This window comes from Sabethes cyaneus, chromosome 2 (assembly GCF_943734655.1).
Source record: "Sabethes cyaneus chromosome 2, idSabCyanKW18_F2, whole genome shotgun sequence".
NCBI lineage: Eukaryota > Metazoa > Arthropoda > Insecta > Diptera > Culicidae > Sabethes > Sabethes cyaneus.
Window position 1 is genome coordinate 154,457,153 of NC_071354.1, and position 121,896 is coordinate 154,579,048.

Genomic DNA, 121,896 nt, shown 5'->3' on the forward strand with positions numbered 1-121,896 from the left:
TCCAGATTCACTCTACCGAATCTCTGACTGTGTACTGAAGGGTGAGCTGAAACAATGGGAGAGCCGAATAGTCATGGCCAATTGGATGGCCGTACAATCGCTCAAACAATAAAAAAAATATTACGCAGAGCATTAAGGTTACTCAAAAGTTGCTGAGTCTCAAAAAGAGAGATCTCTGCACGTTTACCGATCTTGCGGCAGGACATTGTCCGAGTAAATATCATCTTGGGAATCTCGGTTTCGTATAAGATGATATTTGGCGCCTGTGTAATGCCGAGAGTGAAACCTCAGAACACTTGCTTTGCAATTGTGGAGCACTAATAGGACCTAGACTGCAGTATCTCAAAAAGGACCTTCTAGAGCCTAGGAAGATCTAGTCTGCGTCGCTGATTAGGGTAACAATAACAAGGTTCATGAACCAAGTCATCCCCGATCGGCATCTGTCTCGCTCCAGCTACCGGGCTATCACACCCTCAAAAGTGATAGGTAAGCTTGAAGCGTACAGTAAAAGAAATAAATGGGGCATACCACATTGGTTCAATATACTGGACGCAGTGACAAGAGGACCAAACAGAAGAGGAGATGATCAGTATTATGCCGCGATAGTTACGTCAATTGTATCCATCACCCTTTTTGTTGATGAAACAACCAATTTCTTTTGTTCATTCTTCCGCCAGTTTCTCCAACTACCCCATTTCTTGGAAATAATCCAGTGTAGAACCGTTTCAAAAATTTTTCAACCATGCTTGTAAAGCACTGCTACTAGTTGGTCCTCTCCAATGACTTTGGTGGTCTTTAGCAACCCGATTTCTCGTTCGTGTAGCTTCTTAGAAATCAAGTGCTGAGACACAACTACCTTCCATGAGTATTCCTAGATGCCTATTTCTGCAACTTCGCCATTCAGGTGTTCTTCGAAGAATTGCTTCTGCCTGTCGACCACCTAGCGGTCTTTGTGATCAAATTATCTTTCTCAGCTCTGCACATGTCAGGTTTCGGCGTGCAGCTCTTTCGAGATTGGTTCACCTTCTCGTATAAATTGCGCGTATCATAACCCCAGAGCACTCCTTCTAATTCTTCACAAACTTTGTCCTTCTTCTGAAGTTTGTTACTCTAAACTCACTGGTTATGTAGCTTGTGCGAATTGGATAAATTGTTTTGTTGGTATTGTTTGCTATTCAAGGGCAGCACTGGTAGAGGTATCTGGTCAAAGTCCGGTTTTGCAGGACTACTTTTGTTGATTTAATTCTTTACTACCGCTATTTCTGTCTTTGAAAGAAGCTGCAGACTTGTTTAAAGGGTGTCCCACAGTAAATTGCACACCGAAGAAACGCTGTAGAAAGTTACCTAATTGGCCGATCCTTTTCAAATCTTAGTCAATAAAATATAACCCATTAGTAAGCTTTTAGCATATTTACTTCATTCAACTTTAATGCCATAACCGTATGCTCGCACTTTACGCTTAACTCCACTCAAAAAGTTTTGTACAACATCTGGCTGCAGCTTCTCCTGTACGGAAATCCACTTTTTCTTCGCGTATTCCTTAGATTTGACCTCCTTGGAATGCTTCCGTAGTACTTGCTTCATAATAGCCCAGTATTTTTCGATGGGCCTTAGTTCCGGTGCGTTGGGGGTCGGGGGGTTCATGTCTTTGGGTACGAAAGTAACTCCGTTGGATTCGTACCACTCCTTGGCATCCTTTAAATAGTGGCACGAAGCTAGATCCAGCCAGAAGATCATAGGACCTTCGTGTTGCTTCAACAGATGAAGCAGACGCTTCTGTAGACATTTCTTGAGATAGATCTGTCCGTTTACAGTCCCAGTAGTCACGAGCGGCGCGCTCTGAGCAACTCAACTGAGCAGATCGCTTGCCAAATCATATATTTCTAGGCAAAAATTGAAAGTTTCTGCATTTTTACTTCCTCCAGAACATCAAATTTGTGCTGGGCGGTGAAGTACAGTAGCCCCGGAAGGTGCTGAAAGTCCGCCTTGACGTAAGTCTCATCATCCATGATGAATTTTTCAGGTGCTTGCGCAAATAAATTTGCGACGTTACTTTTCGGGTGACGCCATTTTGTTCAATTTGCGAAAAACTGACCGCGATAAAAATACAATATAAACAATACACTCTAAACTACTTCTACCCACATTTTCAAGAGAAAATATCCAATGGGTAATTTTCTACAGCGTTTCTTCCGTGATACAATTTGATGTGGGACACCCTTTATGCTAACGATTTTAAAATATAATTGACGATTCGTTGCATCATACCTGTGTATCGCGATCGCTGTCGTTTCCTTGGTCCAAATACATTAGAACGACTTTGAACTTCGTAAACCTTTGCATAAATTTAAGCGAATCATTACAAGCTCTAGTTTATTATAGCCCGATATTCTTTTGTCGAAACTATTTTCAGCAGAGAATCATGAAGAGGTCATGGATTCCAAGGTAAACCCCGCACCAGCTGAATATGCGCAGTCGAGGATAATGCACACTCATCTGGTGTCCGAGAGCATTGGAGCCCAGGCAGCCCAGAACTGTATGTGAGGACCATAATTCATTCGGAGCAGAATCAATGATCAATTGATCGTCAAAACTGAAGTAAAGTAAATATGCTTAAAAATTATGCGTGCGTATAATTGGCTTTACCCCTTTTTTCAAAGCTTACTCCTTTAGACGATAACCCACTCAGCTAACATTTTCTTCATACATATATAAAAGATAAACATCAGCGTTACATTCAAATATGCATGCTACCAAATTGAATTTCACGCACAAAACTGGCATATCCGTATTCCGTATTTTAGAGGCGATATACGTGATTAGGAATAATTATAAGCGTTCCGACTATATATGTATTTATATACGATAATATCCGATTAAGCGCCAGTCGCTCTGTAATGTTATACCTTTTTGTGCTGAAAATCGTATGTAAGTCAGTTATTATCATTATATACCTACGTTCCAATTTATCAAGCTTCAGTTACGATTCCAAATTTGTTAAGAGAAATTTACGATAATTTTCGTACATTGATATACTGCCGCTACTCGCGTAACAGTCCCATTTATATAACTTCAAAGAAACTTCATAGAAAATGGGACTGTTATGCGAGTTGCGGCAGTATAGGAACTGGTAATAGCTGGACACTTCGTTCCTTTCACCGGTACATTTAATTATACTTTCTGCATTTGACTTTCTGCATTGTCAAAGATGTTTTATCGAGGTAATACAGAATTCAGCATGATGGAAAAGTAATTGGGGGCTTGAGAATAAACTCATGCTAAAATCACTTTGACATCGAATGTTCCGATTCTACTTAGATTCTAACCCATCACGATTACTTGTTAGTCAAAGCAAACTCGGTAACCCTGCGGCTACGACTTTGGTTGGTTGGATGGTTGGTTATCTGATTGGCGCTAAGGTGGTTCGTATTCCGGTTACTTTCACGAGGAGGAGGTGAAGATAGGGATTGCTGGATAAGAGGTTGAGATCCGTATCAACCGTATGTGTTGGCAATAGTTCAAGTGGCTGCCCGATCAAATGAAAATAACAAATTTATAACAATATGAGTTCTGAATAACAAGCTTTTTATAACCAAATCTCCTTTGCGTTTTATTATAAGCTTGGTCTCGTTAGTAGTTCAAAAATCGTAATTAAATCCGCTCTAGGCATATTATAATTATATTAAATAATGATATAATTTAATCAAGTTTATTTCAAGGTGAGTTACAAAAACGAGCATTCTGCCCTGCTTTATAACCAAAATGTAACAAATAGTGTTATAAGTACCAGACTGAGATAGATTCTTGGTAAAACATTTCCTGTATCGTAAGTTTCGCTATCACATTTATTATACAGTAATGACCCGATTTTGTCACCCCCATGATGAATTTAGGGGTGACAAAAACGGGACAGTGACAAAATCGGGTATTTTTTCAATTTTATATTTTTTTGCAGATAACTTAGAACGAACTACAAATATTTCATTCTGATCACTTTTAGGACCTTTCGCACTTCCTTCTACCTATCTGTGGACATTTGTCACCTGTGCTGTGAGGTCCCACAGGTATGAAAACACGCGTTTATTAATTGCGCCGAAATGGTAGATTATACTGGTTGACTATGTTCAGAGAAATGTCACAGCGTAAAAAGCTCTTTCTTATGGTATGAACGATTCTTTGATTAACCCCCCTAAAAGTAAGATTTATTTTTCAAGCAGTAAGAGGTAGAGCAAAACAATGTTCTACAAAATTTTTGAGAAGATTATTATAAAGAACTTTGCCAAAGAAAGTGACCTTCTAGCTATTATAGTTGTGGAGATAAGAAACAACTTTTGTGGAAACTCCACGAAAATCAACACAGTTCTTTTCACAGTGTTTTAACACATTTGACATGTTTGAAAATGATTTTCAAACTAAGCTTTTGATAAATCAAAAGCGTGACAAAATCGGGTAAAAAACGTGACAAAATCGGGGGTGACAAAATCGGGTCAAAAACGTGACAAAATCGGGGGTGACAAAATCGGGGAGTGACAAAATCGGGGAGTGACAAAATCGGGTTACCACTGTATAGGGTACGGGAGGGTATTCCCATTACGCTACTAATTTCGGCATACATTACCTTTTTTGGCTACACTTTCCCAAATAAAAACTTTGCCGCTATATAACAATACTGAAACGAATGTATCACTCATAGGCTTTAATGTGTTATAACTATTTTCATAAAAATGTAAGTAATTTGCTAAATTTTATTCAATAAACATCAAAACCGCTGTTTTTACACCGGCACGTAACCAGGCTGAAAAAATCAGCAGCAATCGCTTACGCGTATTCGCTCTTGATGATGGTTTGAAAAACACACAATTATGACCACGTTTACTTATTCTAGAAACTAAACAGCTGTGAATATGCTCTCACAGAACAATTCTACTTCTTTTTATCACGGAAGAACACAAAAATTCCCCTCTGACATGAAAATACAAATCAGTTTTCATTCACTAGCCATTAGTAGCATTTTATTTTTAATTCCAGCATATGGTGCGTTATTTACACTACTACCAACATGTGAGGCCTGAAACGCCTGAAACGCTTCTATCATGTTGAAATTACTAGTATTTGAGTGACAACCGGCGCTAATGATCTGTTTTTGAAAAGCATCTAATTCCTGTGCAGGCTATTTCGACCGGTCGGATTAAAAAAACACAGACACCACTATAGAAAATGGGCCCAATTTCGCCGCAGCGAGTTCATCATTTCTCGCGACTATAACTCAAATTCAGTAGCGTTTTATAAAGACAAAAATACACGCCGATATTCAGTAAATATTATTCTATCAACTGGTATAAAAATCTTGTCTCGAATAAATATAGTTTCAACGTAATTCCTGAATATTGTTCAGGCTACCGCTTAATGGGCGGGAAATACCCTCCCGTACCCTACTTTGATAGGAATACCAACGGGAGCTACAATTCTGTAATATTTTAGAATTATCTGATCGGGAGCTGACTTCACACGTACTTCACTCAGTACCCTTCTTCCGGATAATGTTAATGAATCTATACATAATTTCTTGTTGACCAAATTTACTCCAAATTTCTCTTTGAATCAAATGGTATTATATACGGTTGCCATTTGTATTTTAATTTTGGTCGCTTCCTCCGACAACTTTGACATTATCTACATGACGTCTACCTTTATATCCGACAGGGTACAAAAAGCGCAAAGTGACATAATCTATACTGATCTGAAAGCAGCGTTCGATCGTATTGAACGTAAAATAATACTACAGAAATTCCGCGACTCGATTCATCTCGGAGTTTCACGGAATGACTCAGTTCCTATCTATGCTGCAGAGTTCTGCATGTGCAGTTTGATTCCTGTTTCTCTTCCCGGTTTACTAACTTGTCGGGTGTACCTCATGGCAGCAAAATGGGAACCCTCCTGTTTGTGTTATTTTTCAACGATATTACCTCGCTGCTTGGAGCTGGATGCAAGCTAATGTATGCTGATGACTTGAAATTATCATCCCGAACCCGAAGTGCCAAATAACAACTTGCTACCGCAAAGCTAGTCTGATCTTCTTCAAATATCGAATAAATGAACTTGTTATTTAGAGAGTTCTGCAAATTAGTGATCTCGGAGTACTGCTTGATACCAAACTAACCTTCTATTTAAATCGCACCACGGTAATATTGAAAGCTTGTCGAAAGCTAGGCGTCATCGCTAAGATTGCTCTTGTTTTCAGTGACTGTCTCTCTGTTTGAAGGCGCTATATTGGTCCCTAGTACGTACACTGATCGAAAATGCCTGCACAGTTTGGTGTTCTTAACAGCTGGCATGGAATCTGCGTGTGGAACTGGTGCAAAAATGTTTTGTCCGTCTTACGCGCGTTATCGTTATCTATTACCGTATCCCGATCGTTGTCGACTTCTGGGTCTACAAATACTCGAGCGGCGTAGAAAAGTTCAGCGAGCTGTAGAGTAAGGAGGGGTAAAAGTGCGATTCAATGATTTATCGGTGCAGATTCCGAGTTAATTTTCTATATTGGCATGCATGGGTGACTACTTTGACAGCTTGAATCTAACGTTAACTTTGGTTGCTTACGAAGCATAGTTGCTGAGTTATGTGCAAATGTTATTTTAGGGTGGTTTTGATGTAATTTTTCGTTATACGGCAAATACGATATCAACAGGAGGATATTACTTGTTGAACATTTGTAGCAGCGTTTTACATCACTCACATATCTGTATTAAAAATACGGCGAAAATAATTTACAAAATATATTTCGCTTTTCCGTAATATAATCTATTCCCGTCAAGCGCCTAGCGGGGTAAAAGTTCGATTCACGGACGGGGCAAAAGTGCGATTCTTGGACAAGACAAAAATGTATAGCTAATTATATACAGCTTTAGGCACTATATTACAGATACTAGAAATGAAAGATCTGCAGAAAACTATGTGCTCTACAGATGTTGGCCTAAGAAAAACAATGTGTTTCCGCTGATGAAACAAAAAACAAACGTTTGAAAAAGTTTCGATCTAACAGAGGCTGCAATACAACAGCGCAAAATAGAAAAGGTGCAAATTGAGAATATTCCTTGCCGAAACATAACGCAGATTAAAGATAATATGGTTTTTTAGCTTCTGCTGGGCTAATTTCATGGATTCTAGCTTCGAACTTTTGCCCCGCGGTATTCGCACATTTGCCCCGCTAGTGGGGTAAAAGTGCGAATCTGCACTTGATCAGAAGAAAGAAGAATTTATTTTGCAAAACACTATTACCGCAGATGATTTGTAGTTGAATGTGAAGACATTGAGTTACTGCATCACTATAAAATATATTATGTTGTCATTCTTCTTTATATCTCACGAAAATTGATGACAACTTCAAACATCGCACTTATGCCCCGCCCTACTCTATGTGTAGCAAAGATCCTAAATGGCGAGATCTACTCACCGACAATTCTATCTGTTTTATTAAATTTTCATGTGTCGCAACGCATCCTCCGATCAACCAGTCTATTGCAGCCGATTTTCCGTCGAACAACCTTTGAATCCAACGAACCATAACTACCTGCATTAGAACTTTCTGCGCAGTTGAAAGCCTCTATGAGTTTGGCGAACGGTCACATAAGTTTGCTTATAAATTGGTTAGTACTAGATTTTTATAAGCATGACAAATATACAATAAGACAATTATGTTAGTTGAATCATACAATCAAATAAACAAATAAATATTTTTTAGATTTCTACCAAAGGCGCGTGAGGATGCTTTTCGAAATGTCGAATAATTCTTTGACCAGCACAGTGTTTATCGGGAAGTCAAATGAGATGGGCACATTACAGCGGTGAAATGTTATACCCCACATATTAAGCAATAATTATTATTGTGAGCTTGTTTCTGTTGTACCAGTAAGTAAAGGTGTCCAACAGTGCTTGCAATCGGTTGCAATCACTGTTTAAATTTTACAAAGCGATGGATCTTTAGATCGTCGATATATAACAGTGCGCATCCGGGACCAAGTAGTCAAGGAATCTCATTGAAGTACAATGCGATAAGCAAAGGCCTCAGGTTACTGTCTTGTGGGACACCAAAAGTATTACTGAATGCACGAGAAACTGTGGAATCCAGCTTGACATGTAAAGTGCGGTCTGGAAGATATGAGCTGTATAAAGTCAGTGGAAGCGGCCTTAATATCTTTGTACACATCGTCAATTGAAGTTCCAGCTTTCATCTTTGCGAAGCAGGTACTAGTGAAACCCATCAAGTTAGTCACCACCGATCGACCCAGTATAAAACCATGCTGGTTTACTGATAAATAGGTGTTTGTTGCTGCTTAGAATAACACTACTATCGATGATTTCAAAAAGCTTTAAAATCTTGTAGAAAAGCTGGTAATGCCTCAGTAGTTCGTTACATCTCGCTTTTCTCCGTTTTAAGAGACAGGATCCATGGGAAGTTGTTTCCACAGCGTTGGAAACGTCCGTTGCACCATTGGTTGCTTATTGATTTGGTAAAAATCCTGCGTATAGTAAACAATCGCCGGAAAACTATCTGGACCAGGTGAATAAGAGCTCTTCAATTTCTTGACTCCAGCGATGACCATATCGAGAGTTATATCCATATCAATAGAACCATCGGGTACACCCGATGCAGCTATTTATGGTACAGCCACTGGAAAACGCAGAAAAAAAATGATCAGCAAACAATTCACAAGATTCGGCCACAATTGATGATTGCTTTGCGCCCAAGATCACACTAGAAGAAATGTAAGAGCCTTTGCCTTTTCTCTTAGAGTTTATAAATGTCTAAAAGCTTTTTAGATTAGTTTGCTAACCAAATTGCGCCCGCAGTACGTAAGATTGGTAGAGATGCAAACGACTGCTCAAACCAGCTTACCTATTTAGGGCAACAACTGCAACTGTTGTTATTGAAGCATTGCTAAAATCTGCCGTCAGTGTTTGTCAAGAGTCAAGAAACCAAAATCCCCAAACGAATTTCGGTTGACAAATTTTTTCCATCGGCTGCCCTATGTAGCCTATATTTGAGAAAAAAGTCACTTTACATCGCATCGCCTCGATGTGACGTCAACTTTATCCTCCGATGGCTTCAATGAAGCGAAAGAAGGGCAAACGGGAAGACAACAAAACACTCCGTTAGGTGCAGCAATTTGCATATGCTATTTTCCGGGCCAGAAATATATCCGAAAAGACGCAAGTAAGAAAATTGGAGCCAAAATTTATCTGTAAAATAGTTCAGGATTGTTTTCTATGCAGTAATACAATGTTCGATACTTTGAAATAGGTCCGGTATTTCTCAATTAGTTGATTTATTTTTAAGCTCGGCTTTGATGTTCTGTTTATGCAGTTTTTAACGCCACATCCACAGGCAATTACATACTGCTATGTACCACTAGACTACTCAAGCCAAAAGCCATAAAATTAAAACTCGTTCTATTTGATTTTACACTCCAAGTTAAATCTTGTACTAAAACAATAATGTTAACCTGAAGCGCAAAAATCCAATATCAATCAGATCGAAAATAACATTCTAGCAGTAAAAGTACTTCTCTCGAATCGGGTTTCGTCGAGGCAACAGCGCGGTAAAACTGAAGCTATTTGCAAAACAATTTTATTGATATTTAATGCATTGAAAATGCTTCGCGCTCTGGTCTCGGGCTCGGTCGTCCTTTGAATGGAGGCATAAGCTGTCATGGGTGTGAACGCGTGCGAAAAAAATGTATAAAACTGCCAGGTTACAAACGAATTCAACGTGGCATGAAAAAAGGGTCTTGTGTAGTGAATGATTACTGACTGCCGCCCGGGATGGGAAAACCGATGGAAATGAATTTTTCTTGCCATAAAAGTCCTCCCACTCTCGATTGTGGACTGACGGGTGGGAACCTACGTGTCGCCTGAACTGAAACGATTGATTTGTTTTCATCAGTAGAGCTTACAAAATGGCAATATAGATTTATACTAAATTTGCTTACTTTGACATATTTGTTTAGTTAGAAAGTTCTTACTGATGATACTTACGTAAAACGATTTTCTGTATTCGAGCATGATTTCCTTCTTTTCCGGGAGATGTACTATTTACGTAGTTCTTTACTGCAAATCTTCACAATTATAAAAGTAAATTATGAATGAATATAAATGAGGTTAGAAAAATCTATGTCAGTTTGTGCACAATTATAGTCTATCTATCACTTCACAGTTACTGTAATAAATTAAGAACGAAAAAAACACCGCCACCGTCGATCATCACATTTTCCCGTTGACAGCCACCGAATGTTTCCAGCAGTAACAGAACCTTCATCAAATATGCATTATTTTGACGACTTGCTGGAGCTTCTCTTACTGACACGGTTTCACTCGAACGTGTCAACTTTATTTCACGAAGAGTAGGACTGTCAGTAATTTCGCCAACTAAACCTGACACGGTCGGACGGACGTTGGTTGGTATTCCAGCAAGAAAATTAAGTTGAATTGCATGTTTCTACGTGACAGCCTTCTCACAGTTCCGGTGACGGGTGTCATTCAGGTAGTTTAGACCACGGACGGCCGGTGCTGAGTCAATGTTTGGGTTGCTATACCTAGTTGCACTTAAAGCTCGCTCCAAGCCGGCGAGCAGACAAATGCATTAGTGACATTGATCGCTAGGAGGAGGATTGCCTTGCCGCCCATATTATGTATTTGATACAGATTGTTGCTTCCAGTTTGTGAGGTTTTCAACATTTGCCCGCTACCTACTATCGTTTGGTTTGGAAAAGTTTAAAGGCAAAATTAAATCAAAATTTCAAAACAATAGTGCAATTTTATTATAAAAAATATGGCTTATTCAAGGATTAATCAACTATGCAATTTACCTCTTCTGTTTTTGCTGTTTGTGAACAATATTACATAGCTTGCTTAGTTGAAAGCAAGCTGATGTATGGCTTAAAGTTATATTCAGTAGTTCGTACCGTAGACGATTGTATCCAGCTTCAAAGGCTCTTGGATGCATTTGTTGGTTGGTGTACGAAAAACTGGCTTGTTATCAGCATCGCAAAATGTCAAATGACGACTTTCAACAGGATCGCCAGTCCGGTTGCTTCCCACTACCAATTAAATGAGCATTTGCAAGAGCCGATCAATCTCAATGACCTAGGGGTCATTTTTTGCTTGACACCAAATTCACGTACAACCTATATCATACCAAGGCAATGTCGAAAGTCTTCAGGTAGATTTCGTCGCCAAAATTGCACGTGATTTCAGTGATCTTCACTGCTTGGAGGCGCTGTACTGTTCGTTAGTACACCCGTTAATTCAAAATGCTTGCTAGGTTCGGAATCTGCGTATCGAACGGATGAAAATGGCGCGATCCAATGATCCACCACGATGCACCGCTTGCCGATCCCGTTTATTGGATATTCAGACATTTAAAAAGCATAGAAAGGTTCAGCAAGCAGTGTGTGTGGCAAAGGTCTTAAATGACGAAATCAATTCACCGTCCGATCATCCCATAATATACAGAGAAATACCTACAGAGAGTAGAAGTTGCAGCCAACCTAAATCTTCCGGGAGAAAAGGCGCTGCCTGGAATAGCAGAAGTATAGCAGCTGTGTTGTTCTCATAAAACGCGAAACTTGTGTCAAAAACTAAACGCATCCCGGAAAAGCATTGCCACGCGAACCAAAAAGCTGCAAAATCTTGACGGAAGGTCGTGAGTTGACCGAAATATGGAAGCAGAACTTCGATAAACGGCCAAACAGAGTGTCAAGGCGACTTGAAAAGGAATGTCGCCAGTCTAGTATCAAGGAGATGCCGACGCTAACGATAGGCGAAGTTAAAAGAGGCCATCAAGAAGATTACTTACTTTACGCGATCCAGCGCCGAACAAATTATGGTCCTGTCGGTCCTAGGCTACCGTTTTCTAATCCCCTCGAACACCAGTTGACCGAGCATCATCCTCGACAGCGCACATCGATCGGGTGCAGAGTCTACCCCGAAGTCTGCGGCGTCTTTCTAGTTCTCTGCTGAAAATAGTGTTGGTTATTCTTTCGTCGGGCATTCTGGCCACGTGTCCAGCCCACCGCAGCCCACCACATGCTATTACCTTCATTATATCAGCATATTTGTATACTTGATACAGCCCGTAATTCATGCGTTTGCCCTACACTACGTTTTCCATTTTGTCAGCAATTAACCCAAAGCACTCGTCCATCCGCTTCCTTTAGTGTCCATGTTTCAGAAAGCCCGATTCGCGGGTGCAATTCGTTGATTCACTTCACGGCTTATATCATTGTACCAGTCGGAATACGAACAACTTTTGTGAAGGCCGTATACCGACTCATGCTGCTGCTGAGTGTTGGAAGAGTTCTTTCGTCCCGTTATTGGTAGAGAAAGCCTCCATCCTACCACAAGATCCGTGCCCGGTTGTCCAACGTATTCAAATCGAAACCAACGAGGAAGGTACGACTGAACATTCGGCGGTTATCAGCAGACGGAGTTGCTGCAGAGTACTCTTGGAAGACTGATGAGCGCATCGGTGAACAACTCGAAGAGAACCTGAACGAACAGTGCAGGTACATCTGCGACGCGATCTGTACTACAGTGCGAGAAGTGTTGGGTACTACTGCTGCAGCCACTTCCAGTGAGTGGATTGGTGCCAGCGCGTGACTGATGAGAAGAATCGAGCCAGAAGTTACATATTGGCTGCAACTGTGACACGCCAGAGCAGAGAGAGGTTCCGAGATTCTAGGGCTGCCGAAAACAGACTTCACCGTCGTAAGAAACGCCAGCACTGGGATCGCGTTCTTGCGGAGGCGGAGAATTGCTTCGTGAGGCACGATACCAGAAGCTTCTTTAATACGATCAACGGAATCAGGAACCGGACCGTGCCAACTACTGTTATGTGCAACCTGAAGGAGGGGAATCCGAAAGATCGGAAGTGGCTAGGCGTTGGAAACAACATTTCGATGCATTGTTGAATGGTGAACAAGATGGAGCGATTAACAGAAATAGGATAACGATTGAGGATGATGGACAAGCTGTGGATCCACCAACTTTGGACGAGGTTAGAAAAACAGCGAAAGAGCTGAAAAACGGCAAAGCAGCTGAAAAGGACGGCATACCCGCCGAACTTTTGAAAGTCGGGAGTGGATACCTGTATTGTGCAATCCATCAGGTTATGCTAAAGGTATGGACTGAAGAGGAATTACCTACAGATTGGTTGGAAGGTCTCATATGTCCTGTTTACCAAAAGGGCCGTAGACTCGAATGCACAGTGGTCCAAACAGCGAAATACGTGATCGTGTGATATTGCGCCGTAACGTGAAAATTTTCGCATGTTCGCTTAGGAACATTTCTTGGTATAACAAGCCCCTTCTTGTGAGAAAAATCTTTGGGTGATTAATTCTCTTAAAAGTGAGATACGAAATTTATTTTCACGTATATTCGAGATACAGGTTTGGTACTTTCGACAAAGTTGTAGTAAATATAAAAAAACAACTTTGTCAAAGACACCATACTTGTATCTCTTCTTGGAAATTATCTATGAAGCGTTATTCGTGGACAAACCCTTTAAAACAGTTTTTAAACCCTGACTTATTCTGGTCAACTTTTACGTATACATAGTGTTGAAGAAAGTTGTTTATCTTACTAAAATCAACGTTTTTGTAGAACATATTTGAAGCTATTAAGCAGAATAAGTCAGGGTTTAAAAACTATTTTAAAGGATTTGTCCACGAATAACGCTTCATAGATCATTTCCATGTAGAGATACAAGTATGGTGTCTTTGACAAAGCTATTTGTATTGATATTTACTACAACTTTGTCGAAAGTACCAACCCTGTATCTCGACTATACGTGAAAATAAATTTCGTATCTCACTTTTAAGGGAATTAATCACCTAAAGATTTCTCTCATAAGAACGGGCTTGTTATACCAAAAAATGTTCCTAAAGACACTACATGCGAAAAACTTCACGTTTCGGCTCAATATCATACGATCATGTTTTTCGCTGTTTGGACCACTGTGGAATGCAGCAAGTAACGTGGCATTACTCTCCTCAACTTCGCATACAAAATTCTCACCCGCATCCTGTTTCTCAGACTGAGGTCGTTTCAGGAAACCTTTGTTGGCGAGTACTAGTGCGGTTTTCGAGAGAGGCGCTTCACGACGAACCAAATGTTCACCTTGCGACAGATCCTCGAGAAATTCTGGGGATTCAACTTGCAGACTCACCATTTGTTTACAAACTTCAAGGCGACGTACGATTCAGTTGAACGAAATGAACTGTGCCAGATTATGCTTGAACATGGTTATTCAACAAAACTGATTATGCTGATTCGTGCCACCCTTGATGGTCCAAAATCAAGCGTCAGGATAGCGAGTGAGACATCGGATTCGTTTGTGACGTTAGATGGTTTGAAGCAAGGGGACGGACTATCAAATTTGCTGTACCATCATCACGAAATCTCATATGCTCGTAGGGTTCACAGACGACATCGACATCATTGGTGTTAACTGTAGAGCTGTGCCAGAAGCGTGCACGCATTTTAAGGAGAAAACTGCGAGGATAGGCTTATTATAAATTCTACCAACACAAAGTATACGGTGGCAGGTAGAGAGCGTGGTGGCTCGTCGGGCTTTGGAACTACGGTGGTGATAGATGGAGATACTTTTGAAGTGATCGACGAATTTGTTTATCTTGGTACTTTAGTAACAAGTGACAACGATGTGAGCCGTGAAATAAAAAGGCGGATAGCGGCTGCCAACAGGGCCTTCTACGGATTACGTAGGGGTACTGGGGTACTTTACGGCCACGAAGCGTGGTTCGAAGTATGATCTAATAAGCCAGTCGTCGTATGTTCGAATCTCGACTGGAAGAGACTGTTAGAGTCAATAGGATCGTAGCAACTGGCCCTGCAATTGTTCTGCACTCTAACAGCTGCCTGTGAAGTCTGTCGTATAAAAACAGAAGGTCAAGTTTCGCTAACGGAATGTAGCACCTAGGCTTTGCTTTGCTTTGCTATACAAAGTAGCGGATATTGTGGTGCGATTAAAATACGGCAGGCTACAATGGGCTGGCCACGCAGTAAGGATGCCGGATGAGAGACCAGCGAAAACAATATTTAGCAGAGAATCCGACAGAAGCCGACGACTTTGAGGCAGACCCCGTACTCGTTGAACGAGTGCTGTTGACGAGGCTGCTAGAGCCGCAGGTGTTAGGAGCGACTGGAGACGACTGAATTCGGGATGGATTCGATAAGCGGATTGTCGCCGAAAAAGTAAAGTAAGTACTTGATTAGTTCTCCGGTTATGAGAAAATTTGTATTTCATTTATATGGGAGCTCTTCTTTCGGAAGGGGGAGGGGTCTAAACCCACAATAGAAAAAAAATCTGCTTTCAGAAACTCCGATATGCCAACTTTGGTTCCATTTGCTTGTTTAGTTCTCGAGTTATGCAAAAATTTGTGTTTCATTTCCCCCCCTGTTAGAGGGGAAGGGTCTTTAACCATCATAAGAACCTGTCCCGGCCGTGAAAAACCCTGCATATAAATTTTCACATCGATCGGTTTAGTAGTTTCCGAGTCTCTAAGGAACATACAGACAGAAAGAAAATCATTTTTATATATAGGAGGTACTAGCTTAGGCTGGACATATTACTAAAATTGGAACGATACGCAGAAGACTAGCATATATAGGGTCAAGGACCCCAACGCCGGACTTCTGACTTTCACAGTTCAAATGGTACGCCTTAGTAGCTAATATGATAAAATCAATAAAAACCCAAATTAATCCACCTAGCGGTGTGACTTAGCCTTTCTACTGCAACAATAATTATTTTTTATATTCTCAGGAACATGTATTATTAAGTGGACTCTATTTTTAAGTATCATTTCCTTAGCCCTCAAAATCCTTATTTAACAGTAAAGTTCACATTGCCGCCATTAAGCACACGAAAAGGTGGATAAAACTACCGGTCATAATGGTGTTCATAATGTAAATTAAATGACGCTTACAAGTATTTGCGCACCCTAGAAAAGGACATATTACTTACTTACTTAGGTGGCTTGCCGTCCTAAGACAAAGCCTGTTGAACAAAATTTCTCCATGTAACTCGGTTGAGGGCTACCGCTCTCCAATTCCTCGGACACCGAGTACTCTCCGCCAGATCTCGCTCCACCTGGTCTAACCTCGCTGCGTCTTGCTCGCTGCGCTCCTGGTCGTCTTGTTCCTACCGGATTTGAGGCGAACACCATCTTTGCAGGGTAGTTGTCCGGCATTCTTGCAACGTGCCCTGCCCATCGTATCCGTCCAGCTTTAGCCACCTTCTGGATACTGGGTTCGCCATAGAGCTGTGCGAGTTCATGGTTCATCCTCCGCCTCCATACTCCGTTCTCCTGTACGCCGCCGAAGATCGTTCTTAGCACTCGTCGTTCGAAAACTCCGAGCACTCGCAGGTCCTCCTCGAGCATTGTCCATGTTTCATGCCCGTAGAGAACAACCGGTCTAATAAGCGTCTTGTACAGGGTGCACTTTGTACGGGGACTTAGTCTGCTCGACCGCAATTGCTTGTGGAGCCCATAGTAAGCACGACTTCCGCTGATAATACGCCTCCGAATCTCACGGCTGGTATCATTGTCCGCCGTTACCAGTGAGCCAAGGTAGACAAATTCATCGACTACCTCAAACTCATCGCCGTCGATCAATATACTACTGCCCAAGCGGTGTCGTTCGGCCTCGGTTCCGCTGGCCAGCATGTACTTTGTTTTAGACGTATTTACCTTTAACCCAATCTTTTCTGCTTCGCGCTTTAGTCTGGTGTACTGTTCAGCCACCGCCACAGATGTTCTGCCGATAATATCCATGTCATCGGCAAAGCAGACGAATTGACTAGATTTGTTGAATATCGTGCCCCGCGTGTTGATATCCGCTCGGTTCATTACACCTTGTAGCGCTATGTTGAACAGCAGGCATGAAAGACCATCACCTTGACGAAGCCCTCTGTGTGATTCGAATGAACTTGACAATCCACCCGAAATCCGAACACAGCACTGCGTACCATCCATCGTAGATTTAATCAGTTTGATGAGCTTCCTGGGGAAGCTGTTCTCGTCCATGATTTTCCATAGCTCTTTCCGGTCGATGGTATCATATGCGGCTTTGAAATCAACGAATAAATGATGAGAAAAGGACATATAATGTTGGTAATTTTATTGGTAAATAAGAATTTGATGGAATAAGAAACTGATAGTTAAAAATATCATTATAGATGTACCTGAGAAATTAAAAAATAATTATTGTGGCAGTAGAAAGACTAGGTCACATCGCTAGGTAGATTAATTTGGGTTTCTTAAGTATAAAATATCTTTCATTAAATATTTTCTAAGCTCCATAGTTTATTTATCCACGAACATATTAAATTCGTTAAATAATTTAAATTGTACTTTATTGGAAAATAGTCTTCTAAATTACTGTTTCAATGAACGTACGATTCGATCATCTTTTTTTGTATGCACCATATCCTAATAGAGATAGATAACCAAAATGTAGCTGTTTATGTTCAGTAACATCTTTATTTCAAAATGACAGCCTCTTGGCAGCCCACTCAAGAGATAACTGCCTGATAATTCGTTTTGTGCAAACCGTAACACTCATAGACACGCCAGGACGAGATTTCGTTTCCGAAAATTTCTGGGAACTTGACACTGATATCAGTAAGATGGATAATTTTCAGACACAGCACGTGACGTGCCTTCACATCATTACTATCGGCTGCCGGTTCTCCTCGAGATATACTCTCGTAGATACATCTGTTTCCCTACTCGTTTCTGGTAGGTAGCAAGCACATTGTTCATTTTGTTTCGTCGGTTCCGCTTAGGCTCCCACGTGGATAATGTAGGTGTTTCCTTTGGTCTCGTGCGGTTCGATTTTCACTCTACCGTGTATTGCCATGTGGGCCATTATCAAATTAATTTCGGCATGCGACGTTTATCAAAAGAACGAAGCGAAAAGTTAGATTAATCGGTAGCAACGAGGCGAGATGAGGTTTTTGGACGGATAACGAAGGACAGCCAGAGATGAGCGCTATCCCCACAAACTACCTACAAGCGAGTGGCGGCTGGAGGGCTATCGCCGTGGTTTGACATTTATTGAAGCGGAAATTATTTTCAATCCGTGAAATGGGTAAAACGTCAGGGATGAACGGTTCTATCCCAAACGAAGCAGACACGATGCTTAACCAAACGCACTTTTGGCGGTACGCACTTGTCTAGCATCGTCTAATATATTTAGATGATACAGAATGTATCCTGATCAATTGCTACAACGGACGAATCTAAATTCTAAACAGTCTATCCGGATAAATAATATGGGTAAAATTCAAATAACTGCCCTAAGTTTCATTTGCCTCTATTTCCATCATAAGCAAAGCCGACTAATATTGACCGAGTTGCATACTGCATCCGAAAGCTGCTATTGCACTCATTTTTGTTTTCATATTCTAATAGAATATCTTCAGAATCTGGCCCTTATCATTGTCGGTGTAGGGCCATTCATTAACATTCTTTATTCCCTGTTTGCCAACCTGCCGGCCGGCCGTCTCTTCTTGGTCAAACCAACCATGAACTTTGGTGGTTGTGTTTGAAATTTCCGTCCGTTTGGCATACGGTCCCGGCACGGTAGCCTCAGTGTCAGCAGAGAAAGTCAGAGAATAAGTTATTGCTTTCACTAATTTCAGCTCCTTTGTTATTGTAATTCACTTCCGGAACCCGTTCTTCGATGCACTGCAAACCCAGAAGGTCTGGCTTCCTTTCGAACAGCAACCATGGCTGGCTTGCGTTATGCATGTAGTTCACGGAGTAATAAGTTTTTCTAGTTTTAATTGGTTCCGCTTGTTGGTAGGCTCGTTTATCTCGAAACGATAGGTGAAATTACATAACAAGAGAACCCGGAAACTTTTTGCGGTGATGGAGTTTCGAATGCGAGAGCAAAACTTTTCGAATATTCTGAACACCAGATACCAGCTATCTAACCGAGCAGTTTTTATTCCTCCGACAACAGATTCGACTTATCCAAAGAGATTGCCGTAGGTCAGGCATGCAAATAAATTTCATTAAAATGATGTCTGCGGTCCTTATTCCTAGGTCCTGATTACCAACCATTTGGTAACCCAGTAAGAATCAATCAATCAATAATTAGAATAGAGCTTACCGAAATTTCATTGTTGTAAATCCAGAAAATCTGATTCGCAAAATGCTCCTAAAATCCTTGTGGGTTTAGTGAGTTCCATCCAGGCGTACCAGTTCAGAAAGAAGCGCAACTCAAGGTTTACGCTGCAGGTAGAATAATTGCAGTTAGTTACCAAACACTTGCCAATTTGCGCTATATAGCTAGAAAAATGTTCAACATATCGGTCGTAGTTTTTCAGAGTAGTTCTACTTGGTGTTTTTGTGTTTTAAAGAATAAGTTATAAAAGGATACAGCAAGGAAATCCAGTAAAATAAACAACAATAAATCTCCCACACTTCTTTGAAATGATATGATAATCATACAAATTTCGCATTTAGAAAATATAACTGTTCACCCAGTCCGGCATAAACAAACGAGTATGGGGTTACCATCAGAACAGCATATTGTTTGCCCGTTGTTGCCGACAGAGGACAGCACACGATTGTTGTAGTACCTACAACTTTCATGAGTCAACACCTTTGCATTTCCATATTCATTAACTCGCCTTTGGAGTCAGGTACGAGTGAACCGGTGACAAAAGCTGTCAACCGGAGGCTGTAGGTACTGCGAAACACACTTGTGAGAGAATTTTCTTCGCAAGCAAGAACTACGCCATGCAGGTGAAAAAGCGTTCTGCATAATATTTGCATTGCATAACCAACTTCAATCTGTTATCAACATTTGTCATCGTTTCAAACTACTGGATCGTTGTTGCAAAACTTTCTCTATAATTGCGGCCTTTTGCCATACTCTGGGTGTGCCATAACATGCAATCAAATGTTAAGCACTGGTAGAATAAAATATACAGGATAATATAGAGCGGCGATTACCCTGCCTAATTCAAATACTGGCGAATTTAGCTTGGACAACTGCACAAATCATAGCTGCTCATTTGCGATTAGTCTGAGCTAGTAAATTTGCACAGCGAACCATTTAGAACGAATGTTTTAATAGTATTTACTAACCAAAACATGCAATTCAACAACATTTTGAATACTTTAATAACGACACAAATATACGTGTCTGCAAGTAGTTAGTAATTTAATGCCATAACATGCAAAACCGTACTGTTGCAGGGACAAGAGTCTTGTGGTTCTGGATTTTGAGTATTCTATTCACAGTAATACCATTCTCAGCTAGCATTTTCATATGTATAAAAAAGATAAAAATCAGCATTATGTACAAATATAAATGCTAATATATCGTATTTGATGCGCAAAATCGGCATATCCGTACTATTTTGGAGGCGATATACGTGATTACGAATAATTTTTAGCGTTACGACTGTATAAGTATTTATATACGATAATATCCGATTAAGCGCGAGTCGCTCCGTACTACTCTACGATTTTGTGCTGAAAATCGTATGTATGTCAGTTATTATCATTATATACGATAGAAAATCAACTTGGTCCCACTTTATCCAGTTTTAGTTACGATTTCGAATTTGTTAGGAGATATTTACGATAATTTTCGTACATTATATACGAGTTGGCGCTAGCTGGGTTCAGTTCATTATATACTTTATTCTAAAGGGTGTTTACGGTAAAATTGCAACGCACAAAATTAATTCGCAAAATTCGAGTTTTTATTCGATTGCTATCAAACTTTCAGGGCATCAAATAACACAATTATTTTTAGCATCTTTATTTTATTAAATTTGGCCTCCGTATCCAAATGCCCGTACTTTGGCCTTAGCCGCACCCATAAAACTGCTTTCTTCATTTCATCAACTGTTTTGAACTTTTTCGGATGTTTCAGAAGATTCTGCTTTATAAGAGCCCAGTATTTCTGGAGTAGCCGCAGCATTAGTGTATTTGAGGGGTTATGATCTTTTGGTACAAAATCGACATTACTTGCCTTATGCCACTCCATCACGGCCTTTACGTAATGGCATGATGCCAAATTCTACTAGGAGATCGTTGGACGCTTCTGAGTCGCTTTTGGAGACACTTTTTCAAATACACCGTTCCATTAATGAATAATCGTTTCTAATGTGGTCACAAAAGGTATAGTCCGTTGTCCACACGAACAAATTACTTGCCAAATCAAGAAATTCTTGGCAAAGCGCGACATCTTCCGTTTTCGGAGGTTCTTTGGATTATCAAACTTATCACTTGCAGTGAAATACTGGTTCCTCGGATTCAGGTTGGAGTCCGCTTTCCCGTAGGTGTCGTCATCCATAACGCCGCAAAGAGATTCCGTCAGCTTTTGATGGTATAATTTCTGTGCACGGCTTTTCGCGACCGTATGCTTTGGGGCCTTCCAAAACTTTAACGTACGTAATTCAGCTCAAGCTTTGGCTCTCTGCATGAAACATTTGTTCAGATTCAATTGTTTTGCTACCTCTAGAACGGAGGAGTTAAGTTTCTCGTCGAAGTCCTCACCTGCGCGGCCGCGATCCTTAACAGCGTACGGACGCCTTTTTTCTACGCATGTTGACTTACGATCGGCAGTCAGATATTTTTCGAACAGTTTTACGACACGAGAATTCGGGATTCCCAACTTTTTACCGATGGCACAATGTCATAGATTAATATTTTCGATGTACTTGTGCAGATTTTTTTTGCAAACGAGCTTTCGGCGCCATTTTTGAAATCTTTGTGCACCTGATACAAAGATTCATACAGTATAAACAATCCAGCTCTTTACGAGCCTAATGGCGGACGTGTTCGAGATATTTTAACAGAATTTTTGTCATTTCCCTAATACATCGCACGTTTTCTTTCTGTACATTCCTTTAGTTTTACCGTGAACGCGCGGAAAGAAAACGTGCGATGTGTTAGAGTAATGTCAAAAATGATGTTCAAATATTACGAACACGTCCGCCATTATGGCTCATAAACTGGATACACTTTGAGTTTTTTCCATGAAAAGTTTCAGTTAATTTTACCCAACGATTCAAAAGTTAGAATTATGTGAGTGTGTTACAATTTTACAATTGGACACCCTTTACTATGATGATACTTTATTTTCGTGAAATCTATTATTGATTTTTTTTGTCTCTTAGGTAATAGTAATATACAAACTTTACTTGCCGAAATTTCTTCAACAATCTAATTTTGGTATCAATTGGATAATCCATAACCATCCAACTAGGATAAATATGTAGTCAAACCAGAATGTGTGTAAAGTGATTAAATGTTCTATTAAAGAAAACAAATTGTTTGTTTAAGACCAATTAGAATAAAATACAGAAATAATATTCAACCAAGCTTCCGGTTGATAAAATCTGAAATGCCGGGTTGGAACAACTCGTCCACTTTGTTCGCCAAAAAGCTCCAGTTTGCCCTACACTGTATTCCGCTTTCAGCAGTTTTTTGGGCATTCTTAAGGTTTCGCTTAACGATCGCCCCATTCTTTTCGATTGGGTGAAGCTATGGAATTTTAGAAAGTTTCTTGTCTTCTGCACGTTTATGTTGGTAGCACCTCACTCCATCCATGGTTGATAAACGGCTGGATAATGCAGAATATAGACCCCATAGTGGTCGTTTGCCTCTTATCCAGCAACTCCGGTCCCGACCTCCTCGTGGTACCAGCCGGGATACGAGCAACCTTAGCGGTGATCGGGTAACCAACCCCGGTGGAAACTAAGGTCGTATACTAACCGGGAAGGAGGTATAGTGAGTCTCGGCACTATAAGATGGCAGCCCCATCGCGAGACTCGGTAGTGTTGCCCCAGTACGGCAACACACCTAAATTAAATTACAACTAACAACATTCAAGCATATTCGGAGCGGAATATTCGGCATCGACCTAGGCGACGGAACAAGGACGACGAATGGAGACTCGGTACTTGGAACTATCGCTGGATCGTTAAATTTCGCAGGTTGCGAGCGGGTGCTGATTGAACAGCTTGAACCCCGCAAACTCGGCATCGTAGCTCTGCAGGAAATCTCTCGCAAAGGAGAGAAGGTATGGAAGATCCGTGGCGGAAAGGCCTAGTTTTACCAGAGCGGTGGCGCTACCAACGAACTGGGAACAGGCTTTGTAGTGCTGGGCGGAATGCAGGATCGCTTGATAGATTGGAAGGCGATCATCGAGAGAATGTGTGTATTGAGGATAAAGGGCCGTTTCTTCAATTATAGCATCATTAACGTGCACTGCCCGCACGAAGGTAGACCCGACGATGAGAAAGAAGCGTTCTACGCGAGGCTGGAGGCAGCGTACGACAGCTGCTCGTCACGGGACATCAAGAGCGTCATCGGGGATATGAACGCTCAGGTCGGTGGGGAAGAAATGTATAGACCGGTAGTAGGACCCCATAACCTGCACATCGACACAAACGATAACGGCCAACAATGTATAAACTTCGCAGCTTCCCGAAGCCTAGTGATCCGAAGCACCTTTTTCCCGCGCAAGGATATCCACAAAGCCACCTGAAGATCACCTGACTAACGTACAACGAACCAAATTGACCACGTTCTCATAGAGGGCCGGTTTTTCTCTAACATCACGAACGTACGCTCCTGTCGGGATGTGGATAATGATTCTGACCATTACCTAGTAGCAGTACATGTGCGCTCAAAGTTGTCCACCGTACAAGTCAAAGCCGGCCTCCTCGGCTGAACATCAGGCAGCTAGATAACCTGCAAGCTGCCGAGAACTACGCGCGAGTACTGAATGAGGCACTGCCTTCTTCCGAGGAGTTAGGTGCTTCAAACGCGAAGACGGTTGGGGCAGAATACGCTCGGTCATCGGTGAGCACTAGGTATTGAGCCTCAGAGTACACAAAATGATTGGTTTGATGGGGAATGCCAACAAGCGGTGGAGGAGAAAAAAAATGCTTGGAAAAATAAGTATTGCCACTAGAGAGAACCTGGCCAAATACCGACGAGCTAGGAACCAGTTGACCACGATCCTGAGTAGAAAAAAGCGCCAAAAAGGAGGACACAGATCGTGAAGAACTAGAGCAACTATTCCGAGCTAATGACACGCGCAAGTTTTATGAGAAGGTGAACCAAATTCGGAAGGGCTACACACCGAAACCTGACATGTGTAGGGACGAGGGAGGGAATCTGATCACAAACGAGCGCGAGGTGGTCGACAGATGGAAGCAGTTCTTCGATGAACACCTCAATGGCGAAGTCGCAGAAGGAGGCGGAACGGAAATTAACCTGGGAGCGCCCATGGAAGATAGTTTTGTCCTAGCACCTGATCTCCAAGAAGTCAAACGAGAAATCGGGCTGCTGAAGACCAATAAAGCCGCTGGGAAGGACCGCCTACCAGCAGAGCTGGGTTATTTCGAGGATTTGGGAAGAGGAAAAGCCATCGGAGGAATGGATGCAAGGAGTGGCTTGTCCTATCTACAATCGGCTAGACTGCTGCAACTATCGCGGTATTACGCTGGTAAACGCCGCCTACTCTCCCAGATCCTGTCACGCCGGCTGTCACCGATAGCACTAGGTTTCGTAGGGAATTATCAGACGAGTTTCATGGGGGCTCGCGCAACTACGGACCAAATTTTTACTATCCGACAGATCTTGGAGAAATGTCGGGAGTACAACGTGCCCACGCATCACATCTTTATTGATTTCAAAGCAGCATACGATACAGTCGATCGAGACAAGCTATGGCAGATAATGCACGAATACGGTTTTCCGGACAAACTGACGCGACTGATCAGAGCTACATTGGATCGAGTGATGTGTTTCGTACGCATCTCTGGGACACTCTCGAGTCCCTGCGAGACGCGACGTGGGTTGAAACAAGGTGACGGTTTATCCTGCATGCTGTTCAACATCGCTCTTGAGGGGGTGATCCGACGAGCGGGCATCGAAACGAGAGGCACGATTTTTACCAAGAGTAGCCAACTTCTAGGCTTTGCAGATGAACTCGATAGCATTGCCAGGAACTTTCCGACGGCGGAGGCAATTTACGCCAGACTGAAAGCGGAGTCTAGGAGAATTGGGCTAAAAATAAGTGCGTCGAAGACCAAATACATGAAAGAAAGTGGCTCAAAGGAAACAAACGCGTACCTCCCACGGACGGTAACCGTTGACGGCGACGAACTAGAAGTGGTAGAGGAGTTCGTGTATTTGGGATCGCTGGTGACCGGACAACAACACTAGTAAGGAGATCCAGCGGCACATCCAAGCGGGAAATCGGGCCTACTTTGCCCTTCGTAAAACGCTACGATCAGGAAGCATACGCCGTCGCACGAAGCTGACAATGTACAAAACCCTTATTAGAGCGGTAGTTCTTTATGGAATTGAAGCCGTGATGCTGCTCACGGAGGACATACATGCCCTTGCCGTGTTCGAGCGGAAAGTGTTGCGGACGATATTTGGCGGAGTACAAACTGAAAGCGGAGAGTGGCGGAGGCGTATGAATCACGAGCTACAGGCACTGCTTGAAGAGACTCCTATCGTGCATCTAGCGAAAGTTAACAGGCTACGGTGGGCCGGACACGTCGTAAGGATGCCGGACGACAGTGCGACAAAAATAGTCCTCTTCAACAACCCCACCGGCACCAGGAACAGGGGGCCCAACGTGCACGATGGCTCGACCAGGTCGAAAGCGACTTCTGAGGCATGTTGTGAGAATGCCGGACATCAATCCCGTAAAAATGATGATCACCTGGTGAACCAGACGCAGAGGTGCGGTGCGGTGTGGGACATTCGAAAATTTGGAGAGGGACAGCGAAGGACCGAGTTTGTTGGCGGAACATTGTTATGTAAGTGAAATTCTGAAGGCCATCGCACTAGGATAACTAAGCAAGTAACAAATTTGTGTGAAAAGGTCAAAACGCTACACTACGTAATGTTGACCACATTTTTCGCAAAAGATCTTGAAGTTGTCTAGGTCTGTGTGTAATCTGCAGCAATTAATACTGATCTTCACTGGATAAAAATGTGCTCATCATTACCGTACACCAGTACGAACGGTTTATTGATGTAAACAATAAAAAACAGCATCCCAAGTAGCTACCTTGTGAAATACTAAAGTTTATGGTTCCTACAAGTTTGGAATTGGATCACAGTTACGCTTTTCTACTGATCTAGCACAGTATATTGTCAAACTGTTTCGTAGTTAGTTCTTGTTCTTCTGAAGTGCCATAATCTTGAATGCAATTTTTTCATCGCTTGCATGATAGGGTTAGCTACAGACAGACACAAACTACTCTTGTTGATTTTTTCGGTGAGAAATAAGAACATAAAATGATTGCATGTACGTTCGTAATGAAAAAAAAGTGTTTTTGAGTTGTTATTTCCAAATTACTTTTATGTGATGATTCTAAGACTACTAGACGCAACGAACGACATGGAAAGATAAATGCTACAGCTATAAAATCGTTCTGCTAGTGTTTTGTTTATCTATAGCTTGGAATTTAAGCTTCTGGTTCCCGAATAATCTGGTTACAGCGAAGCCTTTGATTCAATAGCGATAAAAGCAAATTTTAAGCAATAAACGTAATGGAAAATCCAACCATTGTTCACGACACTTGCTTTGAATTTGGCTTTCAGTAAATAGCACACATGGACAACCACCTACCCACACTTTATCTGGTTACATTCCATTTCCCTATACATAGCTAGGTATGTGGGGAGTTGCAATATTACCGGTGAATAACTCACATTAATCTCAACTTGGGGTAAAATGTTAAGGGCTAAACGTTTTACTCTAACAATATTGTTTGGACTCTATTGTTCAAATGACATCTTCGTCCTCCAATCTAACTAATGCATTAGCACTGAAGCTTATAACCAACGAGTGCAGTCGCGTTCGGATTAACCTGTACTTACAGGTTCTGAACTGTACTTACAGGTCCCAGCTATAGCTTCATACTCGATTAGATTCAATTTATTTCAACGATAGTGACACCGTAGACAGCTTAAAAGCGTTACCTGCTTTTATAATGTAAAGCAGTCTCTGCCCACTATTAGTTTACAATACGATGATTACTTCTCGTAAGCAGTAAGCATCAAAATTCAAGCAACACAGCAAACTATGCAATCACAGTTAAGTTATTTACGTTCTTTTGAAAGTATAGCAAAACCACCAAAAATCTTTATTGACGTGATCGAAATGACATGTCGTAAAAATTGCATTTCTAAATGGTTATTTTACGAACCTTGTTTTACCTGAGCGACACTGTATGTGTTAATAGTGGAAAATCAATATGCCAAAATCTCAACTTGCGATCCATGTTTCGTATTGCACCGAGTGTGGCATTCCTATATGGTAATAGAGGATATTGCTGTAAACCTGTGGCTTGTGGTTTTCGAAACCAGTGCCACATAGCAGCATTCATTTTGTAAGACACATGAACATAGAGAAAAGCATTGCAACAATTCAGAAGTTGGAGAAGAGAGGTACAGGGTAGAATATGATTTGGGTTTGATTGGAATGGCAGGAAAAATGATAAAATAAAAAATGATGCAATTAAATCTGTCAGTTGAATATAAAATTCGTGATGGTTGTCCGTTTACTGCTACGCTATCAGTCCTTCAATCAGCTAGTCGTTTGTGGTTGATATTTCAATTTGAGATTTACGTTAGTTTTAAAATAAATAATTAGTTTTAGTTGAAGAAATATCTTATGGGAAGGAGGCGTTTTGCCTTTATATCCTGCTTGAAAAGGTAAAATTGTTGAAGAGCACAGCCTCTATCATCCTGCTTCCATGATTATCTGCAAGTTGTCTATTTTTCGTTACTATTCTCAACCACGTAGCACAACTTGGGTTTTTAGTGATGTTGAATATTGCTTCTATAAAATGCTTTCGATTTCACTCAAATCTCAAAACCTCCTTCTGATCGATACGTCAAATCTGGCCTGTCAATGTTTTTTTCTATAAATCATTCGTCATACTCATCAACGCAATTAATAGCTAGTTCGTATTGTTTAATTTATGTACATATGAGCTTTCGATTGAAATAATATTGAAATGCGGTTGTTCGGACGTAGCTAGGTAGGGTAGATGCTCCAGTAGTTGTGGTAGTACCAGTAGTGGTGGAAACTCGAAATATATCATAATTTTGGCGGATTTCGAGATAATTTCAGTTTTCTGTTGTTAAATATTTATTTGTTAACAGTTTTATCTAAGATACACAGTTAAAATGCAAGAGCCTGGTGCAAAAATTACAAATTTCTTTTCTGCAGTCCAATAGAGTGCAATTTCTTAAGAAATTCGTAACAATCCATAGCATTTTAACAAGCCTACGTTGTTATCCACATGCTGCCATGCTCATTGCAAGCGTTGCTAAGGCGGTAAACAACATTCCACTATTATAGGCAAATTTTCCACTATTATAGGAACATTACCACTACTTTAGGAGCACATACTAATGTCAGGAAAATCAATATTTTAGATATATTAACCAGCAGAATGGTATAATTTTGGTATGTATTTAAAGCCAACACTATGGTGCATCATATTATCATGTAGTTCAATTGAAAACTGATAAATTGAGCGTTTAAATTGTCTTTACACACTACCCCCCGACATAATCCCTCCATTACTGGAGCATCTACCCTATATAATGTGTTTATATAGCCATCTACGATGTGTGCAACCTCATGTGCTAATGTGCTAATGTGAGCTTTCGATTGAAATATGCTTTTGTACAAACGGTGAATTGGAATATTATTATTCTACAGTAGACGGAGGAAGAGGCACAATTTGTGTCTAATAACCCAACCCATGTCGCTGGCTTAATAAGGGGGGTTGCGCAGTCTCCTTTTGTCCAGTGCCTCTATGGTTCAAAGCAAGGTTCAAAGGTACAAGTACCAGCGAGCCACATGCCCTGGCGGATGTTGTGGGTTCGAATCCGGTTATAATCTCTTGGTCCGACCCATGCACCTTCCAGCATTGGACAAAAGGTAGGAGTCACAAAGACAACTTATTAGGCGTAGATACCAATAATCCCCCCTCACTTTTCCACTTTTTCCACTCCATTCAAAAAATTCTTCATTACTTTCCCCTACCGTCCCTTCATCAATTGCAGAACCACCGTTTCAAAAAAAATTATATTAAGCGATAAAATTTTCAGTTCGCAATGTTGCCAACTTTAACAACTTTTCATTTGACATTGTATAAATTTACGCCCATTGGGCTAGGGCTAGCAGTAGAAAACCTACCCACGGCGTTTTTGACATTAATCGTGACTGTGGCACAACATCTGTATCCCCACCTCTTTTGCCTGATTGGTTTCGCGGCCCTCTCTATGCCGGACTTGATGGCGTCGACGGTGGACTGCCCTTTGCGGAATCCAAACTGCGTCTTTGTCAGCCTGGTTTCGTTAAAATCGTCAGAATAGACCAGTTTGCAGCCTCTTTCAAGGGCAGAGGTAGTGACGTTGAAGAATAAGATGAACAAAAGTGGTCCCAAGTTACTGCCTTGCGGCACCCCAGATTAATTCATGAACGGGGACGATACCTTCGAGGCTATTTTCACTTGTAACACCATGTCGCAGAAATAGGAGCGTGTGCAAACCATGTGACAAACTGTTGCGAAATATTCAGTCGTAATATTTTATCAATTCGATCGATTGCAGCTTTCGAATCAGTTTATATCACGTCTGATTGCAGGTTGTGCTCCATTTCAGTAATGCAATTAGAAGTGAAGTCAAGTAGGTTCGTCGTCACGTAACGGCCAGCCGCGAATCCATGTTGGTTAGAAGAAATGCAATATTTAGTGCTACAAATTAAAGCATCGCTCACAATTATTTCAAGTAACTTGGGGGCACGGACAGACTGATAATACCACGTTACCGTAACAGGTAAACACTAGCTTCCCTATTTCGTAGCCGAACTGAATAAGTATCGCCTGAATCATATAACTGATAAATAATAAATGGACTAGAAGCATCAGAGGCGAGTATGGAAAAGCTTAACTGTGAGGGGCAAGAATAATTTTACTGCTTTCTTCGTATCTATTAGGTAAATATACCGAAAAAGATCCGTGGCACGAAGCAATTCATGAAAATTTAAAATGTTTTGCTATATTTCTGAAAAACAACTGACTGCCAACCTTTAGGGCAAAAGTTTTCCAGCTTTTGTTGCACTCTCATGATTGGATCATCATTCACGAACTCACGAACTAGAATGTCTGCAAAATCCATCAAGTTGTATTAAATTCAATAGCCCAAATAATCCACCCGGCTGCAGATTTTTCTTCGGCTTGTCCTTATTCCTTACATGCTCGACTGACAATCTGCTCACTTGCCCATAATTAGATTGCGAACGACAACAAAGAAATTCACAGCCAGAACAAGTTGATTTCATGCGGTTTGCAACTTCGTGCAGGTTCGTGATAGCACGTCAAATCCAATTTGAACTGTTTTCCACTTGCGAATCATGTAATTGCACGTTTGGGAGGAGCAAAGTTGCGACCGGTTTGTTACTTTGAATGTTTCCCTAACCAATTTGAGCGATGGTTTTTTTTCTCATTACGAAAATGGATTTAAGGATTATTTGTTGCTCTTCTGCTGTAAACCGGTTGATGGAATCGCCGATTCGCTCAGGTGCCGAAAATATTAGCAAAGTGTCAAACACAGATAAAGCCAGCCGAGAAACGTAAAATTGCTATCCGGCACTCTCATCGATATCGCGAGGGTGCCAGGCACTCTGTTATGCGATTAATTATTCTAACGTCGATTAAACTTTCACTTCGGCAAACTTCCGCTGTGACGAAATTGGATTAACTATTTAATTGATTTTGTGAAAGTACGAGATACCGGATGTGGTGTACTTTTTCTGCCACTATGCTAGCAAAGTGAATAATTTTGGCCTCACAATCTTCGCTTCCTTTAAAGGATGAAAGAAGTGCATGCTTGATGCATTCCAGTTAGTAGCAATTATTTCTAAATACTATCACATCAATTATATGCTGATAGCAATTAGACTACCTCATAATGCATACCGTTAGATACTTTTCTTTGAAACTCTATCCTCGGCGCTTATATACATCATGTATCATCATCCCGCTGATGGAATTAGAACGGTACTGCTTTTTCAGCTCGGTATCCCTATGGCAGTGTAGTGACCAGCAGCTGGAGAATATCAGTCAGTCAGCACAAACGGGAAGTCGAAAAATATGGATATTTAATGTACGTGCGCTTAGCAAATTCCGGTTCAACTTTTAGTTAAAAATAATAATGCTTTTAAGTTTCGTGTTCGGAAAACTTCGAAAACAATCGATAACAAACGGCACAATTATTTGGTGTTTTCATTAATTAGCTTTATTTTCTAGTTCAACATAGGATCAGTCACCTTAAATCAGTCTCCATCACACGGTCGTGTAAAAGGACTATAATGCAATTATTTTGCTTATTAAATTATGAGCGAGAGAGTAAATTGAATTTCCTGTCACATCCATTTAAAGTTCGCAAAAGAACACTGAGGGAGCAGGACGTGATGTTTTCAAAGAGGCTTTGAGTCTTGGCTCAAAGTGGCTGTGATTCTCGGCCGCAATTTCCTGTCTGCATGTGGGTCCGTAGCAGCATTCATAGATAGTAGCTCACTAACCGTACCTGGTACTCGGTTTCAAATCGCGTATGCAAACGGGATGCAGCTGAAAGTGATACACGGCATATCGTGCATCGTCTGTTGCTATGTACCACGGCATTTAAATGATGGTAGATCTGTAGTATTGCGGTTAATTTAGTGCATTCCAAGTGGCTAATAATAGTTGTCATCGAGCGGCAATTTGTAATTTGCTTATTAATCCGGAAAAAATTGAGTGGATACTTACTCCATGGAGAAGCTATCCATCCTGTTAATAATCGCATCATTGAGTGATCATTGTGCCTTATTATCAATTACTAATGCACGTAGCGATACGTCGTAGGAATTTTTTGTTTTTTTCCTGTTCTTTATTTTAACTCCACTTTATATTGCCTAAGATAGTTTTCAAGCCGGTAAACATTTTTAAGACATAAGTTTTTAAAATTACATTTTAAACATTTTACGATTTACAATTTTTTCTTAAATTAGACGCTATTAAAAATTTACTACCAATATTGTTAAAAAACATATTTGATTATAGAAAATAACCTTTAATTGCGTATGGATAATATCACTGCCATCAGAATTCTGTTATGATATTGTCCAGGTGTTTTTCTGTATTCCGCACTTGGTTCTTCGCCCTATAACGGTAATCGTGATAGTCATTTGCCGAAACTAAAAAGGGCGATTTAGACTAACGAATACACGTAGAACATCTGTAAAAAGTAATATACAGATTTCTATTTCCCGTTGAATGGCCAAGTAATTAATTCATTGTTAAGCATTGGACGTAACCGACGATTCAAACCCCCTTAAGGCACATTTGTAAACGGCGTCGCCACAGTCAAACTTGTTTCGCTTGTCTTTTTCAAATATTAGCAATCCATATCATAAATGTAACAACATTAAGCCCTAGCCCTAGCCCTAGCCCTAGCCCTAGCCCTAGCCCTAGCCCTAGCCCTAGCCCTAACCCTAGCCCTAGCCCTAGCCCTAGCCGTAGCCCTAGCCCTAGCCCTAGCCCTAGCCCTAGCCCTAGCCCTAGCCCTAGCCCTAGCCCTAGCCCTAGCCCTAGCCCTAGCCCTAGCCCTAGCCCTAGCCCTAGCCCTAGCCCTAGCCCTAGCCCTAGCCCTAGCCCTAGCCCTAGCCCTAGCCCTAGCCCTAGCCCTAGCCCTAGCCCTAGCCCTAGCCCTAGCCCTAGCCCTAGCCCTAGCCCTAGCCCTAGCCCTAGCCCTAGCCCTAGCCCTAGCCCTAGCCCTAGCCCTAGCCCTAGCCCTAGCCCTAGCCCTAGCCCTAGCCCTAGCCCTAGCCCTAGCCCTAGCCCTAGCCCTAGCCCTAGCCCTAGCCCTAGCCCTAGCCCTAGCCCTAGCCCTAGCCCTAGCCCTAGCCCTAGCCCTAGCCCTAGCCCTAGCCCTAGCCCTAGCCCTAGCCCTAGCCCTAGCCCTAGCCCTAGCCCTAGCCCTAGCCCTAGCCCTAGCCCTAGCCCTAGCCCTAGCCCTAGCCCTAGCCCTAGCCCTAGCCCTAGCCCTAGCCCTAGCCCTAGCCCTAGCCCTAGCCCTAGCCCTAGCCCTAGCCCTAGCCCTAGCCCTAGCCCTAGCCCTAGCCCTAGCCCTAGCCCTAGCCCTAGCCCTAGCCCTAGCCCTAGCCCTAGCCCTAGCCCTAGCCCTAGCCCTAGCCCTAGCCCTAGCCCTAGCCCTAGCCCTAGCCCTAGCCCTAGCCCTAGCCCTAGCCCTAGCCCTAGCCCTAGCCCTAGCCCTAGCCCTAGCCCTAGCCCTAGCCCTAGCCCTAGCCCTAGCCCTAGCCCTAGCCCTAGCCCTAGCCCTAGCCCTAGCCCTAGCCCTAGCCCTAGCCCTAGCCCTAGCCCTAGCCCTAGCCCTAGCCCTAGCCCTAGCCCTAGCCCTAGCCCTAGCCCTAGCCCTAGCCCTAGCCCTAGCCCTAGCCCTAGCCCTAGCCCTAGCCCTAGCCCTAGCCCTAGCCCTAGCCCTAGCCCTAGCCCTAGCCCTAGCCCTAGCCCTAGCCCTAGCCCTAGCCCTAGCCCTAGCCCTAGCCCTAGCCCCACTGAGACACACCACGTTTCGTAGGCGTGTAGCAATACGAATTCCAGATTTTAGTTGAAATTTCGTATGTAGAGTAATCTGGTTTCAGAGTCAGATGTTTCGTAGACCTGCAAAGGCACCCATGGCCTATCCGATCCGTGTGGCTATATTAGCCTTGATACCACCATCGGGTGTTGTCTGGCTACCAAGATATTGAAAGGTTTTCACCTGCTCAACATGTTGTCCCGTCATCTAACTTGTTCTTCATTGTACGAGTAAGGCAATGTAGTCAGCTAGATCAAGACAATTTAGCTGTTTCATCGTTAAAAGATTCCAAGGTATTCCTCGATTTGGTCTAGTGTCAATAGCCACAACTATTATCCGATCCGTAACGATAAGAAACAGCAATTGTGATAATAACTAGAGCCCTGACTCACACCAGCAGACCCCTATAGGGTCGAACATGACGCCGTTGTACAACACGTTGCACGAGAACATTTTATACTGGACCTCAATGAGATGTACCAGCTTATCTGGAGCTTTTCGCCTCTACGCCTAAACGCGCTTTAAATGTTTTCGTGATTGAGTCGGTCAAACACTTGCTCTAAGTCAACGAACATCTTCAGAAGAGAGTCCTTGAATTCGTTGATCTGTTCAAATATAACACGGAGCATTGTAATATATTCTACACATTATCGGCCAGCGAGGAATCCATCTTGCTACCACCGGTATCAGGTATCAGCATCTTTGGCTCGAGCAGCACGTTCCTCACAATCATGTTTAAGATTTGTGCCTTGCCCATCTTGCCCGTGACATCATTTACCTGATGAGGACGGGAAGGAAAACAGAAGGAATAGGAAGGGGTGGATGAGGAATTTATACAAATACAAACATATATATATCGAGAGATTTTTGTACCCCCGAGGGGATACTGCAATCCTTGGTAGTTAACTTATCAAAAGTACACCCCCTGGGGGGTATACTCACGATAAATAAGAGCTTATAGCTCAATACCGCTTTCGGTAAGAAACATCAAAATGGCTCGTAATTTTAGTTTCCTAAAATCCGATTCATTTAAGACGTAGGATCCAAAGATCCTATGACGCAATTGTGCTACTGCAGGACAGTTGCAAATTACGTGATATGGTGTACCGTAGTCGGATTCACATAAATTACAATGAAACGATTCAGCTCTCTGAATCGTAGCCATGTGATAATTTAGTCTGCAGTGACCAGTCAGTGATTTGACAAGAATACTGCAATTTACCTTTGAGTGTTGCAAAACAAATTTCGCAACCTTCTCACAAGGCTTAACAATGAAACTTTTCGTTTGACGTTTTGACAACAAGTTTCAAGATTTTCCCAATAACGTACATGTTCAGATGAAAACCAACACACTTAAAAAACTCAGCAAAATTTGCCGAGATTTGGACAGCCGAGCGTTCGGTAAAAATTTCAGTTTTGCAATTCGACGTTTACGGATCTTTACTAACGTTTGGCATCATAAAAAATTTTACCGAACGCTCAATTGTCCAAATCTCGGCAAAATTTTGCTGACTTCGGCACTTTTTTTTAAGTGTGAAGATCGAATCTTTTGTTTAATCCAACATGCCGCAATTGGTAAAGCAGGTTCCGGTCCGAAAACCGACTTTTCTGCTCCAGATCTTGCTAGTTCATCAGCCCATTCATTTCCGGTTATACCAGAATGGCCAGGAACCCAAACCAGACGAACGGCATTTAGAATGCTTAGTCTAATTGGGTGTGGCAGGCGATGACTGTTTTAGATTTAGAATTAGCCGCACAAAGGGCTTTTATAGCAGCTTGACTGTCAGAACAGAAGTAGATAATCTTGCCTATCAGTTCTTTCTGAAGTGCAAACTGAGCTCCGCACATAATTGCAAAGATTTCAGCTTCAAAAACGGTGCAGTAACTACCCAACGAATAGGATTCCTCCAATTCCAGCTCACGGCAGTAAACACCAGCACCCGCGCGACCTTCGTACAAGGAACCATCGGTATAACAGACCACATAGTCGGAAATTTTCCTTTCTATGTAGCCTGACATCCAATCCTCTCTAGGAGGAAAGTCACTTGAGAAAGTCCAAAGGCCAATCGCGTGTAGTCGATAAGCACATATTAGTGCCTCTTGCTTCAGGTGGAAGTGTAGAGGTTTAATATTGAAAATAGCTTCTAGGGCGGCAGTAGGAGTTGTAGTAAATGCACCATTGCCATTAAACACATCCTTTGAAGATGGTTTAGCTTTGTCTGGACAGTCACAACTTCCCCTCTCTGCCACCATACAAGACAACCATACGCCAGTATTGGTCTGACAACGACCGTGTATAACCAGTGTATGTATTTGGGTTTAAGCCCCCAAGAGTTGCCAATTGCTCGTCTACATTGCCCGTCTACCACCGGAGAGTGTCGATCTTCTCCTGGATCCGGTTGAGGATTACCTTACATAATACTTTAAGAGTAATACAGCGCAACGTGATGCCATACCAGCTACCGCATTGTGTTAGGTCTTCTTTCATTAGGGACTTTGACCAATATGCCCAGGACCCAGTCCACCGGATATGTTGCGGTTTCTTATGTATTGCTGAATAGTTGATGCATCATCCGGGCTAACAAAGATGCGTCAGTTTGAAGCACATCCACTGAAATCCTAGATATCATACTGTTCCGTGATCGTCGTAAGGGGGGCCGATTACCAACGGGACTGTGATATTATTATGCAATAGATGACGAACAAGTGTTGCTATATGCACACCACCGCCAGCGGCGGTGGCTGCGAACTGACTGAACTACTAGACTCACGTTTATTACCCTATTTATAGGTACATCGTTTGATAATAGCTTATTGTTCCTACATCTAGCCAGAACAACAATAGCGCTTTGTCTCATATTCGACCGAGTACACTGATTGTTGTTCTACTAGATGTGAAGGTCAACGCGGTCATATTGCGGCTTTGTGCTAGCTACTTGAATTTCATCCAGCGATGGCGCCTCAGAGTTGATGCGATTTATACGACGATCTAATGGCATCATGCGCTACTGGTTAAGTTGGTCTCAGATATTTGAAACTCGGAAGAGTTGCTCAATTTGCCCAGTTCATCGCTTAAGCAGTTCTGTACGGTCAGTCAGTAATTGTCCTTTAGCGACATCTTTAGTGTTCATCCTGGCACCACTATAGCGATGAGAAATATCAAACAACAAACGGATATAACCATTGGCGCTGACGTTTTTCTGCTTTTTTGGCTAGGAAGTTACCTTGTCCCGCCAACAAGCTTGTCTAACAAGAACAACCCTTTTCCAGTTCGGTTCCTCCAAGTTTTATCCGAAATTCTCCGCCCGCTGCGTACTTTGCTAAGGACTTCGTCACTGATCATGTCCATTACTCTCCGACAGTTCCACGATGTAGCTACCCTGAAGCTCGGAACTCAAATTGGTCGACATTGGCCCTTTTCTCCTTAGGGGTCTCTAAGCGTCGCGTAAGCGATAACAAGATGGTGACCGAATGCCATATCGGCGCTGCGGTTGTTGCATATATCAAGAAGGCTTCTTCTACACTTTTTACTAATGCAGATGTGGTCAATTTGGATTTCTCTTCGGCCGTCGCAGGAAACCCACGTAACCTTAAGTGCTGGTCTATGGGGAAAGAGCGATCCACCAATGACCATGTTGTTATTACCACAATACTCTGTAAACAGATGCCCGTTTTCACGCACCTCTTCATGGCGTCTAGTGACGCGTTCAACCTCCGCTCTGTTTGAGTCAATCTTCGCGTTGAAGTCGCTCAAGTAGATTTGAATGTCCACCTTCGGAATTTTCAACTGCACTGTTTAGAAACTCCACTGTAAAAACTCTCTTTCTCCTGCAGGTCGTCCAGTATCTGTTGACGCATAGGCCTGGATTGCAACAATGTTTCTAATGCATGTTCTTAATCTGGCTACGGTTATGCTTTCGACATACATTTACTTGTCGTATTTGAATTAAAGAAGAAGTACCGATCAGAATATGGTGGGAGGCTTTCGGGATTACGCCATGGTGGATGTCGCAGAGCAAACCGGATGAATTTTGTTTGTACTCCTTCGATGCGCAGGTTGCACGTTAACTACTGAGGACACCATACAATGCTACAATTTCAATCCGGGGACGATCCACAGCATAATACAGGGGTTCAAGGCAATGGGAATCACTAAACATACGTGATATATGTCAATTGTTAGTTTGGTACCGAGTAAAATACCAAGGTCACTGACGTGATCTACCCTACACAGCTCGGTTCCGTCGATCAGGTAGTTGAAAAGAATCAGGCTCTTCATATGGTAAAAATGCACAACCTTACATTTTGCCACACTCAACGTTCACCAATCGACAAATGCATCGAGTAAAGCTTGCCGGTGGCGACAGTCGTCCAGTTTCTCAACAGCCCGAAACAGTTTCAGATTATCAGCGTACACAAGTCAACACAAGAAGAGTGAAAACAGCAATGGTCCCATAATGCTTCCTTGTGGGACACCAGAAATAGAAGAACCAAGTACCAGTTCAGCCATTGCACTAATTGTTGAGATTCACCGAGATGGAAAAGCTTACGCAGTAGAATTATATGATTAAAAGCGGCTCCAAATTGTATTCCTTTGTCACCAGATTACGGTTAGCAACTGAATGACTGTATTTCTTTAGTCTACGGTGAAAAGGTGCAGTGATGGAAATCTAAGAACAAGGGTTTATTTCTAATTCCCGTCGTAGTAAGTAAAGCCATTCTAATTTTCATCATTTGTTGGATGGATTTAATGAATACTCCTAAAGTCCTTGTGCTGATTTGACTAAAACACACTTACCTTCCGTTCCGTGAACTTTGAAATCACTGAAAAGTGATTATTAAAGCATATTATTGAAATTACGCAACTGACTTTATTTCTTAAATTCGTCGTACCGTTTTAAAATTCGTCCATCAAAATTTTTCATCGTCCGAACTATAAATCACAACAATGTTTACGAAGCTAACGCGCATGTATTTGTGTAGGACGGCATGACAAATGTTATTCTGCAAAATTTCTGAAGGTCGGGCAAGTTTTCCTGGCTGTAGAATAACGACAATGCCTTGCCTGAGTTATTTTCATTTATGAATGACGGAAATTGAAACGATTAGTCGACATTTTCTTCTTCGTCGCACAAGAAAACGTAGGAAATTTGGCTGGTAGGACTTCTTTAATGATAAAAAGCATTTAAATAGATTTCAGCTCACTCTGATTGATCGCGTATGATAGACAACAAACTAAAATATTAGGGAATAACTAGTTTTGCATTGTGTGTCATAAAAATGCTGATATTTTTAATAATTTGTGTTGGATAGAACGGGAATACGCAATTACGACGGAACAGCAACATACCCTGCAAGTGAAGGAATATACAAAAGCTTATTCATCGCGACAAGAACTTTTTTTTGAGACCATCAGCAATTGGATGGTAGAGCAAGGTTGCGTCTCGGCGATTAATTCGTAAGCAGCGCTGTCTTGCTCTTTGTGCTCAAATTGTACTTATTTTTATTTATTTGGTCGTACCACCTTAGCCAAGCTAAATTTGAAAAAGTTTTGCAAAGGGCATTTATAGAACTTATTACTATCTACAAAATTGTTTAATTAAATATGGCTCTATCTTTTATATTTATGGTGCACCTGGTAGGTTTACACTGAGTGCTACACAAGGAGCGTTCTGGATACCGGTAGTTAAATTTACCATCTTCAACGCTTCTCGTAGTTTCATTTATGGTTGATAAAATAAAAAAGAGTGATGCACTTACTGTTGGTTAAGAAACACGAAACATAAATCTGGATTTTACTCACCAATTCATTAAGTCCGCCATAATTCCATTGACTTCCGCTTAGCAGATGCCACTCTAATGGATAATCTTTACTTGAGTATCGTACTCTTGGTTACTGAGACACTCGCTGTCTCGCGCTTTGTCATTGTGTCGAGAAAATCGAAGAAGAAACTCCGAATAAAGAAGATTGAAGATGTGACCATAAAAGCATCTTGTCACTTTTCTATACAGGAGGCAAATGTACAATGTTCGTCGCTTTTAGTCACTACCGGAGACTACTGCTGTGTACCCATCACACAAAGACTCCGGTTTCCTTCTGCTAGGAAACGGAAACGGAAGCGCGACGGCCACATTTGGGAAAGTATCGCTCGCTCCGGAGTAGGAGCATTACAGCCATAACAAAATATGACAACTTGTCCAAACTGTCAACCGGCGGCAAATTCAAACTGACGCTGAGATGAATTTTCCACGAAACGGAAAATTTACTTGTTAAGTTCTTTTTGGCGTCTTGCCGGTAATTTGTAAAAAGAAGTCGGGAGAAGGTTTTTGTAGGCAATTGAACAGGCGGCAGATAGAGCACCGAACGGACAGAAAAACATTAGGATAACAACATAGTACAGCACCGCACAAATATGGAGCAATGGACTTTCTCATACAAAGGTAATTGTAATCGATACCTGTTTGAGCACAAACAGAATCAAGCGCATAATAGTTTCAGTCTGCATTCTACTACCTGTTATTTTTCGATAAAATCAGTTTCAATTAGTTGAACGCTAAAAAATAATTGCACGATAACAAACTTTTAAATGATGAAATTTTACAACACCGGCTGACAACTGCGTAGCAGGAAATAATTAGAGTAGGGTGTGCAAAGGACTAGTAGATGGAATAAACAAAGAGCAAAATAAAGTTATTTTCAAGGTTTTCGGTACCTTTGCAAACAGTACTATTGCGTTTTGGAGCCATGTTACAATTTAGTTATAAAAACTTCTGAAAAACTACTGGGTATTCGCTTTCGAGTTAAGCCTGGAAACGACCGAGTTATCCCGCAACATTATTTATCCTCCTATTGATAGAAGTTCCCGTTCGCAATAATAGCGAAAACTCATCGTCACACCTTTAGCCGTTCAAAATCACCGGTTAGCTTTCTCCCGCGCCGGAATGGAACGTGAATTAATATAAACTTTTAATGATCATGCATGGCTGCGCGTTGGTAAAATTTAATTTGACACTTTACCGCTCGCACCTCGCATCCCCGGTTTCCTCGAAACGAAGAATGACAGCTCGATATAATTGTAATTAGAATAAGTCAGCTTGCGGTGAGAATAAGTTTGTAACGTGAAAAAGCTGCTCAGAAAACCTAAGTATCGACGATTTATTCGTAGCAAAGTTTTTAGTAATACATCAGTACAAACGAAACCCAGGTAGTAAAATGTGTTTTACTAGGGGTTTCCCAGCCCTACAGTAATATAAAAATCACTAAAGAAAATATTGAAGTTGAGCCGAAAAACCCCGTAATAAAATTATTATTTGACGCATTCTAATAACGATAAAAGTGTCCCTATACAAACAAATTTAGCGATGATACGGATTTGGAAACAGCAGATAACTATCTTGCATTGTTACAACTGCGTATTGGCCGGTGGAACGAGCGCAACGTGAGAGGAAAGCAAACTTGGCAGGACTAACTATGTACTGCTGGTATCTGCAGCAACTCTAATTAATTTAAGCTAGCAGTAGTAATAAGCAAACAGTTCAGTACCTACTTTTTGTCCAAATTTGAACATAACTTTTTTCGATATTGCTTCTAATTATCTAAAGTGTGAAACCGACAGTTAAAACTATGAGTTAAACAGAGTCATGGAAAATTGGATTCGATAGCCTTGCAAAGAAGGAAAAGCTAGCATGAACTACGGCAATACCTTTTGCTAAGAGTAATGATGAGATACTTTTACTGTAGTATGCAAATTTTTTGGCGCAGTATGATTATTCGGTGGTACTAACAATGCATCGAACGCTTTGGTAAACCTTTTCTGAATTAACCGTATATGCAATTCAAAACTGTCTACTTATCCTGAATAATGACCAAGCAGAGAGATTTCGTAACAAACCTCACAGTTTTCTAACTAAAATTCACGTTAAATTGTTTAAAAAAATAAATTTCGAAATGAAGCTAAGCAACACACTCGTCGTTTTATACGTGCTTAGTGCTTAGACTGAAAAAACATACGATCACAGTTTCAGGAGTCGTTTACTATGGTAAGAACTCATTTAACCGATGTTTTGATAGAAAATAACGACATTCTGCCTGCGACATCATCGGTTCGAACGATTATTTTTTGCCTTTCTAAATATATAGGAGTATAAAGGTATAGGAATCACTCGAAAAACCGGAAATGGAAAGAAGGTCCTGCGGGCCGAGATACCATTCGACTCAGTTTTGAAAACTGAGCATTCTCTCTCTCTGTGTGTGTGTGTGTGCGCGCGTGTGTGTGTGCGTGTTTGTGCGTGTGTGTGTGCGTGTGTGTGCGCGCGCGTGTGTGTGGGCGTGTGTGTGCATGTGTGTGCGTGCGTGTGCATGTGTGTGCGTGTGTGTGCGTGTGTGTGCGTGTGTGTGCGTGTGTGTGCGTGTGTGTGCGTGTGTGTGTGCGAGCGTGTGTGAGCGTGTGCGAGCGTGTACGCGTATGTCACGCTTTTCAATCTCCCTAACTTTTCTCGGAGATGGCTGAACTGATTTTGATGATCTTAGTATCAAATGCAAGGTGTAGTTGCCTCATAGGTCGCTATTAAATTTCATATTGATCGGACTCTTAGTTCAATAATTATGTATAAAAATACGAAAAAAATGACACTTTATTTTCTTAGCGGTCCCTCAACCGATTTGTACAAAATGGTTTGCAAATGAAAGGAGACCTTTTAAAAGATATAACCTCCAATTTTCATAATGATTGGGCTGGTGATTTAAAAGTTACACAAAGAAATGTGAAAAAAACTCGAATTAATCCACCTAACGGTGTGACCTAGCCTTTCTACTGCATTTAAAACATATTTTTGTAACATATCTGCATTAATTAAATGACAAACATCCCAGAAATTATTATTATTTGTAAACTAGCATTCACATCTTTCAAACGAAACCAAGTTATGGAAAATCGGACGATACATTCAAAAGATATTCAAACTATTAACATTTAAACACCGTATGTTAAACCACTCAAAACGTGTAAAACCAAAATATATCAATCAAAGTACGATTGTGTTCAACGTATGTGTGATGTATGTGCGTATGTATACGTGTGTGTATGTGTGTGTATACAATTTTGCAATTTGCATGGAAATACAAGATAAGTGAGAAACATTTCATTTGTAATTTTCATTACTAGCTGTAATTTACGATCGGACTAGAAAGCAGAAAAGCGAAGAAAACCGTTTGTTTTTGACATATACATAGGTACAGTAGGATTTCGAATTTGGCAACAAATGCGTGTTGCCTATGTTGCCAAAATCGAAACCGTTCCAAAATCGAGACCCTTTTTCGATATGAAAAATTTAATGCAAATGCTTTAGAAATTGACTAAATTTCATTAATCAATGATTGCAACCATTTTAGGTTTAAAAAGGCCGCCAAGAGCTATCCGTCCGGTGCAAATAAGTTATTGACATTCTGCGGTAAAACGTAGTCCTACGGCAATAAACATATTATTGTTCGAAACCACATAACTTTTTTTCATGAACATACTGAGGACATCATTTTTTCGTCATTTAAAGTATGTATGCAGAAACTGATTGATATTTAAGTAAATTTTTGGAAGTGAAATAGCTTGCTTGCCAAAAACGAATGCTTTTGTTGCCAACATCGAGCCATGTTAAATTCGAACCATGCCAAAATCTAACCAAACCAAATTCGAAATCCAACTGTATATTGGTGTATAGAACTGAAAATGCTAAAAAATGGATTTTCCCATATAAATTTATACAAATTTCAAACAAATTTTGCGCATATCGGATCGCTAGTGCCATCAAAACAGACTAGCGCTGGAAAAACCATTATTTTTGCCATTCTCAAGCATATTTATGGCGCTACTTTTGAACTGTTTCTTTGATCTCATCTAGTTTGCTTAACTCTCTAACGGACAACATCGTACAAACGATGCGATCAAAGCAGTGACTTTTTTCATGAAAGTATTCAAAAGAAGCTCCAGTCTTGATTTTCATGCAAAAACAATTAACAAAAGGAGCGCAAACTAAGAAAAAGTCCAATTCCTCTTTCTAATATTCCATATCTAATATGCTCTACCCAGTTATTCTTGCAATTCAGATATATTACAAAATTGAAATCAAGCATGTAAATTAATCATAGAAAAATTTTAAGGTCAATCGTTTTGTTCTAGATGCCCATTTTCATTGAAAGTAAAAATGGAAATATTCACGCTATTTTTTTTTCAAAATTTTCCTCAATTCCTTTTCAAAGATGATAACTCTGACGCATAGTCATAATGTTGTGACATTAATATCAAAATATCAAGGAATCGGTTCTGAACACATTTCTCTACAGCAAGCATTCACTAATTGGTGGTTCGTTAATTTGGCGGTTCGTTAATTGGACGTTCGTTAGTTGGGCGGAAATGTCAAAATTCACTGTCAAAATGAATCATGTGAGGGGTCTAGACATGCGATTCAAGATCATATTCATTGTTGTTCATGGGATAATCTGCTAGATTCAACATCACGGATAACGTCTAACTTTTTAGCTAGAGGTAATTTGGTATGTTTGCGTTTTGTCGCTGTTCTTTCCGATGATACGGCCATTGTCTGTTTAAAAACAAACTAGTTATACCAACAGTCGATTATTAAGCATTATACTTGAATGAAAGACAGCAGACCGAAATGTTTACTTACTCCAATTTTAAACGTAACCAGGTGTTCAATATGTATTCCGAGTCTCGAAAGTTTGCAAAATCAGAGACAAAAATAATTTGCGTACCCCTCATGAAACTGTCAGTCAGCCCAATTAACGAACATGACTCGATAGTCGTGGCCCAATTACCGAATTCTGGCTATATTCGTTCAAGTCTGCAAAAATTATCGTTTGTCTTTACATATATTTCTAGGAATCACTTAACTATAATAAAACTGAATAAGGTGTTAATGTGAACTAAATGACCCTTACCAATATTTACGCATGCTAGGAGAGAAAATATTGTACGCAGTACGTTTTTATGAATTTTACTGTTAAATAAGGATTTTGAAGAATAAGGAACAGTTATTTAAAAATATAGTCAACTTAATTATATATGTGTAAATGTTGTACAGAAATAAAAAATAATTATTGTTGCAGTAGAAAGGCCAAGTCACACCGCTAGGTGGATTAATTCGGGTTTTTTTTTTAGAAACCCAGTCCTGTCGTTCGAGAACTTCACTTCACCGCTCGTATAGGTGTAGCTTGCGGAACGTTTTTCAGAATTTGAAGTTTGCATGAAAATGTGGGTCAAGGGAGAAGCATGGTACACGTAAATAGTACCGGAAAACTTCAAAATACACATCGTTGTGAAAAATTGTGTTAACGAAGTCTACAAGTCGTAGGCGAAATAGGTATCTGTCGCGAATAAAACTAACAGTGAAAGTGAATCGTGGAAAACAGTTTTTTTTCTATTAAAAGTCGTCTAACTGACGGTCCATGTTTGGCAGTCCACTAACTGAATTGCATGTTGGTTGAAAACTTTATTTAACAAATGTTCAATATTTAGGAATGTCATCTTTTACGCAGGTGACAACATTCGCAACGAAAACCCCGTAAAGGAAAAAATTACCGTATCGTCAAAGATAGCCCATTCAAATTTCTTCGAGCACACAATAGCCCCTAATCCCCCGTCTAATACGAACAAATTCATCAAGAGCCATTCCAAAATTACCCTTGATGCTATTATGTTCCCCGCCTCCTTCATCGCGTCGTCACCCCAATCGTCGGCCAACCGAGCCATTCTCAGAATGTTTCCAGGCATGTAGTTTTAATTTCAAAGTGCGCCATTTTTCTGCTCCAGATAATGATATCAAAGTATATTTCCTGGGCTGTAGGTATCCGAACCGGAGAGCAAGATTGGAGAGCTTCACCGCATCATCAGCACTATGACGAGCGTCCGTTAATCCGGTTCATCTGTGCATGGAAAAAGGGAAAAGCGGCACATAATCGTACCACACCAGCATTGACAACACGTCGTTGTCGTCGTCGTCGTCGTACCTGTGAACCCAAACGTTCCAGTTTCCAGGGAACGTGGCCGCTCGCTCGGCTTATGTTTGCTGTGTATTTGAAACGAATGAATGGGCACCAGTTACTTACGGTTGGATAAATTTTATTTATAAATAAACCATCTACAGATGTATACATAACTCGAGTCGATGTGTTACTATCTCAGTTGTGAAAACATTTCAGTGCTTAAGCGCTAATAGCCATTTAATGTGCTGTACTAAGCATATGTTGCTGTAATCGACGATTGCTTTTATCTGACAAACTGCAGCATGAAAATCATTCATGTTGCACAAAACACACAAAACAAGTTAATTATGAGAATCTACATTGTTTGTGAAACTGATATCGATGTGCATTTCAGACCAAGAAAAATTATTCGATTTTCTTTATAGTGTATTTCAAATAACAAACATGTTGACCAAGAATGAAACAAAAAGCATGTGATAACATTTATTTGATCAGTAGTGTAAGTGAGAGTACTCTATGGTACGATAGAGCGTAATGATGTGATTAATAATTCATACTCTAATTAAAATATTCTGACTGCCTCAGAACAAAAAACTCTCTGTATCACTATGTTGTAACCACAAACATCCGAAAATCGCTCTATACAACGATGCCGGTTCAAAGGCTGTATATGTCATGAAAAACAGCTGATGAGCCTAATTGGCTAGCTATAACATTGCATGTAAACATACTTCGTCTGTTTGTTTGATCTCATTATGAATCCCAGGTTCTTGTTTGCCTTGGCAATGATGCTGCTGTAGTGGTTCTGGAATGTAAGTTCGGTATCCAATAGAACACCAAGATCCCTGATGGCCATTACGCGTTCAGTATCCTGGCTGTTTATGAAAAAACTGTATTGGATTGGAGCCTTCTTTCGACTGTAACTGATTACGGAGCACTTGACAACGCTGACACTGAGCCGATTGCATACACTCCAAACATAAAACATGTCGATCAGCTTTTGTAATTCAATACAATCAGCAACGCCTCTCAGAGTGACTCGAGGTACGATGCTGATCTAGTAAGCCAGTCGTCGTATGTTCGAATCTCTGCTGGAATAATCAGGATCGTTGCACTGTAGTGCAATTGTCCTGTACTTTAACAGCTGGCTGCGAAGTGTTACTTTTACAAGCAGCGACTGAGCGAACTGCAGTAGATTTTGAGGTCATCAGCGTACACGATTCGGCATCCTGAAGGAAGTAACATTCACACATCATTGTAATACATCGTTGTAAAAAATAGCTATAATACGACATTGCTGCCCTGAGGAACGCCTGAGGTACGCTAGGCGCAAGACTCTCTCAGTGCTTCTCAGTTTCATAGAAAGACAGTGGTTTTCAAGCAAGGACCACAGGGTAAAAGCAGCAGAAGGACCGAGATGCTTTATCTTGGCTAGCAGTATAGAGTGGTCAATACAATCGAACGCAGCTTTGATGTCGGTATACACCATGTCGACTTGTGCTCCACCTTCCATAGTTTGTAGACAAAATGAACTGAATTCCATCAGATTTATGCTAATCGACCGACAAGGAAAAAGCCATGCTGATTAGTTGAGATGTACTGCGCAACATTTTTGTGCAACAAGCCATGGATATGGATTTCAAATAATTTCGAGCCAGCGCAAAGCGACGTAATCCCGCGATTATGCACCGGTGCGTTCGTTAAGAACACGTAACATCTTTATGTTAAACCACAATAGAACAGATTATGCTAGAAACGGTCCTATTAATAGAATAATGAGCATTTACAATAATTACTATGAAACCATTGACGTAACTATGTCACGAATCATGCTTAAAAAGACGTGCACTAGAATTGTATGATTTAAAGGTCAGCAACAGATTGCCAACTATGGATTAAATTGAATTGAAATAAACCCCGGGAATAGTCGAAGATTTCAAGGCCAGGGATGGTTCGATCACTTTGACTCAATTTTGATTCATTTGACATTACCGTCTCCAGCCGAGCAAAATTTGACATAGTTATTAATGAGACATTTGTAGAACTTGTTATTATCTACAATGAACAAAGTGTTGCTGTAACTTTTGTAGTTACGGCGCTACAATGCTAGTACCTCTTTAGTAACTAAATGAACGTCCATTTTGTTACTGATGAGGTACTAGCATTGTAGCGCCGTAACTACGAAAGATACAGTAACACTTTTTCAGCAAAATTGTAGATAATAACGAGCTCTACAAGATCAGAAGATTCAGCCCGAGCCGGTAAACGTTATGTATTCCGTTCTATATGTACAACTGTGGTGAATGGATTCAATCATTGAGCCAGGTCTCGGTGACAATGACCAGGTCAATTTCAGCGTTGCTTACTGAGATGAAGAAGTCGTCAACTTTAGTGCGGAGTCCTCTAATATATTGATAATACATACGGATACAGTCAGATTTTGAAATGGTGTCCTTAGCAGCAGTAGGAGGGTGGCAGTATTCCTCCTCCAAATAAGCATAAGGGACGATTCAAATATGACGTCCACCAAATTTCTGCTTTTTTAGACCCCGTCTCCCCCCTCTGTCCGATTGTGTCACAAAACTCAACCTCCCCCCCCCCCCTTTGGACGTCACACAAACCTAAAATAGAAATAAAAAGCTTTTAACACGCTGTGTAAAAAGTGTTTTATAAAAATAGCTTAATCTTTTGAGAAGTAGTGTAAGATTTAAAAATCATAGAAAATAACAGTCGCGTACTTTCTCGAAAAAAAGAAATTTAAATTTCCAGATTTTTCCGGATAAACTGATCTTAAAGTCCTTTTAACGAAATTATAAAAAGATTCCACGCTTTGCTGACTTTCTCCACCCAGCGAGTAGAGTTTTACTGTTTTTTTACAGATTTTTTTTTACCGAATTGCTGTATGTAATTATATTAGTAAAAAATATATTTATGGGCACGATTTATGAACTGCGAACGAAGGCTCTAACAACCTTCAATTGTAAATCGTCACAAATCATTGAAGAAATGAAGTTTTGGTTTCAATTGAAGAGCACCGTTCCGCTTTAAAACAACTTCAATCTGCATCGGCGAGGCAGATTTCACTATGTCGTGACGATAGCTTTTAAAGTTTATTTTGTACTTGTCAATCAAATATCTAGTAAAAGGTTAGAAACTTTGATTGCAAATGAACTGAAATTGATTTACGTATATCCTTTAATGTAACGCATGGTATAATTAATCTAGTGTAACATAGGCAAATCGTGCCCGACTTTCGGCGCCGTCAGCTGAAACAATTACCAGCATCAATTGAAGCTTGCTTGAAAGATTCTGTTCAACAAATGAATCAAGTCGCTTTTTGAGTAAAGAGAAGATAGGAGAGAATCAGCTTCATTTATTTGTTTCGACGATGTCGGGTCCTCTTCTGAAGTATCTTCTGAAGTAAGATAAGTTCGAAAATCGATATAAATCGATGAGTTTTTGTAGCCTTTTTCTGAGAATAAGTTTTCTTCGGCGGATGTCACATTTGCCTAGACCCCCTCCCCCCCACTGTCATAACCTGTCACAAAATTGACACCCCCCTCCCCCCCATAAGCAGTGGACGTCATTATTGAATGATCCCTAAGCATAAGCATAGGATACCGCCTGTGTGCTGCTACTCCGTTATTGACCAAGACTGATGAAAATTGCAAAATGATGGCTGGAAAAAGCATACTTGGGACAGCACGCTATTCCTCATTGTGCAACCTTATCAGGTCGCTGCATGCTGATCAATATCGACGCCGGCCGGAGGGTCCTGGTGGGATGGGAAGGAATGTTAGTCCAATACTTGTTGCTACTAAAGACCAGGGAATCCTCTGCATCTTCACAAGTATTTCGGGAAAGGTATTGTTGTTAGTAGATGGGGGGAGCTAGATGGATAAGGTAAGTATGTAAGCACCAGTTATATGAGACTAACCTGGATATTCGAAAATTTTCTTGTAAAGCCAGTAATTACGAAAATTAAGATATAAACAATACCTTTTTAACAAATTTAATATAATATATTTCGGTGGCCAAGTTCCGGAGAAAGGGAGTTCCGTGCAGTAGACCCTATTGCAGGCACTTCTTTCAAGTACCACATCTACTACAGTGGCGGTAAAAAAGCAGAACATGGAGTCGGTTTCGTAGTGTTGGGAAAACAAAAGCAACTAGTTATCCGGTGGAGGCCCGTAGATGACCGTATATGCGTGTTGAGGATTAAGGGCAAATTCTTCAACTATAGCCTAACCAACTTATACGCACCGACAAATGATAAATCCGATGACGCTAAAGACGAGTTTTACAACAAGCTTGAGAGGACCTATGGAGAGTGCCCAAAACATGACGTGAAAATCATCATCGGAGATGCAAACGCGCAGCCCGGAGAGCCCGCGGCCAGAGGAATGGCCATCTGTAGCACCTACTTTCCACGTTTGAATATTCGAAAACACACCTGGAGGCATCCAAATGGAGACTCCAGCTCTCAGATCGATCATGTCTTGATTGACGGTCGACACTTTTCGGACGTTATCGATGTACGGTCTTTTCGTGGACCAAATATCGACTCTGACCACTATCTCGTAGTGAGTAGGAGTCGCGCAAGGCTGTCGAACACGGCAAAAGCTCGCACTGAGAGGACGCTGCGTTTCAACATCCAACGGTTAACGGCAGACGGCGTAACAGTGGAGTACGCCAGGAAACTTGACCAGCGAATCGCAGAACAGCAGGTAGAAGAAGAACATATAAATGGGCTGTGGAGGAACATCCATGGTGCCATCCAAACAGCAGCGAAAGAGGTGGTAGGCACGACGCGTAGAAAACAGCGTAACAGCTGGTTTGATGCCGAATGCCAGCGAGTGACAGACGAAAAGAACCAGGCCAGGAGTCGCATGCTCACTGCGGCAACGCGTCAAAACAGAGAGAGATACAGAGAGACTAGTGCTGCGGAAAAAAGAATCCATCGTCTAAAGAAAAGCGAGTATGAGGAGCACGTGCTCGCCGGCGCAGAGGAGCGATACGCCAGCAACGACACACGGAGTTTCTATTAAACGGTGAGATGCAGGAATTTTGCCATGCCTGTGATGTGCAATGATAGTGCTGGCAACCTGCTTACCGACAAAACGGCGAACTTTCGGACACTATTGAATCGAGAGGTAAATGCGGAGATCAGCAGGGACAGGATAGAAATTGTAAGCGATGGTCAAGCTGTGGAGCCACCAACACAGGAGAAGGTTAAAAGGGCAATCAGTGAGCTGAAAAACGGTAAGGCTGCTGGGAAGGACGGTATTCCGGCTGAACTTCTAAAAGCGGGGAGCGAGCGGCTGTACGAAGCAATCCACCGGATCATTGTCAGGATCTGGGAGGAAGAACAAATGCCGGAGGAGTGGTTGGATGGCCTCATTTGCCCAATTTTCAAAAAGGGACATCGAATGGAGTGTAAAAACTATCGAGGAATTACATTGCTCAATTCTGCCTACAAAGTGCTTTTCCGTATCCTGTTCTGCAGACTGAGACCGTTAGCGGAGTCCTTCTTCGGCGAGTACCAAGCTGGTTTTCGTGAGGGTCGCTCTACGACGGATCAGATGTTTACCCTGCGCCAGTTGCTAGACAAGTTCCGGGAGTACTTCTTGCAGACACATCATCTGTTTGTGGACTTTAAAGCGGCGTACGATTCAGTTAAACGAAATGAGCTGTGGCAGATAATGCTAGAACATGGTTTTCCGACGAAACTAGTTACGCTGATTCGTGCGACGCTGGACGGATCCAAATCATGCGTTAGAATAGCGGGTGAGACCTCAGCTGCTTTCGTGACGTTTACATTTGTGAAACTGAATGTAATCAACAATCTTCCTGAATAGGGTAATGCCTTATTTTCAACATTTATGCTAGTTAATGCCTTTAAACATTGTTATATAAATAGAACTTTCGTTTGTGCTAATGATAAAGTTACAAAATTATTACAGTGTAAATACAAAAAATAACTGAATAGTCAATTCAGAAAGATGGTAGATTGCATTTAGCTCAAGAAATGTTTCAAACATGACTTTTACAAAATTCGATTTTATAGGGTAATACATATAGTCGAATGACCGTAAGTGAGCGTATTTGAACGCACCAACTCTGTTTTAAAATAATATTCTCCATATTTTCTCCATCACATATGGTTTTCTTGGCATAGCCATGTGTTTTCATGTGTTTTATGTTTCAAAGATTGTATCTCGAAAACTATCGATTTTACAAAAATTAGAAACCATGCTGGCATTCGTCGGGTCTGTGGTGACGCGTTTCCTACCACTGTGATCATTCTGTTTGGTAATCTGATGCTTCTTAAACGTCTGATTACTTGTGAAACGGTTGAGTGTTCGATTCTGAGCTGTTTACAGCTCCGTCGATGAAAAGAATTTGGATTTTTGAAGAAAGCACCCAAAGTTTTTTGGCTATACTAGCTTGATATCTGTACTTGGGAAGCACGCCAGAAAGAGTGATACAATCCTCTACCTAACAAAATTTCTTAGGACCGCTATAAAGCTAACCCAATTTGATGTCCTGAAAGTTTCAAAACTGATGTCTTATACGAAAAAGGGGATAACGGAATATTGATGCGTGTGACGTGATGCAACTATTTTTAAAGTGAGGAAGAATTTGCGACTGTCTAATCCGAAAATAGGTTTTGAACGTTTAATATGTTGCTGTACAATTGTTTACATACTTTAGATACATTGTTTACATACTATTGCTGTCAAGTGTGAAATAACTGATAAACAGCGTTTCACTATTTTCAAGCAATTATTTTTTATTTATTTTATCCAGTCAACCATAAGTTATGCGTCCAATGATAAATATTTTTGGTTTTGAGCAAGATTCTAGCTTGTTGACTAGTACTACAAGTCAGACAAAAACTTTCAAAATGCGAAATCGTCGCCAATCACCGATAGTTTAATTGGCAAAACACTCGGGTACCAACCGAGAGTGTGTGAGTTGGAGTCCCACTTGCCATTGAAAGACCCAATATATTTTTGGTTCATATCGAAATTTCTCAGTTTCATGCAGTCTACCATTCTTGTCCCCAAACACACCTCTTTACTTAACTTAACTACAAAAAGGTTTACCTTGGGTCGCGATAGAAACAGAGACAAGTAAAACAGAAAAAAATCTTTTTTTTTTGATATGAAACGTGATGAAACGTGAAAATATTTCGTCGAAACAAAAAATTTGACAGCAAACTTCCCGTGGGTAAACCCATATACAAGGATAAGCCAATTAATTATTAGTGACGAAGATCCTGTAAGCATCACATGGAAAAATTAGTACACTTGTCGAAGAAAAGATGAACGAAACAGGTTTAAATTCGAATTTTTATAATATTGTTTATTTTTATTTTTATTTTTTTGTAAGTAATCCACCACACACCCCCGTTACCAAAAAGCTCACACAGAGAGAGGACACTTACTGACTGACACTCTGCTGGTAGGAAAAACTGGACAGCGAACAAACTATGCACAAATTTACAGCTGAGGTATTAACGAAGATGGTATAAATACAAATTTTAGTACTCAATGAGCACCCGATGGGGTCAGTCCCGGTGTATTGGTTAGCAGTCACGCCTCTCACACCGAGGACCCGAGTTCAAATCCTTAGCCCCGCAGAAGTCACGAATGACCTAAAAGTGTTAAAGTGACTATAATCCAACAAAAAAATGGGCACCCAATGGAATTTATGATTCCTTTCAAAAGGCTCATCATTATTAAAAATATATTTTTATAACCAAAAATTCAGATAAATTCGAAGTCAAATGTCCTTTTTTCTTCAATGATATCATAAGCGAAACATTACGATTTGAACTTTTATCCTCACCAAGCTTTCTGGTTGTCTTTTATCCAAAATAATGCTTTTGTTGTAAGCTTATCATTAGTTTGAAGGTGCCGCTGAGACTAAGAACTCTGCCAATCCTTGAAATTTTATACAGCGGTACTAAAATACGCACATGCGCAGTGCACCGTTTATAAACTTTTGGGAAGGATAAAAAGTATATCTTTGTTATAGCTTAAAGCTGTTGTTCCTTAACTTATTACCAAAACATGCTATAAAGTTTATGCAAGATATCGTCTAGCACGTTTGGCTTGGTTTAATGAATTGAATAAACCCGATTTTAATTGAATACAGACAATTAGTGAAATAGCAGATATTTAAAAATTCGTAGTAAAGTAATAGTTAGTAAGATAACTTTTAAATTTTAGATTTTAGAAATGTTTTAAAACTGTTTTAGAAAATATCCGTTATTTATGTGCGTATATTTTTTTACTAGCTAAGTGCCCTATTTTGCCCGAGATTTAAAATTAACCTGAGTTTATGAGCTAAATTATGCTAGAAGCAAAAATGACCGTGTAGGACGCTACTTCTCTTCATATTTGAATTCATACTGAAGAGGTGTTTCATTAGTGAACCAAACCTTTGGGTTCATTAAGATAAATTAGTAAGTGTGATAAATTCCAAGAATTCAACTTGCAGACTCACTATTTGTTCAAAGACTTCAAGGCGGCGCACGATTCAGTTAAACGAAATAAGCTGTGGCGGATTATGCTTAAACATGCTTTTCCAACAAAACTGATCAGGCTGATACGTACTACCCTTGATGGTTCCAAATCAAGCGTCAGGATAGCGGGTGAGACATCGAACTCGTTTATGACGTTAGAAGATTTGAAGCAAGGTGACGGATCATCGAAGTTGCTATTCAACATTGCATTGGAAGGTGCTATTCTTAGACGTGCAGAGAAGCGGTACCATCATCACGAAATTTCATATGCTCCTAGGGTTTGCGGACGACATCGATATCATTGTTGTTAACCGTGGAAGAAGCGTACACGCATATTAAGGAGGAAGCTCTAAGCTTACCATAAATTCTATTAAAACAAAGTATTTGGTGGCTTGTAGAGAGCGTGGTAGCCCTTTGAGTGTTAGGACTATGGTGTTGATAGAGGAAGATACTTTGGAAGAGGTCAACGAATTTTTTTACCTTGATGCTTTAGTAACATGTGACAACGTTGTGCGTCGTGATGTAAAAACTCGGATAGTGCCTGCGACGAGGGTCTTCCATGAATTACGTAGCAAACTGAGGTCCCGTCACCTGCAATTCCATACAAAACTCGCACTCTAGAAGATGCTAATTCTCCCGGTGATACTCTATGGCCACGAAGCGTGGATGTTGAAAGCGAACGACCCACGAGCTCTTGACGTTTTTGAGCGTTATATCCTGCGATCAATTCTTGGCGTCAAATTAGACGAAGGAGTGTGGCGCAGGCGCATGAATTATGAAATATATCAAGTTTACAAAGTTGTAGACACTGTGAAGCATCTAAAACACGGCAGACTACAATAGGCTGACCACGTAGCAAGGATGCCGGGTAAGAAACCAACGAAAACAATTTTTAGCATGCTCGTACCCTTGGATGAGCGCTGTTGACGTGGATGCTAGAGCAGCGGGTGTTAGGGGCGACTGGAGATCGACAGTCCAAGACCGAGAAACGTGGAGACGGCTCCTGAAATCGACATGGGTTCAACAAGCGGATTGTCGCCAAAAAAGTAAAGTAAAAGTAGGTATGATGTTTAAAGTAAGATTTGAGACGTTATTAACATTCATTTAAAAATAATCGAATTTTCTCAACTTGTAGCAGTCTACCTGTTGCATGTATACAAGAAGAATCGTATTATCGTATGCATGGATACATGCTACTAACGCTACAAAGAGATTTACGTAGTCCTACGTCACCTATGCGGCCGTGTCTTATACATAACCCTCCTGATTTTTTCATCTGGTTTTAACCCAGATTCAGCAAACATAAATAATAGGCACTGTCAAATTCCTGTCTTCGAGTACTAATTTCTTTAATTTATTTCCCCTCTTCGCTAAAAATTTGTAAAAATCTCAGTCAGTGGAAAATCATAATTAACTTTTCAAGAATTTTTTCAAGAGTAATTTTGCCTCTCAAGCAAAAAATACGAATTTTGAAATTCATCTCAGATAAACTGTTGATTCTTCAAAATTTAACATACATTTTAGCCGAAATATTTCGTTCCAGTTTAATTATTATGACAGATCATGATGTTTTATCCGTTTTATCTAACCGTCTTCAGTACAGACACTAATTTAAATTTATTTTCATTCCTTAGTTTAACGTTTGAGCTCGATATTCGTGAAAACAAAGTCTAAAACGTATCTGCATTGCTAAATTCCTAGCGGAACGCTGTGTAGGTTTGACCATAGCAAATTATAACGAGTGATTTGAGCTGATACGGGGGCTGAATTAGTTAAAGCTACATCGCTTTTCACTCTACGGCAACATCTACTAGACGACAGTCAAAATATTCGGCGCCTCGCAGACGCATGACCCGGATGTTTCCACTTCCAAATATTTGCCAGTGCTTTCTTCGCTACTGCACTTTATTTCTCCCCCTTCGCAAGCAAACTTTTGTTTCACATGAACAAACATAGAATTTGTTGCTCCAGTTTTGTAAAGCATTTAAATGAAATTACAGTACAAGCAGTAAAAATTATAACGTCTGCTCCGACGACGACGACGACGATCTTTCTCAGCTCATATTTCGTCCTGGCCGTCAGGCACAGAGAATGATGCCGTCAATCAACTACTCATTTCCGATTTGACACCGTTAATGGTGTAAGGACCAAAACAATCCTCCAGGAAAAATCGTTTTTCACGTGCTTTTCAGGTCTCTCTCATAGTTCTCTTCTATTCTCTAGAGTTAGTGGTGGGTGAAGACTATCGCTCGTGCTCATTTTGGTCCTATCTTTATGTTTGCAGGCCAAAATATTCCAGCAAAGTTTCACTGCTCGCAGTTCACATCGTACAACCATCCGCGAAAGCACCGTTTTTCACGGCACTCTCGAAGCTCGTTACACCACTACCATCACACGCCTACGCATACACTCAATCATTGTACATATTCAGACAGGAGCACACGCACGCTCACAGGTGCGTTGGTATTGGACAGCTCCCATCAGGACACAGTATAATAAAATATTTTTCCCGTGCGTTTGTGAAGCGATCCTCTTCAATTGGATTTGACGTGGGGAAAATTCAGTTCAGTGAAAATGTTACGAAAAATAGTTTTGACGAAAAATAAAGAAGAATTACCGTGAAGAAAAGTTGTGCAGAAGAGTGTGTCGGTTGCCATCGTAATAGTTGAAGAAATGCATGACGTCCGAAGTGTTTGCTGCTCAATTAGGAAGAAAAAGTGAAAAGGTTCGTTCGACAGAGTGATGAATGGTTCTGACAGTAGGTCGAATTCTGTAATGTCTCGCCTACGGCATAATACAATGAAAAATGTGAAATACCAGAAGCGAAATGTATAGTGCAAAAGTTTGTCTCCTTAATGACTTTTTCTTCTTTGGAAAACCGAAAACAGAGATGAATGGATGAAAAGCTTTCAGTGTTTTATTAAATCCTCCCTTCGGTAGATTTTTTAGAATATCTTTCATGAAATCGCTTAGTTCCGTTTGCTTTCAAAACGTTCATTTTTGGATGATCAAATTTTCATTTTAAAATTAATCTGCTTAAACAGACTGTTTTTCACAAACATGCATTCGACGGACAATGTATAATTTGCCAGGCCCATGTGAAAGAGAAGTAATCTTGTTCTCTTATCAGTAGAGCAAAATCCTCAATCCCATCGATTTTTTCCCAAAATATGGCATATTGATAATAAACATGGAGTGCAAGAAAAGAATGCTAAGACAGATTCTGAATGAGAAACACGAGGAGAGCCACACTCTGTAACAAACTTGACAGAAGTGGAAAAAGACTGCCTCAAGACAATCACTTTCAACCGCCTTCGCCGTCACCTTTTTGCTGGGCAATCAAAGAAAAGAGGTTATCAACCTCCACATGCCTGCGACTTCGTGACCTCGGGTACTTAGAACACGTCCAGTTGGCCTACTCAAACAATTGCATAACTAATAGGGCTCGTGCGGTTCTCTGTGGTCTTGGAATATCACTTAAAGTATTTATATGCATGTTCGCTTACTACTTTGCTTTGTGCAATCGGGATTGGCCGATCAGCGTTCTATTTCTAGAGTGAAGAAGGGATACAATAGAGAAGAACTTATGTGCCTTATCAACCACTTGCACACAAAGAACTTCAGATGTAGTACGTGAGAGAAAAAAACAGCGAAAAGAGACTTTTTAAACTCTACCCGCTAAATTTCTGTTAGCCACTGGATAGGAAATGTTTTTCCATTTCTTTGGATTTTTGAATGTATCGAACATAAATATATTTAACTTAGTGTATTTCTAATTAAAAACTAAGAATAAGAATATTTTAAATATAATAACACAGAAGAAATCTTAAAGCCGAACAAAGTTACAAATTACGGCTACAAAGTTGAACATGAATATCTAACACAAAGTTAGCGTGTACGTCAAACCAGAGGACCAACGTGCCCCATTGAGCATGTGCAAATTTTCCTCAGTTTTCTCCCATCATCGAGAACGTGCTCACGATGGCAGGATAGCAAAACATGCAAACTTTACATTCTCACAATTTCCCTTCGACATGTCACTGGATGGCGTTAAACAACAACAAGCCGGTATGAGCACACGGTCCAGCTAATGTAGGTGTCACCAGAATTGATGGAAGTGGAATTGATTTTACGTGCCGAAGTGGATTGATGATGTGAAAAGTACTGCAAACGGTTGCAGTTCATGTTCTAGAAGTGTTACATATAACAGCTTGAGCTTTACAATATTTTGCGTTGAAGAAAATTGCGCCTTAACTGGAAAATTACAACGGTTTACTGACGAACAAAATTGGTCCTCCCATTGAAGATAATTATGATCATAAACGATTTAAATCAAAAGTGACCAAGATTTGCTGCAGAGATTGCTATTTTTTATATTTGAACAATGCGAGCAAAATCAATACGATAACTGATAGTTACGTCCCTAAGTATAGATCTCAATTACAGTCTTTAGAATAACATTGAGGTATTTATTCAAACGTATTGGTTCGAAACCGTAACAACCTACATAAATCTCAATCCCGGCTGTCAATCCCAAATCTGATGCCACTTAGATTGATTGTTCTCATTTATCATTGCCAGCTAAAACAAAGTTTATGCGGTTCAGACGGAGAGGCTACCGAACAGCTGAGTGGCACTAGATTGTGGTTTGTTTGTTAACCAGCAGTAGCGGTGCAGAGAGACGTTTTGAGACCCACCCAGCCCTAATTGTACGGTACCTTTGAGGACGCCGAAACAAGACAGACTGCCCCAATAGAACTCAACCTCATTCTCTGTGTTACCGTCTATAAAATTAATGAAAAATCTAGAAAACAAGCATCATCTCATTGGAACTGACGACGGAATATGGAATAATTGTCATGCATCAAATTTGAGCATTGAGTACGGTGTAGTATTTGATACTTATGGTTTCATTTTTCGATTCGATTTCATTTGATAATATCCCCAATAACGGAGATCCTAGCAAGTGACAGCTTTTATTTTTGTAATTTCAAATCATTTTACCCTAGATGTCTACATAGATTTGGTTCTATTCTAAAAATCGATATTTTTGGTGACTTATTTGTAGCACCCTTATTATTGCTTATTGTGCTAGCATTCGGATGGGATCGAAGTACATCATCATTGAAAATAAATCCTGCTGATAGAAAGTAAATCTGGACGCGTAACGCCAATTCTTACAGAGTTCTAAACTATTGTCTTAACCAAATTCATTGTATTGTGCGCAGGCTAAGGTGATACTAAATCAGCATATTTTTCCATATAGGAAGTATTTCTTGAAAACTTTCGAATGAAATTCTTTCCGTTGTTGCTCAATATTCTAAATATTTTAAACCAGTTGACTTAACCTAGTGATTTTCAGGTGCCTCAAAAACCTCGAAATCAACTGAAGATTTTTTACTGTACCATAAATTGGATATAGCTACACCATGAATAAATGTCGACCATAACCTAATAGCTCATAACTGTCAACTGTTAACCAAACACATCAAACCCGTTCTTTTCGGTTGGACAACAGGCAGCTACGCGACTCGCAGTCTGATGAGAAGAGTTGGGTGCTTTAACTCTGGAAGACGGTTGATACAGAATACGGAGTACATGAAATGGTTGACGAAAGTTTACTTTGAGCGGCTTCATAGAATACGAAAGGTAAATGAAAGATGCCTCTCGTTTCGATGCCCGCTCGTCGGATCACCCCCTCAAGAGCGATGTTGAACAGCATGCTGGATAAACCGTCACCTTGTCTCAACCCTCGCCGCGTCTCAAAGGGACTCGAGAGTGTCCAGGAGATGCGTACGAAACACATCACTCGATCCAATGTAGCTCTGATCAGTCGCGTCAGTTTGTCCGGAAACCCGTGTTCGTGCATTATCTGCCATAGCTTGTCTCGATCGACTATATCGTACGCTGCTTTAAAATCAATAAAGATGTGATGCGTGGGCACGTTGTACTCCCGACATTTCTGCAAGATCTGTCGGATAGTAAAAATTTGGTCCGTAGTTGCGCGAGCCACCATGAAACCCGCTTGATAATTCCCTACGAAACCTTGTGCAATCGGTGACAGCCGTCGTAACAGGATCTGGGAGAGTACCTTGTAGGCGGCGTTTACTAGCATAATACCGCGATAGTTGCAGCAGTCTAGCCGATCACCCTTTTTGTAGATGGGACAAACCACTCCTTCCATCCATTCCTCCAGTAACTTTTCCTCCTCCCAAATCCTCGAAATAACCCAGTGTATAGCCTTTGCTAGCGTTTCTTCGCCATGTTTATAAAGCTCTGCCGGTAGGCGGTCCTTCCCAGCGGTTTTATTGGTCTTCAGCAGCCCGATTTCTCGTTTGACTTCTTGGAGATCAGGTGCTAGGACATTACTATCTTCCATGGGCGCTCCTAGATTAATTTCCGTTCCGCCTCCTTCTGCGACTTCGCCATTGAGATGTTCATCGAAGAACTGCTTCCATCTGTCGAGCACCTCGCACTTGTTTGTGATTAGGTTCCCTCCCTCGTCCCTACACATGTCAGGTTTCGGTGTGAAGCCCTTCCGAGTTTGGTTCATCTTCTCATAAAACTTGCACGTGTCATTAGCTCGGAATAGTTGTTCTAATTCTTCACGATCTCTGTCCTCCTTTTGGCGCTCTTCTTCCTCAGGATTGTGTTCAACTGGTTCCTAACTCGTCGGTATTTGGCCAGGTTCTCCCTAGTGGCAATACTTAGATAATTTTTCTAAGCAGTTTTTTCCCCTTCACCGCTTGTTGGCATTCCCCATCAAACCATCTTGATTTCCCGTGACGAGCGGCTGTCGTACGTTGCCTCCAGCCTCGGATAGAACGCTTCTTTCTCATCGCCGGGTCTACCTTCGTGCGTACCTTAGTTGAAGGAACGGCCCTTTATCCTCAATACACACGTTCTCTCGTTGATCGCCTTCCAAGCTATCACTCGATCCTGCAGTCCGCCCAACACTACAAAGCCCGTTCCCAGTTCGTTTGTAGTGCCACCGCCCTGGTAAAACTGGGCCTTTCCGCCACGGATCTTCCATACCTTCTCCCCTTTGCGACAGATTTCCTGCAGAGCTACGATGCCGAGTTTGCGGGGTTCAAGCTGTTCAATCAGCACCCGCTCGCAACCTGCGAAATTTAGCGATCTGCAGTTCCAAGTACCGAGTCTCCATTCGTCGTCCTTGTTCCGTCGCCTAGGTCGATGCCGAATATTCCGCTCCAAATTTGCTTGAATTTCTTAAGTTATTTAATTTAGGCAGGTGTGTAGCCGTACTGGAGCAACACTACCGAGTCCCGCGATGGAGCTGCCATCTTATAGTGCCGAGACTTCAGCAACTCCTATCTCGACCTCCTCGTGGTACCATCCGGGATACGTTCCTTAGTGTAAATCGGACAACCGGTGGAAACTAGGGTCGTATGCGGACAGAGAAGGGGGCACTAATGCGAAAGCTGAAGTGTAAACTCTCCGCCTGCAGGACGGTTCTCTTGACTCCCAGGAACCAAAGCAGAGGGTCCAAAGCCCCTAAAGGAGATGGTTGTAATAGCTGTTATCTATGGCTATTACGTAAAAATTTGAATGGATAAACCCCTAATCCAAGGTGTGACGCGACCCGTGCCGAGGGATGAATGGTGGAGGGGGTTCTATAAATTCTCTCGCCGCAACGGAGCCTGTGGAGTACCAGGGCGCCCTCCACAGCAATTTGCCCTTGCTGCATCAAGCCGGTCACTGATGCAGTGGACGATTTCTTACCGTACAAGCTCTCTCTGCCGAAAAACAAAGAAACGAATGAGGCGGAGAGGAGAGTAGTGGAGGAGCAGGACTTGAACGATGCGCTAGCAGAGGTTCAGTCCTGATCCTCGTCTATCCTCAACACGTCGACTCGTTGTGAGTCGACAAACGAATATGTGGCTCCAACTCTCTACTCACGGGTCGAGATTCACTCTGCCTGATCTTAGACTGTGTGCTGGAGGGTGGGCTGAAACAAAAGGAGAGCCGAACAGTTATGGCCAGTAGGATGACTGTACAATCGCTCAAACAATCTATAAAAGAATATATAACGTCTAGTATCCACCCCTAGGTTACTCAAAAGTTGCTGAGTCTCAATAAGAGAGATCTCAGCAAGCTTACCGGTCTTGTGACAGGACATTTTCCGAGTAAATATCATTTTCGGAATCTCAGTTTCATACAAGATGATATTTAACTTCGGAACACTTGCTCTGCTATCGTGGAGCACAAATAGTACGCAGACTGCAGTATCTCAAAACGGGGAGATCTGATTGGCGTCGCCGATCAGGATACTAGGTTCATAAACCTAGTCATCCCTGATTGGCACATGTCTCGCTCCAGCTACCAGCCTGTCACTTCCTCAATAAGTGATAGGTAAGCTTGAAGCGTATAGTATAATAATAAAACGGGGCATACCACAATAGTTCAAAATAATGTTGCTGGATAAGAAGGCTAACGACCACTATGGGGTCTATATTTCGCATTATCCAGCCATTTACCAGGCTGCTGGTTTTTGCTGTTTGTCCCTTTAGTTCAATTTGCTGATAAAGTATTGTCTTTAACCAGCCGACAGGCGACAAAGACATATTTTATTGTATACCTGCATCACCAGCAACAAGCGCTTGTGAGAGCGCTTGTCTCAAAATACGCATATTCCCATCGAAAGTTGTCCTGCTTGCTGGTGTGAATGGATATTCATTTGTCCCAATATTTTGTTATCGTGACACATTCTGGTTACTACGTATGTTTGTTTTATAGGCAGAGAATAACTGGTTTGTCGCTCTTCGTTTTTGTCGGTTATTTCTGCATATGAACAATGATATTTTGATACCCCGGCCATCTGTAAGCTCGGTCGCTAAAATAGAATGCTAGGGTGACCTCAACATCTCCCCGCTGCTACTATAGGAGGTCGGGCTGGCATCGCTGAAAGGCCCTTCGATTACGCAAAGAACGGCGACGCCGACGTGCTCTCTCAACTCATCTTACAGCACGTGAGACCAGTCGATAATTCTCGTTATCGCCTGGGTTGCCCTAGAGAGTAATATCAGGTCAGTTACCTCTGACACAATTATTACTCTTCCTTTGAGCTTCAGGATCGAATAAAAAGCTACTTAGTCCGATTCCGTCACCACGAAAATGTATCATTACCTGCAGGATAGTTGACCAGAATTGAAGTAGATTTCCGACCTCAAGCGTTTCTGCGACCGTCAGTAGTCTCTTACTATTGTTCAAGGCTGCCTGGAGCAGCTCCAGCATGGTCACCCTGGCATCCACCGGATGAAAGCAATTGGTAAGTCCTACACCTACTGGCATCCCTTGGACAGCAAAATTGTCGATTACGTCAGGTCACGCCAGCATTGCGTTACCGTTGTAAAGTCTCAACCGAAGTGTTCTCCGGTACCGTGGCCAAGAGGTAGCGCGCCATGGAAACGCGACCATATAGACAGTGTTGGAATCATCTCTGGAGAATACTACCTCGTCATTGTGGATACGTACTTAAAGTGGCCTAAAATTTTCGAAACTCGTAGTACAACAAGCGAAGCAACAATCGAAATCCTGTAAAAGTATTCACTCGGTTTGGCATCTCGCTAACGTTGATCAACGACAATAGGGCGGAGTTTGCAAGTGGCAAGTTCAAAAATTTTTGTATCTAGCTATCAAGCTTCTATCCATCGCGCTACTCCATCCGCAGTCCAACGGGTCAGCCAAAAGATTTATGGACACCTTTAGAGGTCCGTTAAAGAAATTCATGGGGGAATAGGCATAATTCGCGAAGCGGTCAACACCTTTCTGAGCACCTACCGAAACACTCTTAATCTTTCTGGTTTAGACAGCAAGTCGCCGGCGGAAATCATGCTCGTCGAATCCGATCGTGTCTGGAATTACTTCGTTCGCCGTCTAACGACTTGAACCACAACCAACCGTTAAAGTCTATTGGACGAGGCTGCCAACTTACTTACTTTTACCAGCCAAGAGTCGGGGTGGCTCTTGCCGTATCAAGAATTCCTCAACACTGCACTCGGTGTTGGGCTTCTCATCGCCAATTCGCAGCGCGTATCGACACACGCAAATCGGCTTCAAGTGCACGTATGTCTGCCGGAAGCAAAGTGACTGTCTCAAGTCCGTAGAGGATTACCGGTCTGATAAGCGTTTTGTACATCGTCAGCTTTGAGCATCGGCATATGCTCCTTGATCGAAGCGTCTCGTAGAGGGAAAAGTAGGCTCGGCTGCCAGCTTGAATCTCCTTACTCGTATTATTGTCGGCGGTGACCCGAGATCCCAAATATACGAACTCATCAAGCACTTCCAGTTCATCGCCGTCAATAGGCACTGTCCGTGCGAGGCACATGTTGCTTTCTGTGGAGCCTCTTCCTACCATATATTTGGTTATCAACGCTCTGATTTGTAACCCAATCCCTTTAGCCTCCTAGCCTCCGTTTGTATTCTGGCGTAGATTACCTCTGCCATCCCAAGGTTTCTAGTAATGTTGTCGAGTTCGTCTGCGAAGGCTAGGAGTTGATCTCAAAAAGAGCGATCGGCTAGATTACTGTAATGACTGTGGCATAACGCTGGTCAACGTCGCCTACAAGGTGCACTTCCAGATTCGGTTAAGTCATCTATCCCCAATAGCAAGCAAATTTGTAGGGCAGTAACAGGCGGGTTTTATGCCCCTCGCTGGATTGCACTTTCAATAGCTATATTGAATAATATACAGGACAGTCCATCCCCTTGCCGCAACCCTCTGCGCGACGCGAAAGGACTCGAGAGTGCCTTCGAAACGCGCACATAGTACATTACTCGCTCCAGGGTAACTTTGATCACTCGCGTCAGTTTATCCGAAAACCGTACACAGCCATCGCCATAATTTAAAAAAGCTTTTCGCTTTGGCAAAAGCTAAATAAGTTGTCAACTTGAAAATATATTCGTGATCAGAAAAGTTTAAATTTTACTGACAGATCATTCTGAACGATTTAGTTTATAGCGAATATTTATTAAATTTTAAGCAATTTTTACTGTGGCATACCCAAGTTACAATTCTAAAGCCACTTGATTTTACTTGAATTTTATATTGCGGTATTAATCATTACCTGCTCTGGGTTTATTGTGGTATTGCGCAATACCAAGAGGATACGAGTCCAAATACACTTATAGCTAGCTCGAAAACCATAATAAAACTGTTTATAAAGCAAATTTATTGTGGTTGCTAATATTACCACGTTAAAACTTGTTGGCGTAGCAATACAAAATGGCGTACCAATCAAAATTGATTCTGTCGCGGCTACTTGTCAAACCGCAATAAACCTGTAAGTTTTATAGAGCTATCAAAACGGTAACACCCTGACCAAACAGTGTTTTTGCTGCTATTATGAAGAATAGCAAAGTTCAAAACCAAAATTATTTTTTATGCGAAGCCTTATTGCCATATTCTAGTATTTTGTTTAGCTCGCAAGCAAAAATTTATCAAAGCAAAGTATTTTGCAGAAAGAAAGTTATTATCAATCGGTTTTCCTGTCAAAGGAAGCCACTAAAATGATTTTGCTAGAAATTGAGATTGACTAACTGAATATTTTCAATTTGTCAAAACAACCAGTTTTCGAAAATTGAAATTGGCGCGCTGATGTTATCAACCTATCATATCAATATACACGATGAAATTAAATGCGCACATGCTGCAAACCAACGAAATTGCTTAAAATTTAATAAATATTCCATGGGATATTTTATTCTGATCGCTATAAACCAAATCGTTCAGAACGATCTGTCAGTAAAATTTAAACTTTTCTGCTCACGGATATATTTTCGAGTTGACAAACCTAGCGAACCTATTTTGCTTTTGCCAGAAAAGCGAAAATCGAAAAGATTTTTTAAATTATGGCGATGGCTGTCATGCAGCGAAAGCTTAACCGGTTTTATTGCTGTTTTCAGCAGAGCGTGATACGACTACTTAACCTAACTATAACCTGATTCTTATAGCGGTTATGAAAACATTCTAAGGAGTGGGCCATTTGGTCAGAAAGCAGTTTTATAGCGGTCATCAGAAAGTTCTGATGGAGCTCATAGTTTTGTTAGCGGTTAAAACACAACGACATTAAACGACATTGTTAGCGGTTTTATGAAATTGGTCATGAAAACCACTATACAAACGTAATAAAACTTGGAATTGTTACTTGGGATAGAAACTTCGGCTGGCGCAGACGCACTCAGGACTTTCAGCCTGCTAACGAGCCTACTACAGCAGCCCAAGCTACTCGCCGCTCTGCGTGTACTCGAAGGGCACTTCAGCGATATCGGCCCTACCTCCTGTATTGGTGAGGAGATTTTGGGGCCACCCTGAGTGCACAAGATGAACCGGTTAATAGAAATAGGATAACGTGGATAAAATTGCTATGAGAGCACGTTGGATCTCTCTGAGCGAGCAAGTTAAAGGTTATGGTTGTGTAAGTTGAATCGGTGATTGAGTATCGTTGATAACATTTTGATGCGGTTTCTGACCATGCCTGACGACATGTCATTGTAGAGGCGGGGAAGGAAATCCAACAGGTTGAAGCACGTTCAGATTACTGAAGACGAACAGAGCGGCCCTCCACACACATGACAGAGAAACACTGGCAACGCAACGGTGATAGACTGGTTAAATTGCAAGATCGGTGACAATGAGACGCTAAAGGAGGAGAAATTGTTTCTACAAAAATGGGGATCAGGATGCCACCTACAGCTAAACTGTCACAATTAATCGAAGCAACTTTGGATCGACGGTTGTGTTTCGTATGCATCTCGTGGGCTCCCATGAGGCTGTCCGACACGCGGTAAGGGCTTAAATAATGCAACAACACATCCGGCATACTGGTTAACATCGGCAGAGTATCCGATCGGAACTGTGCAGGAGACCTTCGCTAGACGGAGAGCGAACCATAAGACGATTGGCCTAAAATTAGATAGATCAAAGACTAATTATACGAAAAGAGTAGCCACTTCGAGACGAGTGTGTGGTTTTTTACGATTCAGAAGCATTTGTTGCCGTCGGAAACTGCGTATGTACAAAATCCTTATTAGCCTGGTAGTTCTTCATGCCTGTAAAGCCGTTACACTGGAAGAACATAGGCGCCCTTGCCGTGTTTGACCGCAAAGTGCTGCGACGATCTTCGGTGGAATACAAACTGAAAACAGAGACATTACATGGGGAGAATTCAATCATACACCTGGTGGACGTCGAGACGCTACGGTGAGCTAAAAATATCGTAAGGATGCCGGACAATAGTGCAGTGAAAGCCGTTCTTTCAGATATCAGGAACAGATGTGCCCAATGAGGGAGATTGCTCGACCAGGTCGAAACCGACTTGCAACTTGATCCACCTGAGAGATTGACGACGACTGTCTCAAGACCTAATTGATTGCATTTGACGAACTTCCTAGGAACATCGTTCTTGTCCATGATTTTTCATACCGCTTTTCTATCGATGGTATCAAACGTAGCTTAAAAGTCAACGAACAAAGGGTCCGTGGGAACTTTGTATTTACGTTCTTATTTATGGATCTCTCGCAGTGTAAAAATTTGATCCGTTGTTGACCTCTTTCAATGAAATCGGCCGGATAAATTTCCACAAATCTGTTCGCAATTGTTGATAGTCGGCGGAAAATGATTTGGGACAGCACTTTGTACCTAAGCGGCATTGAGAACGATGATCACACGATAGTTCGCACAGTTCAACTTGTCGCCATACTTGTACACGTGCACTTCTTTGCCATCCATTATGCTTTCTTCTCATCCTATAGGATGAGATCGGGGGATGGATCGTCATTCCAGTCGTTCCACTGATTCCGTGCCACATGTTCGATGATGCTCTACGCTACAGTGCAAATGGCTAGTCTGACGATATCCAAACAAACCCCGAGAGGGGCTTCATCCAGGTTGTTCGGCAGCGTAGCTTCGACTAAATGAGCGTAGTTAACGGCAACGTCTAGCTGCTTCAGATGTGCAAGATTCAACCGACACTGGCATCAGTACCAAATGTTGTTCACAGTCGAAAGTTTTGGGCGCATCTTAACCTTCATTAGATAGTGGCCCGAGTCACCGTTAGTGCTTCGATAGGATCTGACGTCAATGAAGTATGAGAAGTGCCGACAGACGATCAAAAACTTGGTCGGTCTGTGTTTCTGCCTGATTTGGTAACCGCCAGGTGTACTTGTGAGTAGTGTATGCTGAAAGAAGGTACTGCGCACGGCCATGTTTTCGGGGGCGACAAAGTCGATAAGTCCTTTTTCGTCGCATGGCTCTGTTTCGAGTTTTTTGCTTATTAGTTTTCCAAGCTGGCGACTTGCAAGGCCTGTGGATCTCGTTCCCTTGGCTTTTCACCGGGGTTGGTTATTCGATATTCAATAAAATATGGTGCCGATATAATGAATCACTAATTCGAGAGTAAATTCAAACATAAACACAGCTAGGAAGAAATATTCTCAGCAAGAGAATTAATTCGTAGACAGTAATTCACTGTTGGGTTTACATGCACAAAAACTGTCTACATTCATAAATCATGCTCAATGAAGCAGTAACCGATAAGATTATATAGGAAAATTAAGTTCCTGCCCAGTTTGACCAACCGCATTATGTTCAAATTGTGCACGATGGCAAATTGCACGCGCTGTATTCAACCACACAATACCATACAAGCCGGATAAAGGACACCGTATGCTAGTGTCATCTCTCGAAACTAATAGTCTTTGCGGACGCCACATAATGATGCCATCGTTCCTGCAAACGTAACGATCGGGCCCTATCTGGATTGCGATTAGGCACACGTCAAGAAGACCGGAACAAGCTCGATGGCGTCGTATCAGCGAAGATAATAGACGTTTATAGGTTGTAAATAGCTAACAGGTTTAGCAGCAGGAGCAGCAGAATGACCTCCTTTCGGGAATGACAACTCGAGCAGCACGGAAGCATGCCTACACCTTCGGATTTTTTGGACGTTTTATTTTTGGGCACAACTATACATAAACCGAAAGCCGAACAAACCCACGACTTGGAGCTGTCCCAACATCTTGTTGCTATCGGGTGGCCTTTTCATACTTTTTTTTCTCTCTGCATGTTGGCATTCGAACTCTCATACATTTTACCGATTTCGCTTATATCGTTAGTTGTTTCCGTTTCACCGAAAACATACTGTTTTTTATCAGATGGTATTTACCAGGTTGAATAAAAGAGCTATCATTCTCAGCATAGCTGTTGCGAAAAAATGGAACCCATTAATATTATTTATGTGACATTGATTTGCGAACCGTACTCTAGAAGGTTCAATTTTGGAGTGATTTTTTTGTCACAATTTGGTAAGGTGGGCGTAACGGCAAAAAACAAATGACACGGTTTAAGAATTGCTTGCTTATTTTTTTCGCAAATAATCGAAATTTAACTGAAAAGTGCACTTACTTCAGAAAATTCGTGACTTGCATACGAAACTTCTCATAGCAATAACGATGCCCTCAGCCTTTTTTTGCTCTTCACCTTTCACTAGAAAAGTGGAATTAATTTACCCACTGAGATGCGACCCGGAAAATAAATACTTATGCAGCGAGGCATTTTCTCCACTCCACGAAAGAAATGCATTTTCAAAAGCAAATATGTAATACCTTCCAACCAGCTTCTCGTTTACTTGACTTGTCTACCTTGCGATGGAGAATGTTTTCCCTATTATTCAGAAAGGAATTCATACTATTATGGGCGCTATAATAAGGGTACACTTGATACTTCGAAAATCTGTAAATAACAGTACGCTACCGTTTATTTGTTCCTCTAACCAGACTTGAAAGCTTTTCATCCTACCATTAATATGTTGTTCGACTGTTTACGATAGATTGAAAGTCATCGTTATTGTGATGGAAGACAGATGGCAGGAGTGAGAAGACGACTTCAGCAGGTCAACTAACAAGCCTCTTCCTACGAACGTTAATGGTTATTAAATGAGTCTGCTGCGTTCCGGCAATGTTTGTACAGCTGTAAGTCATCAAAGATGATAGTAAGTTTTTTCCCCGACCACATATGGGGAGGTTGTACAGCAAAAAGTCACCAGCAGAAGAATCAACTGTACCATCGGATCATCTACGCCCTCATTAGCGATAGGTACATCAAGAACCGAAGGCTGCGGAAGTCATCGTTTGCGCTGCTGTATCTGTCGTACGTGTTTATCAAAATGCTTCCAATGACACTGGCCATCGAAACGAACACCGGCCTGAAATCGGCAACGGCACTAAGCGTCCGATCCCGCACACTACCGGAGATGGTGGCGCCACATCTGGAGGAAGACGACGACGACTACATCGACGAGGACATCGACGAATACGACATTGTCAACAATAAGTCAGGTGAGTGTAAATATCTGTAATGAACACTTATGGAATAAGCACTTGAGAGAATGCTAACTGATTTAATTTCTAATTCTTTTTAAAATATTTAGATGTTATTTGATCTTTAAACTTGCCATTTTGATCTGAATAATTCTTACCATTTTATCCAAGAGACAGAGAAGGGGAATAAATATATTCTGTGAACTCAAATGCTTCTCACAAGTTTTTTTTACAATAGCTTAACATTGTTAAAACATCTTTTCTTTGCTGGAAACTTACTTACTATCATTTCCAATCAAGTAAAACTTTCAGGGTCGATATTCCTCCATTCCTCTATTCCGAGCTAAGCAAAGCAAAGCCTAGGTGCTACATTTCATTATCGAAACTTGACCTTTTTTAATACGACAGAGTTCGCAGTCAGGTGTTAGAATACAGGAAAATTGCAGGTCCAGTTGCTGCGATCCTATTGACTCTAACAGTCTCTCCCAGCTGAGATTCGAACATACGACGACTGGCTTGTTATACCAGCATCGTACCTCGAGGCCAACTGGGAGGTATTCCGAGCTCCGTGTGCTATTAACCTTTTAGAATGACAATTAACAAGTATAAAATAACTTTGTTGAGCCATCAAACAAAATCAAATATTTTAAACAAACACGACATAATTTCATTCGCGCTCACCAAACCAATCGATTGATCATATTTAATATGTACATTTATTAAAAATTGTTTGCCAAATTATATTGGAATCAGGGTATCATTTGCTTGGCTGACTTTTACTGCTGCAGCACCGAGCACCGGAGTACCATTCCGAGCCGATTGACTGCTGAATGACAGCTTTTAAAAAATACTTTGTGGCGAATTCCGTTGAAATAAAAATACATTTCAGTTAATTAATAACCGCAGTATTCTCTTGGATGCACATTGATTGGTAATAAAATTCAAAATAAGCATTCGATTCGCATCGAATATGCATTATCTCATTATTATGAGTTGTGTTGTTATTGGCCCAAATACAACAAATATGTTACTGAATGTAGTGAATAAATGAATAAATTTGCAAATATGCTTAGGCCTTGCAATCAGGGCTGGTTCGTTCACTTTGACTTAATTTTGATTCATTTGACAGTACCGTCTTAGCCGAGCAAAATTTGACAAAATTGTGTATCGAACATTTGTAGAACTAGTTATCATCTTCAATTTTGCTGAATAAAGTTTTACTGTATCTGTTGTAGTTACGATGCTACAATGCTAGTACGTCATTAGTAACTAAATGAACGTTCATTTAGTCACTAATAAGGTACTAGCATTGTAGCACCGTAAATACAAAAGATAAAGTTAAACTTTATTTAGAAAATTGTAGATAATAACTGGTTCTACAAATGTCCCATCTTTGACTTTGTCAAATTTTGCTCGGCTGAGATGGTACTGTCAAATGAATCAAAATTCAGTCAAAGTGAACGAACCAGTCCTGCTTGCAATGCAATTCAAACTAAAACTAGCATCTCTTATTGATCTTTCAAGGTGAAAAATCAAGTTGTAATTAATTAAGTCGACATCAACAGACTACAGGTTGCGTGGCGAATTTTTGCAGTAAATGTTTTAGTAAATTAACACCAGTTAGTCATATATGCGAGGAATGGTTTGTGGTTTATTTTCTTTCGTAACATATGGGAATTGTAAATTATTTCATTCAAAAAAATCGCCTTCTCTTTTAATGACTGTTGATAATACGCTTCCGGAAACTGCCACATGCACGTTTTACGCACATACATACCAGGCACGAACGTCATTCTCACAAATTTTTCTTGATGCCGTTTGAGCCAGGCTTGTTGGTTCGATTTTACATCAAATTTGACAGCAGCTGTAAGCATTACGCAATTATACGTTTGTATGCTTCAGAAAATTTGTTGCATGTGTGAAGCAGATAGTGAAAGATGTTCGTTTTTTTGTGTTACCGACAACGTAAGATAGGAAAAATTAGAAAAGTTAGAACTTTTGATGTACGATGGGAGTCTCCCCATGCAGTGCCTGCAGCTCGTGATTCATACGCCTCCGCCACTCTCCGCTTTCAGTTTGTACTCCGCCAAATATCGTCCGCAGCACTTTCCGCTCGAACACGGCAAGGGCGCGTATGTCCTCCATGACCAACGTCACGGCTGCAAGTCCATAAATAACTACCGGTCTAATAAGGATTTTGTACATTGTTAGCTTCGTGCGGCGGCGTATGCTTCCTGATCGTAGCGTTCTACGAAGGGCAAAGTAGGCCCGATTTCCCGCTTGGATGCGCCGCTGGATCTCCTTACTAGTGTAGTTGTCCGCGGTCACCAGCGTTCCCAAACACTTGAATTCCTCTACCACTTCTAGTTCGTCGCCGTCAACGGTTACTGTCCGTAGGAGACGCGCGTTTGTTTCCTTTAAGCCTCTTCCTTTCATGTATTTGGTCTTCGACGCATTTATTTTTAGCCCAATTCTCCTAGACTCCGCTTTCAGTCTGGCGTAAACTGCCTCCGCCGTCGCAAAGTTCCTGGCTATGATATCGAAGTAATCTGCAAAGCCTAGAAGTTGACTACCCTTGGTAAAAATCGTGCCTCTCGTTTCGATGCCCGCTTGTCGGATCACTCCCTCAAGAACGATGTTGAACAGCATGCAGGATAAACCGTCACCTTGTCTCAACCCTCGCCGCGTCTCGAAGGGACTCGAGAGTGTCCCAGAGATGCGTACGAAACACATCTTTCGATCCAATGTAGCTCTGATTAGTCGCATCAGTTTGTCCGAAAAACCGAGTTCGTGCATTATCTGCCATAGCTTGTCTCGATCGACTGTATCGTATGCTGCTTTGAAATCAATAAAGATGTGATGCGTGGGCACGTTGTACTCCCGACATTTCTGCAAGATCTGTCGGATAATAAAAATTTGGTCCGCAGTTGCGCGAGCACCCATGAAATCCGCCTGATAATTTCCTACGAAACCTTGTGGTATCGGTGACAACCGGCGTAACAGGATTTGGGAGAGGCGGCGTTTACCAGCGTAATACCGCGATAGTTGCAGCAGTCTAGTCGATCACCCTTTTTGTAGATGGGACAAACCACTCCTTCCATCCATTCCTCCGGTAGCTTTTCCTCCTCCCAAATCCTCGAAATAACCCAGTGTAGAGCCTTTGCTAGCGTTGCTCCGCCATGTTTATAAAGCTCTGACGGTAGGCGGTCCTTCTCAGCGGCTTTATTTCTCGTTTGACTTCTTGGAGATCAGATGCTAAGACATTACTATCTTCCATGGGCGCTCCTAGGTTAATTTCCGTTCCGCCTCCTTCTGCGACTTCGTCATTGAGGTGTTCATCGAAGAACTGCTTCCATCTGTCGACCACCTCGCGCTGGTTTGTGATTAGATTCCCTCCCTCGTCCCTACACATGTCAGTTTTCGGTGTGTAACCCTTCCGAGTTTGGTTCATCTTCTCATAAAACTAGCGCGTGTCATTAGCTCGGAATAGTTGTTCTAATTCTTCACGATCTCTGTCGTCCTTTTGACGTTTTTTCCTCCTCACGATCGTGGTCAACTGGTTCCTAGCTCGTCGGTATTTGGCCAGGTTCTCTCTAGTGGTAATACTTAGATAATTTTTCCAAGCAGTTTTTTCCTCTCCACCGCTTGTTGGCATTCCCCATCAAACCAATCATGTTGTATACTCCGAGGGATGATACCTAGTGCCGCGGTAGCGGCCTCTCCGATGGTCGAGCGTATCCTGCCTCAACCGTCTTCGAGGTTTGAAGCACCTAACTCCTCGGAAGAAGGCAGTGCCTCATTCAGTATTCGCGCGTAGTTCTCGGCAGCTTGCGGGTTATCTAGCTGCCTGATGTTCAGTCGAGAAGGGCGGCTTTGACGTGCCCGGTATAATGTGGACAGCTTTTAGCGCACATGTACTGCTACTAGGTATTGGTCAGAATCAATAATCGCACCCCGTCGGGAGCATACGTTCATGATGTTAGAGGAAAACTGGCCCTCTATGAGCACGTGGTCAATTTGGTTCATTGCACGTTGGCCAGGTAATCTCCAGGTGGCTTTGTGGATATCGTTGCGCGGGAAAAAGGTGCTTCGGATCACCAGACCTCGGAAGCTGCGAAGTTTATACATCGTTGGCCGTTATCGTTCGTGTCTGTGTGCAGGCTATGGGGTCCTACCACCTATACATTTCTTCCCTACCAACCTAAGCGTTAATATCCCCGATGACGATTTTGATGTCCCGTGACGATCAGCTGTCGCACGTTGCCTCCAGCCTCGCGTAGAACGCTTCTTTCTCATCGTCGGGTCTACCTTCGTGCGGGCAGTGCACGTTAATGATGCTATAATTAAAGAAACGGCCCTTTATCCTCAATACATACATTCTCTCGCAGATCGCCTTCCAATCTATTAAGCGATCCTGCATTTCACCCAACACTACAAAATCCGTTCCCAGTTCGTTGGTACCACCGCTCTGGTAAAACTGGGCCTTTCCGCACGGATCTTCCATACCTTCTCTTCTTTGCGACAGATTTTCTGCAGAGCTACGATGCCGAGTTTGCGCGATTCAAGCTGTTTAATCAGCACCCGCTCGCGACCTGCAAAATTTAGCGATCTGCAGTTCCAAGTACCGAGTTTGCATTCATCGTCCTTGTTCCGTCGCCTAGGTCGATGCCGAATATTCCGCTCCGAATTTGCTTGAATTTTGTTAGTTGTAAATTAATTAAGGTGTGTAGCCGTACTGAGGCAACACTACCGACTCTCGCGATGGGGCTGCCATCTTATAGTGCCGAGACTCACTATATCTTCTTCCCGGTTAGTATACGACCTTAGTTTCCACCGGGGTTGGTTGCCCGATCTCCGCTAAGGTTGCTCGTACTCCGCCTGGTACCACGAGGAGGTCGGGATCGGAGTTGCTGGATAAGAGGCTAACGACCACTATGGGGTCTATATTCCGCATTATCCAGCTATTTACCAGGCATTTTTTCGATTAATAAGTACATAATATTGAAACGAATATAAGTAGTTAGTCAAAACTGTACAACCGACATGTGGGAGTACTGATATTAAATCTATCTAGTTATCGATATTTTATAGTCAATTTTTCGGAAAAAACTCCTGTGAAGCTTCTAAAGTTTGGACGACATAAAGCATACCTACTCGTTCTAATCTTATCTAATATAATAAAATAAAATCTAATCTAATCTAATCTAATCTAATCTAATCTAATCTAATCTAATCTAATCTAATCTAATCTAATCTAATCTTATACTAACGCAGCCAATTCTTGAAAGAATCCTGGAAAAATACAATTTCTTGAATCAATCATTTTCTTCACAACCGCGCAACATGTACCTCCGAGAGAATTCCAAGGATCAAGTCTAATACCTAATTCCATTAAACTCCGTGGAAACCGTACACCTCCCGTACCAATGCATATTTGTCGAATAGACACCAATCGGTTTTCTATCTAGATAATTTGTCGGCACCACTACCAATTGTTTCCGGTGTGCCACAAGGTTCAGTGTTAGGTCCTATATTGTTCACTTTATATATTAATGTTCTGCCAACAAACTTACAAAACTGTAGAATTCATCTTTTTGCTGATGATGTGCAAATCTATTTTGATATTTCAAACTTTACGAAACAAGAAGCGGAAGAGCTAATAAATGAAAATCTAAATAACGCTTCTAAAACTTAAGCCATTTACTTGACGAGGTGCAAACCGATTACAGCGAAACCTTGTATTGTGCTCAATAACTCCCAAATACAATATAAGGAAACCGTATCAAGTTTGGGTATAGTTCTTCAAAGTGATTTGGAGTGGGATTCTTTCGTACTACAACAGTGTGGTAAAATATATGCTGCGCTTCGCTCTCTTCGTCATTCTTACTTAACTCAAGAACAAAATCAATGCTCTTCAAAACACTTATTTTACCTCACTTAACGGCTTGTGATTTTGTACTTAGTCAAGTATCGACGTACGCTTTCGATAGATTACAAGTCGCTCTCAACTGCTGTGTTAGATTTATATTCAGTTTAAATCGATATTCAAGCGCGACTCACTTGCAGAATGAACTTATTGGTTGCTCACTGAATAATTTTACCAAATACAGGTCTGTGATGATTTTACACGGGATTATTCACAAACAAATACCGCAGTATGTAGGGTAATCAACCTAATTTGGACCCCATCAGCAGCTGTACATAATTTGGACACTTCCATTTGATTTTGCTGTAAGTGTCCAAATTGTGTAAAGCTGTTGATGGGGTCCAAAATACGTTGGTTACCCTATATTCCAAACTGATACCTATGAGAAGCAATAGAGGCAAGAAATACCAGCTTCAACGATGCAGGACGTCGCATTATAATCAGTCATTGCTCATTAGAGGAATTGCTTTCTGGAACCAACTACCTAATGAGCTTCAAACAATCAAAGGAAAAATAGGGTTTAGGAAGGCGTGTTTAGAACATTTAAATTTAAATTAATTAATTTTTGTTAGTTTGTTTTTCTATTTAGTATTCGTAATAACACTTCATCTGGTCGAATCGTGAACAGAAAAGACAGTAGTCTTAAGTTTTTTGTGAGCAAATAAACTAAACTAAACACGTCCCATATAGATATTGATTTATTTACAGTCGTTGGGAGTATCTTGGCTAATAAAGGTTAAGTGATACTCCGGGCCCTCGGGGTTGAACTAATGGCATTCAGACCAGAAGCCTGGCTGCAATTGACCAAGGATATAGCGCCTTATTTCGCTCTCTAATAATATATTTGACTAACAAAAATATTAGTTAAAATAATATAACACTTGAAAATAAAGTCTTGTGTTTCAATGGTTACCTAAAACTATCGTTATAAGGTTAGGAACTGAAAACCAGACGACCCCGTACCGCCTAGCATTTGTAAGTGTGGCCACGTGGAGGCGCTAGGTAGGGACTTGATGGGATGACTAGAGCCATGTTGGGCGCTTTTTTTCTAGTTGCTTTCCCCATTTCATACCCCGTCATAAAGCATATCTACTCATTTATTATAAAACCAGCAAACCAAGCTTCGAAACCCCTGCTGGCACTTAAGCATTATTAATAACTGCGCAAATGTCATGTGTTGGTGTTCGTCAACAATTTTATCTAGCGATGTTTCAAACCCTTAAGTATAGCTGAAGTGTACAAATACTTCAACACATTTGGAGAACATTTCTCTATTTTATTGAACGAATCAATAATGTTCGAAGTCAATAGTTGAAAAAAAATTGTCCGACAAAACGAAACTAATCAAGCACAGAAGAATCGTGTCCTATTTTCTCTTACCAGTCCACAGTGCACATAAGAAGGGCTCCATATAAAGTAGCGGCCAAAATTGCCGAATGTAAAATTTCACATTTTAGCACATGCCTAAACGCGGTTTTGTAGTAAATTGTCTATATTTTTATGATTCGTGAATAAAATTTTGAAAGAAAAAAAATGTCATGTAGAAATAAGCCGTCAAAGTTGCCCATTTCAAAAGTTTGAAAAATGAGTCATTTTGAAAAAGTCAAAAAATTAAATAGTTATCGTGGATGTAAATATTATTGTTATATATTATTTTAAAACTGATATTTTAGCCTATTAAAAAATGAAATGAAAACAAATTTAAACTCAATGTGGTGCGCCATACGCTACTTATAATAAAAATGAAATTTTCACAAACTTTAATCAAAAAAACAACTCTTGTCGCCTCTTGTCGCCGCAGTTTCTAATAGTGCGTCTGAAAGCTCGAAGTATGTTGTATCAAAACATGAATTGAAAGTTTGCTATAATTTGACGTTTTCCGAAAAAAAATAATTTTAAAATTGTCATATTTTTAGTAAGTCTTTGAAATTTTAAGTACTCTTTCAACAAATTTGATTATCTTTGTTACTAAATTTATTTAGTACCTGAAGAGAGTTTCAATGACAAAATGGGAGAAACCCCGCGAGAAAGAAAATTTTTTTTTGTCAAGCAAATATTTATATCGGTAACATTTGATCATTTTTCCCCAAATCACCCTAAATATGAGTTCTTATATGTTTAAATCATTTCTTTTGTTACAAATATAATCTAGAATCAATTTGAAACTAAAAAATAATTTTGGCCAAAAATCGCAATTTTCCGACTATTGTGCAGTGGTCCAAACAGCGAAATACGTGATCGTTTGATATAGCGCCGAAACATGAAGTTTTTCGCATATAGTGTCTTTACGAACATTTCTTGGTATAACAAGCCCCTTCTTGTGAGAGAAATCTTTGGGTGATTAATTCCCTTAATAGTGAGATACGAAATTTATTTTCTCGTATATTCGAGATACAGGTTTGGTACTTTCGGCAAAGTTGTAGTAAATATTAATACAAACAACGTTGTCAAAGACACCATACTTGTATCTCTTCATGGAAATTGTCTGTGAAGCGTTATTCATGAACAGGCCCTTCAAAACAGTGTTTAAACCCTAAGTTATTCTGGTCAACTTTTACGTGTTCATAGTGTTCTAAAAAGTTGTTTATTTTGCTAAAATCAACGTTTTTGTAGAACATTATTATACGTGATTTTCTGAAGTTTCAGAGATATTGAGCATTTTTGATGAAAAATTGTACTACTTTGAGCTTAAATATTTCCCAAGGTGGCAAATGGTGGCAGATCAAACAACTCGTACTTAAAAGTACAACAAAAAGATGTGTTGCTTATTTTATTTTTTGGTTGAGTAAAGTTAATTGTTAACTACTTGTCAATTCGTGTAATTAAATAGACTAAAAAGTCATTCCGAGAAAATTCGGTCTTCTGTGACTGTTGTTGAAATTCGGTCATTTGGATGTCGGCCATTCGTGATTCGACCATTTGTGTTTCGGCCATTTGGTACCATTTAGCCCATTATGGATGGGATCTTTTGAAAAGACACCAATCGAAGGTATTGAACAAAATAGACTTAAGTTAGTTGTTTGGAAGCTTTTCTGTTATTAATTGCGTCAAATAATTTTGAGTCTACATTCATTTTCGACTCGAAAATAGGCGAAAAAATTGTTGGTAACTCAACTTGTTAGAAAGAGATTGTCAACATAAACAAAATGGCGTTTATTGCATCCGAAATACATTTTAATTGTTCGATTAACATGACTGTGAAGGATTTTTAAAACAATTATAACTTTTGAGGATACAAACAGATACAGTCAATTGACATTTGATTTTAAAGGTTTTTTGTTGTACTTTTAAGTAGGAGTTGTTTGGTCTGCCACCATTTGCCACCTTGGGAAATATTTGAGCTCAAAGTAGTACTATTTTTCACCAAAAATGCTCAAAATCTCCGAAACTGCAGAAAATAACTTATAGTAATGTTCTACAAAAACGTTGATTTTAGCAAGATAAACAATTTTCTAGAACACTATGAACACGTAAAAGTTGACCAGAATAAGTTAGGGTTTAAAAACTGTTTTGAAGGGTTTGTCCACGAATAACGCATCATAGACAATTTCCACGAAGAGATACAAGTATGGTGTCTTCGACAAAGTTGTTTGCATTGATATTTACTACAACTTTGCCGAAAGTACCAAACCTGTATCTCGAATGTACGAGAAAATAAATTTCTTATCTCACTTTTAAGGGAATTAATCACCCAAAGATTTCTCTCACAAGAAGGTGCTTGTTATACCAAGAAATGTTCCTAAAGATACTATATGCGAAAAACCTCACGATTAGGCGCAATATCACACGATCACGAATTTCGCTGATTGGACCACTGTGCAGTCCACTTAATTTCCGTTCCTGAGACACTGAACTCCGTTCACGATTAAGTGAATTTAATCGGATTTTCCATAAGCACGCTAGAAATTTCTGAAATAAGTCAATCGCTGTAGGAGAATTTATCGCAAGCGATAAAAATTTTGTTATTCCTTCAATAACTCGACGACTTTTCAACCCATGTGTAAGGTGATGAGAAAACAAAACTGTTACGCTGGATTATGTCAGATAACTTCTTCGCTATGATCTCAAGCGTCAATAAACAGAAAATATTATCGAGGGCAAAGTAATATAAAAATGTGCTGCATTTAGCAACGCTCGATTACTTTTATCGAGCGGAATAACTGTATGTGTAATAGAGTCCATGCGGCAATAACTACCGGTATTCCGGCTGGAAGGGTGTGCGGAACTGCATTGCGTAAAAACAATCGATGCCATTGACGTTTCGCTGCCCAATAGCCTTTCGATGTGTACTGGTGGCCGACTAGGTGAATGAAACAAACAAAAATTGTCGGTTTTCCGGTTCTACGTACGAATAAAACCGTTGTAAAAGTGGATTGTTACTGTTATGGTTAGAAATACACAACGGAATAACGGAAAGTACTTCTTCGAACATTGTTATATTTTCATTAGGTTTAATCTATATTTAAACATTTTACAGCCTTATATTAGAACTTTTATTTTTGTTTAACCGGTTTCGAGTGGCTGTGAAAGAAACTCACTACACCGGGATTGCCCCTCAAATATAATACTGTAGATTTCAGGTTCAAATGATCTAATTCATTAATTATTTATGATGTATTATTAGTACTGGTGGGTAATATGTCAGGTACTTCTATGTTATACTTCTACTCAAGTCGATGATAGTCAGCCTGACCCCACCTGGTGGTCTCCTTCTTACTGCTCCCAATATATACATTCTACACCGTGCGATGTAGACACCTGTTGCGCAAACTGAGTGTTCGATATGACGATATGTAAATGAGCACAGGCAGTGAAAGTTTTCTAAGAAAAATGCAAACTAATCAATTTAATGCACATTAGAAAATTACTCACAATAAAGTTACTTTAGCCGTTTCTAATTAAATAATGCATGTTATGAAATTACAGTGAATAAATTTTTTCACACTGCAATGGCTTATTCACTGCTTCAATGCAGAACTAGACACAAAGCACCCAAAAAGCAACCCATTTCCGTGCGTGCACAGCACAGTCTAGCCCTCCAGTAATGGCAACAGAAATAAAGGACACACGTATTTACGTCACCCTAGGCAGAGAAAGAGAGCGGTGTATCTCGAAACTGGCATTTCACTGCTTAATGAGCTATTCATATTAACGACCAGATCCGCACTAGCTCTCGTCACGGTTTGCGCACCCGGTTTCTCATTTAAAATTCTATTTAGTTTGCAATTAGTCCCGATCTGGTTTATTACTTGCACTCAAGCAATCCGCAGATTATCCAGAGCCGTGCAAACCAAATAAAAACAAAACAACTCCTCACGCTCGTCTTTGCTGAGGCGGCACATATACAAATACCTCTAGAGTCAGTGCTGAACTGTAAGTAGGGAAATTACGGAATGAAACTTTCAGTCACGGCAGTTCTGTGTTGACTTCGGCGTTAACAATAGCGGCAGGGACGAACGGCTGCAAGGACGGATGAAAAACTTTGCTTTCCGCCAGCAGCCTCACAGCGAGCCGAGCATATTTACTCAGACTAAAAATAAACCGGCACAATGCTCTCCCGCAAAGCAGCCGCCCCGCAAACTGAGAAAAAGTTTCCGTTTGGTAGATACCAAATGATGGTGGAACTTGCAAGTTCTCCGTTCATCAACAGTCGCAATCATCAAGTCATTGCAGCATTTTTCATTGCCGGAAAGTAGTCTACTTGCACTTTTACAATTTATCGCCGTGCGACCTCGTTTATCGTCGCTGGCCGGTTGGCTGAGCTGGAACGAATAGGATAATATCACCGTTTGGAATGGGGGAAAATTTTATATCTGTTTATAAATTGCGATATGCTCTATGAAGGTGTTACATTGACAGCCGTCTGACATAAACAAATTTTTACAAAGCATACGTAATTGTTTCGGTAAATATTACTGCTGAACCGAACACCACGAAAAAGGAAAGAGATTCAGCCTTTACACTTTAACGAGTCCGGCAAACGTTTTTACAGGGTTTGTTAATATGTAAACTATGCGATATTCTGATACTAAAAAAAGACATAGTGTTTGCGACAATTTTGGGAATCTGTAGCTACACAAAGATTTGATCCGTTATGGATCACCCGTCCACTAAACTGGCTTGTTAATTTCCCACAAATCTACTTGCTAACGATGAGAAGGAAAAAGATTAATTAAGGTCATTACTAATATTTTTTAAAGTTTTTGTCCTTCGGATGCTGGGCAACTCAGGGGGGGCGACAAAAAACACAGAACTGGCAGTACGAACAAAGTATCGAGCGTAGCTGTTTTACTGTTTTTGCATGCAACTCAACTAATAACGTGGCATGAAAAATCTCTAAAATCAATCCAGTTTCTAATGCATATGTTATCCCTAATGCTTTGCTAAAATGCATGATCTTTTTGGCGCCCCTAAGAGTTAGCTCTTAGTCTGGCCCAGTCTGGCCAACCGCACGCTACGGCGCTGCCTGCAGCATCGACGCCAGCGATAACCCTACTTTATCGACAGACTTCATATCCGGCTATAAGAGTACAGTTACGGGGCTAGTGCAAAGAAAGTAAAAAATGAATTCCAGCCCTTTTCAAACGATACCCATGCAACCAGCATGGGACATGATCTGAATAAAAATTAAGTGAACGAAGAAATCTGTTCTGGGTATGAAATATTTAACACTATACAGGGCTGCAAGGGCTGCAAAAATTCATCGATTATTCTGCGCCACTCACTAGGGGCTTTCCACTTCGTATATTTGAAGTGAAATGATGGCAGTGAAAAAAGTGCAAAAAAGTGCCCATAGTATGACTTAGAAATCTCAAATGGTCGCATACTTGCTGCAGGTTCGAAATCAGAATCGAAATTGCACTTGCAATTGGATTTGTAATCAACGTCTATTTCTAGACTAAGGCGACATCCATTTAGTACGTCACCACCGTTCGTACGTTCATGACCACCCCTGAAAAAGTACGTCTCACGTTACGGAAACCCCCTCCCCTTCACAACAAAAAAATTAATTATTCATTCCAACCTTTCTATTTGAAGTTATCAATTCAATCAATTTATCAAAACAAAAATGAACTTTAACAAATAAAAAACCCGATTAAATCCACCTAGTGGTGAAAGGAACCTTTGTTATACCATCTTATATGTCATTTGATATGGGCATTTCCAGCTCAAATATTGTTTTTGACTTGTGTTTGAATTTGTAATTTTTATAAAACTGACAGAGTCAAATTCTATACGCATCACTTTGAACTAAATTCTTGAATAAATTGTTTCTTAGGCCCAGTCGTTCTCAAGTTATTCTGATGTGAAATCTAACAATTATCTATTAGAGTCAACACATGCAAACCGTATAATCGACCTCGAATTTGAACCAAATATTGACAGATTCTTACTTATAGGTCAGAAAGCAAAAATCTTAAATGTGGTGCCGATTAATACCCCCCACAATTAGTGGAGGTACCTCCTTTTTAAAAGAAAAGACTCGTTTTGCCAATCCTTTTTATTTTTTACTTACAGATAAACATGAAAATTTCGACCAACATGCCAAAAGGTCCAATGTGCAAATGAAAGATTATCTTTGCTTTTCCTCTCTTATGCATTTTGAAATGTTGCTCGTCAAATATTAGGTTTAGAAAGAAACTATTTTCACATTCGGATTCCAATCGAAAATAGTCGAGTAAAAAATGGCTTTTTTTAGCGTTTTGCGTTGGAATCATGTAGAAATCGACACATCTTCGGAACTTAATTTCACTGTTTGTTAACGCTGTGCTGGTTATCATCCATGTGCATCCTGGCAATAAACAATCTTCAGACTGTATTTTAACCTACTAAATAACTTTATAGAACATATAAAAGCAATGAAAACATGGTGTACAGAATTTTTGAGCAGAACTGATTTTAAAGTGGCTGTTAGCTTCGGGGTACAATGCTAGCCTAACAAGCCAGTCTTCGTATGTTCGAATCTCGACTGATCGGTGCCGCTACAGAATTAATATAATCTTTGCCCTAGCTCCGTAATTTTCCTGTACTCTAATAACCGGCTGCGAAGTCTGTCGATAAAGAAGGGTCAAGTTTTGAAGAACGTTTACACCCATGGCTTTGCTTTGCTTGATTTTAAAGTGGTTTCTTTAAACAAATCATTAAATTTCGCAACCAGTAAGGGATAGATAGTTACTATATGCATCAAAGTTGCTTATTTTAGTGTGTTCTATAATTTTTGTGAAGACGCTATTTTTTGGATGCGTTTGGAAACAAAAATTTGTGTCAGACTATTAGGGGGATCCACGGTCACCCTAAAAGTGTAAGAAAATATGCTATATTTTATAAATTGACTGCTTCAAAGAAACATCCGTTAAAAAATTACACATTTTTTCTATATTGTTCTGTTTTTTGGGTTTGGTCCCATTAAAGGTTTGGTCATTAAAGTTTTCTTGAATAAATTTCATCAATCATTTTTAAATATCTTCTATATTACCTTTCACATGAGAGTAATAGCACATAAATCGGTTTGGCCATCTCTGAGAAACAGGCGATAATGACTTTCTCAAAACACGTTTTTAAGCATAACTTTCAAACTACTTGTTTGTTTCCAATAAAACTTCCTGAACATTTTTATAATTTAGCAAGAGCTTTCATTTGGTACTAAGATCATTGAAATCGGTTGTGTGGTTCCGGAGAAAATCATGTCCCGTAGTTTTCACATTTTTGCTTATAACTCTTCAACGAAACATCGAACCACGAAACAATTCAATAGTGATATACTTGGCAATAATACCTTTCAAATGAGACTAATAGCGTATAAATCGGTTCAGCCATATCCGAGAAACAGGCGATAGAAAATGAGCTGCTCACACACACATACACACACAGACATTGCTCAGTTCGTCAAACCCTATCGATTGGTATATGTGACACGGCCCTCCGGGCCTCGGATGAACTTCATGTTTTTCGACCAATTTCTAAACCTTTGTTATAGTATATAACATATATAGAACATATATATAGTTCATCTTCAAAATGCGTGGATCGATGACTATCGATCGATATACTATAACAAAGGTAAAAACGATAATTTTCGACCTTATACGTCATCGATCCACGCATTTTGAAGATGAACTCCGATTGCAACGATAGGATACGCTTCAGTAGTCGCTGATGTGTCGTCGATTAATATTTCGCGCATAACCGCGTCATTTTCATCCATCCACTCAACTTCGTCTGATCTAGTTGGAAGAATGAGGACTTCCCGCTGACGTTTTGCAGCAACATGCCTTAGAAGAACTTTTTTGACGGAGTTTGTCATTTTGTGTGTTTTTCGCGATCATTCAACATTACCTAACATGCGAAATATAATCCGCAAGTGGCACAAACTCTGTTGTTCAGGGAGCTTTTGAGTGAGGGACAGTATAGGTTATACGGACAAACCTAAAACCAGCCTCGGAACTTCGGTATAAGCTTACGTTCATCGATTGAGTTCAGCACGAATATCGAGGAGAAACATTGCTCTTGGTCGCTGTTAGCACCTCGTAGCCCCTCAGGGGTTTGTGCGACTGATATCACAGTGGTTCAAAAGGACGAAAAGCGGAACTTTTTTCTTGGTGTCTTTTGCTATCATTTACGGTCTTCAGCACTTTTGTTCGTATGAATGTCCCCCTTAATTTAAAACTATCAAAAGTTCGTCATTGCTTACTATAATGAAAATAAAAAAATAACTTTTTTGTGTTGGGAAATATAGACATAGTTTCTTTGGCAAAGTTGTTAATATTGTAAAAACAAGCAACTTTGCTGAAGAAATAAAATTTCTATCTATATCGAGTACTGAACTATAGGGCCTATTCTTTCAAACTTCTTTAAAAATTGGTTTTTCATTCTTAGTTTTTGTTACTTGCATTTTACAAGAATACAATGTTCTTGGCAATTAATAATTGACTTTGATAATTGCTTGATAAATGAAAGCTAAATTATAATTCCCCGTATAAATTTTCTATTTGAATTTTTTCGTGTGACGTCACAAAATTTCATACCACCCCTAACCCCTACGTCACAAATCATCACGATTTAGTCAACCCTTCTCCTCCCTATAAGCATAACGTACTTTATGGATGGCCCCTAATCTCATGTTTTTTGTCTTGACCTTTTAATGAGGTCAGGCATGGAATTAATTTTTTATGGTAGTTTATTACAATCAACAGAGGGAAGGTAGAAGAAAGTAGTGAAGCAAAGGTGTTGATAGGATTCATCCAACCAGAATACGACCAGGACGTTGAATCATACCGCCCAGTTAGCCTCAGGGTACAATACTGGCCAGTCGTCGTATGTTAGAATCTCGGCTGTGCGGTGCTACTGTAGCGACAGTAGGATCGTTAAACTATCCCCGTAATTGTCTTGTACTCCAATAGCCGGCATCAACGTGCAGACCTGCGATCCAAGTCCTGGAAGCAGAAGCGGACTCGAATCTATATATTTAATTGCCTCCGGTTATAGCTTGGTTCCATACGCGGATCCCCTAGCTTGGATAAAAAGGAGTGGTACAGAACTTCTTAAGCGTTGCTTCAATGACCCTCACTTACCTTATTTTTCCGTTCATTCCCCTTCACATCTGGTTCAATTCTGTTTGGATCTTATCAAAATCTTTGTTTCATTACTTCCTTCTACCGTTCCCTCCGTTAATTGGAACAAACTCCCGTTATAGAAAATTAAAATCTAATTGGACTTAAAATAAAACCAAAATTGGACATGAAGTTGGACCAGAATGTAGTAGACCAATGGTATTAATATTTTTTGAAACGGTGGTTCTACAAAAAAAAATTTTTTTAGTGGTGTGGAAAAAGCGGGAAGGTGAAGGGGAGGGGGTTATTGGTACCTACGCTAAACAAGTTGTCGTTGTGACTCCTACCTTTTGTCGTATGCTGGAAGGTGCATGGGTCGAAACAAGCTATAATCTGCGATTATAACCGGATTCGAACCCACAACACCCGCCAGGACATGTGACTCGCTGGTACTAGTACCTTTGAACCATAGAGGCGCTGGACAAAAGGAGACTGCACAACCCCCCTTATTAATCTAGCGATATGGGTTGGGCTATTTTTAGACACAAATTATGCCTCTTCCTCCGTCTACTGTAGAAACCATCGATCGAGAAGTTTTAATCTAACTTGTTTTTACTGTCAGGACGACGACACTATGCAGGCCCTTACGACTTGCAAGGTACTGCGCGTGACGCTGTTCGTCTCTCAGCGTGTTAGTCGCGATTCTCAGCGCGGGCTTTCGGAGAAAGGCTCCGTTCCAATTCGCTATGTGCGCGAAACGGTGCTGCCACCTTCCCAAGTTTGTTCTATTTGTGAAGTCGGTGCACAGGTTTGTTAAAGAGTGAAAAGGATAGACAAAACACTGCACTAAATCTTCACAAACTTTCCATATGGCAGTTCCATGAGAGTACAAGAGATCGATTTGTGCTTACATAGCGAATGAAGTGGACCAAACTCGTGTTTTTAGTTTTTGACCTTGAAATGCCTCGACCTTGAAAAACAATTTTTTTATTACTTTCTCCTACCGTCCCTCCATCAATTGTAGAACCACCGTTTCAAAAAATATCAATATTAAATTAATATTATTAATGCTTGACCGCATTTCAAGGTCAAAGACTAAAAACACGAGTTTGGTCTATTTCATAGGAATGAAGCATCAATTGTAGAACCACCGTTTCAAAAAATATTAACCAGAATGTAGACTAATTTGGATTTACTTCACTTCACATTCAACTAGAAATTTTACTTCAAAGTGAAGTTGAAATTGAACCCAAATTGTACTTGAAGTAAGACATAAAAATGGGCTTGAAATTATACTTAATATGAAAGTTAAAATTGTACTGGCACATGTGAATTTGAAGTTGAAATTTGACTTCAAACGAATCAAATTTCAAGTCGAATTTCATTTCCGATTGCAAGTAAAAAGTCAAATTTAATTTCAAATTTCATGTCGAATTTCAAGTCCAATTTAAAGCCGACATTCAAGTCCAATTCAAATTCAATTTCAATCCCAATTTTATGTCCAATTTTAAGTCAAATCTTAAGTTCAAGTTGAAGAAAAGTTAGTCTAAATGGGTCCAAACTTAAAACCAATTTCATACCGATTTAAGTTCAATTTAGAGTCCAATGTTAAGTTCAATTTCACGCCCAGTTTTAAATCTAGCTTTAGGTAAACTATGGTAAAAGATGTAACTTTTTGCATATCTTTTTTTGAGAAGGTGGAACACGTATCCCAGTATCTATGTTCCAGTGTGGGCATACCAGTGGATAGGTTACAGATTTATGGAATAGTTAGGATGAGATAATGATGTAAATATTTGACATACTCACATGATAAATATACCACAATATCACATAAAACGAGCAATAAACGTTAGATATGTAGCCTTCAAATGTCAGATCACAAAATGAACTCATTTAATTGATTCCGGAAACATGCAATAAAACTAACTCATAAAATTGAGTCGTAAATACTTTCAGTTGCATTTGCTGGCTTTTCTATTCCAAGCGAAATGCATCCTCCAGTAGCATTCTCGTAATAGTTTTAAAATTGCGAATTGATTTTTCCAGCATTTATAACTGTATGTTTTTGTATTTGTCTTCTTTGCTTTCTCCATATAGCAAAAGGAATGTACGTCGGAGCCCCGTGCGAGTTCACGTGCCACGCCAAACTGCACCATGTGTACTGTGATCCCTCTACCAACACGTGCAGCTGTGAAAAAGATTACCTAGTACTGATCGGAATACTAAGAGGATGTGCCAAGCGTAAGTAATCCAACCTTGCTCCCAATTTCGACGAATTTGCTTCTTACAGTAGGTACACTGCGAGCCCTCTAGGCCGACCATGGAAACGCACGGAAATGGATATGTAATCCATATACAACCATGGCGACCAACAGGAGCTGTCCGAAACAGTTTCACAAACTTTGACATGCCGGCGCACAGTGGTCCCATTGGTATCAGAACACGCGTTTTTTTAATTGCGCCGAAATGGTTGATTATACTGGTTAAGTATGTTCAGAGAAATTTCTCAGCGTTAAAAGCTCTTTCATATGGCATGAACGATTATTTGATTAATCCCCCTAAAAGTTAGATAAAAAATTTATTTTTTGAACAGTAAGAGATACAGCAAAACAAAGTTCTACAAAATTTTTGAAAAGATTATTCTAAAGAACTTTGCCAAAGAAAGTAACCTTCTAGCTATTATAGTTTTAGAGATAAAGAACAATTTTTGTGGAGACTTTACGAAAATCAATTTTTTGACCACAGTTCTTTCTACAGTATTTATACGCATTTGACATGTTCGGCAAAGATTTTCTAACAGTCAAATTACATACTTTTGTAGAATATAGTAACTTGCTATCTTCAATATTTGCGGAGAAAATTAAAGTTTTCGTTTAAAAATTAACCAATTTTCAACAGCAATAACTCCCAAACATGCAAATATATTCAAGCCATTTATTACCCATGTGAAAGTACAAGAAAAATACTACAAAATGTAAAACAAATTAGCTTGACCCTGGCCATCCCTCTACCAAAACACTCGCATTGAAAATTGTTACTCGGTTGAATTTAATATGGCGTAGTGTAAAAACCGTGTTATCCCGATCAAGTAAAGTGTGCAAAATAAATTATGAAAATGTGTAATCCAAGCAGCATGGATTATTAAGATTTTTCAAATTCATTTTCGGATGAAATTTAATTACTGCAGTTCGAGGTGTACAAATTTCGAAGTGTATTTGAAGATACTTCATCCTCACTATCGCTGTTACTGTGCATATCAAACCTCGTCAAGTATTATCAGCTCGAAAGCTGCATCACTAAACACGTTTTCTGATGAAGAACTGAAGACAGTAACCGAAAGAAGATGAAGATGAAACTGCAGATCTTAGCGAGTATTAGCAAACATTCATTGATGATGATCACATCACATCAATTGTTCCCATGAAAGCAGTAACAAATGGAAAGAATATATTCCTAAATCCACATCCATCTTCGACCAGATATGTTTCTTTGAATTAGCCTAATTAGATCGTCTTCGACCAGGTATTGCCGGCCGTTGCATCTCCAGTTTGCAAAGGAAACGACTGCACTAACGCTGCAAGAAAAAATTAACATAGACCAGCAAATCGCAAAAAATCATCCTACATCCTACATCATGTACGTGAAGGTAGAACGGTAGTGGTTACGAGCTGATGATGACAATGGTGGACAAGGACATACAACAGTTCCGAACTCATCACACAAGGAAGATCTCCAGAATGGCTACAAATACGGATCTTCTGCCGTCTGTTAGAATCTTCTGATCCGGTAATTTCTAGCATGAGGGAACTACCAAATAACAAAAATGCCATGTCCTCTGAAGATGTACCTACTGCAACTGTTGGTCAGTACATATGATATGCACAATAATAGCGATAGTGAGGATGAAGAATCTTCAAATACATTTCGAAATTCGTACACCTCGAACTGCAGTAATCAAATTTCATCCGAAAACGAATTTTGAAAATCTTTTTCTCTACAAACAATCCATGCTGCTTGGATTACACATTTTCATAATTTATTTTGCACACTTACTTGATCGGGATAACACGGTTTTTACACTACACCATATTAAATTCAACCGAGTAACAATTTTCAATGCGAGTGTTTTGGTAGAGGGATAGCCAGGGTCAAGCTAATTTGTTTTGCGTTTTGTAGTATGTTTCTTGTACTTTCACATGGGCAATAAATGGTTTGAATATATTTGCATGTTTGGGAGTTATTGCTGTTGAAAATTGGTTAATTTTTAAACGAAAACTTTAATTTTCTCCGCAAATATTGATGATAGCAAGTTACTATATTCTACAAAAGTATGTAATTTGACTGTTAGAAAATCTTTGCCGAACATGTCAAATGCGTATAAATACTGTAGAAAGAACTGTGGTCAAAAAATTGATTTTCGTAAAGTCTCCACAAAAATTGTTCTTTATCTCTAAAACTATAATAGCTAGAAGGTTACTTTCTTTGGCAAAGTTCTTTATAATAATCTTTTCAAAAATTTTGTAGAACTTTGTTTTGCTGTATCTCTTACTGTTCAAAAAATAAATTTTTTATCTAACTTTTAGGCGGATTAATCAAATAATCGTTCATGCCATATGAAAGAGCTTTTAACGCTGAGAAATTTCTCTGAACATACTTAACCAGTATAATCAACCATTTCGGCGCAATTAAAAAAACGCGTGTTCTGATACCAATGGGACCACTGTGCGGCGGCGCACGGTTCGGAGCTAGGTCATACGCGCGACTAATCAACAATAGCGGCTATCGGAAATGTGCGCCGGTTTCAGCCTTCGTAATTCCATTTCGGTTTCAGGTGTGACCGTACACTATCTCTCGGGGCTTCTTTTTCCTTCCTTGGCACCGGTTCAAATTGCATTTTCGCCAAATGATATCTTGCTAGCATTTCGCCGGATGATGGGTTTGTTCCTATAGGGATGAATGGTGATTCGAAAAATGCTGTAAGTCACAGTTTTTTGCAAGACAATTGCAATATGTAAGAAAACATGTTATGCATTGCATCATCTTCAAAACAAAACTACGTACTTTTCTTGTATGATATAAATCAGACCGACACTTGGTTGTGAGCAATTTCCATCAGTTATTTTTAGAAACTTTTCCTAATCAAACAAATGAACTTACACAGTTTTTAAGCAAACTGCATTTAATATACTCTCGCTATACTTCCGACGAGACTAAATTTTGGTCCACCTAAGTGACTTTGATTACGCTGTGGTTCAAATGAAACGGCACAGCGGTAATGGTGTGTCCCGCAGTTCCAGAGCAAAATTTGCCACGAAAGCTCATGCCAATGTTTGTGCTGTGCGGCATCCTGCTCCTGCTGCCAGCCAGAAAATGCCATTTAACCGCGTGCCGGTAACAAATTTATCTGCTGGGCACATGTGTGACCATTCTTTTATTGTGTGCAATGGATATTTTAAAACCAAAACAGTAACAAACCAATCGCAAAAATGTGTGCAACATATTTCTTGTGTCACAAGCAATTTCATGTGGATTGAGGTGAAGGTGCGGTCAAACGGTTGTATTCGCACAAAATTTGTTTTTGATTATTAGTTTCATGACTATAGCATGGAATTAATTGATTTTTCACTCAATCGGTGGTTAATGTTTTCGTGTTTAATACTTCTACACATTGGTTACTACTAATTAAAAACCATTGTGTTGGATTTTTGTTTGAAAATACTAAAACATAATCCGCTGACCGAACATTGTTCAAATAAAGACAAAGTCACAACGCATATGGATTTTAATGCGTTGCGAAAATTTAACAGAAATTTCATGGAAAAATTGGGCCTTAAGCTTTTTTTAAATTATTGGACCTTTAAATAATTTTAAACGGTCTAGTGAAAAGGAAACCAATTTCACTTCCCAAGAGTGCTCCGCTTCTAAGAGTCAGCTAATGTCTCGCTGGATTGTGTCGTCCTGGATACGCTTGAAATTTCGCCCGTCATAATTGTCGTTGCCCCAAAAAAGTTAAAAATCTCTGACCGAATGGAACCTCTGCTGTCATTCGAATGGAGAGAATTTCTTGTGAGCTTTAACTGTCATATATCTCCCGTGTATAAAAGTGGTGTTCATCGTGACGCCAGAATAACCACAGGATTACCATCCTTTCCGCTGATTCGAAACTGTTCGAGATTATCCTCAGCGACCGAATCCTGCAATCCACGAAGTATTATTTTTCCTCTGACCAGCATGGTTTCGTTCCAGCCAGATCCGTAACTACTAATTTGTTATATTTCATTAATACGGCTATGAAAAGTCGAGTGCAATTTAATGTCATCGATACGGATTTGAAAGCGGTTTTCGACAAAATTTACCATAAAGTGTTACTCCGTAAATTGTTGTGAATTTACGCAGATTGGTACCGCGGTTTTCGTCCTATCGAACTGGAAGAACGCTGCATGTTAAGCGCGGCCAACTCGTCTTTTCACCATTTATCAATATATCTGACGTTCCACAAAGGAGCAGTTTTGAATCTCTTTTATTTGTCATTTTCTTCAACGAAGTTGCAATCTCGCTTGGTTATGGATGCAAACTTATTGAAGCCGATGATTTTAAAACCTGTGTTCAATTGGTGTCAGCAAACTCGTTATATCAGTATTGCAAATGTCATATCGAGGCTACTATTCTTAACCGAGTTGACCATGTAATGGATCTTAGTATTCCACTAGATTCTAAGCTTACATTCCATGCGCACTAGATGTCGATTATTTCTAAAGCAATCCAACAACTTGGCTTCATCTTCAAAATTACCAAGGACTTTACGGATCCGCATTACCTGAAGGCGTAATATTGTTACCTCGATCCCTGAAAACGCTTCTGTAACATGGAACTTAAGGATCGAGCGAGTTCAAAAAAGATTCACATGGTTAGCTCTCAAAAATCTCCAGTGGCACGATCCTTAGAATCGTCCAGCACATCCAGATAGGTGTCAAAGTGTCGAAACGCTCTTTCGGATACTTTCTATGTTAAACTGCTCGCCGGCGACATCGATTGTCCCTAGCTTTTATTCCTGCTTGAATTCCGCGCTTCCGGAACCTTATGACAGCGATCATTATTGCAATCAGGATTTTACTTACTTACTCAATTGACTTGAAGTCGCATGTCGTCAAAATGAAATTCTTCCATCTAGTTTGGCACGTGGTATTTAATCTCCAGTCCCGAGGACACCTTGTTTATCAACATCCTTTCTGCAGTATCATTGTTCGGTATTCTAGCAATATAGCCTTCCCAGCGTATCCGTCCAGTATTGGTCACCTCGTGAACACTTACAGGGTTCAAAGTACTTACTCACTTAGTTGGCTTTCCCTCCTACGTAACAGCCTAATGAAGAAAATTTCTCCAATTCACTCAGTTGTGGACTACCGGTCTCCAATTCCTTGAACATCGTGAACTCTTCACCAGATCTTACTTCACCTGGTCTAACCATGTAGGTTTTTCGTTGTCATTTTGCTACTACCGGATTTGAAGCGAACACCATTTTTGCAACGTAGTACGGCATCATTGCAACATGTTCAGCCCATCGTATCCGGTCAGCTGTAGCCACCTTTTGAATACTGCAAACGCCGTAGAGCTGTCCGAGTTTGTGGTTCATTCTCTGCCTCCATACTTCGTTCTCCTGTACGCCGCCGAAGATCGTTCGTAGCAGTCGCAAGTCCTCCTCGAGCATTGTCCTCGTTTCATGCCTGTAGTGAACAACTGGTCTAATGAGCGTCTTGTACAGCGTACACTTTGTACGGGGGCTTAGTTTATTCGACCGCAATTTCTTGTGAAGCCCATAGTAGGCATGATTTTTGCTGTTAATACTCCAAATCTCACGGTTGGTGTCATTGTCTGCTGTTACCAGTGAGCGAAGATAGACAAATACGTCAACTACCTCAAACCTCAACCAAATCACCGTCGATCGTTACACTGCTGCCCAAGCGGCGTCGGTCTTTGTTTTAGACTGCCTCGCGCTTTAGTCTGGTATCGGCAATGCAGACGAATTGACCAGATTTGTTGACGAATTTGCCACGCGTGTTGATATCTACTCGGTTGCAACACTATATAAAACAGCCGACATGAGAGACCATCACCACTGTGTGATTTAAATGACCAGCACCCAAGATCCGAACACATCACATATCATTCATCGTAGATTCAATCAGTTTGATAAGCTTCCTAGGGAAGCCGGTTTCATTCATGATTTTCCATAGATCTTTTCTATCGATGGTATCACATGCAGCTTTGAAGCCAACGGTGCGTGGGAATTCTGTATTCACGGTCTTTTTGGAGGATCGGCCGCGCATAATTTCTTCATCTTATTCGGTCCATGGCAGATCTCACTCCACCCGCTCACTGTGCCCCTCTTCATCTTGTTCCTACCGGATTCGATGCGAAAACCATTTTTACAGGATAGTTGTCTGGCATTCTAGCAAGTGGGCAGGACCAACGTATCCGTCCAGCTTTAACCACTTTCTGAATACTTGGTTTGCCCTAGAGACGCTCATGATTTATTTTTCGCCTCCAAACACCGTTCTCTTGCACGTCGCCAAAGATGATTCTTAGCACCCGCCGTTCGAAAACTCCGAGTGCTCGTCGGTTCTCTTCTAGCAGTGTTCATGATTCGTGCGCGTAGAGGACAACCGGTCTAATTAGCGTTTTGTACAGTGTGCACTTTGTACGGGGGCTCAGATTGTTCGGCCGCAAGTGTTTGTGAAGTCTTTAGTAGGCCCGAATTCCACTGATTATACGCCTTTTAATCTCACGGCTAGTATTGTTGTCCTCTGTTGCCAGTGAGCCAAGGTATACGAATTCGTTGACTACCTCAAATTCATCCCTTCGATTACCACGGTACTGTCCAAGTGTGCCCTGTCACGCTCAGTGCGGCCGGGTGCTGATCTTCCACCGCCTCAATTGTCCTGCCAACAGAAAAACAGATAAATTGACTGGATTTATTGAAAATCGTGCCCCGCATTTCGATCGTCGCTCGTCTTATAACACCTTCAAGTGCAATGTTGAATGGCAGGCTGGAAAGACCATCTCCTTGTCGGAGTCCCCTTCGAATGGGTCCCGAGATTCTCACACAGCACTGAGTCCCTTGCATCGTAGCCATAATAGGTCTAGTAAGCTTACCCGAAAAGCCGTTTTCGTCCAAAAATTTTCCATAGCTCTTGTCGGTTTACGCTATCATATGCGGCTTTGAAATCAATGAACAGGTCATGCGTGGGGACTCGAAATTCGCTGCACTTCTGGAGGATCTGCCGCAGGGTGAAGATTTGATCTGTTGTAGCCCGACCCTCCATGAAGCTGGCCTGATAACTTCTCACAAATCTATTGCCTACTGGCGATTATCGATGGAAGATGACTGGGGATAGCTCTTTGTTGTCGGCATTCAGGATAGTGATCGCTCGGTAGTTCTAACAATCCAGCTTATTGCTTTTCTTGTAGATAGGGCAAATAACCCCGTCTTTCTGCATGAAAAATTGGCGAACATTGGAGTTTACCCTTGCCATGCAGGTCAGTGCGGACTTGTTGGCAACCAATTTAGCTGCGTTTGGCCAAGATTTTCGAAATTTATCTATAGTTGTTGCTTGTTGTTTGTGCTGGGACAGCTCTCTCTTCACCAAAGCCCAATACCGCTCGATGGGGCGTAACTCTGGACAATTAGGTGGATTCGCCTCCTTCGGTACAATATGGACTCCATTAGCATTATACCATTCCAAAACATCTTTGGTCACAGCTGCATATGGCCTGCCAAACTAAGTATTTTTTGGGGAACTTGGCTTTCTTCTTTGTCCTAAAATGCTCTGCAACGGCATTCCGTTTCATGGCAGTGTAAAAAGACATACCAGGATGCTATTTAAAGTCTTCTAGGACATACGTTTCATCGTCCATTATGACGCATGGAAACTTCGTTAAATATTCGCGATAAAGCTTACGAGCGCGTATTGTAGCCGTCGTATTTTGCTTATCATTACGGTTTGGCACAGTCCTCACCTTGAAAGACTTAATGCCTTGTCGTTGCTTAGAAGTGTGCACGAATGTTGGCGACATTTTTATTTTACGAACAATGGTACGTACAGAAAGATCTGGTCTCCTCCGTAATATTTATTTTACCTTCGCATCCTTGAGGTGGTTCCTCAGATCCCGTTTTATTCCACTTCCCTTCTTCCTAGCTGCTGTCAAGCGAGTATCGAACGATTTTAAAATACTGTGAACAGTGCTTGGAGGAAATCCAAGCTTTTTGACAAGTTTTCTTAACGAGAGATCCGGATTTTCATTGCGACTACGCACAATTGCTTTTCGCACCAGCTCTTCTTTCGACGCCATTTTACACTGAGCGCTTGTAGCAATTGTAAACAAGTGTTATAGTTCACTCATTGTTAATGTATTTCCAAAGTTGTGTGTGTTTAAGGGTGTCCAAATTTTGTCGCGAACAAGCCTTATATTGCATAATATAGCTCTAAGATGTTGTACATAAAAGGAGTCATAGCCGGTAACTGAAACAAATAGTTTTTATGCTCGCATTGGATTTTATTTAACTGAGTAAAAATATTATCTTCACTGTGCTGATTCTATAGGTGGGCAAAATGGCTCTTTTGTGTCCATTGTCTGCCGCTAACCGATATGGTCGGTGTTTAGTCAGACAGAACCGAGTGACAAAATTCATCTTCTAACTCTAGCTGTTTGCAACATTTATGTAGCCTGATTAAATTTAAATGTCACTTAGAAAATCTAGTATCTATGATCGCTTGCTGTCATTAACTCATTTTGAAAAATTTTGCGACTTGGTCCGGTCTGATTTAACACCGACCATGATATCGCGACAAGCAATTGAGTTGAGTAGGCGAGCCAAGCAGTTGAATCGAGCAGTCGAACCAAGCAGTCGAGTTAAATAGTAGGGTCGAGCAGTTTAGTCGAGCATTTGAGTTGAGCAGTCGAGTCGAGCAGTTTAATCGAGCGGTCAAGTTGAGCAGTTGAATCGAACAGTCCAGTCGAGAAGTTTAATCGGGCAGTTGAGTCGATCAGTACAGTAGAACAGTTGAATCGAGTAGTCTAGTCGAGCAGTTGAGTCGAGCACTCGAATCGAACAGTTAAGTCAAACAGTCGGGTCAAGCGGTTCAGTCTAGCAGTCGGGTCAAGCGGTTCAGTCGAGCAGTTCAGTCGACTAGTTGAATCGGGCAATCAAGTTGAGCAGTCCAGTTGAGCAGTTTAATCGAGCAGTTGAGTCGAGTAGTCCAGTCGAGCAGTTGAGTCGAGTAGTCCAGTCAAGCAGTCAAGTCGAACGTCGAATCGAACAGTTAAGTCAGCAGTTGAGTCGAGCAGATGAATCAAGCTGTATAGTCGAGCAGTTCAATCGTGCAGTTAAGTCGAGCAGTTAAGTCGAGCAGTCGGCTCGAGTAGTAAGTCGACCAGACGAGGCAAGTAGTAAGTCAAGTAAATGTGTCAAACAGTCTAACCGAGTAGTTAAGTCGAGTAGTCCACTCGAGCAGTTAAATCGAGATGTTCAGTCAAGCAACCAAGTCGATCTGTCCAATCAAACAGTTGAGTCGAGCAGTCGAATCAAACAGTTCAGTCGAGCAGTTCAGTTAAGCAGTCCAGTCTAACAATCAAAACGAGCAGTCTAATCCATCAGTCCAGTTGAGCAGTCTAGTCAACCAGTTGAGCAATCGAGCAGTCCAGCAGTCGACCAGTGAGGTGACTGAGAATACAACCCATTGCTACGAAAGCATGACGTCCTGTCAAGGACCTGTTTTTAGTTACCGATAAGCCTCTTATGACGTCCTGTCAGAGACCTGGTTTTCGGTACAGACCAGCCTCTTATATAAATAGATTTTAGTTAACGAAAACCATCATAGGAGTGTAATAAAACCTTCAGTGTTACTTGAGCAAATTATCTCGCCATTTTACTAATAAATCCATTCGAACTGCATGAATCTCGACAGCCTCGATAAAACACAGCCCAAGAATGGAATCGAACATATTTTTAAATATTATTCAGTCATAATATTGAATGATCTTAATGGGAATTCTTCCTGCTTGTAGGACTTTTAAAAGTATTGGTTAAATCTCTTAATCATAACAGCGCGAGCACGTTATCATTAAAACACTTGAGAGATGAAATCATATTGTGAAATTTATGTATTTAATGATTTCCACTGTTCAGAAATAATAAATATTTACGTATTTACGTGGTGAATAATAAAACGAAAATTTAAAATTTCGTTTACGGTGTTAAGATTTTCAATCTCATTTAAATTCTCGTCTTTTATTTCATATTTCAATCAACACTGCATCGATGCCCGCTCCATTCGCTGCTGCAGCCAAAAAGTTAGGGGAACAATGTTTCTACGATCAGACCTGCATCTACAACGACGAGCACGCCCTCTGCGTGCAAATCAGTCACAACGCCATCTGCCAGTGTGCGCCCGGTTTCCACTCCGTTAGTTATTCCAAACCAACGAAACGTGTTTTCTGCACACAAGGTGAGTACTGTTCTGGTCTCTTGAGAGAGAGACACCGGCATATTGATTGATTCGGTTGAGCCGTGACCGTTTTCGATTTAATCGATGAAGTACATAGGATAAACATGCAATAAATAAACACCAACACTGGCAAAACGATTGAATCCATAACTCTTACTTTATGGTGGTTCAACGAGCCGAATCCTGCCTAATCTCTATGTTTGCAATATCATTGCATGCTTTATCCAATCCGCCTGTATATCGCCTGCATTCAAATTTATCCGTTTTCGGTTCTCCTTCCGGTGTTCGGGGTTTCTTCTTTCAGATTTGGCCGTAATAACTGCGGATCTTCCAACACTATTCGGTGTCACCAGCGGCATTGCCGTGCTAGCCGGTCTCATTTGCATGGTACTGCATTTATTTAGCAAAACGAAATATCCTCGACCTCGACATTTCGGCGATGCCAACCTTGCGCCTCCAATTTTGTACAACAGTGATACAGGTAGGTAGGGCACAGCCAAAAACCCACTTTCGACTGTTTTCGGTTTTTCTTTGTATCTCTCTCCATTTGAAACATTCTTTGTATGATTTGTACAAAAAGGAAGCTGTCATGTACATTCGTTTCCGGGAGCTCTCGTCGCAGTTGTACATTTCTTTTTCTTTCTGTCGGATAAGCTGAGCAAAACTAAAGCACGTACAACGGGGATAGTATCTTGATTTTGAAGATTGGATGGTTTTCAATCTCATGCATTTGATTCACTACATTGCCTTTACAAATTAATCTGTAACACAAATTAATTTAAGACACATGCACATTATTCTTTCAATTTAGTTCCTATTTGGTCCAGAATTATTTTTGTTTTAAAATCTGGAAGAACTTTAAGAGCAGTCACGTAGAAATTTGGAACAATTCGGTAATTGAAAGTAATTAATTACAGTAAATCTCGGAAAAATGTACAACTGCAGTAACCTTTATTTGTTTATTTGTTTATTGAATCATTTCGATAGTTTTATTCTATCATGAAACATAGGAATAGCAAATCATACAGTTTCTCAATTGCATGGTCTTTTTTCTCTTTAAAATAATTAAGCAATTTACAATAATAGCTAGCGATGCGGAATAAATCCTTGATTCTAACCCGGTACATACGCTTATCTTTTTCTATTCTATCTTCTCTTCTTGGATCTACGACTTACTACCGATAAAACATATCAAATAACAAAACACATCATCTAAAAAACTGTAAAACCACCCCGAACTAACACTAAACCACAGGGATTCCATTGACAATACAGTCGGCAAGACCGTCATCGCGTTCCAGCCAACGATCTAGCGGCTCCATCGGTTCCTATGGCAATCGACGGCCGTCGAGTGCTCCCTTGCACGGTTCCAAAGGTGTCTTGGTGTCAACCTCGCGTACAGGTGCGGCTAGATCTGCCGCCATATTGCTTGTATCATGTCACATATCTGCGATTAGAAGTAGTAGATCCACCACACCAAATCATTCGCAGCATCCGAGCGACCATCTGAGCGATGACAATATGACCAAATATCTCGAGCGCCAGCTGGAGCATCAGAAACAATTGCTCTATCTGGACATTCCGGCGTTCCGCACCCACAACAAATTGTTGTCGAAATTTTGCAAAACCTCCAAAACCGCGTCCAGTAATGACGATTCCAGTTACGACGAAGAGAACGACACTGGACTCAATCATTACAGCTATGAAAACGATAGCATTGAGTTGGGAGCGCTGCCAACGCCCGCTAGTGAGGTGGCAAATGTCGCGGTAAACATACACCTTCACTTCTCAACCATTTATCCATTATCCCGGAGAAAACACAAACCAAACACTTTTGTATCCTCTGCCCCGTCACCCACCCGCCGAGATGGTTTTTGTTGGGTATCTCCGCGGAGATACGTGCCGAACAGACTTCCCCACGCTACTATTTTCCACTATCTGTGTAAAATCTTTCCATTTCAATTGTTTGTTTTTTTTTTTATTTCCTCTTTTTAATTTTCTGTGTTGAAACTGTCAAGTTTATTCATTCAGTTTCTTTCTCTTTTCCGGATAAACTTTCCGGCGCCTTCCGACCTTCAAGCAAAAATCTAAATCAAGTTTTGAAATTAAAAAAAAGTTCCCATTCTATGCAACGATACATTCCAACCGGCAGTGCAGAATGAAAAGTTTTTCCTTCAAGAATACTCTTTTGGCCATCACTCTGGCCCGGATTGTTCGAGCTTTACCACATCACTGGCTCCGGTCCGATAAACATTCTGAGACGCACCGACCGTCCAAAGTCGGATTCCGTCATCATCGACCCAGCCGACAGCGAACGTCAAAGTGTGCGGCAGGCTGGCTGATGATGATGCTCAGCTGCTGTCTGTTTCCACCCTCCACAAAACATCCCTGTTTCCGGCCCGAATGTTTCCTCCTACAGTAAACTGTGTAGCGAGTTGTTTACTATGATGTTGTTCGATGTGTTCGATATTTGCTACTAACTCATCTATGATTGTGTATTGTATTTGCTTGTCGTTTTCATTTTATGTAACTGTACAGTGGTTCATTGTCGACTCTTCTCGAAGCATATAGATCATCCTTTCATCTATCATCTATTTCGAAGTGCTGCGTTGAATTGATTTCGTTCTGTTTTATTTACATTATATTTTGTTATTAGTTTTTTTTATCCACTTATTCTCTGTAAACAGTCAGAACGGATTCTCTGCACTGCCGATAAATTGATTTCTATGCGGTGCTGACGATATGCTGTGCTGTTCCAAGTGCGATTGAACGTTGGAAATAACGGCAGTGTAGCTTCAAAATTCCCTAGTGTGTTTTAAGCAGCCATTATGTACTGCTATTTTAACAGGAACAAGACAGCATATCAGCTGAGAGAAAAAAAAAAAAGATAATCCGGTGCACGTTGAGCAACATTAATATTTTCACTATTTTCGAACTATCAAAGATGATCGGAGTATGCTTTTTTCTCATTTTTCTCGACAACAGTGACACCGGTACTTCCACCCGGAACATCTCAGGATCAATCGTGAGTCTGATAAATTGACTGCCTCGCATTGGTTAAAGTATTTCAGTACCACAAGAATTAGTTAAAATCTAAACGTATTTAAGTGGGCATTGCAGGTGATAGGACATAAGCTTAAACAATATTAGGCAAAATTCAACGTTTGTAAAAACTCTTTCACCTTTTTGTGCGTGTAGACCTACAACATGCACAAAATAAAGAGGATACAAGGATTTGTTTAGAAATGATAAAGCCTTAGGACGTGACTCGATTTCTCAAATTGCCAAATCTTTGCTTCCACTTAAAAAATCATGCCACTTTTTATCCTTCTTCAAACTTTTGCCTTTAGGGTACAAAAGACTTTTCATACCGTTGTCGATCCGATGGATCGAAATATGATTTATCGAAAGGGATGGTTAAACTTTAATTTATGTAATACATCACAATGGGAGTCGTGTTAAATCTATTGTGGTGGGAGTATAAACAGTATATAAACAGACCAATTATTCTGTCAAGAAAGTTTTGGAATACTGCCATACAGCAATCTATATTCTTGTAATTAATTATTTATACTACTGTAGTGGTGTTAACACAAGTTTCAGGTAATAAAGCCACAACCGTGTTGAAAAATATTCATAGTGTTTAAAATGCAGACGAACCGCTATAAGATTAAGCAATTTAATCAGGGAGATTACTTGACAGTGAAGTTAAATCATAACTTTTGATTGATGTATAAATTTCGTGCCATACCAACGATCATTCAATTCATACCATTAATTAAATTATCTTCTTGCCAATAATGATCCAATACAATTCACATTTTTTTATTATTTTCGTTTTCTTTCTTGACTTACCGTCGCGGGCGCAGCGCTGATAACGTGGAAATCAGCAATGAATATTTCATTTATTTTTCTATTCTGTCATTTTACCTGAAACCTTCTCTTACCCGCTGGCTTTCCCAGACACAAATGGAATGCAGAGCAGTAATCTTCAAATTGGGACTTGACATTGAAAGTTTTATTTAATATTAGATTTTAAAATTAAATTAAACTTGAAATTTGACTCCAAATTCCAAATCCGGAATTGACTTAAGACGTGAAATTGGACCTAAAATTAAACTTGAAATCACACTTGAAACTGAGTTTGTAATAGGACTTGAAATTGGCATTGGCATTGGAATAAGGCTAGCGAATGAACTTTAAGTTGAATTTATAATATTACCTGAAACTGGTCTGAAGTTTGTAGTTTCCAATTTCAGACTTAAATTTGTAGTCGAAACCAGACTTAAAAATGGATATGATATTGAACCTAAAATTAAGTTTAAATAGTACATCAAATCTATACATATATATAAGTGAGCGTGAGTATGTTTGTATGTTTGTATGTTAGTATGTTCCACCATAACTCCAGAACGCCTTGACCGATCTCCACCAAACTTGGCACACATGTTCCTTGACATAAGAGAATCAGCACTGGAGAGTCAACAAAAAGGGGGGCGAGGTTCCCTAATGGGTAGGGGAGGGTCTCTAATAGGGAGTGGGGGAGGTCATAACTCTGAAACGGCTTGACCGTTCTTCATCAAACTTGGCACCAAGGATGGTTCGATCACTTTGACTCAATTTTGATTCATTTGACAGTACCGTCTCTGCCGAGCAAAATTTGTTAAAGTGATGTATTGGACATTTGTAGAACCAGTTATTATCTTCAATTTTGCTGAACAAAGTTTTGCTGTATCTTTTGTAGTTACAGTTCTACAATGCCAGTACTTCCTTAGTAACTAAATGAACGTTCATTTAGTCACTAAAGAGTTACTAGCATTTCAGTCAAAGTGATCAAAACCATCCCTGCTTGGCACACATGTTTCTTGACATAAGCGAATCAGCAGAGGGGGGTCAACAAAAAAGGGGGGGAGGTTCCCTAATAGGTGGGGGAGGATCCCTAATAGAGGGGGAGGCCATAACTCCGGAACGGCTTGACCGTTCTTCATCAAATTTGGCACACATGTTCCTTGACATAAGAGAATCAGCACTGAAAGCATTGACAAGGGAGAGTAACGCCCATATGACTGTAACAATTTATCCGTACAATAGAAAAAATCAGAATACGAAACACTAAACTGCAATGCTCGCAGCTGTAGATTTGTCAAGTGTAATTATGCACCGAATCAAAGTGACCTGTATAAAAAGTGATCGATCACTAGTGCTAATTGTTGTTAGCCGACACTGTTTGAGTCCCAGGGGCAATCATTCAAACAGCGTGGAGTTCATCTTAGAACACCCTGTTTTTCCCATGGTAAACTTTATGTGGCATGCTCCAGAGTGGGCTCAGCCAATAATTTGTGCATACTTGCTCCTGGTGGTGACACTAAAAACATTGTTTATAAACAAGTTTTGTCTTGGAATGAGATGAAAGGAATGACAGGTTTGTTGTATCCATGGATAAAACACTGCTGCACCTTCTACTTTTTTTTATTAGGATAGCATGTAATACTAAACTAATAAATAAATAAAAAGCTGTGTTTCGAAAAGTACAATAAACAAAACTATTCATTTCCTATGGATGGGGTGGCCATTGTTAAAAGCGGAAGGTGCAAATAGGAAAAATGGCTTTGTTTTTCTTTCTTTATAGGGGTTTATAGTTATTTCCGTAAAGAAAACAGGCGTGCAGGTGGCCGGGTAGACAAAAGAGGGGGAACTGACAAATGGGGAGGAACGTCCAAAAGAGGAACAAGCGTTGTATTTTTGCATTATAAGCATTTCGGTTACAATAACTGATGTACAAGTGGTTGTAAGACAAAGGCTCCCCGAGTAAGATCGGGCACTCAACTAGTTGAATATAAAACTGAAGTTGAGGCGAAAATTTAAATAGGACATGAAATGGAACATGAATTAGGACTTAAAATGGAATATGAAATGGGTCATGAAATTGGATTAGTAATTGAACTTGATTTTTTTTGCTTTGCGGAAACGGTTTCCATAATTTTCAGCTTTAAAAACGGTTGCTTGGTAACTTTTTTCAGATGTTCCGCTCCAAGCTGTATATGATGGGATACAGCAAGGGATTACATGTAAAAATTACAAAACCTGTGATAGCTTCTAAAGAAAAAAAGATAGATATCTACTGTCTTCGACGAAAATATGCAATTTAATTTGATTAATAATTTCTTAGAGTATTTGAAAAGCGTACGAAGTGATATTAAAGAGTTAGATCGAAAAAACTGTTTTTAAGGGTGTCCCTAAGAGTTTGTCTATATAACTTCTTTTATTTAAGAGGTAGAAATCTTCAGTATTCAAGTAAGTTTCCCGAAAATAGTTTAGCTACAACTTTTCTGCAGGTAGCAATCATTTCTGACTTAAAATTAAGAAAATATTGTTTGTATCTGATCAGGGACACCCTAATGTCCGAATATTTTTTCACCTCTAGAAAGTGCTTTTTGAATGAAGAAACTTTTCTGAAGCAACTATTATGCTATGTTTTAAGGTTTCGTTGCTATTACTAGTGATGTCCGAAATTTTCAATTATACTATTACCGATTAATCGGTGAGCGTTGTCTGCACTAATCGATTAATTCAACTATTCGTGTCAATGGTGTCAGTGGTGTTCGATTAAAAATATTTCGAATATTTCCTTGATTAACGATTATGAACGATTAACGAGCATTATTCGGGTATTATTCGTACTCATTGAACTATTCGATTAATTCAACTACTCGTGCTGGCAGTATTCGAATCAAAATTATTTGAATAAGTCATGTATTATTCGCTTAGTTGAATTAATCGAACAATTAACGGACATCACTAGCTATTATGTACTTATGTCTCACTATTTTTGAAATCGTCCCACTGTGCAACGGTGACTGTTTCTTTTACGCTTGTGTGAGTGGCGTAAGCGTTGAATGCTATGCTTCTCATACTCTCTCGCGTGAAAGTATGAATCGTTGACTTCTCGCTCGATTCGCAACATTGCTTAAAATTGAATTTAAAACATTTATTGAAACTTGACTTGAAATAAGACTTGAACTTAAAATCGGACAGGAAAATCGATCGATAATAAGTTTCTTTCTGCATAAACCTTTGCTTTGATGATTTTTTGTTTGCAAGCTAAAACAAAATACTAGAATATGGCAATATGGCCTCGCATAAAAAAAATATTGTGGTGTTAAACTTTAGTATTCTTCATAATACCAGCAAAAAACTGTTTGGTCAAACTAACAGATTTCTTGCGGTTTGACAAGCAGCTACGATAAGATCAATTTTGATTGATGCGCCATTTTGTATTGCTATGCCACACTTATGGAAAGTTTATAAGAGACGTGGTACTACCAACAAGTTTTAACATGGTACTATAAGCAACCACAATACCTTTTCTTTATTAACAGTTATATTATGGTTTTCTAGCTAGCTATAAGTGTGTTTGGACTTGTATCCTCTTGGTATTGTGCAATACCACAATAAAACCAGAGGTAATGATTAATACCGCGATAAAACCTTTATAAAATTCAAGTTCAAATTCAAGAATTGTTGCTTGGGATATGTACCACCAAAATTTTCACCGAACACTCGGCTGTCCAAATCGCGGCAAAATGTTACCGAAGTCGGTGTTTTTTTAAGTGTGTAAAATCGGACTACAAATTGGATTTGAAATTGGATTTAGAACATTAACGTTGAAATTGAACTTGAAATGGGACATAAAATAGGCCTTGAAAATAGACATAGAGTAGGACGGGGCATAAGTGCGATGTTTGAAGTTGTCATCAATTTTCGTGAGATATAAAGAAGGACAACAGCAAAATATATTTTAGAGTAATGCAGTAACTCAATGTCTCCACATTCAACTATGAATCATCTGGAATAATTGTGTTATGCGAAATAAATTCTTCATTCTTCTGATCAAGTGCCGATTCGCACTTTTACCCCACTAGCGGGGCAAAAGTGCGAATACCGCGGGGCAAAAATACGAAGCTCGAGTCCATGAAATTAGTACAGCAGTATCTAACAAAACCATATTATCTTAAATCTGCGGTATGTTTCGGTACAGAATATTCTCAATCTGCACCTTTCCTATTTTGCGCTGGTGTATTGCAACCTTCGTCAGTTCGAAACTTTTCCAAACGTTTGTTTTCCTTCGGCTAACATCTGTAGAGCACACAGTTCTCTGTAGATCTTCCATTTCTAGTATCTGTAAAATATTGCCTAAAGCTGTATTTAATTAGCTATACATTTTTGCCTCGTCAATGAATCGCACTTTTACCCCGCTAGGCGCTTGACGCGGTTTGATTAAATTATGGAAATGCGAAATATATTTTGTAAATCCTTTTCACCGTATTTTCAAAACAGATATGTGAGTGATGTAAAACGCTGCCACAAATTTTCAACAAGTAATATCCTCCTGTTGAAATCGTATTTGCCGTAAAACGAAAAATTACATCAAAACCGCCTTAAAATAACATTTGCACATAACTCAGCAACAATGCTTCGTAAGCAACCAAAGTCTACGTTAGATTCAAGCTGTCAAAGTAGTCACCCATCCATGCCAATGTAGTCAATTTACTCGGAAACTGCACCGATAAGTAATTGAATCGCACTTTTACCCTCCATCGGACATTTACCCCTCCTTACTCTATAACAAAAATGATGCTGCATAACTCATTGATATGATTGTTCATCAATAAAGAATAAATTAATTTGACTCCTGGAAAAAATAAATTAGACTATTTATTTATTGGAACGAAAGTATATTAAAATAAATATGTATGTAAAAATATCCATAATGATTAAATTCAATTAGATTCAACAGTTTTGAAAATATTGCAAAAAAGGTATATGCGTTCATAGCGCACAGTGTTTATATTTCAATTCCATATTTACAGTTATAATATGACAAAATCGTAACATTAGCATATATTCAAAGCATCGAACATGGGTAAACTTATTGAACGTCCATTATTGCTTTGCAAATTAAAAACTTAAAAACAGCAAAACCCCTGCTCGATATAAAGGTACTTGGAATAGGAATAATGAACGACATTGCAGGGATTCTACGAATCTACAAACTAATATCAATTAAATTTGATTGGAATTTACTCCTATCAATCGAGTTAGTTCATGCATTAGCTGGTTCCTGCAACCGAAGGGAAAATGGCATGATTGATATTTTCACGGATTCCAAGAATGTAGATGCACTGCAATCGCCAATTTATAAGGCACCTCCATCGGTTTCAATGGAAGAGAGAGCGTCTGCTGGTTTTCAAACTTGCGATATAGGATTTTAATCAAATTCTTTCGAGAAAACAGCATTAGATCGAAGCTCCGAAAAAGGACTATAGTAAAAAATAACCTCCTCTTTTAATCTTCAAACTGATTAGAACTGAAAGCAAAGAGAACCCTAACTAGTTAGTCTTAGGTATCAGGTGAATAACCCTTACAAATATGGATTCCCATGTTGTTTTATGAGTGTGACTGTTTTAGACTGGAGTGCCCTTTTTCAGAGCACCCAAAGCGACAGCTACCTAATGAAAATACTCCGTAGTGCTAGTGGGAAGTAATTTTTATTGGACATAAAAGAGGCGACTATGTGTCGGTGCTTCAAGTTTTAGCTGCCTAGCAGGAGGTAGAACTGCTTTGCTTGCGGATACTAGTGGAGAACGCAGCAGCAGTTTATCTAGTGTCCGTTATATGCGCTCATAATTTCCCTCATTACAATACCAAAGTACGGCCGGGTAGTTTATTGCTTCTGCGTTTTTCCTTTGAACCGTGTCGAATTTTATGGACTTTGTTGACCAGCATGGCAGCCGTGGATTTGTGGACTTGAATTTTCGTTCAATTGCCGCTATTATTTTTATAATCAAGTGGAAGTTTTTAGAATTACCCCTTTTTTCAACTATACAAACGACTGTGGGCTATCAAGAACGTAATTTCCCATTTTATCTGTCACTGCAGATTAATACAATTACACCTGTGGTGAAATGTTCAATGAAGATAGCCAGCTAGAGCGAATGAGAATGGCTTGAGCCGGGGGCATAAACCAGCCCAAAGAAAAATTTTATATATAAGTTACTATTGACTGATAAATTTTATGAAGCCCCACATTGCTAAAGATAGAAATGTCGTAATCTTAGGGTGACACTATTTGTATGGCTAAAAAAGTTATCGACAGCCATTGGTATTCTGATTCTGTGTCATCTCAAAAGTTAAAATTCATTCAAACATTTTCCGTTTTGGAATATGTATAGAAAAATACAAATTTTCTGTTTTACACAGATTTCTACATACATATATGTAGAGGCCATGCACCGAAAAATAAGTAGAATGGTTTGGAAATTTCTAGAAAACGTTCCCATCCATTTTGGGGCTGATTTCAGTAACTTTGTTAGCAAATAAAGGACGTCCTAAAGTATTTTCACGTTTATTTACATATGGTCAACGATACTAGGATTATTTGAGACTTTTTGTTTATGTCATTACGTATATGTTAATAGATCCTTGATGGGTTTCGTCGGCTGCTAACGAAAGATAACAACTAATTTACATTGATGTGTATTTATTCGCAATTTTTTTGTACATTGGTTTTACAGTTTTAGGCCTAAAACGGGTAAAATTTGGGTGAAATGATTATCAATTCCGCAACCATTCTTCCTGCCTATATCAAAATAGCTTTCTAATTGCCAAAAACTATTGAGTTTATCTAGCGGATTCCATAGTTAGTGGTCTACAACTTCTCTATACTCCGAGAAAAGCAATGTGAAATACCCTTCATTTGGCCAAAACTGCCAGAAATGAATGAGACATAACATTCTTGTCCCGGTATTTGTCGATTCCTCATGCATCACAATAAAAAACGGTTTTGAAGGCCCCTTCGTGTACAGCTTCTTTGTGCGAGTTTAGACCACCGTGCTCTATTTGTCATTCCGGTTCGGTGCCTTCAGAATTTTGTACACATGTAGTCCAGAAAGTGTTATTGTTTTCGCACCAAACAACCGAAACTTTCACATTTTTGGCCACATCCCGAATCGAAATGTTGGGGTGACGCTTGAATCGGTTAGTTACCGTCCTGGCCTACTTCAGTTCTGCGACGGCGCACTTTGCACCACTTGTTATGGACTGATATCGTAAGATACACTAAATCAACGTTTATTTCTAATTAATATTTACAAAGTATGCATCCAGTGGTCAGGAGCGAAAAGAGAGCGGGCGCATCAGCGCCTGTGATATAAATTATGTAATAGTTGGTAACACTGCTTTAGTGACAATTTACAAGAAGTAGTTTAACGCAACTGTACTTGAACCTTAAAAACACACACTACATAACACCACTCACTACCATCACTCTGCTTGGTAGTTTGATACTCCTTAAACGCTTTAATTACTTGGGATACGGTTAAACCTCTAATGGCCATATCTGGGTTAAGTGTAACTCTTTTAAAATCTCTTTAAATTCCTGAAACTTCATTTTTATATAATAATATATACTCATACTTTCTCATTATATTTTAATCTTTCTTTTCAAATACATAGCCTGAATTATTACGTAATAAATTGCAACATTATATTTCGTGCGAATTTGGATTTTCGAAATGAGTGTCCAAAAGTTTTTTTGGTCCGAAGCCATTACTGTAACCACTAAATTGAGTTCGACGAAACTACTGTCACTTTTAACTACTTTCAGTCAAAATAGCAGTTATTTTACTCACAAGAAGGAAAGTTACAAACAAATGCGTGTGATATTTTTTGAATACACTCTTTACAGGGTGATTAGTATGGCATATCAGTGTTTTTAGTCAGACAGTCAGAGAATATTTCTTGTAAAGTTAGTTCTACCGACATGTGAACATTTTTTGTTGAAATCATTGGCGCAACTAGGGTCTAAATCGTCGATCAGAAATATCATCAGACATAATTTGAAGCTCAACCCATATAAAAACCAGCGCACAGCATATCATAGCATAGTTTGACCACTCGTGTATTACCCGCGATTGATCTAGAACAGCTGAAATTGCCCAAAGAACCATCATAATGATGCTTGGGAGTACATATCATTCTCAGTGTGCATTTTCTGCTGATCCAATTCTTTGTGATGATCAATAGGAAAGCTGGTCACGTCCAATGCAGGTCAATTTGAGAGAGAAAGGTATGCTAGTCCGACACTTGCTGCTACTAGAGACCGAGGAATCGTCTGTATCATCCACAAGTGTCACAGAAAAAAGTGGTTGTTAATGGAAGGAATTGATATTCCATAAAACATTTTGAGTTTTATTGCACTCTTACGATGCCATTCAAGACCAAAGTTAGTCTTGAAGACCGCCATAAGAGTACGATAAAACTCACATTGTTACTTGGGATGGATCCTCCGAGGTATGTGGAACGATCACTGTCATTGTGAACAAGGTAGTGGAAATCCGAGACATCGATATAAGAAAAACTACGAGAAATTAGTTTACCGAAACTATTATGAAGATTATGTACTATCAACTTATTCGATCCATTCGAAATCGCGCGCAGTTATTGGATAAAACATACTTAAATACCTTGATTACTTTATCAGAAAGATGTACAAAAGCTATTCAGTTTTTGATATTCGACAAACATATAATGAAAATTACGCGTGCGATGTTCCTAGGTAACCAATTTGACAACTCGATCGAACGAGGTACCTCGTTTATAACGCTGCAATATAAGTTCTGGTTTGTAAACGCGTCATTGCTAAGTGTGCCCTAGTGAGTTCAAAATGGGGCTTCAAAAACAACCGTTTTCTGAGAAATGCAACGAGCAAGGCACGAAAGCAAACGATGCCAAATTGCTATTCGAAATGATACTCAGTATATAAACACCTATTATATGAGACCAACCTGGATACTCAAAAAAAAATTGTAAAGTTAGTAATCACGAAAATTAAGATCAAAAATACACCTTTATAAATTTAATATTATGGTAATGGTATTACATAAATAACCATAATTTATTAATTTATATCAAAAAATACTATGCACATGCGAGATTTACGGGTTTTGAAACCACGTGACAAATTTATACCTGAATTATTTATACCTCAAAATAAAAAATCTGGTCAGGTCCAATGAAATGAGCCAATACAGTCCCAAAGTTGATAAGCATTTCCTCTTACCAACACTAATATGCAGAGATATAGCGCCCTACACGCTTGCCACACAGAAAGCAGCGCACAGTGGTCCAAAAAGGCGAAAAAGTGTAACTTTTTTCCTAGTATCTTTTGCTTTCATTTTAGCAATATAGTGTCTTCGGAACTTTTGATCTTACATGTGTCAAAAGTTATTCATGACTTACTACGATAAAAATCATAGAACTAACTTTTTAGTTTTCGGAAATACAGACAAAGTTGTAGACAATATAAAAGCAAGCAGCTTTGTTCAAGAAATTATATTTCTTTGTCAATCAGGTGCAGACCTATAGATCATTTTCTTTGAAAGTACTTTAAATATTAGTTTTTCATACTTAGTTTTTGTTAGTTGCATTTTATGAGAATATATTGTTCTAGGCAATTATCAAAGCACGCAAAACACATGTTTTTGCAGATGACAAAAAGTCTTTAGGACCTTTCCTTGCTTAGTTGTCGCATTATTTCCTAAATTCATGAATCTATAACGTAGAATGAGAAACCTATTATCAGCATTTCACCTTGAAGTTTTGATCAAGTACTAGAAATCCACCCATATTAGGAATAATATATAGTAAGTAATGTATTTTATTAATCTGGAATTAACAAAAACTAAGTAAGAAAAACTAATTTATGAAGAACTTCCAAAGAAAATGCTCTACAGCTCAACTGCCAATAGGGATAGAAATGTAATTACTTCAACAAAGTTGCTTGCTTTCAGATTTACTGCAACTTTGCTGAAGAAACTGTGTCTGTATTTCCTAAAAGTTAGTTTTGTGATTTTTATCATAATAACACTTGACTAACTTTAGACATACTCAGAGTAAGGGGGGGTATGCGTATGAACAAAAGTTCCGAAGACATTATATTGTTAAAATGAAGACAAAATATGCTAGGAAAAAAGTTGCCCTTCACGTTCTTTTGGACTACTATGCGCGGGATCACGGACTAACGAGGAAGCGAAAGCAAGCTACTAGCTACAAACTGGCACATAACTTCCAGTCTTTTGCCCCTGAGGAATGGAGTGGTTCGTCCTACTAACGAATAGAGCGATCAACTCAATTGCTGTAATTATCGTGGCATTACGCTGATTACCGCCGCCCACAAAGGTCCTGTTACGTCGTCGACTCCAATATCAAGTGAAGTCATATTTTTTATTTTCCGATTAATCCTTTAAAATGTTTGGAATCACACATTATATTTTCGTCGATTTCAAGGCTGCGTTCGATACGGTCGAACTGGGTATTGAAAAGAGAGGCACGATTTTCAATAAGAATAGCCAAGTTTCGTGAACGACTTCGACGTTTTTACTAGATACTTGAAAACGGCGAAGGAAATCAACGCCACACCAAAAGAGGAGGCTAGCATGCTAGCATGAAAGGTATTGCGGACTATTTTTGGGTGATGTAAACCGCTCGGAGAAATTTCCATCATATAGCAGGCAAAAGCCAGGTGATTACGGTGGGATGATCACGTCCCGAGAATACCTGGCGAACAAAAATCATTTCGCGTCACGAATTCTGCTTGAACTAGCAATAAAAGGGCCCAACGTGCTAGATGGCTTGATCAGGTCGAAGCTGACTTGCGAGTGTCGAGACGCTCAAGGAATTGGCGACGAGTAGCTCAGGATGGAATGGAGTGAAAATGACTTCTTAATACGGCAAGACGCATCCCAGCTCTAAGCTTCTGACAATGAAGAAGATAGCTAGTAGCACAATTGTTACAAACTAGTTGTGGCAGCCGATATGTGACTAATTTTAGTCATAAATGTGTTGCTGCAACTAAAAGTGCCAAATGTGTGCTGCTTGGGTCGAGAGATGAATTCAAGGTTTCCGACTGAATAATGGTACTGAAATGGTCTGCGATTTGGAACATAAAGCTCATATATTTTGAGGTCTCCGTAATTAGGTATACAATATGTTGCTGTAATAACTATTTACTCTCTAGTAGGGTGCCGATAGGCTTTGTCTACGGTGTATCTTCGACTGCGTTTGATACGTTTTGAATGGAATTATATTCAAACTATTACTTAGCATCAATATCTATGGATTGTCTCCTCTCTATCAACAAAACATAATGTAAGAAAACCACTATTTTTCACTATTTCTTCAAAAAAGAAAAGTTCTCTTGGTTTTGCCACCTGTTTTGAATATGAAGAAGAGCTGTTGGATAGCTCATACACACGGCTCAACGAAAACTCGCACAGACTTTTGTAAACAATTGCTGTCTGTTTTATCTCTTTTTTATGACTCTATCGTGGTCATGACGATACAAAAGTGATACTCTTGCTGAGTAAGTATGTAGGGCATGGTAAAATTGGAGTGTAACAAAACTAGATATTTGACTCTCTAACAGAAGAGTGGCGAGGTGGTATAACCGAATCACACTTTACCGGCAATAGAGAGTTGTGAATTCGAGTGCTCCTAACTCGATACTTTTGGGCTGTATATCGAAAAATTTTCAGTTCATTCTAAATAATCATTTTTCACCTTATATAATTGGGGTCTGTCTATGATAAATGAAACCAAAATTTTGCATACGACGAAGTGAAATTGCCGGTCATACGCCACTCTAGAACCAAAAATTTTGTTTTACTTCAAAACTTTAGGTTTCGAAATGTTTTTTTCTGTCTAAATGGGTGTACAATGTACAATGAATATATACAAGTGTAGAATCCATCTCGTGCCAAAAATGGAACAGTTGCAGATATATTTCCTTTGAAAATTCTAAATAAAATATGGATCACGTTTAGTCGTGACAAAGGGCGTATGCCACCGTAATCCCTGATCCAGGAATTAAAAAAAGATAGGTTGCACTGTCTGTACCAATCAGCAAAGCTGCCCAACGGTAACTGGGCATCATCGATAGAGCTTATTTGATTAATTGTTAGTAACCAGCAACTTTATGCTTAAGTGATTCCTGAAAGAGTATATTATCGCATAGTTCTTTTATATACCACTAGCTGACCCGACAAACTTCGTATTGCCAAAAATTAAACTGTGTTGTACATAAATCGTGAATTTCGGATGACCTTTGTAGCAATCTCGAGTTTTGCAGTATTCCGCGGAATTCATAGGTGGTCAAATATACAAATTTTCCTCACAGTAAAGTAGAAAACAACTCCCCCCATTGCTTAGCCTGATAAAATAAAGCGGGTAGCATTAAAGTATTCGCCATGATTATATAGCATTTCGCCAAATACCATTTTGCGGAACACCACTTCTCGGTTGACCGCAATGCGGATTATAGAGTTTCGCTGAATACCATTTCGCGAAAAACCTTACGCGAGATGTACCATTTCGCAGAAAATGTTTTCGTGGAAAGTACCATTTCGCAGGGGTTATCCTCTCCTTACTCGCTGTCGCTCGTTCGGACCCAACTGAAAGAAAGTAATTGAGGTCAGTAGACCTATAATCAGGCTTGGCATACACTTTTCGCTTTGATTTTGCTCTTTTGATTACTGCTCCTCAGCCAAGCAGAATTTCAGAAAGAGATATATGGGGCATTTGTAGAGCTAGTAATTATCTATAATAATGCTGAAGAAAGTGAAGTTGTATCTTTAGTATTTACGGCGCTGTAAGGCAGCAAAGCGCTCTTTTTGCTACCAAGACGGTAGCAGCCTTATAGCGCCATAAATACAAAATGCACAGTAATGCTTACTTCAGCGATATTGAAGATAATAACAAATTCTACAAATGCCCCATACATCACTTTTTCAAATTTTGCTTGGCTGAGATGCAGTAATCAAAAGAGCAAAATCGAGGCGAAAAGTGTATGCCAAGCCTGCTTATAATATAACTAAACCTAACTGATATTTTTGGTGGTCTTGTTATTAACTAATGTTTTATGTAAAAGTCTAAATTTTCTCGAGTTCGATTAGTTTTTAAGTTACGCAAAAATTTCTGTTTTATTCTTATCCTCCTACCACAGGAGTGAGGGGACTAAAACCATCTTAAAAAAAATCCTGCCTCCGAAACCCACCACATGCATAATTTGGTCCCATTTGGTTGACTAGTTCTCTAGTTATGAGGAAATTTGTACATATTTTATTTGTATGGAAGTGTCCCCTATTATAGGGGGAAGGGGTCATAATTTCCCTCCTGAAGAGGGGAGGGATCTCAATGCACCATAAAAAAAGAATTTGCCTCCCAAAACACCCACATGCCAAATTTCGTTCCATATGCTTGATTAGTTCTAAAGGTATGAGGAAATTTATATTTCATTTGTATGGGAGCTCCCCCTCCTAAAGTGGGGAGGGGTCCTAATTCACCATAGAAAAAATTCTTGCCTCCGAAACCTTCACATGCCAGATTTCGTTCCATTTGCTTGATTAGTTGTCGAGTTATGCAGAAATTTGTATTTCGTTTGTGTAGGAGCCCCCCCCCCCCTCTTAGTGGGGGGAGAGGTCTCTAACCATCATAAGAACCTTCTCCGGCCCCAAAAACCCCTATATGCAAATTTTCACGTCGATTGGCTCAATAGTTTTCGATTCTATAAGGAACATACGGGCAGACAGACAGAAATCCATTTTATAGATATAGATTTGTATGGGAGCCCCCCCCCCCCTCTTATTGGGAGAAGGGGTCTTTAACCATCATGAGAACCTTCCCCGGCCCCAAAAACCCATACATGCAAATTTTCACGCCAATCGGTTAAGTAGTTTTCGATTCTATAAGGAACATACGGGCCGACAGACTGAAATTCATTTTTATAGGTATAGATGACAATAGCATAGCTATTTTAGTTAGATTCTGACTTTTGTTTAGATTCTGAATTGTGAATTTTGATGAGTACAACCTAATCACTTTAATCAACAATCTAATTAATTTAACGTTGGGAGAAGAGATAAAATGTCGGTCGACTCAAGTGTAGTAACAAATGATAAGCGTTGCAAGATCCATTTTACTTTTTACTCATGACTGTATAGCATCCTTGATGTGTAGAAGTTTTATCGAAATTGATGCCAGTATTTTATTGTTTCTTTATATTTTTTTACTACTACTGTATATGTTTGTTTTATTTTATCTTTTATTTTATTTTTTTTTATTTTATTTTATTTCGAATTTAATTCCGACACATTCTTGGTTTTTTAACCTTTTTTAGTTAAATCTAATCTAATTTCACAGACTTCGTCAAAAGACAGTCAACTCTCTTATGTTACGAGTGTAAAAATTAAAAATAGTAATAGAAAATTGTCATTCAATTGACGTTCAATGCAGTTGCTAGATGGAAAATTCAAAATATATACCTATATAATCCCGAGATATACTGAGATAAAGTTAACGGTTCACAGGCGTTGTACAAAATACAACAGCGCGAGTAACGGAGGGTTAAGCGAAGACTCAAATCAATTATGTCAGATTGCATTCAAGATAAGCATATGTATCTAAGTTGCATTTCATTGAGTTACATAGAGTACCTTCGATTCGCTCTCAATTAGACGCGAGGCGATGCACGCGGGTTACATATATTTCTTTGGTAGCAAAATCGGGCCTAATATACTTTTACTAGAAATATCCTATTTGTTAACAAAATAGCTTGAATATCGTGATCTATACTATAAAAAGAACCTTTCTACCTTCACGGCAACGATGGCATACTGTAAAAATTTAATATCGATTTCACTGCATCATTTCTTTGCCTAACTATTCGCTGGCTTCAAAGAGACAGTGGCTTTTGTTGAAGCTTTGCTTTGGAACTTTCTTTTGAACAAACAGATACCTAAATAACAAGAGCACACGTGCACCGGAAACCCCAATGTGAGCTTAACAAAATGAAAGCGGTGATTTATTTTATCTCATGTCTCATATCTCTTTCATTATTCCATTTTTATGTGCGGTAGTAGATTGGTTTACCGAAGACAGAGCTGGTATTTGTTGTAATTATTCATTTTCCAGAGGTGTTTCATGCATATAAGCAATATGGCGAACAATAGGAATCGTTGAATATAAATACGAAGAATTTGGTAACATTTTCGCTGTTTCGTTGTTCTGCTTGTTTTTCTATTTCACATTTATTTTTCTACGTTTCGAATAATCTCTCTTCTTTACTTTCAGTTCTGTTTCCATTCACTTTACTGTAAGCTTTCCGTGAGCATGATATGCAAAAAACAGCACAGCACCGCTCGTCTTAACACTCCCACTTGCAACTACTCCCAAACAGTCATGAATCGCCAAATCAATAGGGTTACTATTATTGTTCTGTGGCGAGATTTTGTTCGTTGGATTTGATCCCTGTTTTTCAGCTATTCATAATTGCAACGCAACTTACATACCTCGTTAAACATTCTTTAATGATTCCTTTTCAGATTCAAATGCTTGCTATCAAAATTTGGCTTAAAAGTAAAAGCTCAATTAAACTGAATATGGCTTCTATAATCATCGGCATGAACAAAAAAATCTGAAAATGGACATGTGATAATTCATAACATTTGTATATGATTTATCGCAACTAAGCTTACTTCATATTTTTGTTGTAAGATAAACCACCGCATCAACATTTTCGTTGCCTGCTTTTACACTTACTCTACACAAGTAGTACTGCATTCCGCTATTCAAGCCTTTTTCCAACGCATTCACGCTCCTTCAACAGTCCATCTGTAATCCAAACTGAGATGTGTGGTTTTTATGCTTCCATTCTGCACATCCCATAAACTGACTGACACTCTTTGATGCTAAGCCGAACAATTTTGTGTTATTTGCATTGAATGCTTTAATGTTCATTCCATTCCGCAACCGGTTTGATGACGATCACCAGCAAAAAAAAGAAAGCAAATTCAAATAGCTTAGGAGGATGTCGTAATCTCTCAAGTAAAGTTAATGCATCGGAAGCCGGGCGTTTCAGAAAATTGAATGACTACTTTAGAAATTACATGCTTGCCAGAGAAGCACACAGATTTATTATCATACACAGTAAGCTATCGATAGATGCTTGATGGCTTCCACACTGTTCATAAAAAATATGTTTATTCAAACGTGCCGCACACCATCCTGAATGATAATTTAACTCTTCGTCTGTTTATTTTCACACGCTATTAACCTTTTTGTCTCATTAATGGTTATATGTACTCTCACAACACACCAGTTAACGGAGTTTTCCCATATTTTGTGTTTCTTTTATTTGCATCTCGACAAAAAAAATTTAAAAACCCCGTGCAGGTTCCCGAAGACCAAGTCTAGCTTCGATTCACAGCACCACGTCGTCGGTTCGGAGTTACAGCACGCGACGATTCGAGCAGGAAATCCAGCAGAAGGAACTGCGGCAAGAGATGAAAAAGCACCTGGTCCGGCTGCAGGAGCAGCAACAGTTACAGAAAATTAAGCCCAACATCATCATCGGCGACGTGATATCTTGCCCGATGAACAAACCCATTTTGACTACCCCCAGCCCGATGACGCCGAACTCGATCGACGATCTGCTGCCGTCGGTCGACGAAACGCAGGAGGTAAGCTTATTCGAGGATGAAAATAGCTCAATAGAATTGGCATCACTAGAGTAGGGTTTGCTTTAGCTAGCAGCGTAAAGCTTAGATACATTCTCTTCCATAAGTCAAAAATTTAGAAAAATTAATTAGCTCTAGTGGCAAGGCTCTGAATTGTTTTAAGTGGAATTACAACTCACCAGCTACCATGAGTCTCCATAAAATGGAATTTCGTGGAGACGCATGGTTAACTAATAACAAAATTCGAACGTTTATTTCACGATGATTGGATTCTATTTGACAAATTCAATAGAAATACAATGCGACACTAGAGTTTGGAAAACTTTATGGCCAAGTAACACAGCTGAGGTAACACATTAATTCTTTTCTTTTTCCTAGTTTTCTCCTATCATAAGCCAGAGATCTGTTAGTGAGAGTACATGCGATGGTTACGATGGCCCGTGTAGTTCTACTGAATTATTGAAATAATGAAAACCCCCAATAGCAGCGGTAAATAAGTAGATTACCGCGCAGGATACTACGTGAAGGGTTGTCATCATTGTTAAATAGAAGTTTTATGGAATTTTTAGATAAGTTACAAACCTACAAATACGACATTTATATAGTGTAATTACTGAATAGTCGAACAAAAAAACCGAAGATAGAGTATGGAGCAACTGACGAAAAAGAGCTGCAGCAACACTGCTGGTTAGAATAATAAATCTAACGATAGACCAATCAAAACTATAAAAGAAAACCGCAACCAGGAAAACAGAATGTGAATCGAATCGATTTAGCTCTCGTTCCCTGTAATTAATTTAAATAAATAGAGTCGGTTGACTGATAGAGCAACATTTAGTGAAGTCTAATTCCAAAAAAAAGTTCCAACAAAAAGTATCTAAACATCAAACAGATTCACAGGACACGCCTGACAGGAGGACGAATTCTGCAGTATTGTATCAAACCACTAAATAAGCAATATTCAATAACATTCAAACACGAAAGCTCAATCAGTTATTAGTCAGCAACCCTGCAACTTTGACTTAGTTTAGTCAAGTTAATCAAATTGGTAACAGGAATTGGCTCTAACAGTATCAGATAACAAACGAAAGAGACGACTGAATTTTCAGATAAACGAAAAACCGACTTCATGAACATCGTGAATAAATCATTCATCACTGAATAGTTGTGTTCAAATGGGTTAGGAAAAAACAAAGTGCAATAGATTTTTACGCATTGCAGTTCCATAGATCGTTGAATTATTCCAACAAGTTATTCGCAATGACTAGAAATCTGTTAAAAACCAACGTTGAATTGTAGCATTTCTACTTCTAATGTTCCGGTATAATAAAAAACCTCAAACAAGCAACCTACTGGAGCAGCATAGAATTAATTCATTCCAGTGATATAATCCAGAAGAACAAAACAAAAAAACCCATTCAATACTCAAGTTTGGTTGTTTCTTGTAATAATGCTTTGCAATGTACTACGCAGCTTGAAAAAGGCTGAATCGTGTTATAAAATGTTATTTGTTATTCGATTAGTCAATGATAGTAGGTACAATAAGTTGATGTTGACACCAGATTGAGGCACTATATACTAATTTATGTAGAAAAAATTGCCAGTGCTGGCGTGAATTCTGTGTTTGAATAATTATTAATTGGCTTATGAGTTAGAAAACTTCTCATAGATAAAATCTGGTTTTCTTGAAATCCTTGTATGTCGGCAGTTCTAAGCTTTTTCCTTGTGCGAACCC

At 40.0% G+C, this 121,896-nt stretch overlaps 1 protein-coding gene across 1 annotated transcript; it reads left to right on the forward strand.

Annotated features, from left to right (window-relative positions):
* The first annotated feature begins 70,246 nt into the window (after positions 1-70,246).
* On the forward strand, positions 70,247-121,691 carry LOC128734955 (uncharacterized). Its single transcript, XM_053829373.1, has 6 exons — positions 70,247-70,624; positions 89,183-89,326; positions 99,430-99,591; positions 99,896-100,072; positions 119,878-120,164; positions 120,540-121,691. Exons 1-6 carry the CDS (start codon positions 70,273-70,275, stop codon positions 120,627-120,629), a joined length of 1,212 nt encoding a protein of 403 aa, XP_053685348.1. The 5' UTR covers positions 70,247-70,272; the 3' UTR covers positions 120,630-121,691.
* The last annotated feature ends 205 nt before the right edge of the window (positions 121,692-121,896 follow it).

Excerpts from the sequence above, each read along its gene's own strand:
- LOC128734955 (XM_053829373.1), top strand. The coding sequence starts at position 70,273 with ATGATAGTAAGTTTTTTCCCCGACCACATATGGGGAGGTTGTACAGCA. Across the intron at positions 70,625-89,182 it reads CATTGTCAACAATAAGTCAG|CAAAAGGAATGTACGTCGGA; the intron begins GTGAGTGTAAAT and ends TTCTCCATATAG. Across the intron at positions 99,592-99,895 it reads ACGTGTTTTCTGCACACAAG|ATTTGGCCGTAATAACTGCG; the intron begins GTGAGTACTGTT and ends TTCTTCTTTCAG.